We start from the raw sequence: 144,179 nt of genomic DNA on the forward strand, positions 1-144,179 counted from the left end.
TTAGCAGAATGGTTTTAGAGATATCGTTTGCTTGATTTTCTTTATCATCTAAGTAACAATAAATCTTCCATCATTACTAAAGTATTTCTAAGTTCGTAGGATTTCTAAGTTTAGTTGAAGATTTTGAAGTAATAAATGCTTGCATCGTCACATCATGAAGTCGTTCCAATGCTTGCACGAAGAATGAATCTTGAACAAGCTTTAGAAGTAAAGAAATGATTGTGCATCGAGTTAGTGTGGATAGTGGATGCTCTTACATTGGACAAATGGCGTCAACGTTGCGAGATGAGAGACACCTATAGTCTTTGCTATTTGAAGTGGTTTAGTCAATTGCCTCCAAGTTTGAGAGGGGCAACATTTTGGCACTGTACGACACCTTCTCCTTAGTATTGTTGGGAACATGCCAAAGTGTGTTGTAGACCTACGAGGGAACTTGCCACATGGCTTTGCTCTTGCCTTTCATTAACTCAATTGTGTCATATTGTTCTTGACAATGACCTAAGGAGAGATACACCATCTACAACAACTTATTGTTTAAACAAAAGTTTCAAATACAATAGCTCACCTTCTACGATAGTTGCTTGTCTTATGCTTTATTGCATTTCCCTACCTTCTCTACTATCCACATCCCCATCCATTTATGTTCTACACCGATAAACTTTTAGACATTTAAAGTTATGCCTTCCACCTCACATTCCTATGAGAGCAACTTCCATCAACCTTCTCCTTCATTTTCCCATTCATTACCTTCTCTCACATCGAGTATGTCCCTCTAATCATTTTGCCATTTCTTTTTATAGGAATCAATTAAGATGCTTTTGCAAAAGTTTGGATGGAAGTTAAAGCAAGTCGAAGGGAGGGGGGGTGAGGGCAAGGGTCATGGCACGTGGACAAGATAGAGAGAGGAAAAGAGAGAGATTAAGTGGAATTTTTTTTGGGGGGGAGCAACGTTGGGGAAAAATGAGTCTCAGCTTAAATGTTTGTTTATTTTTTGGCGATTCAGGGCAAGCGAAAAATGGAGAAACTCTGTCTCAAAATAGAGAAAAATTGTGTGAACCCAAAAAATAAACCTAATTTTGTAAAACTTCCTCTTCGCATATTCAAGGAAAGGAATTTTGTATGCTTGGAAGAATAGGGGTGTCAATGCGAGATTTTTGTGTGGGAGGCGAGGGTGGTGACGCCTGGAGAAAGTGAAAAAAAGACAGGAGAGGCGAGGGCCTTGACGCATGGACTGAGAGTCAAAAAATCATTTGCAAGTCGGCGTCTGTGTTTGTGGCACGCTGATTAAGCAGGTCCAAAGCTGCAAGCAACGGTCGTAAGGATGATTTTCCTATATTGCTATCTGCATCGTGAGTGGGACATCGTGAGCGAGAACAAAATGCGCAAGAGCTGGGCATCGCGAGGAAGGCTAAGAGGAGCTGTTGGAAAATGCATGAGGAGCAGAAATTGTGTGTGTGTGCGTGTGTGTGTGTGTGTGTGTGTGTGTGTGAGAGAGAGAGAGAGAGAGAGAGAGAGAGAGAGAGAGAGAGAGAGAGATGGACAAACACAGAAATGCAGGGTAGGCTTGGGAGGGGAAGGAGTCTGTGAGGCCGAACATGGGTAGATGGCGATGGCGACAAGCGCGAGGGGTTGATGGCGAGACATGCCAATCCGATTTTGATTCAAAATTACAAGAGAATCTTGGCATCGCAATGGGTAATTAATTAATGTTTGCAAAAGGACCCAGTATGGACCCAGTAACGATTACCCTACTTCAATCCTAACCAATCAAGGCATACTAGTTTTAACATGGAAGTCTCCTTGCATGGGGGAGTTTGCACAGTCCTCCCCCATTTTTATAATACGAGGGAACGTGCCATTCCCACGGCAACGTTCAATTTTTAGTGCGTTCATTAACTGCGTTCTCAGTGTCAAAAATCAAAAAATGATAATGCTTACTCATCGCGCGATTGAATGTCTATTGCCAATGCACTTCGTTACATCAACGATGTTGGGTATCTCTTGCACTTAACCCGTTGCAAGAGACGACATCCCAGTGAGGATACCCTTCAAGAAGTTTTTGTGCTATTGTGAGGACACCACATTTTGTATACATATTGATCAAACCACCACCAAGCATGAAATTGTACTCCCAGCAAACGTTGACTAGCGATCACATCGTGAATTTCGATACCCAAGCATGACATCAGCCCCTAACTAACAATATCATCCTGAATGTTTATGCCCATATCAACATCTTGCATAGAGCCACATGCTTTCAAGGCAGTGCCAAACATGAAATATTTTCTTAATAGCCCTTGACTAACCTTATCAACTTGAATGTTTATGCCCATATCAGCATCTTGCATAGAGCCGCATCCCTTCAAGATGCACATGTATGTGATTGCATCAGGAGAGAGGCCCTAACGTTTGGCCCTTTTTGAAACAGGCAACTTCCGTGCCTTTGGTAACTTGGTTGGAATCTAGTATAAGGTTGGGCTATTGGCCCTGCTCCTATTGTGCGTATCTTGCCGCAACCTGTGCATTCCAAGAGACGTCGTTCCAAGTCGTTGCAGGTGACATTCTCTCCGGATTCATTATATAAATTTGATGCACGTGATCAATAAAATAAGTTGGGTGTGAGTAAAGACGCTATGTAAATCAACGGTCATGTGTACCACGTGGAGCAACAGGGAAGCAGATTAAAACTACTGCTATGTGGACTCAGAACCAATGACGCTTACAAGATATTTAATCCACCCCACAAAGATAATTTTGAAAAGGATACCCATCAAGGTGGCTTAATTCTCTCACCCATGTCAACAGCTTGCATAAGGCCACTGGCCTTCAAGATGCAAGCGTAGATGAATGTATTTGGAGAAAAATCTTCCATTTGCATCCGGTTCTAGAGCTACACTATCACAATGAAGTTGGGCATATCCAACAATCAATGCGTTCGAGGTGATGACATTCCGGAGGGAAGCCCATAAAGAGCTTTATGTGCTATTGTGGGAGCACCACATTTGACATACAATTAGACCAAAGCACCACCAAGTACAATATTTCTTCACAACCAATCCCTTATCAACAATCTTCATATGAGAAACCCTCACTTGGTATTTGTATAAAGCAGCCCAGAGCACTCCAAGAGATCTCACTTCACATCTGGTGAATGCCTTCAAGATGCATGCATAGCTGATTGCATCTGGACAAAGGCCCTCACTTTGCATGCACTAAGAATAGCCGAGAGCTTTCCGTCCCTACTCCTATTGTGCATATCTTGCAAGCAGTTAATGCTGTTCCAAATAATAAGCTCCTCAAGCATATGCAAAAACAACCCGGAGCTCCCGACGCGGCCCTTGTCGGGCATATCCTGCAATCATAGTGTTCCAAGAGACAACATCCCCCACCACATTTGGCATACATGTTTAGCAAGGCATTGCCAAGCACGGCAATTTTTGCAACATCCCCTATTTAACTGAATTTTCAAGCCCATATCGGCATCTTGCGTACATCAAGATGCACGCGTATGTGATTGCATCTGGAGAGAGGATCCGGCTTTGTGCGCGTATCCCGCAATCAGTTACGTCATTCCAAAGAGTAAGCTCGACCTCAAGCACTTGCAGAAAACAGCATAGAGCTCTTGACACAGCCCTTGTCGGGCATATCCTGCAATCATAGTGTTCCAAAAGACAACATCCCACACGACATGTGGCATACATATCAACCAAGGCATTGCCAAGCATGGAAATTGTTGGCAACAACCCTTGACTAACAATATCAGAGTGATTTTTTAGGCCAATATCAGCATCTTGATGCACGCTTATGTGATTGCATTTGGAGAGACGCCCTCACTCTGCATCCCCGCTGAAAGTAGCCAAGAGCTTTCTAGCCCTGCTCCTGTTGTGTGTATCATGCACTGAATGCATTCCAAGAGACAACATTCCGGATAGAAAGCTTCTCAGATACTTTTTGTGCTTTCTCAAGCACACCACATTTAGCATACACTGTTGATCAAGGCAACACCAACCATGACATCTTTTTTCAACAGCCTCACTAGCATCCATGACCTTTGATGTTGAAGCCTCGATGGCCATGTTCTCATCTGCTATCCTAGAGCCTTGAGCATACTTTACCAGGAAGCTTTGCAAGGATGCATACATATCGACAAAGACAATGCCAAGCATGACATATCAGCATCTCAAGCGCACCACATTTTTAGCATACATATCACCCAAGGCAATGCCAAGCACGACATCTTTTTTCAACAACCTCACTAACATCCATGACCTTTGGTGTTGAAGCCTCGATGGCCATGTTCTCATCTACCATCCCAAAGCCTCTAGCATACTTCAGTAGGAAACTCTGCAAGGACGCATACATATCAACCAAGATAGTGCCAAGCACAACATCTTTTTTCCCATATCAGCATATTGCATAGAGCCACATGGAAGATGAAGCCGTGGATGAGAAAGATGAAGTTCGCTTGACATTTGAGGAACCTTTCTCTTGTTGGACTAGCATACAGGCCATGGTTGCATCTCCTTGGATGTGTGGGATAATTAGGAGTCAACAGTCGGTAACAAATGAGGATATGTATGCTCATTGGAGCGAAGGCCAACACCATTCACTTATTTGTTTCCAAATGCTAAAAAAAATCTTTTGAATTGACAATCTACAGCAAGATGATCGCAATGAACCCTCAACACTTGTGTATTGCAATATTGCTCAAGAAGGGGCGGAAGGTATTAAATTAAGGTCATCCTTATCGTGACCTGATCTGACACGTCTGCAGAGAGCGAGCTCGTAACTCTTTAAGACAAAGAACCTCTATCAAAATAATTTGTGGGCAATGTTGCGAGAAGCAGGAAACCTAGCTTTGCTACCCACAAAGAGAGAACCCAAAAACTTGAGGAAACTTCAAATTGCAATGAATTGAGCCAGCAAGCTAGCAAGCAAGAAAATGGCTAGAAACGCTTCACAAAAGGAATCCCACAGTCAGTGCATTCCAAGAGGCGACATTCTGAGTAGGAAGCTCCTCAAGCACTTTTTTTGCTTTCTGAAGCACACCACATTTGGCATACATATCAACCAAGACAATTCAAGCTCGACATCTTTCTCAAGCGCACCACATTTGGCATACATATAAACAAAGACAGTGCCTAGCACGACATCTTTTTTCAACAAACTTTGACAAACAATATAATTGTGATTTTTTGTGCCCATAGCAACATCACAACTGTAATGGAAATGGCCTATGAACTTTGAGAGTAGCGGAATTAAGAAATTAGATGAAGCACTTTTGTGAGCATAGCGGGTGAACTTAATTGATGGTAGCAACGTAAACATGGTACTTAGTTAACTTGGCATGAACAATACTTTTGCAAGAGAGAGAGTTTAGAGAACATAACAATAGTTGAGGACCGGATTCATTTGGAGCCGGTTCCCCCTCCAATAGGTATTTGTATTATAGTTTCTCCCATCAGAGAGAGACTTGGTACAATACAATCTTTGTGTTCCTTGTGACCTAGGTGATGCAATGAAGATGGAAAGCTTCATGCATCACAAGCATAACATAAACTTTGTAGAAAGCATTAACTATCCCAAGCCTCAGTCCCAAGGCCTCAAACACCTTCGAAGTTGGAGAGAGCTAGTGGGGAATGAGGGTAGGGAAGAGGAAGAGGAAACATTCCATAGGAAAAAGAAATAGTTCCTCACTTATCATCACTCTTCTTGCTAGCATACATAATAGAATAGTAATGAAGATGGAGAAGATGGCAAGCTTAAGCATTGAAGCATGGCTCTTGCTTGGATTTGCATTCCATAGCCAAGAGTGTTGGTGTAGGCTCTTACTTCTCACAAGCTTGGAGAAGGAGGTGGAGTTCCTCAACTTTCACCAAGTGAGAATGGTCCACAAAATGAGTGTGTGTGTGGTGTATATCCCCCTAGCACCCCCCTTGCTTGCTTGGGGGAAGTTGCAACTTTTTCACATGCTGCAAGCTCATTGGACCCCTCTCCCCCTAGCCAATCACATGCAACATGCAGTCAAGTACATGGGTAGTCTTTTGACAAGTGTCCTCCTTACCCCTTAGAGAGGGAGAGAGCTTGAAAATATCTAGATATTTGTTGGATGGAACTAGAGGCTCATTGGACCCCTCTTTAGCCCAACCAATAGCATTCAAGCACACCATGTGATTAAGCTTAGTGAGAGTCTGACATGTGTCCCATGTGCCCTTTTAGAAAAGGGGCGCCCTTTGGGTGAGTGGAAGGTTAGGTCAAAGATTCCCCTAACTTTGGGACTTTCATGCATAGGAAGCTTCTCAAGCAACTTCCTCATTAAATTTGTAGGGTCTCTTTTGGACTCAAGCACCTTACCCCCCATGCATAGGAAGCTTCTCAAGCAACTTCTTCATTAAGTTTGTAGGGTCTCTTTTTGATTCAAGCACCTTACCCCCCATGCATAGGAAGCTTCTCAAGCACCTTCCTCATTAAGTATGACAAGTACCTCAAGTACCTTAGTCATCAAGCATGACAAGCACCTTAGGTGGAGTTCCGACCTCAAGCTTAGCCCGAGCTTGCCAAAGGTCAAAGGCAAGTTCAGGTCGGGTTCCCACCTCAAGCTCAGCCCTAGCTTGCCTAAGGTTGCCTAAGGTCAAAGGTAAGTTTAGGTTGGGTTCCCACCTCAAGCTCAACCCTAGCTTGCCTAAGGTCAAAGGACTTTTAACACTAACCATTGGAGGTCTTTAATGAAGCTAACCCTAAGGTCTTTTAAGCTTCATTAGATGCACATTGCTCTTTGATAGACTACCTCCTTTTGGACCCCTATTGAGATGTAAACATCTCTCCTCTTGGTCCTCTGTTGAGGTAAGTTTAGAAGCGCTTATTGCACATTGCTCTTTGATAGACCATCTCCTTTTGGACCCCTATTAAAATGTAACCATCTCTCCTTTTGGTCTCGTGTTAAGATAGGTCTAGAAGCACATGTCTCTATTCTAACTCTTGTTCCCATTTATTCTCCCACATTAAATGACTAGTTTAATATGAGAAAATCATTTGGTAAAGTTAGATATTATATTTTATGACAACAACTATCTCCGGGACCTCATTTCCCTTAGGAAAGGACAACTCCTCTTTGCCAGTGGCACCCATGGGAGAAGGTATGTTGTTGCAAAAATGCTTTTTCTCGATTGAGATACTCCTCTTGTATTCGCTCATCTCTAGCTTGAGAAGCTTGAACCTCTTCTTGTATTGAAAGCAACTGATTCAAAGCTAAAGAAGGACAATCATAGTCATGGTTCACAAAATGGCCTCGCCGATGACAATAAGCACAAGAAACTTGGGACGATGAAGATGAATTAATCGATCCTGCCACCAAGCTTGTAGCATATATAAGATCTCAAGCAAATTTTCATAGGAACATGAATGATAATGCTGAAACTCTCGCCACTGCAAGAAGAATTTTGGACAATGAAAAGAAGAATTCTGCTTGAATGAACATTCATAACAATGCTTAATTGGCTTCTGCAAGAAACGCCTCCATTTGTAGAGAAATTTGCTAATCCAGCCCATCAGAGACACCACTTCACTGCCTTCGTGAGATTGTGAGTTCACTATCCGTGCAAGGCAAAGTCAAATGCCTCACTGAACCACCGTGATCGCCAAATGTAAAAGGTGCGAATGGTGTCTGCGTGATTACTCAAAACACAATAATGTCCAAAGAGACAGAAAAACACAGATGTATTTAGATGAGCCTGAAGGTAAAGTGAGAGTACATCCTCTAAAGGCAAGTCCTACTCCCTCTATCTACGAGATTCACTACTGCTCTCTCTGTGCATGAAGGTCTCCATACCTGGCTTCCCTCGTATGGGAAAAACACACTCAGCTTGACCATGCTTTATACTCTTTCGGATGGCTTTATCTTGATTGTGATTGTGTGCATATGGTCATTGGAATCTACATACAATCGCAGAGGACCCTAAAAAATCCCATTTAAAGGATGTTCAATAAAGCTACATTCCCCCAATTTATTTTAATGACAAAAAACTTTGACGAATGAAAGTTGGAAAGGGTGTAACATTAGAAGCTGGAAGGGTTTAAACTCTTACTTGAAATCTTGAACATCAAGATGAGGTTTTCAAGTAAGAGTTTCTCTATGAAGAGAAAGAGTTTGGTGAATCGATTATGATATAGGTATCTCTCTCTCTCTCTCTCTCTCTCTCTCTCGCCCCTAGTGTTGTGAAGGATATTTTCCTAGCATTCTTTTTTAATGACTGCAAAAAACACTAAGGTAGCATGGGTAGGTAAATTCAAAGTACTATCATAAAGGGACTCCACAATCCACCAAGATTGAATTTTGATATTATGGCAGAACAAGGCTAGTTGATTTTCCTAGCTCTTTCGTTTACGATAGGAAAGAAAGAGCAGGTATACAACTTTTTAGTATACGTGCTAGTAGGAGTTAAATCTCAAAAAAATCAACATTCCCTCGTACATGTAATCCACCTAAAAGTACGTTCATGTGACTTGTATAAGGCCACGAGGTAGAGTAGGGGGTTATTGCTCCCATAATGTAGCCTATTTAGAGAAATGTTTATACACTTATGAACTTTTTCAAAGTTCTGGGGCACTAACTGAAAGTCTATCCCTTCCAGCCTCTCTAGTTCCATTTTTGCAGTACAAGCCCCTTGTCTTTCTACTAATCAATGAGCACCATCGTTGGGTCATCTAGCTATTGCAGGTAGACTAGCCAAGAGGGTGCGCAAGGTAGACTAGTCAAGAGGTTTTAACACTACGGGCGGACTAGTCGACAGGGTGTGGAAGTAGAGTGCATGGCTTGTGGGTAGGTAGGAAATAGCGACGAGCATGCAATATGCAAACAATCTTAGAAATATCCTAAGGTTAAGGGTTTAAAATATTAGAAATAAATGGATTTGTTTTAAAGTAGAGCCATTAGCATGGATACAAGATATATCCACTAACTTTAGATGTTTTAGATGGCTTTATGTTATCCTAGACTGTTGTGAGGTCATTAGTGGCTTAAGGTATTTTGATTATTTTTTGGATTTGAGGGATATTTTGGTAATTATAGAAAATTCAAGGACACGAAAGCTAAATATATAAACTTGGTACACCAAGACCCACTAAGCATGACTAAACAAATGAAGACACACTAGTTTTGAATTTTGCTAAGAGGGCCTAGCGGTAAAGGAGAGGGGCTTCAAATGCACCCGCTATGGTTCAACCCCCGCGACATGTGGGTGTGGGTGCACTCACGTAAAACTAGCTCGCAACAAAAAAAGGGGGAGAATGGGAGGCATCGAGATTTTAAGTTCCTCTAGTACTCAATTTCCATGGTGGGAACCCTCCTAAAAATCTATGTTGTAAATTGTCCTCCCCATAAGAGTCTCATAAGGGCTTTTAATTTTCTCCTCTCGACTTTGGACTCTTCACGGGATCGTCGGCCCGCTTGCAGGTAATGGTTTTTCTTGCGCGCAGAGAGAGAGAGAGAGAGAGAGACCGGTTGAACCTTCAGATCTTGCTTTCGTGTCTATTAGCAGGCGATCCTGTGTTCTCTTGGTTGTAGCAAAGGGATCTGTAAGGCCTGCCGCTGCTTTAGGGTTTTCCCGATCCCTGCTTCTTTATTCCTGCCATATGTGACAACAGGGGGCTAATCAGCGCTGTCCATTTATCAGTTGGTCGGTGATCTGACACTGCTTTTAGTTGAATCGGCAACAGTGTGATGTCTCACGCCCTTGGCGACACCACTCCTAATGTGGTGACCCTGGTTCGTCATCTTGGGCCCAAAGTGCACAAGTCTTGTACTGAATGGGTACAGCATAGCCTTTCCTTGCAACGCTATAAAGGCTGGGCCATGTCTACGGTGATCTATGGAATTGGATCTGTCGAAGCAACCATATCAAGCCAGATTTCAATACATGATGCAGTTGCACCGCCGTCTGTGAGAACTGGAAGCTACAGGGTGGCCCCAAGAATGTTGGCATACAAGGCAAGGCGCACCAAGAGGCGATCTCACAGAGGTGGGGGAGATGGGGATGATGAAGGGCCTGAGTGGGATGAAGGAGGGTTTGGTGGCAGCGGGGGCTGGGGCGGAAACGACAACGGTCGGGGCGGGAATGATTACTGGGGTGCAAGCTGGAATGAAGATGGATGGTGGTGGGAGGATGCAAGCGAGGCGGCCTTCAGTTTCATTTATGAAGTTGCTTGCTGGGTCTCTCTGACACAATGCCTGCAGTTTCTTCTTAAGAAGCTTCTGGATGTGGTACGCAACGGTGTGGATGAATCTGCACTGGATGGTGGATCATTTGCGCAATGCTCTTGGGTCTTTGTTCACTCAGAAAGGGGCAGTACACCTTTGATGGTCGATCACCGGATGCCAAGGTTGACTTGGCCTCGCTCATCTTCATGACGGCAATTTATTGGTGCTGTTACATGTTAGCTGCATTGATGGCTTTCAACATTTCTTTCGATGACAACTATGGTGGTTTGGTGTGCTTCGGGTTATCTACTCTCAAAGAAAGGAGGTGAGCTGGACAACACCACCTGCAGATGTACAGAAGTTAGATTTCTGCTTGTCATTCACTGTAAGAATTGTACATAATTTTCACTTTGCTCTATGTAAGTATTGGCTGCAGAGTTTGTTACCAGTTAGTTTGGCACATAATATTGCACACGAAGTCCCACGTCGCTACATGTCACAGTCCTGTTTGACATTCACCCTACTAGAGATGGAAGAAATCAAGCTTCTGCAGCTCTTCTACCTGGGTTTAAGGGAGCACCTCGCATTCAAGTTTTGCGGCTGAACTTGTATAGAGTTAAAGTCTTGTGTTTCTCTTGTTGCTCAATGATCATCGACATGCTCCAAACTCTTGTGTTCAATGTTTGTTGCTACATTGTCTAAATTTAATATTATCATGCAATCTCGTTGCTGCAGTTCTCGATGAAATTGAACACTCCTGCGCAGAGATAGGCATTTCTCTCTCTTGTTAATCTCTGGTCTTGCAAGAAGTCTTTGCATCTGTTTATAACATGCAGATTTCCAAATCTTCAATTCTCTATTTGAGGCATGGCACCAGGTGTTTGTGTGTGTGTGTGGGTGTGAGAGAGAGAGAGAGAGATGGTGTTCTGAGGCAATCTCCAATGTGCTATTAGGTAGTAAAATAAGACAAGTCTACAATTTTTTGAAAGGCTCTGCTGGCATGTCAGTGATGACTGCTCTCAACTTGTGCTCAAGTCAATCAACCTACACTTGAGGATTGTCAATGTGCCTCACCTTGGAGGTGATGTGGTCCTCGGAGGGCTTTCCTTGAAGCTGGTGAAAGATATTGTGCTACTTTGTGTGGGTTGAGAGAGAGAGAGAGAGAGAGAGAGAGAGAGAGAGAGAATTAGAGAGCAAGGCTCTTCAATTAGCAAGAGAAATCCTCCAAGGAAGATTTCTGTCTAAATTCCTCTGAAATTCTCTCTCTCTCTCTCTCTCTCACACACACACACACACACACACACACACACACACACAAAAGACCTGGGCCCCTTGAAATTGCAAGTGTGGCCACTGCAAAAAGATGTGCAAAAGGTGCAATATTCTCTTGAAATCCATGTTGTCATGGCAACAAAGGAATTGTCATTCTGGTTGGGAATGTGTTATGCATCCCCAAAAGACCATGGTCGCTAGCAGTTACTAAAAAGCTACAATAGCAATGGCAAGTCGCAACGATGTGGGGAAGTGCTTAAAGTAGACTACATGAAAGAGGCAGCACATAGAACAAGAAGACTCTAATTTAACCCTAGCGATTAATGGGGAGTCCATATCAATAATTATTAGGAGAAAAGTTAAGTCCTCCCAAGTCTAGCACTAAGCCAAAGATGCACTCTTCTGTTTGTGAGAGAGATGGAGGGAGGTTGCTTCAAAAAGGCCCCTTAATTGAAAAGTATGCCGTGCAGCATGTTCTTTTGTGAGCATTTGTATGAGTTGGTCCTTTTGTTATGATGGCAGCTTCCTAATGATATTAGCTTGAATCTTTCCAGATGCCTCCTCGCGACATCATCTGATAGACAATTCTCCTCACAAGAAAAATCGCATTAGCTCGAATCTTTCCAGATCCCTCCTCGCATCATCATCCAACAGACAATTCTCCTCACAAACAAAATTGCATTGTGTGAGTGACTACAAATTGAGGCACAAGGAGAATCATGTATCTTGACCGGCACACCATCGTGCACTTGTCCATCAAACAAAGCTTTTATAAAACAAACTTCTTCGTATCCTGGGCTTTGCATGTAGCCTTGACACTTCTTTGCTTGAGCCAAGACTCATTTGCATGGTGTGTCCGTCCCCTCCCACCTCGTGTGAGACGTGCCTGCCTTGCCCACCGTTGGGCTACCCCCACTCCCCACCATGCGCCCCCTCCCCCTCTAGTGCAAAGCTTTCCCTTTTACTTCTAAACTAATGAGAGCATTTTTTTTATTTTTCTCCAGTTGGTACCTCTTACCAAATTAAAAAGTATTCCTATGGCTTCAAAAAAATTGAAAGGTGAAAAACTCACATTTTAAAAAATTCAAAAAACCGTAGGTTTAGTGTAATTTTGGTGGGATAGAAGAGTTCTACTAATATGATTTATAAATATGTAAATAAATAAATTCACAACCTTACATAGCACAAAGAAACGCTACTTATTTAGTGTAAATAAATTCTAAAGAGAAGACAATGCTAAAAGAAAGGTAAAGGAGAGAAATGAGCTCCATTGCTTTTTTTATATGGTCATGAAAAGTATTTTGACTTTCCATTTCAATGGGCTCTTCGTTTCCTACGACTTTTCATTTTCATAAGGCTTTTAGTTACCTATACTTACCCTTCGCTTATGTATTTGAAATGTTTTGAAAGGATTCTTAGTTTTCTTTAAGGCCTTTTGAATTCTTTCACATTCATATACAATTTTTGAGATTTATCTCTAAAATTTAAATTTGAAGTCGGAACCACAAAATTTAGAGAAAAATAGTTTACAAACCTTCATATACGGCTTTGAAATTTTTTATATATAGACTTTTCAATATGTGGGGAAAAAATATTTTTTCAAACACTTAATGGATACATGGTGTTTCGACTGTTTGGTCAACAATGATCAATTTTAATTTGTACTTGAATTGCCAGGTCTTACTAGAATGGCTTGCGTTGTACTTCTCATTTCTCCTTCCAGATGAGAGCGGATTTTTTTACATGTACATTAGAACATTATATTTAACCCTCTTCAAAATGCTCATGTTGAAATTGAGTACTCTCTTGCTAATTTAAGGTGTAGATAGTTTTCTTTGTGCAATTGGGCATCTCTCTCTCTCTCTCTCTCACACACACACACACACAAACACACACTGTTAACCCTCACGGCACACGGACACTCTATGATCTATAAACGTTGTATTATTTAGAGTCAGGTACCGGGCTTGTCGGTCCAATAGGGAAAGGAAGAGTGATCGTCGATGAGAGGCGCACTTTAACTTGGACATTCAAAGGATTAGTTGGTTAAGCATGGGCGCCCAAGTGTGAATGGGGTGAACTCATATAAAAGCCAACTAAACCTAATTTTTACTCATTCTCTCATTTGTGCAATTGAAGAGTGCTCTTGCTCCATCTCCATCTTCTTCTTCTTCACCTCTTTGTGTGTGTGTGTGAGAGAGAGAGAGAGAGAGGGAGAGTGTGTGTGCGATCGAGCATTACGAAAGCACGACAACGACGAAACGGTTGAGCGCGGCACGACTGCAGCTTCTTCTTCATCGCGACGAGGAATCCACCACGAAGGCGAGCGTAGAGCGGTGAGTGACACACCCTTTGTTTTCTTGAGCTTGCTAGTTTAGGCTTGTTGTGTGCTTGGAGCCGTTTGTGGCTCGCATACGGTGTATTGGCAAGTCCCTTGCTTCGACAGTGCGACAAGGAGCGCACAGTAAGCCGAGTGGTGCCCCATAGTGTGTGTGTATCATCCCAAGAGTGTGTGTCGGATGATTATAAAGGCGTTGTGTGTGTTTCCATCCCGCTCACAACACCAAAAAAAGTGATGTTGACGCGACATGCTAACTCACGCCCAAACATCCCCATCCTCCTTCCGGCCTGTTCGAGGGGTGGATAACTACTTTTCACCCAATCAGCTGTCTCATATCACTTGAGCAGAAGCACTTTTTCGCATTCTCTAGAGATGTGCAATGTGAACGGCACAAAACCAAAGCACGAAACAATTCATGCGCAGTCTAAACACGCCCTTAGGGCGGACAAGGCAATCTATGTCGCGGCACGTCATGTCTTGCGTGTGCCAATTTATTTTAAAAACACACTACATTTCTGACGAGATAGGCACATAATATTGCAGCCTGCACACTCACAGTCGCATCTCTGTCTCTCTGCGCTCAAGATGGCTGGCTTGTTGGACCTGTCTGCCCGCCTGGCCTCCGGTGGCATGCGCTTCCAGCCTCTGCTTGCAGCAAGCCCTGTAAGCAGCACGCGCAGACCCTCCAATCCCTTTACAGTACGTGCCAATGCAGTTGCTCCGCCCCCCTTCGCTGAAGAAACGGCACCTCCCTCACCCATTCTGAACAAATACAGCAGTCGGGTCACACAACCCAAATCTCAAGGTGCCTCACAAGCCATTTTCTATGGTGTGGGCCTCTCTGATGACGACCTTCACAAGCCCCAAGTGGGCATTTCGTCCGTCTGGTATGAGGGAAACACATGTAACATGCATCTCCTCAAGCTCTCTGAAGCTGTCAAGGAGGGTGTGAAGGATGCTGGTATGGTGGGTTTCCGGTTCAACACTGTCGGGGTTAGTGATGCCATCTCAATGGGCACAGAGGGCATGTGTTACAGCTTGCAATCCAGGGACCTAATTGCCGACAGCATTGAGACTGTCATGGGGGCTCAATGGTATGATGCAAATATTTCCATTCCTGGCTGTGACAAGAATGTAAGCATGTAATCCCTCTCGAAGACTAGCTACATTTACTCGTGAGTTGTTTTTCTTACTTTTGGTGTCTATGATGTTTGTGTTGTAGATGCCAGGAACTATAATTGCTATGGGTCGGATCAATCGTCCTGGGATTATGGTATATGGAGGAACTATAAAGGTAAATTTGTACTTTTTGTGTCACTTGCAAGACACTGAGTCACTGTCTATTTTAAACTGTTGAAAGTGCTAAGTCAAATGTGGATGCAAGCCACATGGTCCGCTTTAGTGACTTGTGGACAGAATATAAGTTCTATGAAATTATGACCTATAATTGTTTCATACTGTTGGGTTCTTTGCAAGGCTTGTTCTAGGTACAGCAAGGGTAACCTTGTGGGGTATGATATTGAGACATTTGTGAGAAAATTGTAGAGTGACTAAAGTTGATGTAGGTTTTTATGTCCAAATGGTACACAATGCTAGTGATCTTTGAACGCACATTTTCGTTTTAGTTTAATTATTGGGAGGGGTGATGGAAAATGAAACAGAAACATATGCTTTTCTTGAGATCTAATGATAGCATGTGTTACTTGAGTGTAAGCGGTATCTAGATCTTGAACAAATTCATCAGCTGCAAATATCATATCCTTGGTGAGAAGGATTGGGGGGAGGTGTGGTTTGCGGTAAATAACCTCAAAAGGAGCTTTTCCTGTAGAGGAATGTACAGTGTTATTATGGGCAAATTTTGCTAGAGGTAAATACCATCTTGGTGGTTATCTGAAACATAGCACCTTAAGATGTTTAGGACTGTAGAGTTAGCGATTTCGCTTTGTCCATCAATCTGATGATGATTAGCTGAGGAAAAATTCAGCTTAGTTTCTAATTTGTAGAAAGTGTTCTTCAAAAATTATAGTCATCTGCGGATCGTGATCACTTATAATCATTTTGGGCATACCATAATGTTCAAAAATCTGTGTCACAAAGAATTTTGCCATGTGATCAGCTTTGATACCTTTTTGTCATGTGCTCATGGCTCTGTGCGCCATGTGGACGTGCTTCATCAACTTCCATACCCAATTCTGTACATATCTCTAATAGGAGTGTCTAGAATCTAGGAGGATTAGTACCGGCAATTTCGTGAGCGTGCTTGCGGGGTCGGCATGTTCAGAAGAGTCCATTAGGTTTTCCAGTTTTGGAACCCTCTTGCATAAATGGTTTGTACACGTGTTTTGATAGATGTTATTACACTTCGATGGGCATCTAACATGACGCGCATGTGGGTTTAGGCTAGAGGAACGTGTCGGTCCACCTCTTTCGTCAAATGGTTCACGAAACAATGAGTTATGGCCATTCGATTGCTTGAAACTCACATGTGTGCACATTTGCACGGTTTCCGCACTTGTCACTCAAAAAGTCAATATAGAAGGAGCATCTAGCCTAGCGTTTTTCATTAGTTGTCCCTCGCGCAAGTTGTAGGTCAGCTTGCGTTTTCTGCCTCGTGCAGTGTTCCTAGCGTTTTTGCTCCAGATCGTAGGAATCAGCCTAGCAGCCAGCTTTTTGGTGTTTTTGGTTGAGTTCCTCATTGGAGAAGCTGTGTATGTGCTAACGCAAATTCCCTTATGCAGCCCGGACAGTTCGGCAGCCCATCGGCCTATTCCCGGCCATTCCCTTGCTACTTCCATCGTTGTTCATCATCAGTTGCATTGTTAGCCCTGCTAAACATGTTAGGCCGGCTGAGTTTTTGCAGCCAGCCATCAGCCCTTCATTCCTCTCACATCGTGAGCTCAATTTCAGCCGTAGATCTACCCCTTGGTGGCCATCTGCAACCCCATATCGAGACGGATCCAAAGGTGCATTAAATCAGCCCTGGAGGTGCTTCATTTTGAAGAGTTACTACGACGACATTCCCTTTTGAGTAAGTATAGTCCACATTGAGGTATTGCATGTGTATTACTTTTACACAATCAAAGCAAATACCACATCGACAATAATGTGGGGGGGCCGGGCGTCGTGTCCTCTATCTCTCTATACATCTCTACCTCATTCTCTCTCTAAAAGGAACCATAGTTCACGTTGAGTAGCACACATTCAAGCAAGGAAAGAAGTAAAGATTTGTGGAAGTGTAAAGTCTAGATTTTGTCAAACCATTTCAATTTCAGAGCACTTGACATTTTTCTTATTGGAACGAAATGAGCTTGCAAACTGAACCTATCTATAATAGTCCAGATTGCATCATTTTCATTGAAAGTTCGTGGCAAATCGATTATAAAATCCATGTCAGTACTTTCCTAAGGTACTTGAGGTACCGATAGAGGCTAAAGTTCATGGTGATCATATTTAGCCTTTTGGCATGCTACATAGTCTCTGATGTAATTTATCTATGTCAGCCCGTAGTGTTGGCTAGTAGAAATATCTTTCTAGGGCTTGTGTTGTGGACATTATACCTCTATGTCCCGCGTAAGGAGAAGCATGCACTTCATTCATCACTTTTGTTCCAAGTGGAGGTGTCGCACAAAGAGCCTGATGAAAATAAAGGTACCCATCCTTGATAGAGTAAGGAAAAAATTCATACCAATTTGTAGCCGTTGCCAGATTTCGCCAAAGTCGGAGTCGTCAGGATACATCTCAAGTAGAGATTCTAACTCCTGATGGTGTATGCTTGCTGTAGCATTTACTTGAGGCTGTTGAGAAAGAGCATCTGCAACTACATTTTTACTTCCAGAAGTGTGTAGAATTTGGAAGTGAATCATAGAGAATTTGGCCCATCATATTTGTTTCTCAGATAGCTTGCGTTGGGAGAGATCGAAGACTTTGATGATGGGTCTTGATTATAAAGTCTGCTCCAAGAAGGTAATGCTTTAAAACTGAGAGAACATGTATCACTACCATTAGTTCCTTCTCATAATGGAAGCATGAACCTTTGCACTACGAAGTTGTCTACTTTCATAAGCTATTGCGTGGCCTTCTTGATCAAAACTGAACCAATGCAATTGCCTGAAGCATCACATTGTACTTCAAATGGTTTTCGTAGATCAGGTACAATGAGGACTAGTCCGTGGGTAAGAAGGTGCTTAAGCTTTTCAAAAGCTTCCTTCTGTTTAATCCCCCATATAAAGGATATCTTTTTCTTTATGAGGTCATGGAGAGGTGCACAGTGCGGCCACATGAGAGGAATGGTGAATAAAGCATCTGTAGTAGGAACAAAGTTCAAGGAAACTTTGGACATCATGGATAGAAGCAGGCTATGGCCATTCTGAAATAGCTTGAATTTTTGCGGGGTCCATGCATACTTGATTATGCGAGACTATATGTCCCAAATTGTCAGGAGCAGCGGAAGTGAATGTTGATATTGCTAAAGATGAGTGCTCCGAAATGTGCTCAAGGGTTCCCTTTACTTACGGAAGGGAGAGCCATCCGTTCCTTTAGAGAGAGAAGGCAATGATCACAATCAAAGTGAATGCAACTGTGAATGAAAATGCAGAGAGAGAGAGAGAGAGAGAGAGAGAGAGAGAGAGAGAGAGAGAGAGAGAGAGAGAGAAGAATACGACACCAGACGGTTCTCAAACCCTCCTCCAAGGGCCCCCCTCTCTATGGCGAGAGAGGTCTATGCTATAGATTGCACAAATTTGGTACAATGGTCTAAATGCAATGGGCTCGCCGACTATGTCGACGACAATGAGGACAACGACGAGGACGGGCTGAAAACTGAAAACGCTAGGGCTGAAATGCTGAAATCTGCCAACTGCTGACTGTTTGCTAAATGCTGTATGTCGACGAGGATGGCGATGGCAACGACTTGACGACGAAGCGCTGAAAATGCAGATGCTGAAATCTGAAAACATCGGGCTGAAACTGTAAACGCTGGTTGACTCGACGGTACGACGAAAATTTGCTGCGGGTAGGTGAGATTTGCGAGGCTAGGGGCTGGATGTGCTGTGGCTAACTGCTGAAAACTGAAAACAATGATGTGCTTGGCTGATCTGGCGTTGGTGTCCACAAATGCTAGGCTTTATTTGCAAACTGAAAACGCTAGGCTGATCTGTAGCAAAAACGCTAGGTGCTGGTGTCGACTGAAAACGCAAGGCTGTCTTCTGTTGGTCTTGCTGAGGAGAGAACATTGCAAGTTGCTGGAACTTCGTTTGTCTCTTCTGCTAAAAATGCTAGCGCTAGGTTTCTTTTATAGTGCCTTAGCAATTTGCCCTACTCACTTTTCCAACAAAAGTCACTTATTATGCACATAGGGTTAGATGTCCACATGCACATAGGGTTAGATGTGCACGTGACACAAATACTGAATTTTGGTCAAGAAAAATTCACTCTTCTTAGCATTAATTTGAAGTTTATGCTTCCACAATTCTTTGAACACAATCTGCAAATGCCGTTTATGTTCTTCATCTATGTTCTTCATCTATGTTCTTCATCTGTGCGACGGAAGACCAAGATATCACCAAAAAAGATTCCTATGAATTGTTGATGAGGACGAAATATTCGATCCATCATTCGATTGAAAGTTGTTAGAGCATTATTAGTAAGGCCAAAAGGCATTACAAAAAACTTGTACAATCCGAAGGTTGTACATAACACCGTCTTATGTATATCTTAAGGAGCAATACGAATCTGATGATTGCCGCTCTTGAGGTCCATTCGGCTGAAAATTCATGCCCCTTGTAGCTTATCTAAAATATCATCAATTCTAGGAATTGGAAATTTGTTCTTTATCATAATCTTGTTTAGAGAACAATAATCAATGCACATTCGAAAAATGCCGTCGTTCTTTTGAACAAGCAAAATTGGTAAAGAGTTTCGAGAAGCAAGCCCTTTTTCAAATTACTTGCTCAAGAATTTCTTCCTGTTGTATAAGCTAACTCTGTAAGATGGTTGATTTGGAGGGGAGCTGCCCGGAATTAGATCTATATGATCTTCGACTCTTTTGGGAGGTAATTCATTAGGGGAAGTGTCCGTAAAGCAATCCTCGTAATGATTAAGAAAAGTTTAAGAAATCTTTATGCAAATTTGACAAGACATTCTCACCACTCATCTCTCTCTTTGACAAAAATCAAGTAAGCAAAAAGACACTTCTTTATTTCTCTTTTAACAGTGATGTGATTGACCATAGGTATGAAAGAGGAGGTTCGTGAACCTCCTCTTTTAACAGTGATGTGATTGACCATAGGTATGAAAGAGGAGGTTCGTGAACCTAGGTTGGGTGAGAACGAGGAGGCATGTGTGCGCGTGTAGATCGTAGGTAGATGCACAGAGAGGTAGCGCAAGGAGAAAACGTTGGAGCAGAGAGAGCTCGTAAGTTTTTAGAAGGCCAAAAACTCAAGTAAGGTTTTTGGGACTCTTTTAACAAAATGGGCCATTTTGCCACTTGGACAATGTGAAACCTTTAAAAATAGTTCAAGTGGCCCAAAGGACAATAAATGAAGTATAATGCCCGTACATGCCCAAAATGGTGGGCTAAAAATATATAAAAAATATATATGTGAAGCTCCGATCAGAGCTACATGGTGGAAATGATCTAGAGGTGACATTTGGGCATTTACCCCAACAATCTTCCACTTAAAGGCCGAGAGAGTCGCCTTTAAGCTATGTAACTCCCACCATCCAGACGCAATGTTGCTAATGGACTATTTTCTTATTTTCTTTGAGTAATTTCTATTTATTTAAATTAGGTTATTTAAATGTGCACACTTGAATTGTAAAGGTTAGGAACTGTAGATCTACTGGAATTGATAAAAGCCATTAGGAACGGACAACTCTGATGTGTCATATGATAGGTGACATTAAACATCGCGAAGGAGTTGTACCTTACTGAAAAGTTCTTTATGTGTCACATAATGGGTGACGAGAGATCGAAAAGGGAATATTCCATTGGTATGGCAAGAAATCCAAATTGGAAAAACGAATATCCGTAAAGACGTAGACACAATAATAAAGATTGGTTTTGAGAAGCTTTTTCTAAAAAAGCAGAATATTTTTAAGTGCTTTCCAGGAAAAGCAAATGTTTTCTCGCAAGGAATCTATGTTTGCATTTTATCTGTGCCTAAGAATTGCATCCAAGGACTTTTGGGAAGTGTTGTGTAGCATCTGTTTGCAGCTAGCTGAGTTTTATTGAGTTTATAAATATGTTCACATATTTTAAAAAAATTGAGCGGCCATCCACTTAATAAGTGGGTAGCCACTTATTAAATAAAGCAAGGCTCTAGAAAAAAAACCCAACGTTGGTCTTTGGGCTGAAGATAAATGAGCGATCTCCTTCTCTCTTGCGTGGCGAACTCTGCCGCCACCCTCCTCTCTCCTCTAGCGCTCCCTCTATTGCTATTGTTGGCGGCTTCCCATCTCCTCTCTATTCGAAGTGTGATAAAGTTGTGAAGTATTTTAAGTGATTCTCTCGTGTGTCGTGTCAGATTCTTGACTTGGGGTGCCCAAGGCTGTGATAGTGGTATCAGAGCATCGGGCGTGTGCTTTTTTCAAAGAATACCGGTCCTATCAAAGAGCACTTGGGGCACTTTGGAAATTGTTATTGAAGAATCTTCGTGTGTCGACCGGGAATTATTAGCCACTCTCACCCTTGCTTCATCGCGCATCGGGCGCGCTCTCGTCTTCGCTCTGTCTTATAGGGCATAAGCCATAAAGAATCCCAGATTACACATGGGTTCTTGTGGAGAATCTATCAGAGATAACATTTCTCAGAGGAGATATTACAGCGCGTGGAGATACTCGCTCGAGAACAAATTTTGGAAAGGAAATTGAAAGGGATACTCATATCTTGTTGTCGTGTGGAGATAACTAGTAGGAGCTAGGAACATGCATATGAAAGCATTTGGAAACATGGAACTGGACCTCCACTCTGTTGCAACGAGGTGAACCATTTGCTTAAAATTTCACCTGTTTTGCAAGTGGAATCGAGAATAAGACGATGACGAATTGGGAGCAACGATAGCTCCGGAATGAACTCGATGATGATTCGAGATAAGAATCATGAACTTTGAATGAATGATGATGATTCTAGTATATCAAGATTCCCATATGAATGAGATGACTGGATATTGTTGTGAGCGCATCGAGAGTTCCTGTGGAATGAGATGGCTACACAGGGATCTAGGTGCTTCAAGACTTTTGGACGGATGAGATGACTAGATGATTGAAACAGTGTTCAGCATGAACTAAGTGTGTGAATGAAGAACTTTGAAATTGTAAGGTGCAGCGGAAGTGAATGTTGAACTTTGCTCAAGATGAGTGCTCCGAACTGTGCTCAAGGTTCCTTTTACTAAGGGAAGGGAGGGCCTTCCGTTCCTTTAGCGAGAGAGTGCAATGGACACAAACAAAGTGATGAACACTGTGAATGAAGGTGCATGAGACTGAGAGATAGAGAGAGAAGAATACAACACCAGAATTGTCGTCAAACCCTCCTCCGAAGGCCCCATTCTCTATGGCGAGAACGGTCTACTTATGATTGCACAAATCTCTACAATGCTTGAACTTGCCGACAATGTCGACGACAAGACGGGCTGAAATCTGAAAACGCTAATGGCTGAAATCTGCAAATCTTTATCTGCTGAATTCTGACTCTATGTCGATGGCGACTATGCGACGACGATGCCCTGAAAACGCAGATGCTGAAATCTGCGATTGCCAGGCTGAATCTGCAAACTTCGCGGGATCTGACCGTGCGGCGAGGTTCTGCTGCGGGAAGGCGAGATCTGCGAGGTTCGGGACTTCTTCTGTGGAGTGTCTATGCTGAAAACTGAAAACGCTGGTTCCTCTTGTGGTTCTGTCGTGATGGAACTGCAAAAACACCGAGGTTGATCTGCAAACCAAAAACGCTAGGGGCTGAAATCTGTCTTGCGCTGGAAAATTCTAACGCTAGGGCTGATCTGCTGTCGCCAGGGGATCTGCTATCGCTAGGGCTGATCCGTTGTGTCTTGTGGTCGTCGAAGCTGCTCTGCAATGCAAAAACGCCAAGGGCTGATCTTGGGAATGAAAACGCTAGGCTCTGCTATTGGGCAAAACGCTAGGTTGGTGTTAGGCGCAGCGGAATGATTGTTTGCGCTTTGCTCAAGATGAGTGCTCCGAACTGTGCTCAAGGTTCCTTTTGTTCTTATGGAAGGTAGAGCCTTCCGTTCTTAATGAGAGAATGCTATGATCACAAACAAAGTGAATGGACACAGTGCGTGCAAGTGTATGAGACTGAGAGATAGAGAGAGAAGAGGGATACGACACCAGAGACGTAAAACCCTCCTCCGAAGGCCCCACCCTCGTCGGCGAGAGTGGTCTACTTATTGATTGCACAAGTGGTACAATGACGATGCAATGGATTGATGCAACCTGGGACTATGCCGATGACGACGACGGTGATGATGACGACGACTTTAGGGCTGAAATTTGTGGTCTTCTATCTGCTGAATTTTGGGGCTGTTTTGGTGGCTGAAAATGATTGTTTTGTCTACGTTTTTGTGGGCTGAAAATGGAGATCTTCTGCAACCAACTAGGGTTGAATCTGCTGCAAATCTCAACTGTTGAAAACGGTGGCTCTTCTGCCATTTAGTGCTAACTTGGGTTTGCTTATATATTTTCTTAGCAAAATTGCCCTACCTACTTTTGTTGGGAAGTCACTTAAATTAATAAGTGAAAAATGTCAAAATAGGGAAAATAGGCTAAATGCACTTGAAAAATCCCCTAATTGATTCTAATGGATTCTGATGGGAATACTGATGATCATGCTGTGTGCAACCAGAGGATGTGCATCTACACTAAGTGACTGGACATGCACAAAAACGAATAGACTCACAAAAGTGCCAGATCACTTCTAAATCTAGACTGACTGGACTGAATGAACCCGATCATGCTGTAGCTTGTCCAGGGACAGGTAGGGTTGGATGTGTCACGTGATAGTTGGTCTTGGGGGGTCCTGTTGAGAAGGTGCTTGTTGAACCGAAGCTCTTGTTGCCTCTTCTACGAGAAATTGCTAGTGCTAGGTTTTCTTATATATTTCCTTACTGAATTTGTTTTACCGAGTTCCCAACAAAAGTCACTTGAAAATAACAAGTGAAAAATGTAAAAAATAGGGAAAATAGGTCTATGCACTATAAAAATGCTCCCTATGGGTTCTGATGGAAATCTGATGATCATGCTGTGTGCAACCAGAGGATATGCATCTACTCTAAGTGTCTGGACATACATGGTCTGCGAACAGACTCACAAAAGTGTCAGATCACTTCCTGTTCTAGACTGACTTGACTGAACTGAACCCTGGTCATGCAGTACCACATACACACAGGGTTAAATGTGTCACGTGACAACCCGTCCTTTTCAAAGTGAGGTATTGGTACCGAACTGTATGGCATCGAGGGAGATCGCCAACAGAGTCTGGAATCCTGGAAAGGACTCTTCGCCGGCCCACTCTGATGCGTGGGTTGTGCGATACTTGAACTTTATAAAAGTCTGCAACGCTTGCTTCTTTGGGCCGTGCCGAAAGCGACACAAAGTCTTCTGTGGCTCCTGCAATTCTTCAACTTCGTCTAAAGTCATGCAGCTACCTTCTTCAAGAATCTTCGAGGATGAAAATTCGTGAAACCACTTCCAACTCAAAAACATGAACATACCCATTCCATGTAAAGTGACTGGAAAAATTCTAGTCTTCCTTAAAGATTGTGCATGCAATGTAGATGAACATAGAGACGGAGTGCCAAACTGTTCATCAAACACTCACAAACAATGGGGTTGAATCTCGACTTTCTGATCTAAATCAATCAACTGTGGCAAAACACAATGGAAATGCCGATGCTTGATGCTCAATCTTGCTTGTGCTCTTTTTGAGACTGTGTCATGCCAAGGAAGAGACACGGAATGTGACTTCCTTGAATGCATACTTTTTAGCTTTTCATGAGAATTCCGCATACATCCGTGCTCATTCGTGAATGAATCGTGCTCAACGTACAATATGGCATGCCTATGAAAAGGGATCACATAAAAACGTTGATTAAAATACAGGAAAGCATCACGAATGAAACACTCGAACAATGCGTGATGACTAATCATTCGAACACGTAATACTTCCTGAGAGGGTTCTATGGACCTCGACTCGAGAGCCAAGATCTGTTCTTCGTGATCGATCGAATCTTCCTGTGGGGGTTTTGTGGACCTCGACTTGAAAGCCAAGATCGGTCCTTCGTGATTGATCGAATCTGCAATGAGGTTAGTGTCGCTAGAAAAAGTATCAACTAACACATCATCCTTGTAAACAATCACATCATCTTCATGCAATTCATTATGCTTGTCATTATCATGCAATTCATCATGCTTATCATTGTCATTCAAATCATCATGCTTATCATAATCATTCAAATCATGTGTGTCATGCTTGGGAGAAGAAGAGACAGAGAGAGTCTCCTTTTCCCGAATCTCTTGCATCTGTGCCTGCACTTGAGAAAAGAGTCGCAACATCTCTTTCATGTGTCGGTCGTTCATTTCTTTTCTTGCTTTGTTCTTGCGATCCATTTTTGCTTTTCTTTCTTCTTGCTCACGCGCTATGGTTGCCATTCTTTCTTCGTATTCACGGTCTATGGCTGCCCTTCTTTCTGCTGTTCTTGCTTTGCATTCGCGCTCCAAGGTGACGCGTTGCGCTTCTCGTTCTATCCTCCTGTCCATAATCATCTTATCAAAGCCTCCATAGGAGTTAGTGCAATCCTTGTCGTAGATGGGGAAGGGGGAGGGTCGGAAAAACCTCCTGGTGGGAAAAACTCTTCTTTGCCACTCCCATGCTCACCACCTCCATGCGAAGTATCCATTCCGCTTTGGGTGATGACCATCAATTGAAGTCTTGGGTTCTTAAGTTTACGAGGAACTTGGGTTCTTGTGAGTCTTGGGTTCTTGGGGTCTTGAGGTTCTTGAGTTCTTAAGGTTCTTGAGGGTGCTTGAGGTGCTTGAGGTTCTTGAGGTTCTTCTTTCGCTTGCAATCTGTGTTAGAGAAGGATCTTCTCTTCACCCGAGTTCTACTCTTTTCCGCGGGCACACCCCTTGGTGGCCTTGCGCTCACACCAAGGTTGCTTTTTCCTACCTCACATCGATTGGCTGGCCGCTAAGTGCACGGTCCGCTCTCAATGAGTGAAAAGAGGCAGTTTCCTATCACTCTTCAAAAACACGATCAGGAATCAGCACACCCTAGAGGACTTCGGTTACGTGCGACCTCAACAAGCAAAAAAAAATCTGTGGTTCTTGTGGTTCTTTCCTTGAGTGATACAAAATACTACTGAAGCTCTGATACCAATGTCAGGTGTAGCGGAAGTGAATGTTGAACTTTGCTCAAGATGAGTGCTCCGAACTGTGCTCAAGGTTCCTTTTTACTAAGGGAAGGGAGAGCCTTCCGTTCCTTTAGTGAGAGAGTGCAATGGACACAAACAAAGTGATGAACACTGTGAATGAGGTGCATGAGACTGAGAGATAGAGAGAGAAGAATACGACACCAGAATTGTCGTCAAACCCTCCTCCGAAGGCCCCACTCTCTATAGCGAGAGCGGTCTACTTATGATTGCACAAATCTCTTCAATGCTTGAACTTGCCGAGGATGGCGACGACAATGAGGACGACGACAAGACGGGCTGAAATCTGAAAACGCTAATGGCTGAAATTTGCGAATCTTTATCTGTTGAATTCTAACTCTTATGTCGATGACGATGTCGATGGCGACGATGCGACGACGACACGCTGAAAACACAGATGCTGAAATTTGCGTTTTTCGGGCTGAATCTGAAAACTTCGTGGGATTTGACCGTGCGGCGAGGTTTTGTTGCGAGAATGTCACGTGACACATCCAACCCTATGTGTCCATGGACAAGCTACAACATGACCAGGGTTCAATTCAGTCAAGTCGGTCCAGAATAGGAAGTGATCTGGCACTTTTGTGAGTCTCTTCGCAGACCGTGCATGTCCAGACACTTAGATTAGATGCATATCCTCTGGTTGCACATAGCATGATCATCAGATTTCCATCAAAACCCATCAGGAGCATTTTTACAGTGCATAGATCTATTTTCCCTATTTTTCACATTTTTCACTTATTATTTTTAAGTGACTTTTGTTAGAAACTAGGTAGGGCAAATTTACTAAGTTTGTATATATAGAAACCTAGCGCTAGCACTTTCTGGCAGAAGAGGCAGCAGGAGCGCTTGCTCATAGGCAACTTCTCAGCAGGACCCCAAGATTCTCTAGTGTTTTTGCATCACTGCAGATAAGCTAGCGTTTTTGGATCAAGAACCCAAATCAGCCAGTGTTTTTGCATCTGCATCTGTCACAAACGGGAGCGCATAACAATATAAAATATACTCGGATAAATATTATTTATCACTTAATACTGAAGCCAAAGGATATAGAGAGAAATAGATAGAGAGAGAGATAGAGAGTGAGAAGATCGACACAGTACTGGGGACCAGAAGATGGGCTGGTCCCACCCGTAATAGTATCTTTATTACTGAGGAGAAGTCTATACAAGCACGCTGCACTTGAACCGAACATATTACCACATTTGTTCTAGAATAAGACTTGATGGTTCTCGAAAGCCTCGGCTTCCGATTCCTAGGGCAAAACCCTATTCCAAGGAACTTCTATTTCTTTTTTTTTTTTCCGAGAAAAAGATCCTTCTATTAGTTAATGAAAACTGCCCATAGGGCTATATCCACCTCTGCAAGAGAGGGCTACAACAAACATGATGGGGAGACTCTCCCAATGAAAAAACAGCATATATACAATGGGGCTAAATCAAGAGATGGGAGGAGGGAAGAGCCACACAGGTGGACAGTAGTGCCATCTGAGCACCCCCTGGACCATGGTGTAGAAAGGCCCAGGGCGCCAGAGTCGAAGGAAAGCCTCGCGGCGCTCCCGCATGCGGTCGGAGCTGCCCTGTAGTCCCTCAAGCTGTCCTCTGAGAGTATGGATCAGCTCTAGCCAAAAGTCACGAACAGTCTCTGCTGGTGGCACAGGGTGAGCCTCACAGATGCGGAAACAACGGGCCCGCCAGATGAACCAGAGAGCTAGGCCGCTGATGAGCTCCCAACACTCCTCTCTCTCACTGCACCACTCCTGTGGAGTAAGGTCTGCAGCAGGCTGGAGTGTAGGTCGCCCTCCCTGTATCACTATCATCCTGTTGGTGGAAGATAGCTCAAACTGAAGTGCCGGGCCTGTGAGGGTGGACCAAGCCGCTGCCCCCCAAGTGTATTGTCGAGCCGTGGAGAGGGCAGGCATCAGCCGAAGAACTTGTAGCCACACCTGCTGAGCCGAGGGGCAGTCCCAAAGACAGTGTCGCTGACTCTCCACCAACTGGTCACAGGCTGTACATGCGGCCGAGAGACCACTATGCACAAGCCAGCTCCCGCTCCCTACTGCTGTGGCTCTGTGTGCAACCAACCACTTGAACAAAGTGACGCGCCTCGGCTGTCTGGAGTCCCATAGCCTCTGCCAAAAAGCTGCCAAGAACTCAACTGTGAGGCCCTCCTCCTGCCAATGACGTGCTGCAGCGGGGCGGGCCTCTCTCTGTGCTGCAAGTATATGATGTCCAAGCCGAACAGTGTACTGAAAGAAAGGGACTCTTGGGCGGTCTGCAGAAGAGAAGGGGTCCCTCCAAAGCCACTCACCAGGATCCCACTGTACTCGTGCCAGTGGACAGCACTCCCAAGCCCATAGCCTCCAGTGTCCTGTCTCAAGAGCTGCTGGGTCAGGGTCTATGACTCAAGTCCTCCCACAGATGCCCACAACTCGGATCCTCTGGAAACAACACTCTGCTACCTGCGGGGCCTCTACTGCAACTCGCTGTAATCGTCCCCCACCCCGAAGCTCGAAGAACAGGGCTGGGATAGTCTCTGAGCAAGCCCTGACTGAAATGAGAACCTCCAGTCGTGTGAAGGCTCCCATCCACCGGGGTGCTACTGGCTCGAGAGGCGTGAGCCACTCAGCTGGAACTGACTCTGAGATGTCCTGACACATGCTTTGAACCCCTCTCATGCCCTGTAGCTGGACAGCCTGCACCTCCTCTGACAAACCTGTGAACTCTAGCCAGTCACCTAGAGAGCGCGCTGGACCTGCTGCCATGGGACCCCAAGAAACATGAGGCCTACTCCCAACCAAGTGGCCTCTCTGAGTGCTAACCATGGGGTTCCAGACGAGGGGCTGCCGTAGGCGCTCCTCTGTGCACGTCGGCTGTCTTTGCTCTAGGCCACGCCGTAATAGCTCCCAAGAACGCAGCAAACTCACAGCGAATCGGTCCTCCAGTCTCCTGCTCAAACCAACTCGGCGTGACTCTGTAAAGATCCATCTCGTCGAAGGTTGCCAAGGGCCTCCTTACTGAGGCACCCTGGCACGAAGCCTCTGCAGCAAGAACTCCTTCCAGGGCTCCTCGCCTGGAAGAAGTCCTCTGACGACGAACTTCCCAAGAAGGGCTCTGCTCTGTTGTGCTGGATCAATGATCCCAAGCCCTCCCTGCGAACAAGGAAGTGTGATGACCGACCAAGCCACCTTGGATCAGGCAATCTGAGTGTCGCGACCTGACCAAAGGAAGTTCCTGATCAGCCTCTCTACTTGGCTGATGCAAGAACTCGAGAAGATCCAGCAAGAAGTGATGTACCACATAGTCGCCAACAACACTTGGTTGGCAACTACTACTCTACCAGCCAGCGAAAGTCGTGCTGAGCTCCAATGTAACAGCTTTCTCCTGATGGACAGGAGAAGAGGAGCAATCTGCTGCTCGGGGGACAAGTCCAAACCAACCTGACAACCCAAGTACCGAACTGCAGTCCCTGGAGGAATCCACCTGAAACCCTCTCCTGGCATCCAATTTGGCACAGGAGCACTACCAACCGAGAAAGCCACTATCTTTCTCCAGTTGATCAGTGCGCCCGATGCACAACAGAAGGTCTCCAAAGCCGGCCCACATCTGTGTAAATTGGCCTCCTGGCCCTCTAAGTACAAGGCTGAGTCATCTGCAAACTCAGCGTCCAGAAGCTCATCTCCCCGTATAGGGAGTGTTAAGCCCCTCAAACCAACCTGCTGTGACACTAAAAATCTGCTCATCGCCTCCGCATAGAACAGAAAGAGAAAGGGGGCAAGAGTACAACCCTGTCTGACCGATCGTGTGAGCATGAAGCGCTTACCTCTACCTCCTGCCAAAAGCACCTGACTGTGAGCCTGTCTGTATAAAGTTGACACCCCTCTGATCCAAGCATCTGAGAAGCCCATCTTGCGAAGCGTGCCCTCTAGAAAGTCCCAGTCAACTGTGTCGTATGCCTTCTCAAAATCGAGAAGAAGAATCACAAGGTCCTCCCCACAGAGACGTGCCAGGGCAGAAGCCTCCCAGAAAGTGAAGATGTTGTCAAGGATACTGCGTTCCTTGACAAAACCTGTCTTGAGTCCCATGTATAAGGCTCTCCAAAAGTGGCTGAATCCTCAAACTCAGAGCCTTGGCAAGAATTTTGTAGGCTGAGTTGAGGATGGTGATGGTGCGCCACTGTCGAATCTCATCCAAGGAGCCACCCTCGTTCGGAATGAGGTAAATCAGGCCCTCACTCATGCTATCCGGCATCACTCCTGTGTGCAGAATGTACTGAAAGGCACTACAAAGATCTGGGCCAAGCAGGTCCCAGTACTCCAAGAAGAAGCTGGGAGTCAGCCCATCCTCACCTGGACAGCTACCACGAGGGAGGAGGAACTTCTATTTCTTATTCCAAATCCTTGAGAACCAAGGTTCTCTCCTCTGGATCTCACCTTCCAGACTCAGGGCATGACATCTTTGCAACTCTCTTTTCCAACTGTGTTTCCAGAGTCCTCTTCCCGCAGAACAACTTTGCTTTCTCGGACACGAAGTCCTTACTTGGGAATCCCAACTTCCGGATCACAACTTGAGAGACTACCTCTCTCCGATCCATGGATCTACTTCCCAAACTCGGGTACGAAACCCTTGGGCTGATCTGGCTCTAGTTCCTCAGAGCGCTTTTCTCTTGCAGAGGCTCATGCCTTCCTCTGCTCCTACTCACTCACGAAGAGGAAGTACACTTGCAATCAAATACTCATAGATCATAACATGAAAATCGTTACCTTCAAAGTCTCGACGCTCGAAACGCAACTCGGTTCTTGGAAAGCAATTCCTCGGAAGAGATCTCTACATAGAAAATCCTCTCTTTCAATCCTACACACAAAAGAGGTGTGTTCTCGGGTTCCTTCTCGTAAATCAGCCTCGTCTACGACGTTTATGGGCTGAAAACAGAGAAAAACTGCAGCTTGTTGCAATGGAAACACGCTCCGTAGGCACTTCTTCGCGAGCGAGCTCGCGCACTGGGTCTTGGTGACATAGGGTACACTTGGGACAGTCATGGGCATCACCGGCAAACGTCTTCTTTGCGGGTGAACTCTGCAGCAGCATCTCCTTCTTGCAAAAATTGATCCTCCCCTCTGAGTGAGGGCATGTGATGTCACGTGACACATCCCAACCCTATGTGTCCGTAGACAAGCTACACCGTAACAGGGTGTCCGTCAAGTCCAATCAGTTTTAGATTAGAAGTGATCTGGCACTTTTGTGAGTCTATTCGTAGACCGTGCATGCCTAGTCACTCAGTGTAGATGCATATCCTTTGGTTGCACACTGCATAAGCATAAGCATTTCCATCAGATTCCATCAGAGTCAGTTTGGGGATTTTTCAAGTGACTTTATCCCATTTTTCCCTAATTTTGTCATTTTTCACTTATTTATTAAGTGACTTTTGTTGGGTACTCAGTAGGGCAAATTGGGTAAGTTAATATATAAGTAAACCCAAGTTAGCATGAATTGGAAGATGAGCAAAGGCATAGCAGGCTTCCCCAAGCAACAGGTGTCCCTCCCTCTCTCAGCAAGACCCTCCCCAAGCCCTTGGCGAGGCCACTCCACCAGACAGCGTTTTCATCATCGCCATAAGGATCCATCCTGAAACCGGCCTGTTCAATCCAAAAAGGGCGGTAGACTTTACTTCAAACCTTGATTTAGCTTTCACCCATTATTAGTCGTCTACTCTGCCTGTACTTTCAAGACACAACCTTGATTTAGCTTTATTGTTTAACAGAGGGAATAAATGCTGTGGTTCCCTACAAGCTGCCCCGCATAAGCTTGGCTGAATTTCAACTGTTCCGGCCCGATTTCGGCAGCATAATTGTACTAGGACCCCTTCACAATCAGTATTCCCACGCATTGAATGACTTTCCCGACGCATACAGGCACTTTGCAAAACCTGGCGAGAATCTGCAGCACGCTGAATTCTCTGTTTTTAGTCCCGAAAATGCGCCAGATCACCTGTACAGCGGTCCCCTCACGTCCCCGAACCTCCTGGGGGTATTAGGGACCGTTTAGGGCCAAAACCCTAAACCTGCAAAAATACACAGCAGGCTGTAATTTACTGTTTCGGGCTTCGTTTCGCGTGCTGGTCGCATCCGTAGCAAGTCCTCGAGCTCCCGCACCTGTAGGGCTACTTGCCCTTTGAATCGGACAAGATTTCTGGCGTGAAACCTCTCCGAATTCACCTGTACCTGCGGGGGATTAGCCGCTAGCTAATCCAGTACTTGTGCAAGAGGCTCTTGCCTCGACAATCGCGCATGAACCCACACAATTGTACATTGGTCAATTGAAAAGCCCACTAGAGGGGCATAACATACTGCCATAGGGGAGAGAGAGGGTAGTGCGTAGCGTGCAGGGCATCATTCGTGGCACCGCACTGTACATAGGAGGGAAAGGAAGCACTCCATAGGTCTTAACCTGTGACAAAATCTGAAAATGAGCCTCTCCCAGCTTCAAATTCAGCGCCACTTCTTGTTGCATGAGGAAAGTGCACCAGAAGGTGCCACTTGGCACATTTACAAGCATTTTCCCGTTTCGGGGTTGCTGCCTAAAAATCTCCCAACCGGTTGCCCAGTTGACTTCACGGCAGAGTAAGAAAATGTTCTCCTTGTCATTCCGGAGGTAATGACGCACACACATTTCCAGGTCCCAAAATAGCAGTTCCCTAAATTTTAGGAGATGCTGCCATTGTGTCTTTCTAGGTCATCTGACCCCCTTTGTACACTGCAGCCACACCCAAAACTGAAATGTAGCCTCTGTAGCAAAGGATTCCACTTTGGCTAGTCAATGACCCCACTTTGGCTAACCATAGTCTTTGTCCAACCTTAGTGCTCTCTTGCCCTTAGGCCTGGACTCCCTCTGGACAGTTCCACATTAGCTATGCAATGCAAGGCAGTTAGATTTCCCGAGGGGTGTTTCCAAAAAGTGAAAGTAAATAGATAATAAGAAAGAAATCAACAAAAAGGATAGATAGTAGTCACACGCTTGTGACACATCCCCTTGGCGTTTTTCCAGATTCAGCCATCACCATCCCAACACCATTGCCTGGCGTTTTCCCCCTTCAAAGCCTCCCAAAGCCAGCATTTCTGGATCGCTCAACCATCAGCAGGCTGCAGCGTTTTTGCCTCAGCTTTTCAGCCATTAAAAACGCAGCCTTGACTGAAGCAACCTCAGCGTTTTTACCATCAGTTTCAGCCCCTTGAAAAATGCAGCAATTCCTCAGTGTTTTCAGCCGGCAGCAGTCATTCAAAAACGCAGCCTGAACCATTGATCTCATCGTTTTAATTCAGCCTAGAAACATCGACAAAACAGGGATTTTCAGCCACCAAGATCACCCCCAATTCTAAGCCCTTAAGCCTTGTGGACAGCAGATAGAAGAAGACCCAAATCAGCCCCAAAGTCATCATCGTCGTCACCGACGTAGCCCCCATTTGCATCAGTCCATGCATCATCATTGTACACCTTTGTGCAATCAAAGTTAGACCACTCTCGCCGACGAGAGTGGGGCCTTCGGAGGAGGGTTTTACAACCTCTCAGGGGTCGTATCTCTTTTCTCTCCTTCTCTCAGTCTCATTCACTTGCACGCACAATATCCACTCACTTTGTTCGTGATCATAGCACTATCCATAAAGACGGAAGGCTCTCTCCTTCCCTAAGAACTAAAAGGAACCTTGAGCAATAAAGATCACTAATCTTGAGAAAATACAACATTCATTCTACTGCACCTTACATTGGTATCAGAGCTTTGGAAGTGTTCTGCATTACTCAAGGAAAGAACCACAAAAACCATAAGATTTTTTTTTGCTTGTTGCGGTCACACGAACCCAAGTTTACTTTGGCGTGGCGATTCCTAATTGTGTTTTGTTGAAGAGTGACAGGAATCCCAAGAAAGAAGGGCTTGTCTAGCCTCCCCTTGTGTCTCTTTTCACTCATTGAGAGCGGACCATGCACTTAGCGGCCGGCCAATCGACGTGAGGTGGGAAAAAGCAACCTTGGTGTGAGCGCAAGGTCGCCAAGGGGTGCGCCCATAGAAAAGGGTAGAACTCGGGTGAAGAGAAGATCCTTCTCAACGCGATTTATAAGCGAAAGAAACCCTCAAGAACCTCAAGACCCTCAAGAACCCAAGTTCCTCGTGAACTTAAGAACCAAAGACCCTAGTGCATGGTCGTCACCCGAAGCGGAATGGATACTTCGCATTCAGGTGATGAGCATGAGAGAGGCGACGAAGGATTCTCCCCACCAGGAGATTTTTCTAACCCTCCCTCTTCGCCATCTACACCTCGAGTTGTTCTAACTCCTATGGAGATGATGGTTAAGTCAATGATGGACATGATGCTGGCACAACAAGAATCGACTCGCCTTACGATGGAACGAAATGAAAGAAACGCACTACAACAACAAGAAGCAACTCGCCTTACCATAGAGGCGAACCGGGTTGCGCTGGCACAACAAGAAGCCAATCGCATTGCTTTCGAACGCGAGCGTTTTGAACGAAATGAACGAAAAGCAGAAAAGAATGCTGAGCGTGAAGCTCAAAGGGAGATTCGCAATCAAGAGTTTATTTCCCACATTCTAGCCTCGAAGACCGAACCACCCAAAGATCGTGGGAGTTCCTCCAGTGGTGCAAGCCACGTTGCGGATTCCAACAACCCAGTCACCGAAAAGTTGACTTTCAGTAAGTATGATGGTAAGATGGATGCTACGGTGATTCATTCTTGGTTGCATCAATTTAATGCTTATTTTGCGACAACTAAGAAAACAGGAAATAGCAAAGTTTTGACGGCAGCTATGTACCTTGCCGGTGATGCCATCAATTGGTACCATGCATGGCAAGAGGGCACAGCTGGCCGCGCACCTAGAGGCAACCGACGATTTCATGCCCCTCTCTTTTAGTTGGGTTGATTTCCAAGACAAGCTCAAGGCGTGGTTTATGCCCCCTCAGTACCCCGCACGATTGGAAGAGGATTGGCGTAATCTCAAGCAACATGGTATGCCAGTCATGTCTTTTTCTAACCGTGTTTTGCAGTTAGACACTCAATTACGCAAATCGGATGATGAGCGCAAAGAGACTTTTCTCTTTGGGTTAGACGAATACATCAAGTTTGATGTTGAAGCCTTTGACCCCGCGGATCTCAACAAGACAGTAGCAATCACTCTCCCAAGAGATGAAGCACAACAAGGGAAAGCCTAAGGAGAACAAATCTTCTCAAGGGACATCTCAGAATCTTCAGAACACACAGAATGGTAAGAACGGTAAGAATGGTAAAAATGGTAATTCTTCTAGCCCTTCTTCCTCTAATTCCTCAAAAAAGAACTCTAACAATGAATCTAAGGGAAAAGCTAAAACACTTGCAAAACCTAAGCTAACCCCTGATGAAAAAGCTTCTTAAGGAATTATGGGAGGATACATCACGGTTGAAGAACAAGTGATTTATGCTAAAGAAGGTAGATGTTTTCAATGTCATGTCAAGGGTCACTGTCACAAAACGGGAGCGTACACGAGCACTTAGAGAATCTGAAAATTAAAATACTTTGCAAATGTGAGAGAAGGGAGAAGATCGACACAGTATTGGGGACCAGAAGATGGGCTGGTCCCCCCCCCGTTAAGAGTATTCTTTTATTCAGGGAGAATTTGTATACAAGCACGAGAACCCAAGGAAACCCCTCCGTTCTGTAATCTTAGACCCGAAGGTCGTGCTTTCCCGTAAAGGGCTTGGGCACAAGGCGGTTTCTTCCCGTAAGGGACTTAGGCGCGAAGCCGTACTTTCCCGTAAGGGACTTAGGTGTGAAGTCGTACTTCCCGTGAAGGGCCTTCCCGTAAGGCGGGAGATTCCTGCAAAACAAACCACACAAACACGCGACAACAATTCGTATGACAAATCCACAATAGATACCTGTCGCTCTTGCGCGGTAAAAGCGACTTCCGTGCTTCGTAGTCTCGCAATCTCTTGCGGCAGAGTCTTCTCTTGCTGATGTTGGTACCTCCCGTGAGTGAGGGCATGTGGTGCTTTTATAGCTCCTTGCCACGGCACGAATAACTGCTCGCGTAGAGATCGCGACCGTTTTTTTTTTTTTTTTTTTTTTTTTGCGCTGTTCTACCCGAAATAGGGAGAGAGAATTCGTTGGCTGGTTTTGTTGCTTTATCTTCTAAGTGGCTGCCCACTTATTAAGTGGACGGCCGGCATATTTTAAAATTGGTCTGAACCTGCCCAAAAACTCAATAAAACCTTATAAGTTAAAACCAATGCATTTAACAACACTTCCCAGGCGTCCCTGGATGCAACCACATGCACGTCTGCCTTCCCGCGATTGTTCTTGCTTTTCGTAAAAAGCTTCATTGAACCCATCTTTATTCTTGTGCTTGTGTTCTTACGCGTATTTTCTTACTCAGTTCGGATTTCCTCCTTAGCCTATGGGATGCCCCCTTACTGATGCACCCGTCACCCATCATGTGACGCATCAGAGGCACTCGTAACCCGGCCCTTTCCACCGAACTTACGGAAACTCCTTCGCGATGTTTACCGTCACCCATCAAATGACACATCAGAGTTGTCCGTTCCTGATGGCTGTTCGTGTAGCTACAATCTTTTTAACAGTTCTTAGTGCACATAATAAAATATCCTAAAAAAGAGATTAATCATTAAAAATAAGAAAAATAGTCCAATTAGCAACATCCCTCTGGCTTCTAAACAATTGACCTCAACTATAGTGCTTGGACATGTACCTCCAGTATCTCGGGATAAGCTGCTAATTCCTCCTGCGTCATCCACTGAGTATCTAGATTTGAATAGTTCTTAAACTTAACCAAATACTTCCGTGTTATCTTTCCGGATTTGAGAGACCGCTCCTGATGACTTACTATCTGCTCCGGTTGGAGTATTTCTTCCGTTTCCTCAACCTTAGGAGGTTCCTCAGCACTAGGCTGGCTTGGAGGCGGTCCCACATACGGCCGGAGTAAACTTACATGGAAAACATTATAGATCTTCCAATTAGGCGGTAGCGCTAATCGGAACGTGACATCATTTACTCGCTCAGTGATCTTAAACGGCCCATAATAACAGGTAGAAAGTTTTACCACCTTCCCCTTATGAGACGCTTGTTTCTTAAGTCTTGCCTTCTCAAACTTGAGTAAGACTAACTGTCCGAATATTAAGTCTAGATTCCTTCTGTGCTTGTCTGCAGCTTTCTTATGCTTTTCCTTAGAGCGTAGAATAGCTCTCCTAACTTGCCCGTAGGCTGTGTCCAAGTCCCGGACAAATTCATCTGCTGCAAAGATCTTATCCTTAGTTAAAAGGATGGGTGGAAGCAAAGGCTTACCATATAGAATCTCAAAAGGTGCTTTCCCTGTCGATGAGTGTATGGTATTGTTATACGCATACTCGACAAGAGGCAAATATTTCTCCCAGTCAGATTGCCGGTCTGACACGTAAGCTTTTAACATATCCAATACTGTGGAATTGGCTATCTCACTTTGCCCGTCCGTTTGAGGATGGTAGGCAAATGAAAAATTCAGTTTCGTATCAAGATTATCCATCAAGGCACGCCAAAAATTTTCTGTCATGCGAGGATCTCAATCACTCACAATAGACTTAGGCATTCCATGATGCTTAAAGATCTTTGCCAGAAAGACCCTAGCCATATGATCTGCTTTTATCGTTTTCTTGACTGGTATAAAGTGTGCTTGCTTGCTAAACCTGTCCACAATGGTCCAGATCGCGTCATTTCCAGTCTGAGTTCTAGGGAGGTCCATGATGAAGTCCATGGCAATACTTTCCCAAGGTTCATTAGGCATAGGCAAAGGTTGTAGCAACCCAGGCGTCTTATGCCAATCATACTTCACTTTTTGGCAAACCAAACATTCCCTGACATACTTATCAATGTCTGCTTTAAGGCTAGGCCAAAAGAAATATCTTTCCATTGCTAAGGTCGTAGGGAGAATACCCCGATGACCCGCATAAGGCGAAGCGTGTGCTTCATCCATGATCTTCTTTCTTAATGGTTCCGCCACACATATGGCCTGATGGTGGTAGAGATAACCGTCCCGAATGGAATAGGGAAACTCATTCTCTCCACGATGTACTTTCCCCAAACGGTGGAGAAGTCTGGATCATTCGGATACAAATCCGGTAGTGCTTCTAATTCTTGATGATACACCGAAGTGATAGCGTTCACCCTTGGCCGCCTAGACAATGCGTCCGCGACCACATTCTTATTCCTAGCCGTGTGAAGGATCTGGAAGTGAAACATAGACAAAAAGTTTGTCCATCTCATCTGCTTCTCTGATAGTTTCCTTTGCGTAAGAAAATACCGCAAAGTCTGGTGATCAGTCTTGATCACAAAATCCGCTCCTAGAAGATAGTGCTTCCTGTTGGATAAGGCGTGAATCACCGCCGTGAGTTCCTTTTCGTAGATTGATGCATGCAACTCTGCATCCTTAAGCCGTCTGCTTTCGTAGGCCACTGCACGGCCTTCTTGGTTTAACACTGCTCCGATGCAATCGCCTGAAGCATCGCAGTGAACCTCAAATGGTTTTCTTAAGTCAGGCACCATCAAAATAGGTCCATGGCTTAGCAAGTACTTGAGCCGATCAAAAGCTCCTTGTTGTCTCGATCTCCATCTGAAAGGAATCTTCTTCTTTGTCAAGTCATGAAGTGGTCCTGCTACATGAGCAAATCCTCGGACAAACCTTCGATAATATGAACATAATCCCAGGAAACTACGTACGTCATGTACCGTAGTGGGAATAGGCAAATCTTCTACCACTCGGATCTTGGCAGGGTCCATACTCACTTTATTGTGGGAGACTATATGGCCGAGATAGTGTATCTCTGAGAGAAAGAACTCGCTCTTCTTTGCATTCACATGCAACTCATGCTTTCGCAATTCTTGAAACACTAAGTCCAAGTGCTTCCGATGTTCCTCTTCTGACTTAGAGAAGATGAGTATGTCATCAAAGAATACTCCCGTAAAAGCTCGATACGGGCTGAAAATGCGGTCCATCATGCGATTGAACGTCGCAGGAGCATTTGTCAAGCCGAAAGGCATTACCAAAAATTCATATAGTCCAAAGGTTGTGCGGAAAGCAGTGTTGTGGACATCCTCAGGCGCGATCCGTATCTGGTGATACCCACTCTGTAAGTCTATGCGACTAAAGACACTTGCACCCTGCAACTTATCAAGTATATCATCAATCTGAGGGATCAGACAGCGATTCTTGATTGTGATCTTGTTTAAAGACCTATAGTCTATGCACATTCGGAATGTGCCATCTTTCTTCTGCACCAGTAGAACTGGAGAGTAGTAGGGTGAAGCACTTGGCCGTACTAACCCTTTCTCTAGAAGCTCGTTGACTTGCTTCAAAATTTCCTCTTGCTGAGCAAGACTCACCCGATAAGGGGGTTGATTGGGAGGCGAGCTACCCGGTAGGAGATCTATGCGGTGATCTTGCGGGTGTATCGAAGGGAGTTCATCAGGAAGTGTTTCCGTGAAACAATCCTTGTACTTTTCAATAAATTGAAGACGCTTAATTTCCAGACTAGGGAGAGAGTCCCCACTAGTTTTATCCTTCTCACGTGCAAAATCAAGTAATCAGAAACACACTTCTTCATTTCTGTGTTTCCTTGAACATCTGGAATTGAGTTCGAGCTTGGTGGTGCGGGTTCCTTCCTTGCTTTCTCTTGCCTCGTAGAGGCTTGCTCTTGCCGTTGCTGCTTTAGCGGACAGTCCGGTTTCATATGTCCTTTCTCACCACAGTAGATGCATCTTCCTTCCTCTCTGAAAGTTTGAAGTTGAGTAGGAGAAAGGTACTTAGTTCGCTTGCCAGTGCCCTCTGGCTTCTTAGAATGATCATCGTCTCTAGATGGAGGACGTTTTCTTCCTTGGCCCCCTTGGTCATCGTAGACCCCTCTTTGTCTTGCACGGTAAGTGCTATGCTCCATCTTTCTGGGCGTCCCAGTTGAGTGCAAATCGTCAACAATGATTGCTGACTCCATCATCCTTTGAAGAGTATCATGCGGATACACCTTCATACTCTTTCGAAGCTGCGGTTGGAGACCCGCTTCGAATTTTCTTTTCTTTTCCTCGTCGGCAATCTTCATGAAGGGAGTGACCTTCAGAAGAACCGACCAATACTTGTCCACATAAGTCGTTACTCTTTCATGTTCCTTCTGGGCAAGCCAGTTCCATTCCTTCCGTATGTCCTGCTCGAAGTCAGGCGGAAGAAATTGTTCATAAAATTCAGATTTAAAGCTCTCCCAAGTTCTGGCCTGAGAACCTTCCAGAATCTTGGCTAACCACCAATTACTTTCCGTTTCCTTGAGGTGCATCCCCACATGGCGTAATTTGGATTTTTATGTGAAGTGCCCATTGGTAAAGGCGACTTCAAACTGTTTGATGAAGGACAGTGGTTTGGAGATGTCTCTCCGTCCGTTGTAGGTTTCGAACTTGATGTCCTTGTCGCCTGATTTGAAGACTCTCATGCGATGTTGAGACTTGCGACCTTGCTTCTTGAATCGAGGCTTATCTTTAGGTTGATGCACGGTAGTGGCGGGAGTAGCTGCCTTCTGACGAGATGATCGAGAAGTAGAAGTATAATCAGGAGAGTAAGATGGAGATGAGATAGAGATGTCCTTGCTCTCGTCTAGTAGAGGGAGCGCTTTTTCCTGGCCTTTCCTTGAAGTAGGCCGTTCATTCCGATCCGAAGATCCTTTGTGTAGCTCGGCACGTGCTTCTTCTCTTGCCTCCTGTGGTCTCACGCCAACAATGTTGTCTGGATGCTTGGTTGCATCAATTCCATTCGTTTTCTTCATTCCGCCCAAAAGCTTTTGGACGTCTGGCAACAGTAAAATTTGTTGCAACTCCGCAAGCTGAGCTTGCACTTGTTGAAGCTCCTCTTCAACGCTTCTCCCTTGGCTCGACATGGTTCTTCCCGTTATTCCCGGAATCGTCCTTCTTTGTAGAGAAAGAGAGGAGTCTGAGCTCTGATACCACTGTCACAAAACTGGAGCGTACGCGAGCACTTAGAAAATCTGAAAATTAAAATACTTTGCAAATGTGAGAGAAGGGAGAAGATCGACATAGTATTGGGGACCAGAAGATGGGCTGGTCCCCCCCATGTTAAGAGTATTCTTTTATTCAGGGAGAATTCGTATACAAGCACGAGAACCCGAGGAAACCCCTTCGTTCTGTAATCTTAGACCCGAAGGTCGTGCTTTTCCGTAAAGGGCTTGGACACAAGGCTGTTCCTTCCCGTAAGGGACTTAGGCGTGAAGCCGTACTTCCCGTGAAGGGCCTTCCCGTAAGGCGGGAGATTCCTGCAAAACAAACGACACAAACACGCGACAACAATTCGTATGGCGAATCCACAATAGATACCTGTGGTCACATTAAGAAGGCCTGTCCTAAGACAATTCCACCTAAGAAACCAAAGGCACCCACAACTACCACAAACTGTGTCACAACACAACCTGCATCTTCTCATGACTCTGACAGACACACTCATGAAGTGTTATGGTCATGTAAAAGGACAGCGTTTTATCATATTGTTTGATCCAGGCAGTATGCATGATGTGATTAGTCCCCCTCTTGTTGAGAGAGCCCGCCTAGAGGTTAGTCAGAAATCTCCTCTCGAGGTTTCTGGCTTCGCTCCTGGTATGGACTCTCTCATCACGAAGGAGTGTCTTGATGTGATGTTTACCGTTCAGCAAGCTTCTTTTTGTAGGAAATTTCTTGTGTCTCCTCTCTCAGGATGTGATATGATTTTAAGCATTAAATGGTTTCGTGAACTGAACCCTCTCATTGATTGGGAGGCTAACGCTCTCATTTTATATGCCAAAACAGATTCCCCCCTCATCATTCGTGCTGAGGAGGGCTTGCATTCTTTGCCTCTCATCTCGCATGTGCAGGTAAAGTGTGAATTATGACGAGGAGCACAAGCGACATTCATCTATGTTGCTCCAGTTTCCCAGAGCATTCAGGCTCTAGGTAAGTATTCGGAGTTGTTTTACGAAATTTAAACATCTCTTTTTGCAGGATGATCTTCCACCTCGTCTCCCACCGGAGCGGCCGGAGGACCATCGCATTGAGCGTATGGAGGGAGCACAGCCTGTCAGTAAGGCTCCCTACCGTTTGAACAAGTCACAGGAGGAAGAGTTAGAGCGACAACTCACGGAGTTGGTCGCTAGAGGATTCATACGTCCTAGCGTAAGTCCTTTTGCTGCCCCTATTTTGTTTGTTCGTAAGAAGGATGGTTTGTCTCGTTTGTGTGTTGATTACAGGGCATTAAACAAGATGACCGTCAAGAACAAGTTTTCGATGCCTCGCATTGAGTATATCCTTGATAGGCTCAATGGGGCAAAGGTTTTCAGCAAGGTCGATCTTAAAAGTGGATACTATCAGGTACGGGTATTCAAAAGCGACATTTTCAAGACCGCCTTTCGCATCGAGCGAGGGCAATGGAAATATATTGTTATGCCTTTTGGATTGACAAGAGCCGTGGGTACGTTCAATCGTCTCATGGTAGGTCGTTTCGGTGATATGGTAGGTGTATGTGTGTTCACCTTTTTAGATGATATTCTCATTTTTTCTGCATCGTGGGAACAACATGAAAGAGATGTTGAAAGAGTACTAACTTGTTTGGATGAGTGTCAGTTGTACATTGCAGCTAAGAAGTCTGAATTTTTTCTTAGTGAAGTCACTTATCTGGGTTATATCATTTTTGCAGAAGGCGTCAAGCTAGACCCCGCGAAGGTGGAAAAGGTTCGTAATTGGGATTTGCCCAAAACTGCATATGATGTGCGTTCTTTTCTTGGTTTATGTCAAGCATATAGTTCGCACATAGAGAATTTTGCACGCATTGCTGCACCTATGATTGATATTTTGAAAGGGGTAAAGACTCGCCGTCAGCGCGTAGACTCACCCTGGCAGCCATTGAGGCTTTCGCAGCTCTGAAGGTTGCGGTGACAGAAGCTCCGTGTTTTATCCTTGCTTCTTGGGATGATCCCTTTGAGGTATGGACGGATGCGAGCAATGTCGCCATAGGCGCTGTGCTCCAGCAGCATGGTCGTCCAGTAGCTTTCCTTAGGCGGAAGCTCAATAGTGCGGAAAAGAATTATTCAGTTTATGATAAAGAACTTTTGTCTGTCATTCACTCTCTTAAACATTGGAAGCATTTTTTATATGGTAGAGAGTTTACAGTGCGCACAGATCATCAAGGCCTCAAGTGGCTCCAGTCTATGCCTAGTGCACATTGGAGTGATCACCAAGTGCGGTCGGTGGTCACAATTTTTTGAGCAATTTGGCGGTTTGATTGAGTAGGTGCCCGGAAAAGCTAACCTTGTTGCAGATGCGTTGAGTCGCAAAGGACAGATTTTGGCTCTTGAGTCAAGAACCACATTTTCTATACAGGGTGAGTCTTTTGACAGCATGAAGAATCAGTATGCAGATTCGGAGTTTGGTAAGTATTGGTTGCAGGCTCTTGCTTCCCAAGGGCCCAACAACTATCTCATTCGTGATAGATTGTTATTTTTTCGTCAGCGTCTATGTGTGTTGTCCTCTCTCAGGCCAACCATATTGCATGATGCACACGGGTGGGCACAAGGGAATGAACACCACATTGGAAAAGATTGAACGTTTTTTTTATTGGCCTAAAATGCGGAAAGACGTGTTTTGTTATGTCACACAGTGCACCATATGTCAAAAAGTAAAAGCTCCTCTGGGTAAGCAACAAGGCCTCTTGCTTCCGCTGCCTATTTCTGAGGGACCTTTTCAGGATATCTCTATGGATTTTGTGACTAACTTACCACCAAGTCTGCATTCACGAAACACGTAAATGTTTAACGATTGTTGATCGTTTCAACAAATTTTGCATGTTGATTCCTTGTAAGGCCACAATTACTGCACTAGATATTGCACGATTGTTCATGAAGCATTGGTATCCCCTCTGTGGTCTGCCAAAATCCATTGTTTCAGATAGGGGATGCTAAGTTTACGTCCAACTTTTGGCGTGCTCTCTTTGAAAATTTTGGCACAAAGTTGAATTTTTCATCCGCTTTTCATCCACAGTGAGATGGTCAAATGGAAATTTATAATCAGTTGGCTTTTGATGTGTTGAAGTCTTATGTTAATGATCAGCAGTCTCAATGGGAGCTCTATCTCCCATTGGTTCAGGCTATTCTCAATGATTCCTTCTCTTCTGCTATTGGTCGAACTCCGTATGAGGCAGCTTTTGGCCGCCGATTTTAGTCACTGTTGACTCGATCGGTAGGTCAAATGCTTGATGCCAATGTTGAGAGTCAGTCATTGGATGAGATTTCTGAGAGTGAAGCTTTGGCTAAGCAAGGCTTATGAATCTTATTCTCGACAGGCTAACAAGCATCGTCAGGAGGTCTCGATCAAGGAAGGAGATTGGGTGTATCTACGAATCATGAAACAACGTTGGAGAGGGGGAATGGGACGACACCCGGCATGATCAGAAGTGCCTCTCTATAGCCCAGAGTCAACACAACACTCCAATCCACTCGAAAACACCTTCAAAAGGACAATTTGTACCTAATCCGCTTCACCTGCTCAGCTTCCAAGCGCACACACGCTATCCAAGGCCGCAAAATGAGCCAACACCTCGCTGCACCTGCTCTGCCTCCCTCTGCACATACACTTACTCTCTCTCTCTCTCTCTCTCTCTCTCTCTCTCTCTCTCAGTGCAGCCGTTTTTTGACCTAGTAGACAGCAGTCCACTCTTTTGATCATAACTTCTTCATCCGAACTCCGATTTGGGTGATCTATAGCCTCAATCGAGAGCACGAAGTCCTCTACGCATTGATGTAAAGACATAAATTTTCAGAGTTATGAAAGGCGTTTCTGTAGCAGCATTTCCGAAGTGAACAGGTTCAACAAAATTGATTCTCATCTCCTATTTTACATACAATGTCTTCCGGCACTCGCAAGGGTTCTTCTTCTTCAACAAGGTCCACAACCATTGTGGAAAATGATCCAAAATCTCCTAAGTGTGGAGATAGCAACACAACCACCCAACCAACGACATCGGAAACCATGATCATGGCGTACTTGGTATCATTGCAAGAGACCGTAAACAAACAAGGCGAAGACTTACAAGCACTTGCAATGGAGAATGGCACACTAAGGGTACTTGTGGTTGAGAATGAGAATCTCAAGAGGACACTTGAGATGCAAACAACACGTTTGATGCAACTTGAAGAGGAAGTCAAGGAATGTAAACGCTCTCTTGTGGACTTGAATGCTTTGAAGGAGCGGATGAGCAAAGTAGAGCATGACAATGTATTGAAAGAGGAGAAATTTGACACTATGAGCCGGGATGTATGCAACATGAAAAATGTATGCACAAACAAGTCTTGGGCTGATGTACGTGGTAGCAATGTGGTTTCTAATTCCTCACTCATGCAAGCTATGGTTCAAACAAAGAATGTTGAGAATGTGGATGTGGAGGAGTTGAAGGAACGGGAGCGACGTTCCAAGAACATTGTTATTCGTGGAATTCCCGAAGAGAAGTTAGAGACACCTCCTTCTCTTGCCATTGTTATTGAGGATTTCTTCAAAACCCACTTTGGCATGTCCGGAGTTATGGTCTATGGAGCACATAGAGTGGGGAAGCAAGGAGCTCCTCGCTCGGGAGAACGGCCAATTGTATGCACCATGCTGGATGAGACCAAGCGAAAGATTATCCTTGATAATGGTTGGATCTATTTGAGAGATACAAAATGTTTTGTATGTGAAGATCGCACTATTAAGCAACAAAATATGCGTCGCAAGGCATATGAGGAAAAGAATAATAAAAACAAGGAGATCTCTCATGAAGAAAATGTGTCCATGGAGGAGGCAAGTCTCTCAAGCAAATAGGGATGCGTGACCTATGAGACTGAGTTACAATTGAAAATATGCTTTTGGAATTGTAATGGATATCCATGGAATGCGGGGGTTGGCATTGATGAACTAACAAGCAAAGCCGATGTTGTACTTCTTGTTGAAACTTGGGAGCATGATACACAAAGGATTAACGGCTTGGAGGATTACAATGTACATTCATTGATGTGATCAAAGAATCTCAAGCAACGAAGAGGACAAGGAGGGTTAGCATGTATGGTTAAGAAAAGATTGGAAGATTTTGTATCAATTGTGAAAGATGACAAGTACAAACGTTATGTATGGCTGAAAATTATGCACCAAAAAGAGCACCCATTTTTGTAGCCGGTTGCTACATTCCTCATCATGATTCTCCCTTTTATGCTTGCATGGATAGAGATCAACCATTTTCTGATTTGGAAGAGGACATTGCTTATTTCAAAGGTAAAGGTGGTGTTATTGTATTTGGGGATATGAATGCTCGCACAAAAACATTGCAACATGATACTCAACAATTTGATATGCCATACATTTCAAGGGAGTTGTAGGAATTTCACTTGTATGATCGTACTTCAATGGATGAGAAAGAGCCGGATCACTATGGAAAGTTACTTTTATACATGTGTAATAGCACGGATATGCTCATTGCCAATGGTGTATCTTTGTGGAGTGGAACCAATGGATTTACATGTAGAAGACATAATAGGGATAGTGTGATTGACTATATGCTACTCTCTGAAGCCATCATGTATCGCATAAAGAGTTTTATGTTTGGTCAATGGACCCCGGAATCCGACCATCGCACCTTATGTATTGACCTTTCATGTGGAGAAGCAACTAAGCATGATAATCTCAGCCAAAGGAAAGAGAAGTTATCACTATGTATGGATTTCAAACGGGCACCAATGTACATTGAAATGGTTGAGCAAAAATTATGGATGACAAAGCTTCAATGTGATGCACCATTGGAAACTAAATGGGAAGCTTTCAAGAAAGCTATTTGTTCTTGTGCGGAAGAATGCTTTGCCATAAAGCATCTCCATGGTATCAACAAAGATAGATCACGCAAAAGGTGGTTTGATAAAGAATGTCAAGATGCTCGAAAGTCCTTGATAAAGCTTGATGCAACTATGGACAAAGACAACTATCAAAGTCATTTGCATACATACAAGGCATTGATTCAAAAGAAGAGAAGAAGATGGGAAGTAAAGCAACAAGAATTTCAAGTCCAAGAAAAGGCACATGCATGTGGAAGATTTTGGAGAAACTTGAGAGGCAAGCGGGTTGAGAATTTTGATAACTTTAGTCTAGTGGATATGTACACACATTGTAGGCAATTATATGAGCAAGAAAATACTGAAAAATTGCCATTTTATGGTTCACTCCCATGTATGCCGTCTTTTTTTACTATTGAGGATGTATGCGGTGGGCTTGAAAAGTTGGTCACTCGCAAAGCGGGAGATCTTCAAGGTATCAAGCCGGAGATGATCAAATGGACGGGAGATTTTACCCATGAGTGGATGTGTGATATGTTCAACCTTGCACTTCAACATGGTATGCCTTATGATTGGAGTACTAATTGGGTTAAGCCTTTGCATAAAGGAGGGGATGTAAAGAATGTAAGCAACTACCGGACTATAATGATTGGGTCTCTTATGGCAAAGTTGTTTGGGTGTATAATGGAGATGAAATTGAGTGATTGGGCTGAAGAGAATGACAAGCGTGCAAAGGGACAAGCGGGTTTTCGTCGATGCCATAGCACCATTGATCATCTTGTCACTCTTCGTGTTCTCATGGAGGAAAGCCGGTTGAAAGGCAAGCGATTGTATTGTTGTTTTGTGGACTTTAAGAAAGCCTTTGATATGATTCCACGTAACAATTTGTGGAGAAGGATGGAAGAACTCCAAGTGCCAAGTGAGTTTATGCTTGCGGTTTCTCGAATCTATGAGAAGGTGATTTGTCAATTGTGCATGGGAAGAGAAATTTCAGAAATTTTTGTAAGCACTATTGGGGTTAAACAAGGATGTCCATTGTCACCAACTCTCTTTGGTCTATGCATCGATCAATTGGAACAAATGGTACTTGACTTTATGCAAGAAGAAGGCATTGAAGAGGTCACTATTTGCAATGCGGTAATCATGCTTTTGTTGTATGCGGATGATGTAGTGCTTCTAGCATACACTTTAGAAGATGCACAAAAGCTTATGGTTGTCCTTGAGAACTTTTGCTTGCATAGTGGGCTGATTGTAAATGAATCCAAAACAAAGGTTATGCTTGTGAAAACCAACCATAAGGAGAAGCCATGCATTGTGTACAACAACGAGACACTTGAAGTTGTTGAGAGCTTTAAGTACCTTGGCCTTGAGGTTCCATCCAATCACAAGTGGCATGAATGTGCTATGCGTCGTTTGGAAGCGGGAAAGAGAGCATATTATGCATTTGAGAACATGTGTAATGCGGGAAACATCAAGTGTTGGGTTCTCTAGAAGTATCGTTTTGATGCATTGGTGACACCGATTCTTCTTTATGGAGTTGAAGTGTGGGGCGGGAGCATCTCAAAGTCTACTTGGAAAGAGTTTGAGAATGTCCAAAAGCGTTTTCTTACAAACTTTCTCCAAGTTAAGACACAAACACCATATATGCTCCTACTTCTTGAGTCGGGATCTCTTCCAATTGAGGTTATGTGCATGGAAAGGGTTGTGGAGTACATGATAAAGATGCGTCAAAACCCCTCACATCGACTTCCTACAATTGCATGGGAAGCAAGCAAAAAAGTTCAAAAGACGCATAAAAGCAAGATCTTGAGCACGGGATGGATGCAAGACATAAAGAAGTGGTTTGGGAGATGGGATGCATTACACTTGCTACATGATGCTTCAATTGACTCTTAAATGAATGAAGCTTTTCTACAACGCCAATGTATTACGGCTTGGGAGAAATCCGGTGGGTCACGCTTCATACATTACACCACCGATATTGCCCCCAACTACAAAACCATGTTCTTCGCTGAGAGAGGAAACCGTACTCACACTTACATGCTTGAGTCTATTCCCTTGTCCGCGATACGCACTATCGCAGCAATTCGGCTTAGCTCCCATTTCCTTCGATGCGAGATAGGGCGTTGGGGCAATGGAGAAGAGTTAAATCGATTGTGCACATTATGCTCACTGTAAGTTCGGGAGTCTGAGTACCACACACTACTAGAGTGCTCAGCTTTTGATCACATCCGAACTTGCTTCTCTCACATTTTCAGCCATAACTTAGACCTACACACTTTCCTCTCCCAGCCAAAGTGTGGGCTCTCCATTGCGACTCTCATCACTACAATTTTGGAGCATCGAGAGTCACTCATCAGCCATACATATACTACATCACATGTAACTTTGGTCCCATAGGTCATATTTGACCTCCGAGGACGATAATAAAATCTATCTATCTATCTCTCTCTCTCTCTCTCTCTCTCTCTCTCTCTCTCTCTCTCTTTGCAAAGCACTAGCGATCCGGGCGTACACACGCTTCACCGGCACCGCGGTTGGAAACAGACGAGACGGGAAAGAGAAAGGGAGAAGGGGGGAGCGACACCAAGCCAAAGACAAAGAGGGTTGCCCATTGATAGCTTCAAAAAACCTTACACAGTTCCATTGATCTCTCTCTCACACTCTTGCTTGCTCCTCTTGAGTCCACCGCCTTCTACCGCGCGTGGCCGCCAGTGCAGCGCCGGTGGCGCCTTCCGCCATGGCTCACGCGCTCCCAAGGAGTCTCTCTCTCTCCCTTGTGATACCATAAGGCCCTCACGGCCCTACCCAAATAGTCTGGCGTCTCGGCTCCTCATACCGCATGGGGGACTTTCCAGTGTGCCACGTGGTAGCACCTGGTTGAATGGCCTCCAAGGCTTTAAAGTTTCTAAAAAAAAAACCTCCATAGAAAATTCCCTTCTCCCCTCTTTTCTGTTGCCTGCCAACTTGCACCTCCTAAACCAATCACTGAGTCGTAAAGTGGTGCTGAGTCTCCACTTTGCCGGTCCCTGGCCGTGCGAACCCCATGCCATTTCGGCTTCTCCGAGCTAACTATTTGAGGCCGCCAAAAACCGGGAAATGCATCTGCCAACCTTTCACCATCAAATGTTCCCAACTTCGTCTAGTTATATCTGACTAACCGAATATCCGATTGACGTGCAGTCAACTCGTGCTAGCTCCACATGGTAAACACTTCCACCGAAAACCTTGGCGAGACTTAAAAGACGCCATATGGCGCATTTTTCAATGTGGTGAAGTGGGCTCAGACCCGGTCCCCTGAAAATCTTCAAATGGCCATAACTTGCTATCCAGAGCTCCGATTCACAATCCGAGAAGACAGGCATGCCCCATAATTCGAGCACTACATACATAGGCATTGACATCAACCCGGGCTACCTGTCCCCAGCTGCCCTGTCCGTCGGGGATCCGCTACACACTTCACCTTTAAATTGCAATATCTTGAGCACCAGGACTCCGTTTGACGAGCCGTCTGGACCGGCTTTTAGAGCACGCTGAACTCTACATTCTAGAGCACTGACTTGGCATTTCGGGCACCTGGACCTGTCATCTCATCTGTACCATTTCCCAGCACCTTTGGCCTAAAAAACCGCAACAGGCATACTTTCCCGCTACCCTTTGGCTGCCAAGGGCATCGGCACGTGCCCTAGCCTTTTGTAGCACACTCGATTGCACCCTTTGCCTGGCATTGACCACTACTTAGCTCCGACCAACTTTAGCTGCACCATCATTGCCCAACCCTTTCGTTGAGCATTCATGCTCAACTAAAAGCACACTTTTGAACCTGAAAACTGCAACACTTGACAAGCATGGAATGGAGTAAAAGCAGAGCAATAAAATGTTCCCCTTGTCATTCCAGAGCTAATGATGCGAACACATTTTCCGGTCAAAAATAGCAGTTTCCTAAATTTTAGGAGATGCTTCCATGGCGTCCCTATCGGTCTTCTGACGATCATTGAAGACTACCATTAGACCAACATCTACAATGTGGGTTAATTTACAGGCCCCTTTCAACTTATAAAGTTGCAGGGACTTGACGAGTGGCCCAAATTCCAGTTTGGCGCACACGAGCTTCCATACTCATCAGAATTCAGTGCTAACTGGCCCGAGCAGTCCCTGTCTGACCGACCTAGATCCCCGATGTGAGAAACCCATTTGGCTGCAACCGTTTCACACTGGCCATGCAATGTCCACTTGCACCTTTTCAAGGGTTTTGGGACAAACAAGTAAAAATAAAATAAATATATCTAATACTTATTTACGGAAGGCAACAGGAAAAATACACCTCCTGGTTACAGCACGCCACCGAATCGGCCACCTTATCGTGTGAGCCGAGCACAGAATGAAGAGATTATGAACCAAGTGAAAGACCTCTTGGAAAAGGGTCTTGTCCAGCCTAGTACTTTACCGTATTGCTCTCCAGTGTTGTTGGTTTTGAAGAAAGACGGATCTTGGAGAATGTGCATCGATTATAGCACTCTCAACGAAATCACCATCAAGAACAGATTTTCGATTCCTAGGAGCGATGATATACGCGACAAGTTACAGGGATCCTCGTGCTTTAGCAGGATTGACTTGAAGAGTGGATATCATCAGATCAAGATAGCGCCAAGAGATGTCTACAAGATAGCTTTTCGGACGACTTTTGGGTTATTTGAGTTTTTGGTGATACCTTTTGGCTTAACCAATGCTCCTGCGACATTTAACCGGATGATGGATAGGATTTTTCGAGAGTACAGGCTATTTGTTGACACTTTCTTTGACGACATCATTGTTTTCTCCAAGAATGAGGCAGAACACAGAGATCATCTGCTTCAAGTCTTTCATGCATTACGAGATCACACGTTAGTGATTAATGCAAAGAAAAGTGAATTTTTCCTACCAGAGATACACTTTTTGGGACACATTGTGTCAGCAGTAGGAGTGCAAATGGACCCGGCCAAGATAGAGACTATCCGTGATTGGCCCGATTTGAGGAATGTCCATGAAGTTAGAAGCTTCTTGGGATTGTGTTCGTACTACAGGCGGTTCATACGAAAGTTTGTAGAGGTTGCTTCCCCTTTGCATACCTTGACACAGAAAGGAGTACCTTTATCGTGGGGACCTAGAGAGGTGACTGCCTTTTGGACATTGAAAGAGAAATTGACTACGGGACCTATTTTGACTTTGCTGGACTTGCAGAAGTCATTTGAAGTATATTGTGATGCTTGTGGTTGTAGTCTGGGTGCGGTCTTGATGCAAGAAGGCCATGTCATAGCTTACGAGAGCCGTTTGTTCTCTAGTCCGGAGATGACAGCACAGATCTATCATGAGAAAGAGCTTTTGGCGGTTATCCATGCTCTTACTCAGTGGCGGCATTACCTACTCGGAGCGGATTTTACTGTCTTTACAGACCATCAGAGTTTGCGCTACTTCTTGTCACAGAAGCAGCTTTCGGAAAAGCAGATGCGGTGGACGACCATCTTGTCATAGTTCCACTTCCAGATTGTCCATGTGCAGGGACAGAAGAATGTGGTGGCAGATGCTCTGTCTCGGAAACCGTTGGTTCTGGCTATTTCCGCGATACATCATAAGAGCTTCGAGGATATGGTCGATCAGTATGCCATAGATACAGATTTTGCAGATATTTTCACACGGATACGGGATGGGGAGACAGTAGCGGGATACTCCCTTCGGGAAGGCTACTTGATGAAAAAGACTATGTTGTGCGTTACACAGCCGTTGAGGGAAAAGGTTATGACTGAATGCCACTGTCCACCTTTTACGAGTCACCGCGGCATTGCTACCACCATGAAGGGGTAGAGAGATATTTCTTTTGGCGGAGACTCAAGAAGGATGTGGAAGAGTTTGTGCGCAGTTGCTTGGTATGCCAGAAGGTCAAGTTTGACAGGCATAAGGCACAGGGATTGTTACAGCCTTTACCCATACCCACCCGCCCTTGGGAAAATATTGAAATGGATTTCTTTTTTTTGATCTCCCGAGAATACAGAATGATCACGATGATTTTCCGATTACATGGCACGTCTGAGACGATTCTCTCCCACAGAGACCCTAGATTTATGAGTTGGTTTTGGAAGGCAATTTGGGGGAACATTGGCACGCAGTTGCAGTTCTCGTCCTCGTTCCACTTGCCGACTGACGGGCAATTTGAGATTGCTAATTCAGTGATTTTAGATTTATTGAAGTCTTGTATCTCGGATCAGAAGACTCAATGGGAAAAGAACTTACCTTTGGTGGAATTTGCCTACAATAACACGATACACTCTTCGACGCGGAAGACGCCATGTGAGATTGTTGAAAGTGCTGCGAAGGTTCCATCCTTCCTGAGCACAAAAGATTAGATATTGGAAGCGGATGAATCTTCGCGAGATTTGGATACGGCTTTTGCCAAGGTTCGCGAGACTTTGCAGGAGTCTCAAGAACGACAGAAAAAGGCAGCGGGTCGGCATCGTCGCGACTTGAAACTGAAGGAGGATGATTGGGTGCTCTTACTTTTGAGAAGGCACGCCTAAGAAAGAAAAAGGGAAAGGAGAGGATTTTTCCAAAGCTTAATATGTGATACTACGGACCTTTCCAGATTACTGAAAAGATAAATGATGTCTCCTTCCGATTGAACTTGCCAGATACTTGGAGGATTGACAATGCATTGCATGTGAGTCTCTTGAACCCTGTTAAGGGTGATGTGCCTGATGATGGGGAGCCTGATGAGCAACCCGCAATGGAAGAAAACGAGGAGATCCTTGTTCCTGAACAGACTTCTTGTGAGTGCAGGAATTGATAGCCGAAATGACTGCAGCATTTTGGTCTGATTGATCTCGAATAGACATGGTTGCAATAGGGGTTAGTCAATCGGACATCTATGAGGTCCCGATTGGACCTAGATGTGATTGTTAGCTACATTGCCGATAAATCATGGTCTAAGATCCGAATGAATGTTGAATGTCATGTGATGTCCTGTGATGTCTGGTGATGTTCTGTGATGTCGTGTGATGTGACTGTCGATTTTGTACATGTGCTAGATGTGTGTTCCTAGTACGTAGGTACTAACAGTCAGTGTCTGCTAAGACGGTTTATGGCTTTTGTCGGTTTTGTGGGCGTAATCACGGTCGATTACAATGATTTCAAGAGGGGGGTATGTCACAAAGTGATGACGTGGCCGACAGCAGAAACCCTAATTTCTGCCAGAAACCCTAATTTTCGGAAATCGCGGAGTCGGATTTTTTTTTATTTTTTGAAAATTTTGAGCGACGCAAATCTCAGCTTTTCGCTTTGATTTGGGAGAAAGGAAGAGAAAAAGAGAACTTGCTTTTTACTGACTCTCATTGAGAGAGAGAGAATCTGCTTTTGCTTTCAAGCTTTTGGGGCTCTGCTTTTAGGTATCCCTTGTAACCTTTAAATTAGTGGTGAGGGCCTCACTTCTCAGAGCATCTAGATGCAGAGTCTGAGAGTAAATCCCGACCCACTCTCTTGTACTTTGATGATTGATTAATACAAAAAGAAATACCGAAACGGGCGCCAGTCTTTGGGGCCAATATCTCTAGGCACGGAACTCCGCCGGGCCAGTGCAAATCTATTGTGATCTGTGAATTGTTTTGAAGTGGTTATTTGGTGCTGTCGCGGTTGATTCTTGACTTGGAGTATCCAAGTCTGTTACAGCCACACATATGGCCTGATGGTGGTAGAGATAACCGTCCCGAATGGAATCGGGAAACTCATTCTCTCCACGATGTAGCTTTCCCCAAATGGTGGAGAAGTCTGGGTCATTCGGATACAAATCCGGTAGTGCTTCTAATTCTTGGTGATACACCGAAGTGATAGCGTTCACCCTTGGCCGCCTAGACAATGCGTCCGCGACCACATTCTTACTCCCAGCCGTGTGAAGGATCTGGAAGTGAAACATAGACAAAAAGTTTGGCCATCTAATCTGCTTCTCAGATAGTTTCCGTTGCGTAAGAAAATACCGCAAAGTCTGGTGATCAGTCTTGATCACAAAATCCGCTCCTAGAAGATAGTGCTTCCTGTTGGATAAGGCGTGAATCACCGCCGTGAGTTCCTTTTCGTAGATTGATGCATGCAACTCTGCATCCTTAAGCCGTCTGCTTTCGTAGGCCACTGCACGGCCTTCTTGGTTTAACACTGCTTCGATGCAATCGCCTGAAGCATCGCAGTGAACCTCAAATGGTTTTCTTAAGTCAGGCACCATCAAAATAGGTCCATGGCTTAGCAAGTACTTGAGCCGATCAAAAGCTCCTTGTTGTCTCGATCTCCATCTGAAAGGAATCTTCTTCTTTGTCAAGTCATGAAGTGGTCCTGCTACATGAGCAAATCCTCGGACAAACCTTCGATAATATGAACATAATCCCAGGAAACTACGTACGTCATGTACCGTAGTGGGAATAGGCCAATCTTCTACCACTCGGATCTTGGCAGGGTCCATACTCACTTGATTGTGAGAGACTATATGGTCGAGATAGTGTATCTCTGTGAGAAAGAACTCGCTCTTCTTTGCATTCACATGCAACTCATGCTTTCGCAATTCTTGAAACACTAAGTCCAAGTGCTTCCGATGTTCCTCTTCTGACTTAGAGAAGATGAGTATGTCGTCAAAGAACACTCCCGTAAAAGGTACGGACTGAAAATGCGGTCCATCATGCTATTGAACGTCGCAGGAGCATTGGTCAAGCCGAAAGGCATTACCAAAAATTCATATAGTCCAAAGGTTGTGCGGAAAGCAGTCTTGTGGACATCCTCAGGGGCGATCCGTAACTGATGATACCCACTCTTTAAGTCTATGCGACTAAAGACACTTGCACCCAGCAACTTATCAAGTATATCATCAATCCGGGGGATCAGAAAGCGATTCTTGATCGTGATCTTGTTTAAAGACCTATAGTCTATGCACATTCGAAACGTGCCATCTTTCTTCTGCACCAGTAGAATTGGAGAACAGTAGGGTGAAGTACTTGGCCGTACTAACCCTTTCTCTAGAAGTTCGTTGACTTGCTTCAATATTTCCTCTTGCTGAGCAAGACTTATCCGATAAGGGGGTTGATTGGGAGGCGAGCTACCCGGTATGAGATCTATGCGGTGATCTTCTGGGCGTACCGAAGGGAATTCATCAGGAAGTGTTTCCGTGAAACAATCTTTGTACTTTTCAATAAATTGAAGACGCTTAATTTCCAGACTAGAGAGAGAGTCCCTACTAGTTTTATCCTTCTCACGTGCAAAAATCAAGTAAGCAGAAACACACTTCTTCATTTCTTTCTTAACGGAGATATGGCTTACAATTGGGAACTGCCAATCTCCTGCATCAGCATGAATCTTTATCTTCTTACCCCCATGATCAAAAGTGAGGGTCTTTTCCACATAATCGGGAATAGGTGTCATGTGGAAGTGCCAAGGCATACCCAAGATGATATCACATCCCTCGATGGGTGCCATCAAAAATGATTCGCGGTCCTTGTACTCGCCAATCCGAAGATTGAGCTGTCCTTGCATGGGAGTTGCATTGGTTGTCAACCCCTCGAATGCCGATCTGGATGTAACCGGTGTGCCAAGCTGAGCCGATGTGAGGCACAAACGTTCCGCAGTATCCAGGGAGATGAAGTTATCCGTGGATCTTGGATCATAAAGAATCAGTACGCGCTGGTTGTTCAAAGACCCCCAGCCCTTCAGAAGTTGACGCTTCCCTTTCTCCGTTTCTATGTTTCCTTGAACATCTGGAATTGAGTTCGAGCTTGGCGGTGCGGGTTCCTTCCTTTCTTTTTCTTGCCTCGTAGAGGCTTGTTCTTGCCGTTGCTACTTTAGCGGGCAATCCGGTTTCATATGTCCTTTCTCGCCACAGTAGAAGCATCTTCCTTTCTCTCTGAAAGTTTGAAGTTGAGTAGGAGAAAGATACTTAGTTCGCTTGCCATTGCCCTCTGGCTTCTTAGAATGATCATCGTGTCTAGATGGAGGACGTTTTCTTCCTTGGCCCCCTTGGTCATCGTAGACCTCTCTTTGTCTTGCACGGTAAGTGCTATGCTCCATTTTTCTGGGTGTCCCAGTTGAGTGCAAATCCTCAGCAATGATTGCTGACTCCATCATCCTCTGAAGAGTGTCATGCGGATACACTGTCATACTCTTTCGAAGCTGCGGTTGGAGACCTTCTTCGAACTTTCGTTTCTTTGCCTCGTCGGCAATCTTCATGAAGGGAGTGACCTTCAGAAGAACCGACCAATACTTGTCCACATAGGTCGTTACTCTTTCATGTTCCTTCTAGGCAAGCCAGTCCCATTCCTTCCGTATGTCCTGCTCGAAGTCAGGTGGAAGAAATTGTTCATAAAATTCAGATTTGAAGCTTTCCCAAGTTCTGGCCTGTGAACCTTCCAGAATCTTGGCTAACCACCAATTACTTGCCGTTTCCTTGAGGTGTATCCCCACATGGCGTAATTTGGATCTTTCTGTGAAGTGCCCATTGGTAAAGGCGACTTCAAACTGTCTGATGAAGGACAGTGCTTTGGAGATGTCTCTCCGTCCGTTGTAGGTTTCGAACATGATATCCTTGTCGCCTGATTTGAAGACTCTCATGCAATGTTGAGACTTGCGACCATGCTTCTTGAATCGAGGCTTATCTTTAGGTTGATGTAAGGTAGTAGTAGTAGCGGCTTCCTTGTTCTGTCGAGATGATCGAGAAGCAGAAGTATAATCAGGAGAGTAAGATGGAGATGAGATAGAGATGTCCTTGCTCTCGTCTAGCAAAGAGAGCGCTTTTTCCTGACCTTTTCTTGGAGTAGGCCGTTCATTCCGATCCGAAGATCCTTTGTGCACCTCGGCACGTTCTTCTTCTCTTTCCTCCTGTGGTCTCACGCCAATAGTGTTGTCTGGATGCTTGGCTGCATTAGTTCCATTCGTTTTGTTCATTCCGCCCAAGAGCTTTTGGACGTCTGGCAACAGTAAGCTTTGTTGCAACTCCGCAAGTTGAGCTTGCACTTGTTGAAGCTCCTCTTCAACGCTTCTCCCTTGGCTAGACATGGTTCTTCCCGTTCTTCCCAGAATCGTCCTTCTGTGCAGAGAAAGAGAGGACTCCGAGCTTTGATACCACTGTCACAAAACGGGAGCGTACACGAGCACTTAGAAATCTGAAAAATAAAATACTTTGCAGAAGGGAGAGAAGGGAGAAGATCGACACAGTATTGGGGACTAGAAGATGGGCTGGTCCCTCCCCCGTTATGAGTATTCTTTATTCAGGGAGAATTCTTATACAAGCACGAGAACCCTAGGAAACCCCTCCGTTCTGTAATCTTAGACCCGAAGGTCGTGCTTTCCCGTAAATGGCTTGGGCGCAAGGCCGTTTCTTCCCGTAAGGGACTTAGGCGCGAAGCCGTACTTTCCCGCAAGGGACTTAGGCGTAAAGCCGTACTTTCCCGTAAGGGAGTTAGGCGCGAAGCCATACTTTCCCGTAAGGGACTTAGGCGTAAAGCCGTACTTCCCGTAAAGGGCTTTCTCATAAGACGGGAGATTCCTGCAAAGCAAACCACACAAAGCAATAATTCTCAATGCGTATCAACACCTTATACTTGTCGCTCCTTGCTCGGAAAAGCGACCTCCGTACTCAGTCGTCACACGAACACTTGCCGTTTCCGTCGCCAACCTCTGCTCCAGAATCCTAGCGCTAGCACTTTCTGCTGCTCCCGGCCTCCTCAAAAACTGAACGTTTGCTGCCCTTTTATAGGCCCTGGCACCCGGCGGGAATAGCAGCCGAAAAAGCAGAGCCCTGGCGTCCTAGAGAGAGGAGAGAGAAGAATCGCTGATTCTGGCGCTTTCTAGAGAGAGGAGAGAGAGAGAGAGAGAGATCGCAGATTTCAATCCCCTGCGTAGCTTTTAGTGTTGGCTTTTTTTTAATAATAAGAGCCTTGCTTTATTTTATTAATAAAAGGGCTGGTCACTTAAAAGTGACCGGCCACTTTATAAAATAAAGTGTGAACCTGTTCAAACTTTAAAAACTCACTCAGTTAGTGAAAACAATGCTACACGAACACATTCCAGGCGTCCCCGGGTGCAGGACACGACACAGATGCAATGCAGACACAGACTCCTCGCGGGAAAACATCTGCCCTCCCTCGACTGTTCCTGCTTTTCGTAAAAAGCATCATTGAACCCATCTTTATTCTTGTGCTTGCGTTCTTACGCGTATTTTCTTACTCAGTTCGGATTTCCTCCTTAGCCTACGGGATGCCCCCTTACTGATGCACCCGTCACCCATCATGTGACGCATCAGGGGCACTCGTAACCCGGCCCTTTCCACCGAACTTACGGAAACTCCTTCGCGATGTTTACCGTCACCCATCAAATGACATATCAGAGTTGTCCGTTCTTGATGGCAGTTCTTGTAGCTACAATCTTTTAACAGTTCTTAGTGCACACAATAAAATATCCTAAAAAAAATTAATCATTAAAAATAAGAAAATGGTCCAATTAGCAACAAAATCCGACGAAGGCTTTGGTCAAGATGATGATGGACTGGAAGTTACAACGAGAAGCGCAATGCGCCGCCTTAGAGCACGGGCGCGAGGAATGAAAAGAAAGCAGAAAGAATGGCAGCCATAGAGCGTAAACACAAAGAAAGAATGGTAGCCATAGAGTGTGAGCTCAAAGAAAGAATAGCCAAATTGGATTGCGAGCGCGAAGAAAGGTTAGAGCGTGAAGCGCAGAGAGATCAACACATGCAAGAGTTGGTCCCACTATTTTCTAATGTGCATGCGCAGATTGAAGAGAATTAGGAGAAGGAGACTCTCTTAGTCTTTTCTTCTCCAAAGGACGACACACATGATTTGTATGATAAAGATGTGGTCGTTCACAAGGATAATGGTTTAGTTGATGCTTTTTCTAGTGAAGCTAACCTCATTGTATATTCGATCAATCACGAAGAACCGATCTTGGCCCTCGAGTCGAGGTCCAAAGAACCCCCACAGGAAGTATTCTTGTCACGTGACACATCCAACCCTATGTGTCCGTGGACAAGCTACAACATGAGCATGGTTCAGTCAGTCCAGTCAGTCTAGATTAGAAGTGATCTGGCACTTTTGTGAGTCTATTCGTAGACCGTGCATGCCCAGTCACTTAGTGTAGATGCATATTCTCTGGTTGCACACAGCATGATCATCAGAATTCCCATCAGAATCCATTAGAATTAATTAGGGGATTTTCCATTGCATTTAGCCTATTTTTCCTATTTTTGACATTTTTTACTTATTATTTTTAAGTGACTTCCCAACAAAAGTAGGTAGGGCAATTTTGCTAAGAAAATATATAAGCAAACCCAAGTTAGCACTATTTGGCAGAAGAGGTAGCAGGAGCTTCCCGCTCAACAGGCATCTTCTCAGTAGAAATCATCAAGAACCTCTACACCCACACTCAGCCCTAGCGTTTTTGCAGATCGCTAGCACCTCCCCCTGACCTGGCGTTTCCAGTTTACCACTATCGCCAGCAATTCCCAGATTTGCCTAGCGTTTTTGCTAGCGATTCCCAGATCTGCCAGTGTTTTCATTTTCAGCGTGAAGTGAAGCGTTTGCAGCAGCGTTTTCAGCATTCCATACAGCAGCAGATTCAGCCATAAAGACTTGCGGAGTATTGCCATTTTCAGCCCTCAAAAATGTAGCCAAAACAGTCATTTTCAGCCACCAAAAACAGTCCTAGATTTTCAGCCATAGCGTTTTTATGGACAGCAGATAGAAGATTACAGATTTCAGCCCTAAAGTCGTCGTTGTCATCCCTGTGAGGATTCTAGGTACTAATCCTTTACTAAGTACTTAAACTCATGATTAAGACTTAAGAAACTTGAAGTGTACTCGAGACAAGACTTAGAAGACTCTGTGTTTGATTGATTGATTGAATTGTGTGATACAAGGGCTCCTTATATAGGAGACGAAGAGACATAAATGAAAAGACACGTCTCTTGGTGAAGAGACACGACTTTAGACGTAAAGACGCATCCTTTCGGCGAAGAGCTGCAACCATTGGGCGAAGAGTCGCACCTGTAGAGCAAAGGGGTGTGACCAGTCGGGTCGAAGGAGTTTGGCTTTTGGCGAAGAGACACGTCCTTTGGGCGAAGGGGTGTGACCATCCAAGCGCAGGGGTCCTCCTTGGCATGGCACTTCGCGTATCTGCAACTAGGAGTAGATGTATTGCTGTTAACATAGTCACAATCGTGACATTCCCTCCCTCTTTAAATAAAACCCAGGGTAGTTGAAGAAATTCCGGGAAGAAGGAAATGTATTTTTGTAGTGCTTTTGCATCCAAAGCTCTTTCTGTTAAGTCCCACGTCATGTCACTGTTATTGACCATGACTATTTTGCCAAACTGTGAAATGATCATATCTGCAACTTGTCTCATCTTTGTCAAAAGTATGAGTATCACATTTGCAACTTGATTATTGCCTTTGTCAAAGTCATTTGTAACTTCGAGCTTTGTCCAATAAAAGATTGAGTCTGTATCTGCTTCGAGTGAAATTATTGGTAAACTGACTTGAGTTTTCTTTTGAGTAAAGACCACTGGTTGGAAATCTGTAAGGTATTCCATTGGTTTGTTTGTAACCGTAAAATCCTTTTGAAGGGATGTCGTAGACTGAGAGAGACTAGTGTTTGGAGGTATATCCATCTGTAAAGGTTTATCTGTGAAACAAGTTGTGTCCAAATATTCAATTGCAGTGACTGAAGTCGTGCTGCAAGATTTTGTATCCGTTTTATCCTTTGTATCATTGAAGGTAAGAATTGGTATCTTCAAGTTTGAAGAATTATCATTCACCACAGCATCAGTTATCTCATCAGAAACAAAGACTTCATTGCAAGGGCGATGACGAGGCTTTTGTTTTTGCTTGGACCACAACCAAAGAAGTTGTGTGCGTTTGGGATGCCACACATGAACCAAAATCTCTTGAATCTTCAGCTTTATCAGCGGGTATTAAGGCTTCCAGAGTAGGAGAAGCATGGCATGGCTCGCAAGGGGGAACTTGTCCAGCGTTGTAGCGTTCACGACCGAGTACTTGACTAGGGTCGGAAATATGTGCTACTATGTGAGCCTACTTCGAAGAGGTTGAATGCTCTTTAAGGGGAGATCTTCTGAAAGCTTCATGTTGCTGCTTTTGCCGATGATCATTTTGAGGTTGAGGCTGGTTATAGCAGTCATGCTGCAAAGAATGTTGCTTCTGAGCACGTTGTTGCTCAAGCAAAGTGAGTTTGTCTTGGGTTGTCTCTGAAGAAACATGCTGAGGGTGAGACATAGATTGCTGAGAAACTGTCGAAAACTGTTTGATTCCAAAAGGTTGTTGCAATTGTCGCCGGAGAGTCTCCAATTTCATTGTAAGTGAGGAGATATCTTGTTCCAAGGCGGCTACCCACTGCTTCCACAATGAGAGGTGAGAGTCCATACTCAAGCATGAACCGTTGATGAAAAGGAAGGCTTTGCTCGGACGATGGGTCTTATTTGTTTTACTGTAAGGCTCTTTTAATGGTTGCACATGGGTTGTAATTCTTGTGTATAAATTTTGGGGTAGGCTAGCCAAGTTTGGCCCGTCACTTTGGGTTTAATAAATTTGGGTTTTAAAAATAAAAATAAAAAAATCAAGTGAGTGAGTTCACATTGGTTTTAAAAATTTGAGTTAATTTGGGGGAGGCCGGTCAAGTGTGGCCGGCCACTTCGGGGCTGAAATTTTTGGGTATTTTAATAAGTTAAATGGATTCTAGGTGCTTTCACATGGGCCTTTTTAATTTTGGGGTTAATTTGGGGAAAGGCCGGCCAGCCAATTTGGGCGGCCACTTAAGCATACAAACTTTGGGCCGGGTTTTTTTTTTTTAATGGTTCAATAAATTAGCGCTGCTGGGCTGAAACGTCAAAACAGCCAGCGCAAGAGGTTCAACGCAAGGAAATTCAGCAGCCAGGGAGCGTGGGAATTCAGCCAACCAACGCATGCAAATCAGCCAGCGTTTCAGCATTTCCAGCCCATCGATTGACTCAGCCAGCGCTTCAGTGTGTGGGGAATTTCAGCGCAAGCAAATTTCAGGGCCAGCGTAGAGAATTGCAGCGTAGGGGTGTGTGGAAAGGGTGCGGGGAAGGGGTACACCCTATGTGCAACCCTTAGAGAAGCGGTGCTTCTATGATGCCCTTTCGCGAAGCGGTGCCCCTTTTGATGTGAAGTAGCCAGCAAAGAGAATTCAGCCTCTTTGCTGAGTGAATGGGCACACAGGTGAAGCGACACACCCGTATGCGAAAGGGTGCGAGCAAGGTGAAGAGGTACCGTCCTTTCACAGGAAGAGGTGCGCACACAATCCCAAAGGGACACCACCCGATGAGGAGGCCAGGTACGTGGCACTCCCGCACATCCACATTTGCATCCCTGTCCTTTGTTCTATATGTATGTAATTGGAACATAATAGATTTAAGCTACCTCATGCTTGTATGCACATGCGTACCATCTTTCTTCTGCTTCCATGCAACTCCGAGAAGGGGTAGAGTGTAGTGGCGAGGGTGAGAGGTTCACAACCTTCGGGTCCCGGAAAAAATTTGCTTTGATACCACTGTGAGGATTCTAGGTACTAATCCTTTACTAAGTACTTAAACTCATGATTAAGACTTAAGAAACTTGAATTGTACTCGAGACAAGACTTAGAAGACTCTGTGTTTGATTGATTGATTGAATTGTGTGATACAAGGGCTCCTTATATAGGAGACGAAGAGACATAAATGAAAAGACATGTCTCTTGGTGAAGAGACACGACTTTAGACGTAAAGACACATCCTTTCGGCGAAGAGCTGCAACCATTGGGCGAAGAGTCGCACCCGTAGAGCAAAGGGGTGTGACCAGTCGTCGAAGGAGTGTGGCTTTTGGCGAAGAGACACGTCCTTTGGGCGAAGGGGTGTGACCATCCAAGCGCAGGGGTCCTTGGCATGGCACTTCTCGTATCTGCAACTAGGAGTAGATGTATTGCTGTTAACATAGTCACAATCGTGACAGTCCCTGTCGTCGTCACCAGCATAGTCCCAAGTTGCATCAGTCCATTGCATCGTCATTGTACCACTTTGTGCAATCATAAGTAGACCACTCTCGCCGACGAGAGTGGGGCCTTCGGAGGAGGGTTTTACAACGTCTTTGGTGTCGTATCTCTCTTCTCTCTCTATCTCTCAGTCTCATACACTTGCACGCACAGTGTCCATTCACTTTGTTTGTGATCATAGCATTCTCTCATTAAGAACGGAAGGCTCTACCTTCCATAAGAACAAAAGGAACCTTGAGCACAGTTCGGAGCACTCATGTTGAGCAAAGCGCAAACATTCATTCCGCTGCACCTAACAATTCTGTGTTCAAATGATTAGTCAGCACGCAATGTTCGAGTATTTCATTCGTGATGCTTTCGTGTATTTTAGTCACCGTCCTTATGTGATCCCTTTTCACAGGCATGCCATATTGTACGATGAACACGATTCACTCATGAATGAGCACGGATGTATGCGGATTACTCAAGAAAAGATGAAATGTTTGCATTCAAGGAATTCACATTCCATGTCTCTTCCTTGGCATGACACAATATCCGCAAGACGGATTGAGCATCAAGCATCGGCATTTCCATTGTGAATTGCCATAGTTGATAGATTTAGATGAGAAAGACAAGTTTCGATTCCATTGTTGCGTGTGTTTGATGAACGGTTTGGCACTCTGTCTATATGTTCATCTACATTGCATGCACAGTCTTTAAAGAAGACTAGAATTTTTCAAGTCACTTTACATGGAATGGGTATGTTCATGTTTTTGTGTTGGAAGTGGTTTCAGGATTTTTCATCCTCGGAGATTCTTGAAGAAGGTAGATGTATGACTATAGACGAAGTTGAAGCATTGAACGAGCCACATATGACTTTGTGTCGCCGGCGAAGAGTCTTTTCCAGGATTCCAGACGCTGTTGGCGATCTCCCACGACACCATACAGTTCGGAACCAGTACCTCACTTTAAAAAAGAGGGGATGTCACGTGCACATCTAACCCTATGTGTACGTGGACAAGCTACTTCATGTCTAGGGTTTAGTTCAGTTAGCTTAGGAAGTGTTCTGATCCTTTTGTGAGTCTGTTCGCAGACCGTGCATATTCAGGCACTTAGAGTAGATGGATATCCTCTGGTTGTACACAACCTGATCATCAGATTACCATCAAAACCCATCAAGAGCATTTTTACAGTGCACAGACCTATTTTCCCTATTTTAGCCACTTTTCACCTATTATTAATAAGTGACTTTGTTGGGAAACTAGGTAAGAAAACTAGCGCTAGCACTCTCTGGCAGAAGAGGTAGCAGAGACTCAGCGTCTGATAGGCACCTTCTCAGCAAGACCCCTACAAGACCACTGTCATGTGACACATCCAACCCTATGTGTCCGTGGACAAGCTACAGCATGACAAGGGTTCAGTTCGGTTCAGTCAGTCTAGAATAGGAAGTGATTTGGCACTTTTGTGAGTCTGTTCGCAGACCGTGCATGTCCAGGCACTTAGATTAGATGTATATCCTCTGGTTGCACACAACATGATCATCAGATTTCCATCAGAACCCATAAGGAGCATTTTTATAGTGCATAGACCTATTTTCCCTATTTTTGACATTTTTCACTTATTATTTTTAAGTGACTTTTGTTGGAAACTAGGTAGGGCACTTTTGCTAAGTTTGTATAAATAGAAACCTAGCGCTAGCACTTTCTGGCAGAAGAGGTAGCAGGAGCACTCGCTCAACAGGCAACTTCTCAGTAGAACCCCCAAGAGGCCTAGCGTTTTTGCATCACAACAGATGGGCTAGCGTTTTTGGAAAAACCTCAGATCAGCCAGCGTTTTTGCTTTGACACAGCTTGGCGACAACAGGAAGCAGTAGACTCTCCAGCATTAGCAGATTTCCACTGCAAGGACAAAGATCAGCCCTAGCGTTTTTGCATCTGCAAGGCACTTCAGCGTTTTTGCAGATCTTCGCAACGGAATCCCCACAAGCATCAGCGTTTTCAGTATTCAGCATTCAGTACCCACAATAGAACCCCTGAACCTCGAAGATCTCACCTTCCCGCAGCAGATCCTCGCTGCACGGTCAGATCCAGCGAAGTTTGCAGATTCAGCCCGGAAAACGCAGATTTCAGCATCTGCGTTTTCAGCACGTCGTTGTCGCATCGTTGCCATCGACATAGAGTCAGAATTCAACAGATAAAGATCTGCAGATTTCAGCCCGTCTCGTCGTCGTCTTTATCGTCGGCAAGTCCAAGCATTATAGAGATTTGTGCAATCATAAGTAGACCTCTTTTGCCATAGAGAGTGGGGCCTTTGGAGGAGGGTTTTACAACATCTCTGGTGTCGTATTCTCTTCTCTCTCTATCTCTCAGTCTCCGCACCTTCACTCACAGTGTGCACCACTTTGTTTGTGTCCATTGCACCCTCTCACTAAAGGAACGGAAGGCTCTCCCTTCCGTAAGTAAAAGGAACCTTGAGCACAGTTCGGAGCACTCATCTCGAGCAAAGTTCAACATTCACTTTCGTTGCAGCTTACAACCACCTAGCGTTTTTGCAGCAGATGGCCCTAGCGTTTTCTGTAGCAACATAGCTAGCGTTTTTCCATCAAGATCAGCCCCAACGCTTTATAGTTGCAGACCAGTCCGGTGGTAGTAGATACATAGCAGATTCCCTAGTGTTTTTGCAACTGGACAACATTCAGACTAGCGTTTTTGCAGATTTCGGCGTCATAACCTTCTCTGCATCAGCCTTTTCAGTTTTCAGCATCTAGACACTGCAGATCAAGCCCCAAACCTCGCAGATCTCACCTTCCCGCAGTAGATCCTCGCCGCACGGTCAGATCAGCTAGCGTTTGCACATTCAGCTTGGAAAACGTAGATTTCAGCATCTATGTTGTCAGCATCGTTGTCGTCGCATCAACATTGTCACAAAGTGATGACGTGGCGGGCAGCAGAAACCCTAATTTTTGCCAGAAACCCTAAAATTTCTTCAAACCCTAATTTCTACCAAAAACCTTAATTTCCGGAAATCGCGGAGGTGACATTATTATTATTATTATTTTGGATATTTTTGAGCGACGCAAATCTCAGCTTTTGCTCTCATTAAGAAAGAAAGAGAATTTGCTTTTGCTTTCAGAAGCTCTCTGTGAGAGAGAGAAAAGAGCTTTTGCTTTCAAGCTTTTGGGGCTCTGCTTTTGGCATCCCTCGTAAACCTTTAAATAAGTGGCTTGGGCCCTCACTTCTCAAAGCATCTGGACGCAGAGTTTGAGAGTGAATCCCGAGCCACTCTCTTGTACTTTGAATTGATTAATACAAAAAGAAATACTGAAAGGGGCGCCAGTCTTTGGGGCCAATATCTCTAGGCACGGAAGTCCGTCGGGCCAATGCAAATCTATTGTGATCTATGAATTGTTTGAAGTGGTTATTTGGTGATGTCGTGATTGATTCTTGACTTGGAGCGTCCAAGTCTGTTACAGTGGTATCAGAGCACGGCCGATTTCTCTTCTACGGGAAATCCGATCCCCAATTTTTTTTTCCGCAGCACCTATGGCTTCACGCAAGGATCAGTCGACTCCCTCTATATATGGAGATGCAGGCAGGGATCACAACGAAGATTCTGGCAGAGTATGGCCCGCATCGGCCTACTCAGGCGGAGCAAAGAGAGATGAAGCGTCGTCAATTGATCGGCGATGCAACAAAGATGATGTTCAGTTTTGCAAAGGATCCAAAATTGGCAAAATATATGAGCGAGACTTCTTTTCAAGAAGTGCATGCGCAGTGGCAGAAAACCACTACACCACCCCTGAAACCTGCTCTCAAGAAACCTTCTGATCACAAATAGTACTCAGAGAAGGAATCACAAAAGGTGGTTGATGCACGGATTGCTCAGCTTTTTGACGCGCAAAAGAAATCCAAAAAGCACGGCAAAAAGCAGAAGAAAAGCACTGACTTCCCGGGATATTTGGGTCGTCAGTCGACTTTTGACAAGGCAAAGAAACAGAAGAAGCGTGTTCGATTTGAAGGAGTACTCAGTTTTTCTTCTTCTTCTTCTTCTTCTGACAGTTCTTCTAGCTCTTCAGATTCGAGCGAAGAAGACAAAAAAGGTAAAAAGCGAAGCAAGAAACAAAGCTTCGAAAAGGGCAAGAAAAAGGCAAAGAAGGCTAAATCTCGCGCAGAGATTGGCAGTTCTACTGAGGACTGGTCTACAAACAGCTCATATTGTGATGATGGAAACTTCTATGCGAACAAGAAGAATTTTTACAAAGCCAACCAGTATGACTTTCTCGAAGATAAAAGCAAGAAAGTCCGAGAGTTTAAGGAAGGTGGCCACTCGATCAAGTTTGATACTTTTTGAGGATACTCAGATGCTTTGAAGGCTTTGTCTTTTATATAGCAGTTTGACATTGCTCTCACGGGAGGGCGCTATTCAGAGCACTCTAAGATTTGGAGAGCTGCCTCTTACTTTAAGGGGAACGCTTGCACTTGGTGGTCCACGCTTCTTTTAAACAAGACTGCGCCAATTAAATGGCTGAAGTTTAAGAAGCTTTTTATTTCTTCTTGGTTGACGCAAGAATATGAACGAGATATACGAGCTGCTTGGAACCATCTTCGGATGACCAAGAAAGATATAATCAATGCTTATTGTGAAAGATTCTGGAGCTCTTTTCTACCTGTCTCTTCATTCAAGAAGATCTCGTCCAGAGAACAGATTGAGCGGTTTACCTTGGGTCTACCTAGAGAGATCCAAGATCATTGCTTGGAACAGAAGTCAACTTCTATTCAAGAGTTGATGAGTCATGCGAAGCGGGGCTTTGCCATTCACTCTGGCAGTCTGACCTACCCCACAGATGAGGCCATGACACGACAAGCCGAACAGACTTCTGGGAATGAAAGTAGAAGGAAAAAGAGCAACCCAGAGAAGAAGGATGCACGACCCAAGCTTACTCCTCAGGAGAAAGCTCGCTTCATTAGAGAGGGGAAGTGCTTTGGATGCGGGGAACATGGACATATCTCCGCGAAGTGCCCTAAAAAGGCACAGAAAGAACAGAATGATAAAGACGACGACATGCCTGAGAGTTCGAGAGCAGCTGAGGAACGTGGCAGAAAAGGCAAATATAAAAGCAGAACTGGTACCACATGGCGTGGGACCTGCACCGAATCTAATGAATGAAAGTACAAACTTTGCCGCTTTTGGGGCAAAGTGAAGGATCAGGAAGCTGTTTTGAAGGAGGCAAGGCCAACTTCTTTTCACTTGGAATTGGTTGCTAGATTTGGAATTATGCCCGAGAGACTGACGCCACAAGCGGAGGTAGTTCGACTAGCACCCGGATGGGATGTTGCCATTACACCGAGCATTGGCAAACTTCGTTTGCAATGACAGGGGTGTTCAGGGCACGCGAGTGACGTTCTACTCAGGATCCCTTGGTACCACAAGAACTACGCCGTGGTTGACTACCGGGCCGAGAAAGCGACTTTCATAAATGAAGGGCTTAGAGATTGTAGTTGATGAACTTCAGTTTCTTACTCATTCTTTTGGGAGAGAACTGAACGATGGATAAAGGTTGAATATGTTTTGACATGATCAAAAGAACGCCAAGATTTTTCTCCACACTCATGCCGATTGCTTTTCAGAGGGCCTGAAGATCAAACCATTGATCTAATACCCAATAGTTTGATACTTGGAAGCGCCACCTTACCGTGTGAGCCGAGTACAGAATAAAAAGATTATGAACCCAGTGAAAGACCTCTTGGAAAAGGGTCTTGTCTTGCCTAGTACTTCACCGTATTGCTCTCTAGTGTTGTTGGTTTTGAAGAAAGACGGATCTTGGAGAATGTGCATCGATTATAGCACTCTCTACGAAATCACCATCAAGAACAGATGGAAGCGCCACCTTACCGTGTGAGCCGAGTACAGAATGAAAAGATTATGAACCCAGTGAAAGACCTCTTGGAAAAAGGTCTTGTCCGGCCTAGTACTTCACCGTATTGCTCTCCAGTGTTGTTGGTTTTGAAGAAAGACGGATCTTGGAGAATGTGCATCGATTATAGCACTCTCAACGAAATCACCATCAAGAACAGATTTCCGATTCCTAGGATCGATGATATACTCGACAGGTTACAGGGATCCTCGTGCTTTAGCAAGATTGACTTGAAGAGTGGATATCATCAGATCAGGATAGTGCTAGGAGATGTCTACCAGACAGCTTTTTGAACGACTTTTGGGCTATTTGAGTTTTTGGTGATGCCTTTTGGCTTAACCAATTCTACTGCGACATTTAACCGGATGATGGACAAGATTTTTCGAAAGTACAGGCTATTTGTTGGCACTTTCTTTGACGACATCATTGTTTTCTCCAAGAATGAGGCAGAACATAGAGATCATTTGCTTCAGAGATACACTTTTTGGGACACTTTGTCTCAGCAGCGGGAGTGCAAGTGGATTCGGCCAAGATAGAGACTATATGTGATTGGCCCGATTGGAAGAATGTCCATGAAGGTGGAAGCTTCTTGGGACTGTGTTCGTACTATAGGCGGTTCATATGAAAGTTTGCAGAGGTTGCTTCCCCTTTGCATATCTTGACACAGAAAGGAGTCCCTTTCTCGTGGGGATCCACAGAGGTGACTACCTTTCGGACCTTGAAAGAGAAATTGACTACAGGACATGTTTTGACTTTGCCGGACTTGCAGAAGTCATTTGAAGTATATTGTGATGCTTGTGGTCGTAGTCTGGGTGCGGTCTTGATGCAAGAAGGCCATGTCATAGCTTATGAGAGTCTACTGTTCTCTAGGTCAGAGATGACGGCACAGATATATGAGAGAGAGATTTTGGTGGTTATCCATGCTCTTACTCAGTGGCGACATTACCTACTCGGAGCGGATTTTACTGTCTTTGCAGACCATCAGAGTTTACGCTACTTCTTGTCACAGAAGCAGCTTTCGGAAAAGCAGATGCGGTGGGCGAACATCTTGTCACAGTTTCACTTCCAGATTGTCCACCTGCAGGGACAGAAGAATGTGGTGGCAGATGCTTTGTCTCGGAAGCTGTTGGTTCTGGCTATTTCCATGATACATCATAGGAGCTTTGAGGATATGGTCGATCAATATGCCACAGACACAGATTTTACAGATATTTTCACACGGATACGAGATGGGGAGACAATAGCTGGATACTCCCTTCGGGAAGGCTACTTGATGAAAAAAGACTATGTGGTGCGTTACACAACTGTTGAGAGCAAAGGTTATGACTGAATGTCACTGTCCACCTTTTATGGGTCACCGCGGCATTGCTACCACCATGAAGGCGGTAGAGAGATACTTCTTTTGGCCGAGACTCAAAAAGGATGTGGAAGAGTTTGTGCGCAGTTGGTTGGTATGCCAGAAGGTTAAGTTTGATAGGCATAAGACACAGGGATTGTTACAGCCTTTACCCATACCCACCCACCCCTGGGAGAGTATTGCAATGGATTTCATTTTTGATCTTCCGAGAACACAGAATGATCACGATGATTTTCCGATTACATGGCACGTTTGAGACGATTGTCTCCGACAATATTATTTTGGGATATTTTTGAGCGACGCTCTCATTAAGAAAGAGAGAGAATTTGCTTTTGCTTTCAGAAGCTCTCTGTGAGAGAGGGAAAAGAGCTTTTGCTTTCAGGCTTTTGCTTTCAAGCTTTTGGGGCTCTGCTTTTGGCATCCCTTGTAAACCTTTAAATAAGTGGCTTGGGCCCTCACTTCTCAGAGCATCTGGACGCAGAGTCTGAGAGTGAATCCCGAGCCACTCTCGTGTACTTTGAATTGATTAATACAAAAAGAAATATCGAAAGGGGCGCCAGTCTTTGGGGCCAATATCTCTAGGCATGGAACTCCGCCGGGCCAGTGCAAATCTATTGTGATCTGTGAATTGTTTGAAGTGGTTATTTGGTGACGTCGTGATTGATTCTTGACTTGGAGTGTCCAAGTCTGTTATTACAGACATAGAGTTAGAATTCAACAGATATAAGATTTGCAGATTTGAGCCCTTAGCGTATTCAAATTTCAGCCCGTCTTGTCGTTGTCCTCATCGTGGCAAGTATTGTAGAGATTTGTGCAATCAATAGTAGACGGCTCTCGCCATAGAGAGTGGGGCCTTTGGAGTAGGGTTTGCCAACATTCTGGTGTCGTATTCTTCTCTGTCTATCTCTCAATCTCAACACCTTTATTCATAGTGTTTACCACTTTCTTTGTGATCATTTGTACTCTCTCACTAAAGGAACGGAAGGCTCTCCCTTTCGTAAGTAAAAGGAACCCTTGAGCACAGTTCGGAGACTCATCTTGAGCAAAGTTCAACATTCACTTCCGCTGCACCTTACAGAAACACTTTGTTCAGTATGAACTCAGTGTCTGATTGATGGATTGGGATCCATGGAAATGATTACTCGTATATGAAAGTGTTTGAGTGCAGATGGAATGATTGACCAAGTCACTGCAGCATTTCGGTCTTGAGAAATCTATGGACATGATTGCAAGATGGGATTAGTTAATCCGACATCAGTGAGATCCAAAATGAATCTAGATGCGATTACTAAATACGTTGCCAGGAATCATGGTCTTAGATCAAAACAAACTCCATGGACATGATCTCAATATGGGATTAGCTAATCCGACATCAGTGAGGTCAAGTGCGGATCTAGATGCGATTGCTAAATACGTTGCCAGCAATCATGGTCCTAGATAAGAATGGTTTTTATGTGATATGATCTGAATGTCGTCTTTGTACAAGTGTTGGATTTGTGTCGTCTAGTGCGTCGATACTTAGAGTCAGTGTCTATAGAACCGGTTTATGGCTTATGTCTGATTTTGCAAGCGTAATGGAGGGCGATTACAATTCTTTCAAGAGGGCTATGTCGCAAAGTGATGATGTGGCATGACTATCTAATAAGTTGTTCCAACTTATGGGTACCTACCGACAAGGCCCTAGGGACACAAGAAGTTAAATAAAGCTCACTGGACAGTTGTACGGTTTTTTCGCAAATTTCGTTGATATGCTGATGTGGATCGCCGTACGGATTTTCGTAAAAAGCACTGACATGTTGATGTGGCAAGCGGTACGCAGTAGGATTTCCAAAAATTACGTTGGTTGCTTTCAAGAGTCCCAACGCTAGCTTTTGAGACTAGGAATCATGATCGTAGACTCTTATGTGATATGATTTGAATGTTATGTGATGTGATGTGACCGTCGTTTTTGTACATGTGCTGGATTTGTCTTCTAGTGCGTCGGTACTTGGAGTCGGTGTCTATTGAACTGGTTCATGGCTTATGTCTGATTTTGCAGGTGTAATTGAGGGCGATTACAATTCTTTCAAGAGGGGGGTATGTCACAAACAGATGACGTGGCATGACCACCCAGGCAGGCTGTACAGACAGAGCAACTTGACGCGGCAGCAGATTAATTTCGCGTTGGCTGTTGACATGGTAGACTGTATGGAATTCCGTAATCTGTGTTGACTGATGACGTGGTAGACTGTACGGATTTTCGCAAATCGCGTTGACTGCTTTTGGCAGTTTTTGGGACGAGTTTTCTGGTTTTGCTTCTCAGAGCATCCCTTGTAAGAATAAATAGGCCCAAGGGGCCTCACTCTTGAGGGCATGTGGACGCAGAGTCTGAGAGCAGAGGTTTTGCGGGTGTTGTACTTTGCTCAAGCAATAATATAATATAGGAATAACGAAAGGGGCGTTAGGTTTTGGGGCCAATACCGCTGGGCACGGAACTATGTTGGGCCGTGTCGACTCTCTATTTAAAGTGTGATAAAGTTGTGAAGTATTTTAAGTGATTCCCTCGTTGTCAGATTTCCGACTTGGGGTGCCCAAGCCTGTGACAGAGTCTTCTAGTTCGTGGCACCTTCCCTTGATGTGTTCACCATATTGGTCCAAGGCAGGACATCACAATTGGCAAGCTTCAAAATATGGAAATTTAATGCCTTGCTCTCTTACTGGCCAAGACATCCACATCTTGGATCAAAGTTGTGCCTGCATAGTTCCTTTGATAAATCTTGGATAGTTATCAGAGAGGCTCAGAATGAGTATCGTATAATCCAATTGTTGGCAGAGATTTCTTAATATGTGGATAAACCACGTTGCTTGTGCACACTGCAACATGCCTTGTTTGGAAACATTCAAACCATTCCCTTCGGTAAGGTTTCTTTGTGAAAAGAAGACTCTTCTTGTGAAACGAAAGTTTTCTATTTCTCTGTAAGAGTGTTTCTTTGGTGATCCTTAACTGTTATCAAGTAGCTAACTGCTGCATGTTTCATGAGATTGTGAATAGTGGAAACTTGTCTGGAGAGAATGTGTCTAATAGTGCACTTTCCTTTAGAGGTCAAACTGGGTTTCTTCTGGACTCATCTAGTCTTTTAAAAGCATGATCAAGGTGATGACCTTTTACTTCCTGTTTGGACGAGCAGTGAAGATAAGGTCGCACATTGTCAAACCGGTTTTTAAGATTGTTGTGTAATGTTTCATTCTGGCTCTTTGCATGGTAGAAGCTTGTCATAGGGCCATCTTTTGTTTGTGTGGTTGTTCGAGTTTGAAGTTCAGGAATCAAGGTCCTTCAGTTTCTCATGTCCTCTGTATGAATAGCTTTAAAGTTGGGTCATTGTAAGTAGCAGATGAACTTCATTCAAGTACGCTTCTTCATTTAATTTGCCCATCTCTTTTGTTTCATTCAATTGTAAGTAGTTTTTTTTTTCAATCATGTAAATCTTTAATTTAGTTTGGGTATGTGTTGCTCAATTGGGCAATTGTGTTGGCCTTTCTTATAGTATGAAGTTCAGACCTCTTTGTCCTTCTAAAGGTGCCTTGAAATCACATGGTCTGAAAAAAATTGCTTTTTTCTAGTACAAATCACCATAATGCACAAGGGTTGGAGTTTTATTGAATGTATTGTAACGGAGCACCAAGTTGAAAGTTTTATAAAGTTCGCCCTTCCCCCCCCCCCCCCCCCCCCCCAACCCAAGCCTTCCAATTGTAAGGTTTCCATTGTCTTGCAGCCGGGGTTTTCTGAGGGCAACACATATGATATCATCTCAGCTTTCCAGGTATGATATAAAGTTAATCGCTCAATCTAATCAAACTCTCATACAGTTGTCAAATGAAACTGCTGATTGTTCTTGCCTGTCATGGACAAGGTGTATGGTGAATATGTCAATGGCTCTATCAGCGATGAACATCGCGTGAAAGTGTTGAAAAACTCCTGTCCAGGTGCAGGAGCATGTGGGGGAATGTACACAGCAAATACAATGGCTACTGCTATAGAAACATTGGGAATGTCACTTCCATACAGGTAACTGATTGTTCATAGCCAGGGTTCCACTTACATTCCGTGTAGGCCAGCAATGGTATGCATTCAGTGAATGTATGCATTTTCTTGCTCCAACTTGCCACACCAGTCGTATTTTACCTGGTCTTGTATGTTTTCAAGTGAACTTTGTACCTTCAGAGCTCTAGTTTACGTATGTCTTGAGGATGAAGAGTTTTACTGGTTCTTGTAATTGTAAAGTTGCACCTTCATTGCTGTCATCATTTCATCTGGGGGGCAAATCTTTCATCACAAGAGATAGCAAATAAAAAAATTGGCCTTTTGCTAGAAATGGCTCTTCTTTGTTTACCAAAGCGCTTCAGAACAGAATGGGCCCTCCCTTGTGGAGGTTACCCAGCCTTTTACATGCCTCTGGCTTTTCAGCTCTCTGCTTTTTGGAGGGGATCAACTTCTTATGGCACACCTCTTTGTGTACGACAGGCTCCAAGCTTTTTCCGCATTCCTTTGTTGAAAGACTTGGTATGCATAAATAGAAAGTGTCACAAGGCAATTAAAGAACAGGTCTGATTGTCATCTTACATCTCTGTTGGCTTCAGTCATCGTACAGCATGCATCAAGTTTTGAATGAGATTATGGTCATAAGGCAATTCAAAGGACTGGCCTGATTGTCACTTCAACCTCTCTGGGCCTTGGTCATGACAATGCAGCATGCATCAAATTTAGCATGAGAATATTTTCAGTTATGGCTCTTTTGGAACACAAATTATACAAGTAGTCCTTGAAGGTGTGGAAAGTTGGGGCGTGCGGTTATCTTGAAGTGTCCTGTGTTGACTCTCTCTTCTCTGTTCTTTGCCATGTGTTCTCTTCACTTTACCTCATCGTAAAAATACTTTCTGCCATGCTATTTGTCTAACTTCTACTGGGGTTAATTGCATTCATATTCTGGTGTAGGCTTGTAAAACCCTGATAGAAGATGTTTTCATGCTGTATGTCTTTGTCCCTATCTCATGGCAGCTCCTCAATTCCTGCGGAAGACCCATTAAAGCTTGATGAATGCCGTATGGCTGGGAAGTATGTTATGGAGCTCCTGAAGAGAGACCTGAAACCGAGTGACATCATTACAAAGAGGTCATTACGGAATGCCATGGTCATGGTAATGGCACTTGGTGGTTCCACAAATGCAGTGCTGCATCTTATTGCCATTGCTCGGTAATGTTCTGGTTAAGAGAACCTTAATTAACTTTCTTCTGATATAATTTTTGGTTGGTGCAAAGGATATTAGATAAGAGGGTGTGTCTGCACACGGTGAGAGTTCTTTTTTCCTCAGGGTGGCAATGTCTACCTTTGATTGCATTTTATGTATGCAGTTCTGTTGGAGTTAACTTGACTCTGGAGGACTTTCAGAAAGTGAGTGATGAAGTGCCCCTTTTGGCCGACCTCAAACCCAGTGGAAGATATGTGATGGAAGATCTTCATAAGGTATGACTATGTAATTTGCCAGAAAAGGATAATTGAAATTGGTGTTCCATGCCTCAGCTTCTGATGTTGCTCAGGTAGGAGGTACGCCGGCAGTTTTAAAGTACTTATTGGAAAAGGGATTTATTGATGGGGACTGTATCACCGGTGCGCATTACTCTTCTTCTTTTTTTCAATTGTCGTTCATATGGACAAAATAACACGTTTCATCGTGTCAATGCTCATTTGTGTGGTACGTGGTAATTGTGGAGTCCAGTGACTGGTAAGACACTTGCAGAGAACTTGGAGGGTTGTCCAGCTTTGTCTGAGGGTCAGGCAAGTCAGTTCATTATTTGAATCATATGCATGTGGCTTAGCATGCCTATAGTAGTTATTAAGTGGCTTGTGGTTTTATAATGTACAGCAAATTATCTCACTGATCGAAAAGCCTATAAAGAAGACTGGCCATATACAAATCCTGTATGGGAATGTCGCACCTGAGGGTTCTGTAGCCAAGATCACTGGCAAAGAGGGGTTGTACTTTTCAGGTTGGCTATATTTGATTCTCTTTCTTTCAGATTTCTAGTTTAGGCTTAAAGGGTTCCAAATTCAATTAGGATCGTTGTCTTCACTCATTCTTTGACTGGCTTTTCTTGATGCTTATATGAAGGTCCAGCTCGTGTCTTTGAAGGTGAGGAAGCTATGCTCGAGGCTCTTTCAGAGGATCCTCAAAGCTTCAAGGTAGACTGGAATTGATCATGGACAAGGATCTATGTAAATTTTGAACCATCTGTCAGGCAATAATTAATATAAAACACCCCTGCAGCAATTTGAAGCTCTGTAGTTTTCAGGGGACTGTAATTGTTATAAGGGGGGAGGGACCCAAAGGGGGTCCAGGCATGCCTGAAATGCTTACACCAACAAGTGCTATCATGGGTGCGGGACTTGGAAAGGTGCACTCTTATTCCTAAATGCATTTTAGCAGAATTTTGAAGTTTGCCTAATGTTGAAAGGCTCCCCATTTGCAGGATTGTGCCTTGTTGACCGATGGCCGTTTCTCTGGTGGCTCACATGGCTTTGTGGTTGGACATATATGCCCTGAGGCACAGGTGGTCCTCCTGTCGCTCACAGGATGCAAACGCCCTAGTTTTTTTTTTGGGGGGGGAGGGGGGAGGCACAGGGTTTAGGAAAGAGACGTTTGAAGAGATATGCCTTAGCCTATGTTTTGCCTGAATAAAAGAAGGGAATTGCTAAAGTTGCATCAAAATCTTTTTGTCTTGAGCATGCTTGATTTGTCTAGCCTTAAGGTCGTGAAGCTTTGGGGAAAATCGGTTTATATTTAGTCCATCTGATGCAGCTGATGGACGTTGGCTTGAACTTCCTAGTGACCCCCTTGTAAAACTCATAATACAGCTGATTTTTTTTGGTGAGTTCAAGATTTTACTAACAAGAATCGGTTTCAAAATGTTTAAATAGGTTGGGGGCCCAATTGCCCTTCTTCAGGATGGGGATATCATCACTATGAATGTGGAGAAGAGATCGATTGATGTGCAGCTTAGTGAAGAGGAAATCGCTAAACGTCGGAGCAATTGGAAGCCACCTCCTTTCAAGGCTACATTTGGTACTCTTTATAAAGTAAGTATTGGGAGAGACTTCTAAGCAACGTTGAATTAGCAACTATGCCACTCTAATTCTTTTATGCTTCTCGAACAGTACATCAAGAATGTGAAGCCAGCATCGGACGGGTGCGTAACAGATGAATAGCATGGATGCTTGCGGTTTATGTAGCTGCTTCAAGGAAATTTTTGGTAGCAAGAGGTGTGATTTTGTATCTGTTACCCAATTGTTGAAAACGTATGGATTTGTTTGAATCATGAAATTGTGAGCCTTTTTAAAGTATGCGAGCAGCGACGTATGATGCCATAACAGGGTTAAAATCCTCAACCATAGGACCTAAAATGAGCGAGCGATCTGAGTATGTGGAATTCTGAAAATCCTTTTGTATGCCGATGTTGTGTGTTGTGCAGAAAGGAAAGGCTGGCGGGAGAGAAGTTATACTGATGAAGAGCATTTTGGTAGATTTGGCTATTTCATCTGCAGAGTTGAGCTGAAAAACCAGGTTTTGTATTTTATGCTGACTTCAAGGGGGTGAAGGATAAGCCCTGTTACATGCTACCCAGCTTCATAAGGGAGGGGTAAATGCATAGCGTCCCGTTAAACGTTAAGTGATTCACTATTTAGCGTTGCAACTGACATAATCACATTGGGCACACAAGGAAGATGCCTGCTTTTCTCCCCCATTGTTTGGAAAGCAGTGATGAGTTCAATTGCTAAGAAAATAAGAAATGTCAGTGAAGACTGAAATTCTTTTGTTTTGTTGAGTTCAATTGATAATAGCACTTTATTCAGTTGATAATGCTTAATACTGAAACCCTCCTGGAAATTACCTTAGGCTATGATCAAGTTATATGCTTAAATCGTCAGCCCCCATTGATTGATAGTGTGCGTTTTAACATGCTTTTGGTTGGTACTGGCTCACGTGATGCAAGCTTCATGTTGCTAGAAAACAAAGTACACTAGGTGCCCGTCTTGTGACAGTGGTATCAGAGCATCAGGCATGTGATTTTCTGAAAGCATACCGGTCCTACAAAAGAGCAGACAGAGCTATTGGAATTTTATTTGAGGTATCTTCGCCATCCAACCCGGACTTATTAGCCACTCCCACCCTTCATCGCGCATCGGGCGTGCTCCCGTCTTCACCGTTCATGTCTTACAGGGCATAAGCCAATGAAGATCACTTGCAAGAGAAGGATCCAGATTTGTTTCAAGTCATTGTTTTTCTTAGAAGCAGTGCTATGCAGATGTTGATGTCTACAACTACCAAGCAACACACTCCAAGTACTTGGCAAGCTTTCAAGAAAAAAAAATTTGCCCAGAGAGTTATATGGTTTCTGACATCCTCCTTCGGAGTGCAACTTCTGGCAGAGTGGGGTATCTTGTAATGCTTGCCATGGAAACCCTAGCAGATTATAACTTGAAATTTCTCGACATCTCTCAGCAGATGTCTCTTCACGAGCAGATGACATTGGAGGTTCGGTATGATTGCCATCTCTTGGGACTACCATCGTCGCTAAAGAAACACTCAATTGAAATTAAAGATGTTTAAATATTTAGTCATTTTATAATAAGAGATCCAAAGCGCACATAGTTTCACAGTTTTAATTAGACAGAACAAGCGTAATTAGCATTGATGTGTATATATTTTTGTCAGAAAATTGAGGAACGGGTGTTGCTCTTGAAGGTTTTGTTCCAAATTTGCAGTATCGCCTGTGTTGCCAATAATGTTCATGAAGTGAAATCGCGTAGCCAAGTATGGGAGACTCGAAGAACTCACCTAGTGACTGTGGAAATCATGGTGTTGGTAGTACTTGTGGCCGCATAGTTCATGTGCATGGAAGTACACATGAATGCTCAACAAGCTAAAAATAAATAAACTTTAAACCAAAAGATGGGGAGAAGATTGACATAGTATTGGGAACCATATCATAGTTTGGTCCCCCTCCTAAGAGAATCTTTACTAGGGAGAATCTTTTTACAAGCTCAAGAACCGGAGTAACCCCTTCGTTCTAAATCTCTGACTCGGAGGTCAATTGCTTGTCGTGTGCAAAATTCGAAGAGGCGAGCTCTCAATTCCATTTTCGTTTATACTTGGAGCATTGAGCTCCCCAAACCGTTCTTGATTTTGTTTGCGGAATCTTTGAGCGAAGACCGAGGCCTTTTTGCTCTTTCTCTATGATGGAGTACTTGCATAAGCACAAATATGAAACAACTTGTGCAGCATATTCAGAATCGGTACTCGTCGCTCGAAGTGCGTAAAAGCAGCTTTCGCATGTTAGCTTCACATGTTCGCTTGCATATTTCCACCGGCAGAGTCTCCAAGAGCTAGCGTCGGCAAAAGTGAGTGCAGAGAAGAAAACGTTGCTAATTTCATTGGCATTGAGACCGATAGGAATAACCGACGAGATGTTGGTAATAGTAGCTGGAGAGGAAGCACTAGGGGAGAGAGGAATTGGTGGTTGATTTTGGTCCAAGGTAGTGTTGGTTTTTCTATAAAAAGAGTAGGACTTGCTTTATTGTAATGATTGGCTACCCATTTGTCAAGTGGGCGGCCGATCATCTTTAAAAAATGTGTGGAACGTGCGTAAGAAGTCAATAAAACTAAGTGAGCTAAAAGCCGATGCCACACAATACGTCCCATGCGTCCTTGGATGCAGTTTTCATGCATAGATACAATGGAGAGAGAGATTCCTTGCAGGAAAGCATCTGCTTTTCTCGAAGAACACTTAAAAAATATTTCGCTTTTTACAAAAAGCTTCTCAAAACCCATCTTTATTCTTGTGCCCGTGTCTTTATGCGCATTTCTTTTTCTAGCTGGGATTTCCTTTGCTTATACATACCCTTCTAGAATCTCTGGATAAGATGATAATTCTTGCTTGATCATCCACTACTCTTTTAAATTAGAATAATTCTTAAACTTTGTCAAATACTTCTGCGTAATCTTTCCAGACTTTAGTGGCGGTTCTTGGTGATGAGTGATATGCTGCAGTTGGAGTATTTCTTGCATCTCCTCAACTAAGAAGAGGTTCCTCAACAATAGGCTGACTTGGAGGCGGTCCCACATATCGTCGTAGTAAACTAGCATGGAAAGCATTATTGATCCACCAAGTAGGTGGTAGTTGAAATCAGAATGTCACATCATCCACTTTGTCAATTATCTTAAACATCTATAATAACGATTGCTAAGCTTTACTTCTTTCTCTTTATCAGCTACTTGTTTCTTTAGTCTTGTCTTCTCAAACTTGAGTAAGACCAACTGACCGATTGTTAAGTTTAAAATCCTTCTGTGCTTGTCCGCAACTTTCTTGTGTTTTTCTTGAGAGCTTAAAATTGCTCTCTTAAGTTGCCCGTAGGTAGTGTCCATATCATGGACAAATTCATCTCCTACAAATATCTCATTGTTAGTGAAGAGAATCGGTGGAATCAAAGGCTTAGCATAAAGAATCTCAAAGGGTGTCTTCCTTATAGACGAATGTACGGTTCGTTTTATGCGTACTTGACAAGGGGCAAATACTTCTCCCAATCAAATTGTCTGTCTGACACATAGGATTTCAACATATCCAACACGGTGGAATTAACAATTTCACTTTGCCCATCCATTTTAGGATGATACGTAGAGAAAAATTCAACTTCGTACCAAGGTTATCAAAGAATGCAGTCCAAAAATCTCTTGTCATGCAATAATCTCGATCGCTCTCAGATAGTTTCCGTTGCATCAGAAAATACTACAAACTTTGATGATTGGTTTTTTTCACATGCAAAGCCCCCTTCAATAATAGGAACAAAATCCCATAATGCTATGTACATCATGTACTGTAGTGGGAATTGGCCAATCTTGTACCACTTGGATTTTGGCGGGATCCATACTCACTTGCTTGTGAGAGATTGTATGGCCGATATAGTGTATCTTCGTGAGAAAGAACTCACTTTTCTTTGCATTTACATGAAACTCATGCTTTTGCAATTCCTAAAACACTATGTCCAAGTGCTTCCGATGTTCCTCCTCAATTTTCGAAAAGATGAGTATGTCATCGAAGAACACTCTTGTAAAAGCTTGGTGTGGGATGAAAATGCGATCCATCATTCAATTGAATGTGGCGGAAGCATTGGTCAAGCCAAAAGGATTACCAAAAATTTGTGCAGTCCAAAAGTAGTGCGAAAGGCAATCTTATGGTTATCCTCAGGGGCTATGTGTATCTGATGATACCCGCTCTTTAAGTCAATGCGACTATAGATGATTGCATTCTATAACTTACCGAGAATATCATCAATCCGAGGAATTGGAAAGCGATTCTTTATAGTGGCTCTTGATTAAAAGCCGATAGTCTATGCACATTTGAAACGTGCCATCTTTCTTCTGCACCAAAAACTGGAGAGCAGTAAGGCGAGGTACTTGGTCGAACTACACGCTTCAAAATTTCCTCTTGTTGAGCAAGACTTACTGTGTAAGGGGGTGGTTTGGGAGAGAGCTACCCGGTACGGAATCAATAGGATGATCTTATGGACGTTCTGGAGGTAGCTTATCCAGAAGAGTGTCCGTAACACAATTCTTATACTTTTCAATAAATTGAAAACGTTTAGTTCCTAAACTAGAGAGCGAACCCTTGTGAGTTTTGTCCTTCTTTCGTGCGAAAATCAAGTCAGCAAAAATACACTTCTTTATTTCTTAGATTATATCACAGCCCTCGATGGGTGCCTTAAAAAATGATTCGCGGTCCTTGTACTCCTCAATCTGAAGATTGAGATGTCCTTGTACGGGAGTTGCATTGGAAGTTAACCCCTCAAATGCCAATCCGGAGGTGACCGGAGTTCCAAGCTTGGGGGGGGGGGGGGGGTGTGTGAGGCCAAGTGTTCTGCAGTCTCCAATGCGATAAAGTTTTCCATTGATCCAGGATCATAGAGGATTAGTACTTGTTGCTTATTCACAGATCTCCAGCCTTTCAGGAGATGATGCTTCCCTTTTTCTGTTTTTGTATTCCTTTGCACATCAGGATAGAATTGAACATTGGTGGAGTGAGTTCCTTCTTCAACCGTTCCTTCTTTCAAGATGCTTGTTCCTGCCGTTGTAAAATGACAGGGTTATTGCATTCAATAGTAAGAAGTTTACTGCTATATAGATCCGGTATCAAGTCTATGACAAAGAGTTTATAGCCATCGTCCATGTATATCGTACATGGAAACATTACCTTTTGGGAGTTGACTTTGTTGTCAAGACGGATCATCAATCATTGCAATATATTTTTACACAACCAGGTATGAATCCTCGACAAGGACGTTGGGTGGAATTCTTGACAAATTTGCACATGGTCATTGCCAGGACTTTAAAATTCGATAGTAGATGCACTTAGTAGAATGCTTCAAGCTCTGAATATAGCAATATCTACAATTACATTTGATATTCGTGATTGTTTTAAGAATGAATACTTGACTGATCGAGATTTTGCTGAAATTTTTTGAGTGCTTCGACAAACACTCCTACACAGGCAAAAATGAACCTGGTTGCAGCTTATACAATGGACGAGTGAATCAAATATTGGAGGAAATGTTACGACATTCTATACAGAGTCGAGTATATATTTTCATTGGTGGAGTTTGCTTACAATAACTCCTTTCACTCAGCAATTGGCATGACTCCTTTCCAAGCAGCCTTCGGACATACTCCATTGATTCCTACAAATTTTGTGATACAACATAAGGTTGCTTTGGCATATCAATTGGTAAATGAGATGCAAGATATTCTTATCCAGACCAAGGACAAGTTGATACATGTTCTATAGACTTATCAAAAGCAAGCAAATAAACATCGTCGCCATACAGAGTTTCAAGAAGACCACTTGGTGTTATTATATGTTGCTCGCATCGCTATAAGATAGTGAAGTCTATCTTTCCGAAGTTATGGCCCAAATATTATGGTCCTTTCAAGATTTTAAAGAAGTATTCTACAGTCAGTTACAAACTTGAACTTCCACCAGCATGGGGAAAGATTCATCCAACATTTCATATTTCTTGGCTTAAGAAATATATTCCAAGAGATTCAATTATTCCAGATGTCTCATCCTATGTTCCAGAAATAGAGGAAGAACACTTGATTCTAGTTCCAGAACTTATTTTTGATGTTCATCAGAAGAAAACAAAACGGAAAATTACTACATAATTTCTAGTCATGGATCTTGATGAATCGCATTCTACATGGCAAACGGATGAAGAGATGCAACTATATACTCTTAGCTTCTACAAGAGCTCTTTGATAAACGAATGTCTATAATTTAATACACAGGGTTTTAAACGAATGTCTATAATTTAATACACAGGGTTTTATTTTAAATGGGAGGGAATGTCACGATTGTGACATATTTTTCATGTTTGTATTTCCTTTCTTGCTTTGTTCTCTTGCAAATACAAAGACGTACCAGATCAGAGATCCCTGTTCTTGAAAGGATGTGCCTCTTCGTCCAAGAGTCGCACCTATTCGGTGAATAGTCATGTCTCTTCGGCGAATAGTTGCACCTCTAGGCCAAATGGTTACGACTCTACAGTAGAGGGACACGACTATTGGCCGAGAGTCGTGTCTCTTCATCGTATCTCTTTATATTCTATATAAGAACGCTCTTGTAACAATCGATCAAACACATTCAGTCTCTGAGTCTCTTATTCTCAAGTTCTGTTCAGAGTTCAGTTTTCATTGAAGTTTAAGTATGAATAAACACACATAGTAAGCGTGTTCTTCACACATAGCGGTATGTTTTCGGAGGATCATTTTCTTGAAGGAAGAATGTAGAAAGACGACTATATGACGTCCATATCCATCAAGTGAAAATGTAGGGAGGACAAGACCTCTTGTATGTTGGGGTAAGCCTTTAGCTACACTCTAAACGTGACCAAACCCTAAAGTGAAGCATACATGCGTGCACCCCTATGTGCACGGATACAACCTCCTACATAGCACTTCTTAATGCATGCTATTCATGATGTGCAAACATGCTATTTTCCTCTTACCATATGTGGTGCATATCCCTCTCACTTTTATTTCCACTTTCCATCTTTAACTTATAAAGCCACTATGCAAAGCTTCTCTCTCTCTCTCTCTCTCTCTCTCTCGCTCTCTCTCTCTCTCTCTCTCTCTCTCTCACACACACAATTCTTTAATGAATCAAGCAAGTTGCCATTCTATTGTATTGAGTATGCTATCTAATTTAACCGCTCTCTAATGATATAGGGTTTACACAATGATGAATGCCACATTAATTTACCTATCATAGCTCTTATATGTGGTATCAGAGCTAACATATAATGAGTATTTCTTAATAACATTGGTTAGATCCTTGTGTTAAACTTAGTGTTCTCGTTCTCTAAGCATCAAGTTGATTCTTAACTCTTTAGAATTCAAGCTGATTGCTAATCAATTCTAATTGTTGGTTTTGGGCATGTTTATATATACAACCACTATCTTTGGCAATGATTAACGGTAATTAATTTGAGTTTTTGGTTGTGTACGTTTTCTTCTCCATTGGAATTGCTTTATTACATTTAAATCATGTACTTTATCTCACTTTATTTTGAGTGCTTCTAATTGTCAAGATTGACCTCTGATTGGCTCAATGCTTAATTTGGGCCTTTTTATTCCCTAATCGGGTAATTTTCCATCAATTTTGAGTGTTTCTTTGCTTGATTTTTTGCATATAATCAAAAGACTCATCAACTTGTATTGGGATTTATGTGTGGAGCTCTCTAATTTTGGCTTTGATTTGAGCCCTTAAAACTTCAAAACAAAAAAGATTAATCCCTAATTATTTTCTTAATTGTGTGTATATGTGCGTGCGTACTTTGGTGTGTGAAAACTACCTGTAAATGATGATGAAGTTGGCCAATTGGTCTTTGGTTCAGTTACAAATGAGAGAGAACTAGGTGGACCCACAAATTGTCGAAAATGCTCGTGTTTGTTCGAATTGCCTACGCTTGTCCGTAGACCTTACAAACTGCTCGCGTTGCCCAGCCTTGTCCACCCCACTGAAGAGCACTTTTCGACAACACTCATAACCCCCTTGGCGCCAGTTTGAAAGCACAAGTAGTAAGGAGCTTCCAAAATTTGAGCTTCAAATAAGTCTTAAAAATGGGCATTCAAAGAATAGGAAACCTTTGAGAAGCTCACCGGCATAAGGCAAGAAAGATGTAGCAAAATCAAGTCTTTGTCGGCTTCTTGAGAGCCCATTTGCAATGGGTAGTGATTAACCCTAGAGCAAATGATTTTCGATGAACGAAGTTGATAAGTTGTAGAGCTTTATCAACTAGTGTAGTCATCCATGGTAGTGCACCAATATCTTCCATCATAAGATCAATGGAGTGTGCTGCACACGGACTCCATACTATGTGTGGGTATGCAACTTCGACCATTTCTCCCATAAGCTTGCAATTGCTTGCATTGTCTGTTATCATTTTCACCACATGTTGTGGCCCAACCTCCTCGATAGCATCTCGAATGTGTTGAAAAATAAGCTCTACTGCACATTTGGGATTCATATCTTGTAACTTGTAAGAAACACTTCACTTTGAACTATGATGCTCTATGCTTTGATTTCCAAGTGACAAGAAATAAGGATAATAAACATACCAGTGATTCATATTCCAGCTCATGACACATCAATGGCTCTCAAAAATGTTGTGCCTGTACAATAAGAGACGAGGATGTTGAGTGAGTGACGCTTTTGCACATCTTTCCGCACATCTTTCCAGTCATCCGATATGATAGTGCAGCCATATACTTCCAAGACTCTTTATGACCCTGCAATTGCTCATGTACCATGTCTACTTGACATGTCAATCTGCTAGTGCGAAGTGCCTCAAATCCGGCAAGAGTAATTGGCGATCCCGCAGCTGCAGCCATTGAGACAACATTCACAAATCTATTGTAGGCCCCTGTGCGTGCAACATGGAATGCAATGTTGCATTGGTAAAAAAACGCTCCTCAAAAATCTCCGCTGCCTTCTTCAAGCTAGGAGCCCAAACATCATGCAATGTAGAAGAGCGCCTTATGTGCGAGCTCTCTTCTAATGCGTACCTACTCCAAGTTGCCCCACTTTGGGTTGGGAAGGAGGTGCCTGTGTGGCGCTAATAGAAGCAACAACGCGACTAGTATCCACGTCTTGAGTGCTAGCTTTTGTAGCATCTCCTGCATTGTTATCGTCCACACTAGTAGTAACATTTGGAGCACGACGGTGGAAGAGATATTTGGAGTCGAGGCTCGTGGAGTACTAGATGTAGTAGAAGTAGCAGCCACCATAGGCAAGGGAGGGTGTTGAGTAGCCAACTTACCATTTTCATCTTGGACTTTCTTTTAGAGGGCCTCTTCATCTATTGGGGGCTCAAGAGAGGGCATGACAATACTGATGTACTTTGCCCGTTCACCCCCAAAAGCAAGCCACAACTCTTCGAAGACAGATTTGCATGCATCTCACCCTTTGCTTCCGCTCCAAGCGTAATGGGCTTTCAAGCGGGTCACACCTCCTGTAAGCACATCCCCACACAACTTACATACAACCCTGCGAGAGTTAGATTTATGATATTTGGAAATGAAAATTGTAGACTCTCCCATGGATCCCTCTCAATTACTTGCTGCCTGCTATGTCCTCTCACCATGATCGAAGATTCTCAACCTTGCAAATTGCGATACATGTAACACATGTATCGCAATTTTCTCACATGTAACACATGTGAGAAAATTGACCAATGATGATTACAATCGCGACTTGCATTGCCAATTTCACGATTCATCAAGAAACAAAGTGAGAGAGAGAGAGAGAGAGAGAGAGAGAGAGAGAGAGAGAGAGAGAGAGAGAGAGAGGGAGAGAGAGAGAGAGAGAGCAATTGAAAATTCTAAGCAACGCAGTCCCTGCCACTGAACCATACCCGTTGAACGCTCGTAGCTAGCAATTAGAAGCGGACCTGTCGCAAATGGCATAAAATTTTCCCAGTCACTGTTCACTAGCAGTCCCTACTAGTGAACCATACCCGTTGAATGCTCGCAACCAGCACTAGCAGTCCTTACTAGTGAACCATACCCGTTGAATGCTCGCAACCAACACTTAGAAGCGGACCCATTGCAAATGGCATAAAATTTTCCCAGTCGCGGCTCATGACGCCCCCCAACATTCGATAAGCCTAACAGTATGATTTCGAATGCTAAAATTAAAAAGGCCCAATTTTTTTAGCCGTTTCAGTAAGGGCGTTTCACCCGCACACTGAAATATTTCAGGCATTTCAATCGTTTCGCGTTTCACTCACGTCGAAATGCGTTTCGCAATTTTGCTCACCATGTTATATAATTTATATTGTGTCCTTCTTATGAACTCGTTTCATAGGTCATGGAATTAAACTTTCTAATTGTTGTTGTCACTGTATTTAAATTTTGCAAAGGATTTGTAAAGCCAAGGGTACCTGAGCCAGGCAAGGACTTGCTGGAATCGAGAACAAGGACTCAACCAGCCGATAAAGGGGGTTAGGTTAGGCTAAGTGGACCACTGGGGTGGGGTTTGTAGCCCCCTCTAGCCTTATACTGGTATCAAAGCATCAATTGATATTCTATTTTTGGTAGATGTGGTTGCATGTATGCAACAACAGGAGAGCCGTGGGTGAAGGAGGAGAGAGGGACGAGGAAGAAGAGGTGTGGGTAGGGCCGCTTACACCCACACACAGACAAAGGGTAACCTGCATCAAATCTCTCTCTCTCTCTCTCTCTCTCTCTCTCTCTCTCTCTCTATGTATTGCGAAGCGATGGCTAGCTCTTAATCTTCCCTTTTCATGCTTAGGGTCAAAGCCCTTCAAAGAATTACAAGCGGAAATGTATGATAACCTCATTTGATGCATCCAAAAATCCCAAGGGGCCTTGAGACCATCTATCGAATGAGGATTTTGAAAAAACAAAAAATAAGAAGCTATGTTTTATCTGATGGGAAAGTGGACATGGCAAAAAGGATTGTCCAAACAAAAAATTTGCTACCAACAGTAAGAAGAAAGTTGTAAACACATGGTGCAATTACTTTCTCTAGAGTCCTCTTCTCACTACTCTAAGGTGAAAGTAACACACACCAAAGTGGTGCATGAATGTTGTATTATGGTCTCTATGTGGTAAGAGACTTTTGGTCCACACGAGCCTATGCAAATGCACGGGTCTATCAAGGGTCACAAGAAGAGAATCATGGTAGATGACGGTGCATCTTATAATTTCATTAACTATAAGTTTGGTGAAATGTCTCAATCTACCATAGGCTCCCATATCCATTGTTACAAGGTAGATACGATAAATGACCATGAGTTGGAGTGTGGGATACACAGGTAAAGGGGGTGCCACTTGAGATTTAGGGGTATTAGACAACCTTGGACGTCCAAGTCATGAATATGTATAGGGAAGATGTGGAATTAAGTTGAGAGTGGTTACATGGGTTGGGGTCCTCATTATGTCATACTTATGAGCATGATAGTTTAATGTTTGAATCCAATGGTGTGCATGTGTTGATGTTGGGAAAAAGGATGTGCCTTTACTTAGTTGGACGTCCAATTCATGAATATGTATAGGGAAGATGTGGAATTAAGTTGAGAGTGGTTACATGGGTTGGGGTCCTCATTATGTCATACTTATGAGCATGATAGTTTAATGTTTGAATCCAATGGTGTGCATGTGTTGATGTTGGGAAAAAGGATGTGCCTTTACTTAGTTTTAGAGCCGAGCTTATGAAGCTCTCTTTAGATAATGAAATAGAAGAACTCTTTTTGTTACTCCTTGTGACATCCAATGTTGATAATACTTTATGGCAAATGATTCCTTAACACCACATGCTTCTTCTTCTCTTCCTTCTCTTGCTACTTCACTATCATCACAACAAGCAAATATTACTAATCAATTACACAAACTTTTATAGGAATACAAAGATGCATTTCCCAAAGATTTATTTTGTGGGTTACCACCGACATATTCTTGCAACATGGCTTAGACGTGGTTGCAAGTTGTAAGCCAATCAATAGACTACCATACAAAATGAGTAATTCTGAAGCTATTGAGGTGGAACATAAGCTTGCTAACTACCTCAATAGAGTGTTTATTCAACCAAGCTCTTCACCTTGGGCATCTCTTATTTTGCTAGTGAAGAAAAAAGAATGTACTATCTGCATGTGCATGATTGCACTTTGCTAGTGAAGAACTAAGATTGCACTATCTACATGTGTGTTGCTTACCGAGGTTTGAATATAGTTAACATTAAGTATTCGTTACCACAAGTGGATGAGTTGTTTGACAAGCTCACCAACGCCTATGTTTTTTCCAAAATAGATTTGTGGTCAGGGTATCATCAAGTGCACATTCGACTTGTTGATATACAAACTGCTTTTCAAACGAGGGTTGGTACGTTATGAGTATTCGTTATGCCTTTTGACAGTTGCTTTCATGACACTCATGGACAATGTTTTGAAACCATATCTCAACAAATATGCCATTGTTTTTCTTGATGACATTTTAGTGATTGTGCATCTGAAGTAGAGTGAGTACTTACAACATTTGAGGCATGTATTTGATCTACTATGGCAACACAAATTATATGCTACGAAAACCAAGTGTGATATTTTGAAATAAGAAATTCACTATTTGGGACATGTAATTTCCATTGTTGGACTATATATGGATCAATCCAAAGTGGATGCCATTTGAAATTGACCTTCTCCCAAAAGTATGGAAGAGCTCTAGGCTTTCTTGGGCTTCGTAGGGTTTTATAAAATGTTTGTTAAAAACTATGCCCAAATTGTTGTTCTTATGACCGACTAATTGAAATCCAAGGGCAAAGCATTTCAATGGGGGGAGAAGATCAACAACAAAGCTTCAATGCACTTAAGGTCGCTTTAGCTACTGCACTCATTTTAGCTATTCTCAATTTGATGAAACCTTTTGTGCTTGAAACATATGCTAGTAATCGAGCTATTGGGACAATTCTTCTTCAAGAAAATAGACCCATTGTCTTTGAGAGCAAGAAACTTGATTTTTCCCATCAGAATTACTCTACGTATGAACACAACTCTATGCAATAATGTATGCTCTGAAAATGTAGCGACATTATTTGTATGGTGCTTAATTTGAAATAGTGTTTGACCATAAATGTATATAGTGATTTACACAGCAGTTGAACTTGATGTGTCGAAAGGCCTATTGGGTTGAAATTTTAAAGTGGTTTATACAACAGTTTGACTTGAAGGGTCGAAAGGCCTAGTGGAATGAGATTTTCAGAAGTATGATGCAAACCTTAGGTATTGTAAGAGACGATACAATGTGGTATTAGATGATCTTAATTGCATGCTCGAGATCAACTCTCCTCTTTACACAGTGATAATTTGGAATCTTTGAAGGATACATGTGAGCATGATGATGCATATTCCAAGGTGTGGAGCCATGTCCAAAAGAGGGATCCTTCTCACTCCTACTGGTAGTGTGTCCATTTTCTCTGCACCCGATTCTCCTCTTCTGAGTGATGAGTTGCAAAGATGGAACAATTTTTCCAAAGATGATGGGTACCTACTCTACAAAGGGAGATTTTGTTTACCGACGAATGTGGTTTACAAATGTCATGACAACACTAATGCATGACACCTAGGCATAAGGAACACTTAGACCGGCTAACTAAACTTTTTAAGTTTATTCCAACCAACTCCACAGCTAGCTAACCTCTTTGTGGACAATATATATCGGTTATATGAAATTCCCAGTAACATTGTAAGTGATCATGATCCCGATTTTGAGAGTCACTTCTAGAGGGCTGTCTTTAAATGCATAGGAACTCACCCAGTATCAATATTGTAGATCATCCAAACACCGATGGGCAGACTGAATGAGTTAATCAAGTTCTAGAGGATATGATATAAGAATATGTTAGCAAAAAGCAATGTGATTGGGTAGATGACCTCCCTATTTTTGTGTTTGCTTATAATAGTGCTAAGCATGTTACAACATGTTTTAGTCCTTTCATGCTTATGCACAATTTTTAACTTAGATCACCAGCTATGGTGGGGTTGACTATTGAGATAATTCAACAATTCAAAGACTTTATCCAAGATCATATGGACGTGCTGAAAATTGCTCGTCAAAATGCTCGACAAAAGCACAAGATCAATATAAAAAGTATGGTGACGAGAAATGTTGACAAGTAACCTTCATGGGAATAGAAGAGATATTCTTACATGTTCCAAAGTATTCAAAAAGTCAGTAGATTGGGCCAACACCTAAATTCTCTCTTAGATTGTGGGTCATTTAAAATATTCAAGCGAGTTGGTGATATGACCTACAAACTTTCCCTACCTGCGTACTCTCGTATTCATCTAGTTTTTCATGTAAGTTGTATATACAAACACTTGCATGTAAACAACAATGTAATTGATCATCATGTTCAGCTCAATTTTATCGAACCTCCAACCCATTCGCATGAAGTCAAACACATTCTTGATTACCATGATTTACGAACTCATAAGCCGCCACTTGGGAAAACATTAGTGTTCTTATGAAGAAATAGCCCACTTTTGTTTTGAAAAATGATAACAGCTCTCCAAGGGGGAAGCAATGTAAGGCCAAGGGTAGTTGGACAAGGGCATGGTGGGAACCAAGCATGGGGACTCCATCAACTTGTAAAGGGGGTCGAGAAATGTTGGGTGTGGCATTAAAGTTCCCAACTCCCCCTGACCTTAGAGGATTATTGTCTATTTTACTATAAGTGAGTTTAGTGCATGTGTGCGGTCTAATTGTCCACGGTTTATATTGAGCCAAAAGTTGATGAGATGATTCAAACTATCATGGAATCAGAACAGCTTGTTTATGATGATATGAAAGTGACATCTTATTTTATTCAAAAAGTACTCAAAAGTGATGATGTGAATGTCTTTTTAAAAGTAATGGGACTTTGGTTTTCTATAAAAAAGCAAAGTTATTACACATTTCATTCATTTGCAATTTATCTTTGCCCTTATTTACAAGCTTCTCTTCCATTCTTTTTGCTTCTATACAATCATCATGCCAAGGGGGAAGCGTAGACAATGCGTTGAGCGTGGGTAAGCCGCTGAACGAGGAAATGTTTCTTGTTGTAGTCCACCTATCCCCCTCATTGACCTTATCAACAAGATACCTTTTATATAATTATTAACTTATGTGAAGAAGCACAAAGTGAACGTAGAAACATAGAATCTTTTTGTGAAACCAATGAAACCACAAGCTCCCTATTTAATGCCATGTATGAGCTAGACGGTGCTGTAAGTCCAATTGAAGAGAATGTTGAGCAATGTGCCATTATTTTCCACAATGCAACTGGGCAGATCTTGGTGGATATCCAAGTGAGTGTGCAGCCTACGAGAGGCATGTGGAGGATTGGATACAAGTGCGGAGGGCATACTTTGCTTCACAGAGATAGGCTAGTAGAGCCAGCAATGGAAAGGCTAGTGGAGCCAATAATGGAAATGATGATGACAATGACAACAACAATGACGGCAATGACATTAGTGACTACAATGATAACTAGATTTTTCCACTATAAGCTAGTGTCAGAGAAGTAAGCCCATGAACCTTATAGACATCTAGAATTATCGCAGTGGTTTGTTTCACTCAATACTTATCCTTTTGCCATCATTGTTACAATAAAAATGTCTATTTTAAAGTCTTTCAATATTGTATGGGTATGCTTCACCCATTTCAATGTTAAGCTAATGTTGTTCACTCATTTCGTTATATATTGAAGGTTGTGAAAGCTTTTTAAAACAAGTAGTATAACAAGTAATTCTTTTATGTGTTGCAAAGTGGATATTATTCCACTTGGACAAAAGGAATTTTCAAAATCTACTCGCCAAAAATCACATCCTACCAAAAGCGATTGAAGAAGATGATTGAGTGTTGGTATATGATAGTAGTCTTGATAACTAGCACTCTATAATAAAAAGCTTTCAAAGAGATGGTTTGGACCTTATGTTGTTAAACATGTGCATGACAATGCAACTTACACTTTGCGGGAGTTGGTTGGGACATATATGAAGGTTCCCATTGCACAAAAAAGGATTAAGTTGTTCAAAAGAAGAGTAGATATTCATCCTTTTGTTGCACAAGCAAGTGAAGAGGGGGTGAATCTGACTGTTTATAAAGAGGATGAAAGTGAAAATGAAGTCTCTGATATTGTGCATTGATCTGGGACCTCCATTATTAGGAAACCCTCTATATCATGTGTGTTCAAGTAGCATTTAAATAACCCATCTTCATGTTTTTATGAATTAAATGACAAAAGAAAGTTCTCAAATGCAGAAAGTAAGTTAAGAGGTTCTTGCCTTGAATCAGCAAGGATGCTAATCCAGTCATTCATGGATGTTGTTGTGATAGCTGAAAGTGTTTTGTTGTTGATGGCTTCTCTCTCAAAGTCCAACAACCATTGTTACCGTATACATGTGGGTGGTGATGTGTGTGAACACACTTAGGACTGTCGTGGCATTTTTTCCCTCACTAGGAGGTTTTTTCCCCCGTGCATTGTATATACGCCCATCACTCTAGGGCTATCTATCTTTCCATTGCACACTAAGTAATATACTCTTTGTTGTGTGCCTTGAGATTCCTTCATCTTCTCCAAGATCTCTGTGTTTTCCTGCAACCCTAATTCCAACAATTGGTATCAGAGCAAGTTGCATCCTCCTCGACTTAGTCACCAGCAGCTCCAGCAGACCCCTGCTCACTTTCTCCGATTTCAGTGAGCTTTGGTGAGCGTTCGCAGATCGACAAAAATTTTGGGCTCATTTTGACCTCCATTTACACTAGGGGAGTAGTGTACATGCTATTTTGTCATTTTGTGCAAAAATTTTGTCAGTGCCATTTTCTGCATAACAAGTCCCTTATAGTCTTCTACGCTTGTGCTATATAGCACGTGTTATTTTCGCTTTGTTTCTCCTCTTTTTGAGCAGTTTTCACATCAGGTGTAGGCATTCCTCATGGCCGACAACAACACAGGTGTCTTCAAGATGTTTGCTCCTGAGGAGACAGGATAGATTGAATGGGGACAATTACTCTATGTGGGATTACATGATGCAACATGTTCTTGTGTCAAAGGGTGTCTCGAATATTGTGCAAGACATTGATGTACGTCCTTGTTCTGAGGATGTAGGTGATGTTGAGGATGTTGCAGGTCTTGACACAAGGATTGATGTTGTTAGAGTTGTTTTGCCTACGGCTGAACAAGCTCGTTGGGATGTAAAACATGTGAAAGGCTCATGCATTAATTGTGTTGTCTGTGAAGCGTACTATTACTCCTCACATTCGTTCAGCAAAATTTGCTAAACAGGCTTGGGATATTCTGGTTGGTCTTTATGCAAGTCGCAATGAGGCAAAAATTGCATTGCTACGTAAAGAGCTAGAGTCGAAGATTATGCATGAGAAAGATGATATGGACACTTTCCTTGATGGTGTCAAGGATATCACTGAGCAACTTATTTTTGCAGAAGAAGTCATTTCAGACAGTTCCCTTATGCAGACTGTTCTTGATACCTTGTCAGACTTTTTCTAGTACTTGGAGACTTATGACCCAAGGAAATCCTGAAGTTGTCAAGTTTGATGCGTTGTGCACATTACTGTTGCAAGAGTCACTTTCTAGAAAAAATAGGAGTAGACAACGTGCAATTGAATAGGCTTTTATTGATGCTCCAAGAAAAGGTGGTAACAATAATGCAACCACTTCTCATGGTTCTTCTGCGAGTGGAAAATTACATGTTCCTAATTCTTCTGCTGGCAGCAATTTGTCTGGAAATTCTGGTGATAAGGGCAAAAGGAAGATGCGTTGCCATTATTGTAAAGCTAATGATCACTTGATCACCTAAGTTGAAAGCCAAAGAGGCAAAGAAGAAAGAGGGTGGTTCCACTATAAATGCTGATTCCACTACAAATGGAAGTATTGTTGAGTCTTCTGTGAAAGGAGACAGTGATGCTGATGTTGATGCAAAATGGGGTTTTAGTGCAAAATGTACCTATAATTCTGTTGCCCATGATGCATGCATATCAGTTGCTGTAGATTCACATGGTGGTATTTTGACAGAGGTGCTATAAAGCACATTACCTCACATCGTGATTTGTTCACCTCTCTTAAGTTTTTCCCTCATGGGAATTCAGTCACTTGTGCCAACAATGCCTCTTATCCGGTTCAAAGAGTTGGCAAGATTGTGCTTATTGCTACAAATGGTAGTTCTTTTGCACTTGTTGATGCACTTTATATTGTTGGGATCAAGAAGAATCTTTTTTCTGTGTCTGCACTTGCTAGACTTGGTCTTGTAGTCAAATTTGTGGATGACAGATGTACAATACCTGATCTCAGTTTGGTGTCAAAATTGTTGCCTCTGGCATTTTTATGCCGAGGGCTGTATAAGCTCACTTTGTATGACAAGTGTGGGAAGCATTTTGCAAATGCAGTTATGGATTCAAAGGCTATTTCAGATGAAAAACTTTGGCATGCATGTTTTGGTCATCTGAATTTTGCCAGTTTGCTGAGTTTGCATAAATCTGATATGGTTGCTTCTTTGCTGCCTCTTGAAGCACCTGCCAAACATGTTTGTGAAGGCTGTATTTTGGGTAAGATGCAGCGTTTTAAGTTTCCAAAGGATTGTTCAGTTAGGGCCACATGAAGGTTGCAGCTTGTGCATAGTGATGTTTGTGGGCCCATGCAAACTCCGTCCTTGGGCAATTACTTTTACTTTGTGACTTTTATTGATGATTACTCTAGGCATGCATGGGTATATCCACTTAAAGCAAAGTACAAAGTATTCATGTGCTTCAAACAATTTTTGGCTATGGTTGAAAATGTCTTGAAATACACTATGTACACCCTCTGTTCCGATCAAGGTGGGGAGTATATGTCTCATGGATTTAATGCATTTTTCGCTAGTCGTGGGATAAAACACCAATGTACAGTGCCTTATACGCCTAAGAAAAATGGTGTTGCTGAGAGGAAAAATAGGTCACTTATGAATATTACACGATGTATGGTCTAAAGTCAAGCTCTTCCACATTGGTTTTGGCTTGAGGCCATCATGTGTGCCACTTCTGTACTTAACATGTGTCCTACAAAAGCTTTGCAGTCTATTACTCCATATGAAGCACGACATAATAGAAAGCCTTCTATTGAGCACATGCGTAGTTTTGGCTAGTTGGCATATGCTTTGGTGACACAAACACAGCATAGAAAATTGAATGATAAGGCTGTCAAATATTTTTTTTTGCTGGTTATAGTGCTGAAAGCAAAGGTTACAGGTTGTATCATCCACAAACAAAGAGTATTCAGGTTTCACGGGATGTTGTGTTTGTGTAAGATTCTGTTCAGCCCTTGCTGTCATGTACTAGAGACAGTAATGTAAGCTCACATGACATTTATGACACTTTGTGGCCTCTTTCTAGTGGTGAAAGTTCGGTTGTAAAATTCAATGAGGCAAATGTATAGCCTATGGGGTTTTTGAGAATGTTACAGATCAGCCTACTACTGATGCAGATGTACATGATGTACTTGATGAGGAAAGGGCTGAAAATGAGTAGGCTAGAGGTATGCCAAAATGGCTGGGGCATACATTGTGTGACAGTAAATTGGATGCACCTTTGTCTAGTTGCACTTGTTCAGGCTCTTTCCATGCATCTTATGCATCAGATTGTTATGCTTTGGCTGTGTCTAGCTTACATGATGCTGAGAAACCTCTATCTAGTTGCGGTTGTTCAGGCTCTTTCCATGCATCTTATGCATCAGATTGTTATGCTTTGGCTGTGTCTAGCTCACATGATGTTGAGAAACCTGTCTTTTGATGAAGCACAAAATTCAAAAAATTAGATGGCTGCCATGCAATCAGAATATGATCCACTTATAGAAAATGATACATGGACTTTATGTGATTTGCCTCCTGGAAAAAAGGCCATTGGTACAAAGTGGGTTTACAGGTTGAAACGCAATCCAGATGGTGAAATTGATTGTTGTAAGGCTCGATTTGTTGCAAAGGGTTATGCACAACAAAAATGCATAGATTATGAAGAGACTTTTGCTCCCACTTGTCGTATGACTACTGTGCATTTTCTATGTGCATTGGCAGCTCATTTTGGTTGGGACATACATCAATCAGACATTGTTAGTGCTTTCTTGAATGGTGACATATTTGAGGAAGTTTATGTAACACACCCTCGCGACTTTGTCAAGAAAGGACAAGAGGATAAGGTGTGCAAATGTAACAAATCTTTGTATGCGTTGAAGCAATCTCCTCGTGCTTGGTATGAGAAGGCTGACAGTCATTTGGTTAAACTTTTGTAACAGTGCAACAGAAAGCACATTGTATGTAAAGCGTGAGGGTGATGTACTTCTCATTGTGGTCCTCTACATGGATGATTTGCTAATTACGTGACCAAATGAGCAACATATTACTGAATTTATGGTTGATTTGAATGCTACTTTCAAGATGAAAGATTTGGGGTTGTTGCATCAGTACTTGGATATACAGTTTAAGCAGTGTGATGGTGATATTGCCTTGTGTCAAAAAAGTTACATAGAGACTGCCATAAAATATAATGTCTAACTTTACAAATGATTTTCTCATATTAAATTGATCATTTAATATGGGAAGATAAAAGGGGAACAAGAGTTAGGATATATATATATATATATATGTGTGTGTGTGTGTGTGCTTCTAGACCTATCTCAACAAGGGACCAAAAGGAGAAATGGTTGCATCTCAATAGGGGTCCAAAAGGAGACGGTCTCCCAAAGAGCAATGTGCAATAAGTGCTCGTAGATTTACCTCAGCAAGGGACCAAGAGGAGAGATGGTTACATCTCAAAAGGGGTCCAAACGGAGGTTGTAACATTTAATGGCCTAGTAACTTGTGTGTAACAAAAAATAGCACGAACATAGTGAGCATTTCATTAGAATAGATTCCTAATGAACTTAGCAAGAGTGCTTGGGTGGAGAGAGCAACAAAAAGCATAATACCTAGTTAGATAGGCATGAAAAATACTTCAAAAGCAAGAGAAATTAAGCTATTGACAATAGTTGAGGACCGGATTTCCAAGGAACCGGTCCCCCCTCCAAAAGGCTTTGTATTATAGGTTTCTCCCATCAAGAGAGACATTTTACAATACAATTCTTTGTGTTCCTTCAATACTAGCTAGTGCAATGAAGATGGAAGCTTCAAGCACTAAGAAAAATACTTATAAAACACAACATCAATTCCCTCATGGTCTTAGACCCAAGACCTCACACACCTTCAAAGATGGTGAGAGCTAGCGGGGTATGAGAGTAGATTGAGAGGAAGAAAGAGTAGTCTTACGAAAAAGATGTACATCTTCTCACATAATCACTCATATTAGCTTAGCATAGCCTAGTAATTAGCATGGTAGAGAAGATGAGCATGCATTGAAGCTTGACTGTTGGTTGGATTTGCATCACAAATCCAAGAGTTGCTGGTGTAGGCGTCCCTTCTCACAAGCTTCGAGTAGGTGATAAGCTTTCCATTAAAGCTTGAGAAGGGAGAGAGAGAGAGAGTCTCTTCTTGCTTCACACATGAGCTTGTGTGTGAGCGTGTGAGATAATGACTTGAGAAAATCAGCCCCCCTCACTCTCTTGGTCGACCCCTCTTGCTATTTGCTCATGCTACCACCCCATTGGACCTCTCCAGGCTTAGCCAATAGGATTTAAGGAGCATAAGTGATAGCCTTCTGACATGTGTCGCCCTTTCCCCTTTTGTGAGAGCTTTAGGTAATTAATTAATACAACTAAACTCTCATTGGACCCCTTTGTCTCCTGGCCAATAGGAATCAGGCAAGCCATTGGGTTGTTGAATGCTCATTAGACCCCTTTGGGAGACTGTCCAATAGTCTTCTAGAGAGATTAATTCTTATTGGTACTTTTATTAAGTGTCTTTAAATTAATTAAACTAGATTTACTGTAGCCTAATTCTCATTGGTCCACCTCCATGGCCATCCAATAGGATTTGAGTACACCTTGTGGGCATTTAGACTAGGGAGCTGACATGTGTCCCTTTGAGTAAAGGGAGCCTATGAGTGTGTGTGTGTGTGTGTGTGTGTGTGTGTGTGTGTGTGTGTGTGTGTGTGTGTGTGTGTGTGTGTATGTGTGTGTGTGTGTGTGTGTGTTTCTCTCTCATGAACATCTTGATCTTGATGAGAGTAGTGGCCCATGGACGTGCTCAAAATCAAGACATTGGCTGACATCTGCAAGTTGACTCCCTTCTTCAGGCCCCTACTTGCAAGGATCACCCCTCCTTTGTAGGAGTTGTGAAGACTTTTTTGGTAAACACACTAAGCATCCAATTTAACTAAGCTTTGACCATTGTACACAACCTTTGAGTTTTGGAACCTTAGCATTTTGGAAGTCTTAATGGGCTGAACCTTAGGGTCTTTGAAGCCCATTGTTTCACATTGCTCTTTTGCAGATGCCCCCCCCTTTGGATCCCTACTATGGCTGGTTTGCCAGCTTAACCAATATTCTAGCTTTTCCTCCCCTTGCACTTCCCCATATTAAATGATCAGTTTAACATGAGAAAATTATTCAGGAGAATTATATATTAGTTATTATGACATTACCTCTCTCTTGAAATCATAGTCGTCCTCGACTATGGGGTAGAGAAGAAAAAGCCTATTCATTAGTCCTTTTTCTAGTGCGTAGAGGATCCCTATGTTACCCTACAACATCCCTATGAATAATCCATTTGGCGCTTGAGAGCCTAAGGCTGCCGCAAGCATGTCTACACATTAGTCCTATCAATCTTCCATATTAGAGTGACAAGCTCTACTTGGTGTTTGGGAGACACAAACCTAATTTAAGCATGCATACTACTTCATTTTTGTGCACAATAAAGAAAAGAGAGTCTTATAAGACAAAAATTTGTTCATTTTAAACATTTGTACATTTGCTTACTCTAGGAAAGCATTGTAAGCATTGACAAGGTTTAGGTTATCCTTTAATTGTATGCCTTGCATCCATCTAGCATCTTCAAAAGGATAATTCTTAAACTTAATAAGATATCATCGGATAGTCTTACCGCCTCTTAATACCTTGTCTTCATGTTGAAGAATGGAACTAGGGCTTCAACACCTCTTCTTGGTCCTCGATCTCCGATGGGTCTTCAATAGTTGGTTCTTGAGGTGGCTCTCCTTTGTAAGGCTTTAGTAGGCTCACATGGAAAGCATTGTGTATGAGCCAATGGCTGGGCAACTTGAGTTGATAGGCCATCTCATTGATTGGACTAAGAATGTGGAAGGGACCATAGTACCTTTTTGCTAACTTAGCATAGTACTTTTGGTGTCCTGTAGGATTCTTGCCCGTCGTGTGCCTTAATTGAGCCTTGGGAAATTTAAGTAAGACCCAATCATTTTCTTTAAAGGCTTGGCCTCTTCTGTGCTTATCAGTAGCAACCTTTTGCCTTTGCTATGAGATAGAGATAGCATCCTTAATCTTTTGGAAAGATTCTTGTAGGTCTCGGCTATACTCATCTGCAGCAAAGATCTTCTCGTGTACCTTAAGTAGTGAGGCGGTCCAGGGTGGGCAACAAGAGACACGACCTTTAAACACCCCTCAAGGCTCCCGTGCTACTCAATCGGGGCTGGGGCAACCACAAGCAAGAAACAACAACAAAAAACCCACAGCCAAACAAGTGAAGGGGCACCACCTAGTTATAGAGCGAACTAGGAAGCAAAAGAGAAGAATCTCTAAGCAATACAAGTGAAAAGGAAGGTACACTATCACTAATATCAATGCTACAAATACACACACCAAACACACACACACACACACACACACACACACACACACACACACACACACACACACAGTTTTGTGCAAGAATTAAGCTTCACTTTAAATGATTGATGCGGGTGTATAAATAGCTTGGAGGAGAGTCAAGAGACACAATTAAGTTTGATGATGTTGCAATCTATACATTATCTTAGGCTTATGGGAGCCCTCTCACCATATAATTCTCTTATAAGGTTTTCTCAAGCAACAAAACAAACACAAAAGCTCTTGAGCCACATACAAGCATATACTACAAAAGAATCTCAAAATGAAAACGCGTCAGGCTTAAACCAAATGAGATGAGGTTGCCAAGCGTGAATTGGAGAGACTCAAGAGAGTTTTGAACCGTGGTTGCATCCAACTTATTGAGTCAATTGCTACGCAAGAGTAGGTACAACTTTGATTGGAAGTTATGAATCACTCACTCCCTTGCAATGCTACAACGAGCTCAAAGAAGCTTTCCTATATGTTAGGAGATAAGACGTAGCTAAATAGATAATTGAGTAGATTACTTAATGGAGAGAGACAGATTTATATACACGAGATTATAGAGTAGAGAGAGAGAGAGAGTACACACGATATACGTGGTTCACCCAATGTGGGCTACGTCCACGGGAAAGCAGCCACTCAATGGCTTTAGTACTTCAAAACAAGAAGTAGTTTACAAAGGGATTATACCCTTAATGGAGCTCCCGCCTTGCTTCACTCTCACCACCTCACACTCACCTTGTTGCATCAAATTCACACTATGAAATGTGTGTAGAAATGGCCTCCTTTTATAGGCCAAAAGGGATGCCCTCTCTTATGAGAGACAGCCATGTGGCTGCCCTTGTGCGAATAAGTCCAAATCAGACCCTCCAATTCGCCCATGTGTGGCCGCCCTTGAGAAGATAAGTCCGCTTTTGAATTCGGCCACCGGCCACCGGCCACCGGCCATTGACTTCCGACCACCGGCCATCGGCCATTGACTACCGGCCACCGGCCAACCGACCGGTTGTTTTCCGACCACTTTCCGGCCACCGTCCGGCCATAATATTCCGGCGAAAAAGAATATTCCGGCGAAAAAAAAGCCTCGGGGGCCTCCGCCCCCGAGGCTTTTAAAGTTGCCCCTGATTCTTGTCCGTGAAAATTTTGGTTTCCGGTGAGTGATTTTCCTTCACGCACGATGGCTTCTCCTCATAATGGGGGCCTTACAAATGTGCGCTTTTACCACAGAAAATTACAAGGGTAAATCAAGCTCCATACTTAACAATCTCCCACTTGGAGACTGATCTCCAAACCAAACCTGTGACTGCTTTCCATTCTGGCTTTTTATCCTTGAATGCCGATTGAAGATGAGCAAAAACTCAACTTCTCCTTGTTGACCACCTTTGTAAACATGTCTGCAGGATTTTCACTTGTATGCACCTTTCCTAGCTTTAGTTGTCCCTCTTCCAAAAGAGTGCGTATGAAGTGATATCTCACCTCAATGTGCTTTGTCCTTGAATGAAAGGCTGAGTTCTTCGCAAGATGGATAGCGCTTTGGCTATCAGTGTACAAGACACAATTGTCTTGTTTGAATCCAAGCTCTTCTAAGAATCTGTGAAGCCACAGAATTTCTTTGCTTGCCTCCGTCATTGCTACATACTCTGCTTCCGTGGTAGAAAGTGAAACCACTTTCTGCAGCTTTGAAGCCCAGCTTACTGCTGTGCCTCCAACCGTGAACACATAGCCAGTAGTGCTCCTTCGAGTATCTTTGTCACCTGCCATATCTGCATCAGCATACCCTTCTAGAAAAAGATCAATTCCTCCAAAATACAAAGCATTTGTTGTTGTCCCTTTTAGATACCTAAGTATCCACTTCACAGCTTGCCAATGCTCTTTACCTGGGTTGTCCATGAACCTACTCACAACTCCCACTGCATGTGCAATGTCTGGCCTTGTCCAGACCATAGCATACATTAGAGAACCTACCGCTGCAGCATATGGAACTTTAGACATATAGGCTATCTCCTCTTGTGTCTTTGGACACATATCCTTCGTCAGTTTAAAATGACCAGCCAAAGGTGTAGAAACTGGTTTTGCATTTTGCATTGCAAACCTTTCTAGTACTTTCTTGATGTAATCTTCTTGAGATAGCTTTATTGTCTTCTTCGTCCTGTCCCTTGATATTTTCATACCAAGTATCCTCTTTGCAGCACCTAAATCTTTCATTGAAAAAGATTTAGACAGCTCCTCTTTTAGGTCTTTGATGTCCTGCATGTTAGCACTTGCAATCAACATGTCATCAACATACAACATTAGGATGATGAATTTCCCATCTCCCAAATTCTTCGTGTAGACGCAGTGATCGGAGTTGCATCTTGTGAATCCATGATCCAACATCCATCGATCAAACTTCAAGTACCATTGTCTTGATGCTTGCTTTAAACCATACAAGCTCTTCTTTAATCTGCAAACCATTTTCTCCTTACCTTTTACTTCATACCCCTTTGGTTGAAGCATATAGATTTCCTCCTCTAAGTCACCGTGAGGGAATGCCGTATTTACATCCATTTGCTCGAGATTTAGATCATGAGCAGCCACAAGGCTTAAGACAAGCCTAATTGAGTTCATTTTTACAACAGGAGAAAATATTTCATTGAAGTCAATACCTTTCTTTTGAGAAAAACCTTTTACCACAAGCCTAGACTTGTACCTTTTCTTCCCACCTTCTTCTTCCTTTAGCTTGTACACCCATTTGTTTTGAAGTGCCCGCTTACCTTTAGGCAACTCAACCAACTCCCATGTTTGGTTGCGATGTAGTGAGTCCATCTCCACTTGCATGCTCTTCGTCCATTCTTCTTTGGATTTATGTTGCATAGCTTCTTCGTATGATTCCGGCTCTCCAGAATCTGAGATCAAGAGATGGTTGAAGGAAGGAACAAACCTTTCTGGAGGTCTACTTGCTCTTGTAGATCTTCGGGGAATAGGTTGAGGCTCCTCATTTGGTTGACATTGTTGCACATTGTCACCGTTTGCAGTCCTTGAGTCTTCACCGTCCTCAAGCTCCATGTACTCATCACCTGTTTCTTTTGTTTGTTTTCTTTTCAAGTAATCTTTGTACATATTTTGTTCGTTAAAAATTACATCCCTACTCCTTAAGATTTTACCATCTTCAGGATTCCATAGGCGATACCAAAGTCTCCTTCTCCATAGCCAATGAAGAAACACTTTTTGGACTTTGCATCTAGCTTTGATCTTAGGCTTCTATCTATGTGCATGAAAGCCTCACACCCAAACACTTTGAGAAATGCATAATTCACCGGTTTACCTGTCCATGCCTCTTCTGGAACTCCTCCATCCAAAGCCGTTGAAGGTGACCGATTGATTAAGTACACAGATGTACTTACAGCTTCTGTCCAAAGCTCAAGCGATAGGCCTGCATGTAGCCGCATGCTTCGTGCTCGTTCCATGATTGTCCTATTCATCCTTTCTGAAATCCCATTTTGTTGAGGTGTCCTTGGGGTTGTCCTTTGCCTCCGAATGCCATTGCTAGCACAAAAGCTTTCAAAAGCTTGGCTGCAATATTCGCCTCCATTGTCGGATCTGAGGCATTTAACTTTGGTACCTGTTTCATTCTCCACAAAGGCTTTCCACCTTTGAAATATGGAAAATACATCGGATTTATTCTTCATGATATAAACCCATGTTTTTCTAGTCGCATCGTCTATGAATGTTACATAGTACAATGAGCCACCAAGTGATGGTGTACTTGCAGGACCCCAAACATCAGAATGAACCAACTCAAGTTTTTTATTTTTTCTTTCATTTCCTGATTTTTGAAATTTTACCCTCTTTTGTTTACCATAAACACAATCTTCACAGAACTCTAAGTCCACTTCTTTCAAACCTGGTAGAAGCTTCTTTGTTTGAAGGATTTGCATTCCTTTGGCACTCATATGCCCAAGTCGGTAGTGCCACACCGCACTGTCAACTTCTGTAGTTGCTGCACAAGCTGAAGGTTGCGTGCTAACAGTACACAAGTAAAGTGTACCGACTTTTTCACCCTTGGCAACTACCAAAGATCCCTTTGAGATCTTCCACCGTTTGTTTCCGAATGCAATGTTGTGACCTTCATCGTCCAATTGTCCTGTAGAGATCAAATTTTTGCGAAGAGAAGGAACATGCCTAACATCTTTAAGCTTCCATTCATTTCCATTAGCAGTTTTGACAGAAACTGTACCTTTGCCGACAATCTCACAAGCTTCATCATCTCCCAAGTATACATACCCAAAATTACCTTTGGTGTAGTCTTGGAAATGTTTCTTGTGTGGTGTCGCATGGAATGAAGCCCCGGAATCTACTATCCAGGAATTAGACACATTGTCTAATGAGAGAATTAGAGCATCTTGCTCTACTTTACGTGCCACATTGGCCTCCGATGTTGGCTTGTTGTCTTGAGACTCCGTCTCCTTCTTCTTCTTGGACCAGCAATCCTTCTTGACGTGGCCCTTTTTGCCGCAGTTCCAACATTCAAGAACTGACTTTGTTCGTGACTTGCTCCGTCTTGAGCGATCACGACCCTTTTGGTTTTTGAACCTCTCCTTAGGCCTTCCTCTTGTTTCCACTGATAGTGCAACACTTGATGATTCTCCTGTGCTTCTCCTTCGCATTTCCTCGCTTAGGAGAACACCCACAACATCATCAAACTTAAGAGTATTTGTGCCAGAGATAGAATTACTTACAGCCATCACAAGGCTGTCCCAACTATCCGGTAGAGATGATAGTATAAGGAGAGCTCGCACTTCGTCATCGAAATTGATTTTCACTGATCGAAGTTGACTTATGTTTGTGTTAAAGTCATTTAGGTGTTCTGCAACTGAACCATTCTCTGCCATCTTTAGATTGAACAAGCGCTTCATAAGAAATACCTTATTGGATGCCGATGGTTTCTCGTAGAAGTCGTCAAGTGACTTCATCAAGTCCTCCGTGGTCTTCATCTCCGAAACATTGAAGGCCACCGTTGACGCCAAGCTTAACCGGATTGTTCCCAGTGCCTTTCGATCAAGGACAATCCATGCTTCATCTGCCATTGTTGCGGGCTTCTTCGCAAGACCGCCTAGTGGCAAATAGAGGTCCTTCTGGTAGAGATAGTCTTCAATCTGCATCTTCCAATGTTGGTAGTTTTTGCCGTTGAACTTCTCAATCTTGAGCTTCCCTTCCTCCGCCATAACTCCCACTCAATTCAAGGAATCCTTTCCTTGAGATAATTTAGCTACGAGCAAACCTTGCTCTGATACCAGTTGTTAGGAGATAAGACGTAGCTAAATAGATAATTGAGTAGATTACTTAATGGAGAGAGACAGATTTATATACACGAGATTATAGAGTAGAGAGAGAGAGAGAGTACACACGATATACGTGGTTCACCCAATGTGGGCTACGTCCACGGGAAAGCAGCCACTCAATGGCTTTAGTACTTCAAAACAAGAAGTAGTTTACAAAGGGATTATACCCTTAATGGAGCTCCCGCCTTGCTTCACTCTCACCACCTCACACTCACCTTGTTGCATCAACTTCACACTATGAAATGTGTGTAGAAATGGCCTCCTTTTATAGGCCAAAAGGGATGCCCTCTCTTATGAGAGACAGCCATGTGGCTGCCCTTGTGCGAATAAGTCCAAATCAGACCCTCCAATTCGCCCATGTGTGGCCGCCCTTGAGAAGATAAGTCCGCTTTTGAATTCGGCCACCGGCCACCGGCCATTGACTTCCGGCCACCGGCCACCGGCCATTGACTTCCGACCACCGGCCATCGGCCATTGACTACCGGCCACCGGCCAACCGACCGGTTGTTTTCCGACCACTTTCCGGCCACCGTCCGGCCATAATATTCCGGCGAAAAAGAATATTCCGGCGAAAAAAAAGCCTCGGGGGCCTCCGCCCCCGAGGCTTTTAAAGTTGCCCCTGATTCTTGTCCGTGAAAATTTTGGTTTCCGGTGAGTGATTTTCCTTCACGCACGATGGCTTCTCCTCATAATGGGGGCCTTACAAATGTGCGCTTTTACCACAGAAAATTACAAGGGTAAATCAGGCTCCATACTTAACACTATACACCACAAGTAATGGTGCATAGAGAGCTCACTCTCTCCCTACAACTAAGATGGTGGATGATATGCTCAAAGTAGTGAGCAATAGTGTAGAGATCATGCCATTTACAAAGGGAAGAGGGCTCTATTTATAAGTGAGGAGAGCCCTTATTAGGATTATCTCCTAATCAACATTTACATAGAAAACCATGTTTATGAAAATTTTTATATGTTCTTATGAGAGTGGGGCTCTCTTGTCTCTTGAGTCACATGGATGTGGGCTCAAGAGGAGAGAAGTATTGAGGTGAAATAGAAAATATTCTAGAGAGGTGAGTGATTTTTTGTGTGAGGTTGCCTACTCCAAGGTAGAGTAGAGTGGGTGCAATTTACAAGAAAGGGTTAGCAATTAGTGTTAGTAGTTTTTGTAGCTAGTAGGATGGGGTAAAATTACATGGCATATGCACATAAGGTGCATTACATGATTTATACAATGATGTAAAGTAAGAGAAGAATGAGAATATACATAATTTGATGGAAACCATAAGAAGATGGAAAAGGAATTTTTCACCATTTCCTCCAGTGAATGAAGCGGTTGTAGAACTTTGACGGTGTCGTTCTAGTGACCATGGAAAAGTTGAATTTTCCATGATCAAACTCTTCCTTTTGCAGAGCTTGAGCTTGGTTATTTGCTGATTTTTTCTCTTTTTATGAAAGGATGAAAAGGTTATGGTAATATGAATTTGATTCTAGAGAGAGAAATTGAGCTATATGTGTGTAGAGATGATAATTTTTGAGCTATGGAGTAAGCGAGAGATGGAAATGGTGAAGAAGATGAAAGAAGCCATGAAAGTTGCAGGTTTGATTGAGGGAAGGAGAGGAATGAGTGTGTGTGTGTGTGTGTGTGGAAGCAGACTGGGGTCCACTCAAAAAATCCTATCTCACTGGTGGTAGCTCCAAAAATTATGAAAAAAATTGAGGTGATTATTCAGCTTGTGGGCTACAGTTTCTCTATTGACACTTCCTCAAATTCCGAGCGGAGATAGGCACCAAAAATCTCACCAAAAAGCCTATTTTTAATGCTTGCAAAAGTCTTTTAGTGGCCTCCTCCTTTGTTGAATTTGCACATTGCATCCAAGAGCGAGCCCCTGCTTTGTCATATCATGATACAAAGCATCCAAGTTACCTTTACACATGCATGGAGGAGGATTATTGATGAAATAAGAAATATATATATGGTGGGACTAGTGTATGGATGAAAGAAGGCGTACATAGGTTTAATAAAACACATACCTAGGTATAAATATTTAAATAAAATACCTAAATAATTATAAAAATCCCTATATTTCGGCCATATATACAATGAAATATTTACACACAAAAAAAGGTCATAATATTCTTTCTTTCTTCTTCTTTTTTTGGCTCAACTAGCATAGTGACTAACTAATTAAGGGTTTTTTAGGAGATATGGGGAAAGTCCCCTAACTCATACACGCCTATGTATAGTGAAATGGTAGGGATAGCCACAGTGTTCGGGTGATTTTGGTAGGGTGAGGTAGCTCACAATGGCAATTTGGATAGTCAAAAAACGGCTATAGTATCAGGGGACTTTTTGATCTTCCCTCAATTACCTCGAAAGATGCTTTTCCTTTGGAAGTATGTACAGTGTTATTGTAGGCATACTCCACTAAGGGTAAGTACTTCTCCCATTGGGATCTTTGATCTACTTCCATTACATAGGCTTTTAGTAGATCAAGAATTGTTAGGTTAGCTATTTCACTTTGGACATCCGTTTGCGGATGATAGGCCGAAGAGAAATTTAGCCTTGTCCCTAAATTCTCAAAGAGACCCTTCCAAAAATTATTGGTCATTCTAGGATCTCTATCCGACACTATGGACATTGGCAAGCCACGGTACTTGAAAATTATGAAATGAATAGGGTTGCCATTTGATGGGCTTTGATAGTCTTTTTGACAGGTATAAAATGAGCTTGTATACTAAACGTATCTAGTATCGTCCATACTCTTGTATTCCTATGGATAGACTTAGGCAATCCAAAGATAAAATCCATGGATATGCTCTCCCATGGTGGATTAGGGATTGGCAAAGGTTGAAGCAAATCAGGTTGCTTCCCTCTATCAAACTTTGTATTTTGGCATACCACACATTTAGAACTACTATTGTATGTTTGCTTTCATGGTAGGCCAATAGAAATATGTTTCAATCCCTTTTAGGGTAGACTGAATCCCTCTATGCCCAGCATAAGGAGGAGCATGAGATTCATACATTACTTTCTCATGTAGTGATTTAGTAATGCATAATCTATTGCCATAGAGAAGATAACCATCTTGTAAAGTAAATGGTTTCTCTTTCTTCACTTATGCAAGGACTGAAATCACATCTTTGAAATCAGGGTCAATACCTTACTCATATATTATTGAAGATAGATCATTTGTGAGTTGCTATGGAAACCGCATTCACTCTTAGTCGTCTTGAGAGTGCATCGGCTACTTGATTATGTTTGCTAGCAATGTGAGCAAAGTGAACATGAAATTGCGAAATAAAATTTGCCCACCTCATTTGTTTATCAGAGAGCTTGGTCTGCATCATGAAGTACTTAAGGCTTTGGTGATCCGTTTGCAGAATGAAAGGAGTGCCCAATAAATTGTGCTTCCATGAGTCAAAGGCATGTAGAATTGCGAGGAGTTCTTTTTCATATATGCCTAGAGCTTGCACAAGAGGGTCGAGACTTCGACTTTCAAAGCCTATGGCATGTCCTTCTTGAAGCAAAACAACTCCAAGGCAATCACCACAAGCGTCACATTGGACCTCAAATGGCTTTGAGAGATCCGGCAGTGTAAGCATAGGTTGAGAGATAATCTTTTCTTTAAGCTTTTCGAAAGCATTGTTCTCCTTGGTATACCATGTATACCTAACATTTTTCTTTGCTACGTCATGTAATGGTCCTGCTATTAGTGAGAACTTTTCTATGAAGCATCTATACTATGGACACATACCTATAAAGCTTCTTAGTTCATGAAGAATCCTTGGTTTAGGCCATCCTTTTATTACCTCTAGCTTTGATGGATCCATTTTGATGCCATCTTGAGAGATAATGTGACCTAAATATTGAATCTGTTACAAGAAAAACTCACTTTTCTTTCGATTAACATAAAGTTTATTCTCTCTTAGAACTTGAAATATTACTTGGAGGTGTTGCTTGTGTGCGTGTAATGAATTAGATTAGATGATGATATCATCAAAGAACACTCCAGTAAAGGTTCGGTGAGGCTTGAATAGCTTCTCCATCAAGTGATTGAATGTGGTTGGTGCATTGGTCAAGACAAAAGGCCTGACAATATATTCGTAAAGACCAAACGTAGTGCAAAATGTGGTCTTTACAATGTCTTGATCAACTATCCTTATTTGATGGTAGCCACTTTTTAGGTCAATCCTACTGAAGTAGGTGGACCCTTATATCTTATCAAATAGGTCTTCTACCTGTGGAACGGGAAACCTATTCTTGATAGTGATCCTATTTAGTGCTCTATAGTTGACACACATATGGCATGTGCCATCTTTCTTTTGCACTAGTAACACAGGTGAGCAAAATGGGGACTGTCCAATAGTCTTCTAGAAAGCTTAATTATTATTGGTTCTTTTATTAAGTGTTTTTAAATTAATTAAACTAGATTTCTTCTAGCCTAATTCTCATTGGTCCACCTCCATGGCCATCCAATAGGATTTGAGTACACCTTGTGGGCATCTGGGCTAGGGATCTGACATGTGTCCCTCATTCCCTTTGTGTAAAGGGAGCTTATGAGTGTGTGTGTGTGTGTGTGTGTGTGTTTCTCTCTCATCCCCTACTTGCAAGGCTTACCCCCTCCTTTATAGGAGTTGAGAAGACTTTTTTGGTACACACACTAAGCATCCAATTTAACTAAGCTTTGACCATTGGACACAACCTTTGAATTTTGGAACCTTAGCATTTTGGAAGTGTTAATGGGCTAAACCTTAGGGTCTTTAAAGACCATTGTTGCACATTGCTCTTTTGCTGATGGCCCCTCCTTTGGATCCCTATTTTTCCTCCTTTGGATACCTACTATGGCCGGTCTGCCAACTTAACCAATATTCTAGCTTCTTCTCCCCTAGCACTTCCACATATTAAATGATTAGTTTAACACGAGAAAATCATTTAGGAGCATTAGATATTAGTTATTATTACAGAGGTATTCTATCAAAGAGCAATGTGCATCTCATGGAGCTTAAAAAGACCTTAGGGTTAGCTTCATTAAAGACCTCCAAAAGTTAATGTTAAAAAGTCCTTTGACCTTACGCAAGCTAGGGATAACGTCGAGGTGGGAATCCTACCCAAGGATGAGGTGCTAAGATGCTTAAAGTGGTTATGGTAACTTTGCCCAAAGCTTGATGTTATTTTTATGCTTAAATGACTAAGGTTAATGAAATGTTAAATTCAAAGATAAATTCTCAAGAGGCATGAACGTTTCCATGCTTGATTGACTAAGGCTTGAAGTATTCAATTCAAAACAAATGACTTAAGAAGCATAAAAGACACATGCTTGCTTGATTGACTAAGTCCTTGAAGTATTCAATTCAATCAAATGACTTAATATGCATAAAAGACACATGTTCAAATGATCCTCCACATGTGACCCTCATGATGTTCTTGATGCTATTGGATAGGTTTTAAAGGGGTCCAATGAGAATTTAGATACGTAAATAAATAATTAAGTTCTTCCTCTCAAAGAGGAAAAAGAGGACACATGTCCAAATGAAATAATAAAATAATATGAGAGAGAGAGAGAGAGAGAGAGAGAGAGAGAGAGAGAGAGAGAGAGAGAGGTGGACCAAGCATGAGAGGGGGGTATACTCTCCCACACACACACACACACATTCTCTCATTGTGTGGAGTGCAAAGTGCAAGAGCTCCATCTCCTTCTCCAAGCTTGTTGAAAAGTGGAGAGCCTACACCAACACTCTTGGCTATGGATTGCAAATCCAACCAAGATCCATGCTTCAATGCTTAAGCTTTCCATCTTCTTCATATTCATTACTATGCTATTATGCTATGCTAAGCAAGAAGAGTGATGAACTATTTTTTTCTCCTATGGAATGTTTCTTCTTCCTCTTCCCTACCCTCATTCCCCGCTAGCTCTCTCCACCTTCGAAGGTGTTTGAGGCCTTGGAACTGAGGCTTGGGATAGTTAATGCTTTTTGCAAAGTTTATGTTAAGCTTGTGATACATGAAGCTTTCCATCTTCATAGCATCACCAAAGTCACAAGGAACACAAAGATTGTATTGTAACAAAGTATCTCTTGATGGGGAGAATCTATAATACAAACACCTTTTGGAGGGGGAATCGTCTCCAAGTAAATCCAGTCCTCAACTATTGTCATGTTCTCTAATACTCTCTCTCTTTTGCAAAAGTATTGTCTATGCCAAGTTAATTAAGTACTATGTTTATGTTGCTACCATCAATTAAGTTCACCCTCTATGTTCTCAAAGTGATCTCACAAAAATGCTCACCTTAATTCTCTTAATTCCGCTATCCTCAAAGTTCATAGGCCATTTCCATTACATTGGTATCAGAGCATTTGGTTTCTCTTCTCTTGCTTAAGAAGAGAGGTCCTTAAGTAGCTATTAATGGTTGATTTTGTTAATTATATTAGGATAAGTGGGACTGGTATCTATTATCTGTTTTGTTGAGCCTACTATGTGGGATATGGTGCACACCTCAGGAGCTTTGGTCTTCAAATTGAGCCATAAGAAGTCTAAAAGGAGCTATCCCTCAACAATTCTGCTATGTTAGACCCACTCCACTACTTTCTATAGTTAACCAATTCAAGCCATGGGTGTAGTACTTAAGTGCTTATTTTCAAAGGCTAAGAGGAGTAGCAACTAAGGTTTTGAATTGCCAACGAATACCCTAAGTAAACACACAAGTATAATTAGCATGGCTGACAATAGCCAAGAGATTAGAATGAACATTAATAACTTTGATTTTGCACAGGAAGGTGCTAATGATGATGCCCCCATGTTTATCAACTATCTTGTTACTAGGTTGCATTAAGCTATGGGCAACCCTACTTTGCAAGCCAAAGTTACCCAACAACTTTGTGATTATGGGATTTCCCTTCCTCTCCAAGAGGAGAGAGAGTTTAGGAGGCCTCTTGATGAGACTCCCAAAAGAAGACTCTCTCCCATAATAGAGGCAGAATCTAAAGAACGAGAAGGAAGTGAATCCCTAAGTTCCTCTAAAGATGTGGCTCCATGAAGACGACGGTCTAAACTATCGCCGACTCCTCCCAAGAGGAAACGATCAACCCATAGTTCTTCTCCTTGTCACTCCAAAAGGGAAGAGAGGAAACAAAAGAAGAAAAAGTCCCCTTCTTCACCTTCCTCCTCTTTCAATGAAAGCAATAGTTATTCTCTTAGAGAATACAAGAGGAGAGGAAATCACAAAACTTATCCAGCATGGCGAAGGTCCCAAAGCTCAAGAAATTCAAAGAGGGAGGAAAGAGTATCTTTTTTCTCACCTATGATGGCACCTTTGGTGCCACAGACAAAGTATTGGCCTTCATCCAACAATTTGATGCGGCCTTTGGAGACGAGGGCTTCCCGGGGTCCTCCAAGCTACACCATGTAGCTATGCACTTCCAAAAAATTGCTCGTCAATTGTGGGCTAGCCTTCATGGCAACGACATGGCCCCAAAGACATGGAAAACTCTACGAATTTCCATCATGAAGAAATTCCTTGCAAGCGATGCCAAGGACAAAGTGCTCATCGAATGGCAAAGTTTGAAGCTACTCTTCAATGAGTCTATCCACAAATATGTAGACAAGTTTTGGGATTTACATCTCAAAGGTACAATATTTCAAAGGATAAACTTCACTGAACAAAAGAAACAATTGTATGTGGTATTACCTAAAGAAATGACCGAGTATGTCAACTCACAATGGCCTAGCACTATCACCGAAGTCATCCACCACAATATGGTTGCTTCAAGGATCAATTTCCAACAAGGGGGGAGAAGAAATCTCAAGCCCATGGAAAACAAGGATTGAAATGAAGCTAAAGGGAAGAGAAATGCTCACAACTCTTCCCAAGGCAACACCAACACCAACAACAACAAGGCCGAGGAGAAAGGAGCTTACAAAGGTAAAAATAAGCTCTCTCCCAAAGAATTAGAGGTCTTTTTTTGTAAAGACCATAAATGCTTTAAGTGTGGGGAGCAAAGACATGGTTATCGTTTTTACCCCAAAAAAAATGTACGCAATGACACTCCTAGAGCTTGCATGGTTGAAGCTTCAAAAGAGGATGCTCATTGCAAAGGATCATCACTCTCCTATGCTTAGGAAAAAGGGAGCATGATGCCTTCATCTTGTTTGACTCTGGATCTACTCACAACTTCATATCAATAGAGTTGGCAACCAAGTTGGACATTCAAACTTTTAAGATGGGAGATATTGTAACTGCTGACACAACTTTCAAGAGATAGCAAGCCTCTGTTACTCCCTTGATTGGGAAGTTGAGGCTTCATGACCAAAGCTATGTCAACAAAGAAGACTTTTTTTTAATCTCCTCTCTAACATGAGGATGTTATTCTAGGGGCACCATTGGTCAATCGCATGGTTGCCAACATGAAGTCCTTTGAAAGGAGAATCTATTTCACCTACAGAGCAAAGAGCATGTACATATATGCTAATGATTTGGGGAACACCATATCCCTGGTAAATACTCTTGCTTTTGATAAGTCAATGAAAAGCTCTATTTTTGAGTAAATGATTTTTGTTAGAGAATCTGTAAATGATTAAAGGGAATCAAGAGGAATTAGAGTTGTCTAATTTCCTAAAAAGATTCCAAGATGTTTTCATTGATGACACCCCTAGTGAGCTACCTCCAAAACGAGGGGATGATGACCATGCCATAGAGCTTCTACTTGGAAGCTCACTGCCTAATAAACCTCCTTATTGAGTTTCACAAGCTCCATCACTCTAGGGCTATCTATCTTTCCATTGCACACTAAGTAATATACTCTCTGTTGTGTGCCTTGAGCTTCCTTCGTCTTCTCCAAGCTATGTAAGTTTTTTTGAAACCCTAATTCCCACGTAAGAAGATACAAGTTAAGTTAATTATACCAGACTACCGTTCCATGGGTAGTCGAGGAAACTAGACCTATAGATTAGGTGATTTTTGAAACCCCTTGTGTAGATGTAAACCTACATCTTTTTTGAAATTAAAAAACCCTCTTGATGAGCTTAAGTGCTACAATTACATATTTTAAGGTGGACCCCTTGGGTGCATTGATGCTTAACTAAAAGTATCGTGGCACATGCCAGAGGCTGTGCAAGTTTGGAGGGGGTAAATGTTGTGACATGGCATGCACACAATGTAAATAAAAATTCTCACCTCGCTTTTTATGCTTTTTGATGTGTGAATGCTATAATGTACATAGTGTCATATATGTGTGAAAGCGGTTCCCACAATTACAATCATTTACATACCTTATCAGGGAGTGGTGGCCCTAGACCTGGCAACATTGTGTGTTTTCTCACTTTAAAACATGCTTTATTTGTATTAATAATGTACATACGTCATGATCATCATGGTGGCACACTCATTTTGCCTCAAAAAGTCAATCGAACAAACATCGCCCAAAAATAATAGTTGGCATGTACATTTGTTAATGATGTGTTTAGAGTCATGACAAGTGGAAAAATGATGCTCAGCATGAAAATTGAGCTCAAGTGAATACACAAATTCAAGAATTTTTCCACTAAGTTGGGCTCTTTGTGCTCTAAATGGATCATTTTTGGATGAAAATGGCCAAAAGAGACCATATAATGGTAAAAAAATTGGCCTATTTTGAGTCAAAAATGGCCCAAAATGCAACATCACTTATAGCAACATGATTGTAAGCAAGGCGGTTGCTTGATTTTGGCTGAATATTAGCACTCTCAACCTATTTGAAAAGGGACACATAGGGTTATCTAATGGTGTACTAGTGTAATCACATCCTGCTTCGACCTGGATTTCGAGCCTGTAAGGGTACCAATTAGGGTTTTTTCTCTTCAAATAAGTGTGTGGACTTGTCTATGGAATAGCCTAAGCTTCCATGAAATCGCCTCAATGAAGGATTGAGGGAGGAAGATATGGTTACCAAAAGGCAAACTAGTGTTGTATCTGTGTAATTGGGATTGGGGCTACAGGGGGGCTACATGTATGAAATCATCACACACATGAGTAAGTTTTTTTGGCCTTGTGTACGAGTGGAACTTCCATGGTTGAACTGAAGTTTTTTTCATTAAGCCACAAACCGTCATAGTTAGAGGCACGACCTTTTCCAACTGTATCGTAAACTTCTCCACAACGCATCATTGTCGACACATGCGTGCACCTCCAATTGGTTTCAACTTTGACCAATTTTGGCAAAAAATCAAACACTCAAATTACAAGATTAGATATCAATCAATAGAAAAAAATAACTTGATTAGAGTGAAGATTCAACGTTCAATTGGGAGATTATGCATACATACCACATCAAATTTATTGTTAACTATACGATTGCTAGTAGAAATTAGAGTGGATATGGGAGCTTTGGGGGTAACATAACTCAAAATTAATGAGGCGTCATTGCACACACATACCAAAGCAATGGCAAGATTGAGTTACACACACAAATCAACCACAATTAGTAACCAATTAATTGATATTAATGATGAAATTACTCTTAGCATTGGATCGTCCACTCCACTAGCTTAAATTATCGTCCCAACAATGGTACCAAATGTTGGGAGTGTCCTACCATATGCAAAATCCACAAGCCAAAACCAAAAGAATTGTCAATCCAAGAAGTAATAACCAGGCTAGAGCTTGGAGGCATCACACAAGAAGTGTGAGAGCTTCATAATATGCTTTGTATAAAAAGATATAAGAGAAAGATACAGTCATGTGAATAGAGAATACCCATGGCTTGACTACCACTACTTTCACTCTAACTATGAATAGAAAATCACTGACACATTCTACCAATAGAGTTTGACTTACCAATCTCTCTAAGTCATCACAAGTCTCAAAAGCAGACTCATCGTTGCAAGGGGGAATTATGGCAAAAACACACTTAGTCTAGTTACATTGATGTGGACCTCTCCAACCATCCATCTCAATCAAGGTCCCTCAATCATAACCATTTACACAAGTGAAATAGTGTCCAAATCAGCTTTAGACTCACACAAGCACACAATTAGGAAAATGTTCTAATTACAAGACCATTAGTGCGCACACACTTCACTAATCAATCTAATTAGAGTTATTTATCATTAATTGAAATACTCGTGACAAAATAGAAGTGAAATCAAAGCAAGAAATGTCAGTGAAGCGCGTGAAGCCCCATGTACGTGCGTGCAAGAAAGGGGGAAGAAGAAGATGAAGGAAACACAATTGGGGACAACACACAACTGCAAGCACACACAGGTTAATAGGTTAGGTTAGTTTCACACCGGTTGGCCACAATGGCCTTTACCCAACAATCTCCCACGTAAAGGCCAATGTGGTCGTAAGTGGTGACTAAATGTAGTATGTACAACCGTGAAGCATGACAGCTTCACCCATGTACAAAACTTTTCAACCTACACCCATTAACTCAATGCAATGTGCAAACCGCTTCGTAGCTAGTCTCTTTGTAAGAGCATTTGCAGGGTTGTCATCCGTGTGAACTTTGGCTAACTCAATACATTTGCTAGTCAAAATATTCTGTATCACATGATACCTGACCTCGATGTGTTTCAACTTGGAATGAAACATGGGGTTATTTGCTAACACAATTGCATTGTGGCTGTCACAATGTAACACTGGAGCCTGATATATACCAAGGTCTCCCACTAGACAAGATAACCATACACCTTCTTTGCTGGCATTGGAAACTGCAACATACTCAACCTCAGTGGTGCAAGACGAAGTGCAATTTTGGAGACATGATCTCCAAGAGACTGCCGCTCCAGGAAACAAGAAAACGTAGCCAGATGTGGATCTCCTAGTGTCCATACAACCTGCTTAATCCAAATTAGTGTATCCAACTATGAATGCATCACTGTTCCCAAAGCATAAGCACTTGTCGGTTGAACCCTTGATGTATCTCAAGATATGTTTTACTACTTCCCAATGCTTTCTGCCCAGATTCGCCATATACCTGCTGACCACTCCCACTACAAATGCAATATCTGGTCGCGTGCTAACCACGGTGAACATGAGACTACCAACTGCCGAAGAATATGACACTTTTTCCATCTCTACCTTTTCAACATCCGATTTGGGGCAATCATTCTTGCTAAGGTTTACATATGCAGCCATTGGGGTACTCAATGCTTTCTCCCCTCGCATGTTAAAACATTGCAAGACCTTGTGAAGATACTCTTCCCATGATAGTTCAAGTATTCCACACTTACGATCTCTCTTGATACACATACCAAGAAAATGATGTGCATCACCCAAATATTTTATGGAAAACTGCTTGCTTAAGGCATCCTTGAGAAGTGCAATCTCATCTTTGGACTTCCCAACTATAAGCATATCATCCACGTACAAGATCAGAATGATGAGGGAACCATCGTTCAACCTCCTTGTGTATAAGTGGTGATCCTCTTGGCTCCATACATAACCTTGGGATTGAATGTACTTATCAAACTTGATGTACTATTGCCTTGAGCCTTGATTTAGACCATACAAAGCTTTCTTGAGTCTACACACCAGTTCTGTCCTTGTTGGCTTCTAAGCTTGATCTCAAAACCTTTTGGCTACTTCATGTAGACATCTTCTTCAAGATCCTTGTGCCAAAAGCCGTCTTCACATCCATTTGGACCAATTCCATGTCCTCAATGGCTAGTAAACCAAGCACAAGACGTAGTGCGCTCATCTTGACTACTAGAGAAAAAATTTCATCAAAATCTATGCCTTTAATATTCTTGAAGCCTTTAGCAATCAATCTAGCCTTATACTTAGGCTCGAGATCTTCTACTGTGTACTTATTCTTAAACACCCATTTACAAGGCAACGCCTATTTACCCTCGGGTAACTCTGTCAATTCCCAAGTCTCATTGGCTAAAATCGAGTTATACTCAGATTGCATAGCCTACTCCCACTTCACGCTATCTTCCACCTGAGTAGCTTCTTTATAACAAGTGGGCTCATCAGAGTCAGTGACTAACACATAGTCCAATCCTAGCTCAAAATGCTCAGGTGCACGAGATACATGCATAGATCTCCTCACTGCCTGGCTGTTGGATTTTTCTCTCTCTGGAGCACTACCAGTGGTTGGAACATCACCAGTAGACAGCGTTGGTTTCTCCAAATTTGTGGAGGCTACATCCTCAAATCAGACTTTTTGATATTTGGCCTCTTTTGACAAGTTGTCTATGCATTTTAGACATTGAATATCACTTGTGAGCTACAAATAACCTTTCTAGATTCTGAGTGCCAAAGACAATATCCCATCTCTCCATTTGCACCATAAACAATGAAGATGCACTTGTGTGACTCGGGATCTAGCTTCTTGCGAAGTTCTTTGGGAATGTGTGAGAATGCTTCACACCCAAACACACATAATCTATCATAATTTGGCTTCTTGCTAGTCCACATCTCCTATGGAATCTTGAAATTCAGCGGAGTACTAGGCGATCTATTGATGATGTGTACAATTTTCATAGCAGCCTCTCCCCAAAACTCAGGAGGTAATTCGACATAGATAACATGGTTGTGACTCTTTATTGAATTGTGAAATTCATACGCTCAGCAATGCCATTTTGAACAGGTGTGTACGGCGTAGTAAATTGTCACCAAATCCCTCGTTTGCTACAAAAATTCTTGAACTCTGGGGAGACATACTCTCCGCCATTGTCAATTTGAAAAGCTTTTAGCTTTCTACCAGATTGGTTCTCAACCATGGCTAAGAATTTCTTAAATGTAGAAAACACTTCATCTTTCCCCTTCAAGAGGTAGACCCACACCTTCGGAGTAGAGTCATCTATGAATGCCAAGAAATGTAGTACTCCTCCTAGAGATTTGTGTTACATAGGCCCACATAAATCACTATGAACCAAATCTAGAAGGTTTCCGAGTTCTTGATGTAATGGCCAGAAAGTCTACATAGTTTGCTTGCCATAGATGCAATGCTCACATAAATTGAAATTAGAATAGTTTAACACAGTTAAGTAGCCCAAACGTTGAAGGATTTTCATTCCTTTTTGGCTCATATGGCCTAGCTGGCTATGCCACAACTCAGTAGAAGGCTTCTCGGCTACATAGATAGAACTCTCTTTGATTGAAGAGACATATAAAGAGTACAATGATCCAGATGTTTGACCTTTTATGACAACCAAATTTTCTTTACGCACCATTTAAGAACCATTGCCAAAAATAGTAGTATAGCTTAGAGCATCAAGGTGACCAATTGACACCAAACTCTTAGTCAAACTCCACGAAGCATAAATTTAGTGCCGTTCATCATGCACAACTTGACATCTCCCATACCGCATATATCAAGATGATCAGAATCTCTAAGCTTGGCTGAACCATGCATAGTAGTATATGTGGAGAACCATTCCCTATGGGGAGTGACATGAAAACTGGCACCTGAATGATCCAATTTTGTGCATAACACTCATCAAGAGTCAATAACGCATATGGACTCAAATAAGAAGTGAAAACAAGCACATCTGATGGCTACTGCATGTTAAGAACAAATTTTGGAGGTGGAGATTCAACCACATTGATCTCCTCTATCTTTACACTTCTCTTTGGAGCGTCGGACTTCACAATAGATTTGCCTTTTTCACGCTATAAAACACGGCAATCTTTCTTTAAATGATTTCTTACCGCAATGATAGCATTCTATATTTCTCAAGTCACGGTCTTGACTCTTGCTAACGATTGTGGAAATCCTTACGATCTTGTGAACGACCATGGCTACGATTACGTCCACCTATTTGCTTATGGTGAGATTATGGCCACTTGCCATATATGCATCTCCATGCCCACCTATCGAGAGATTGACGTCTAATCTCCTCAGTGAGCAATGCACTAGTACCATCACTGAACTTCAGTTTACCGCCTGGTGCCGAGTTACTAATCGCAGTATTGAATGTATCCCAAGAAGAAGGCAAAGAGTATAGCAATAAAATGGCCTTCATTTCACCATCAAAATTCAGCCCTTTTGATCTCAGCTGATAAAATGTGCTATTGAACTCATTCAAGTGTGCATTAACACTTCTACCTTCTTTCATATTCAAACGCATAAGTTTCTTCATCAAGAGAATTGTGTTAGAAGTAGTTTTTCCTCCGAGGTTGCACATAGAGGGTCCCAAAGCTCTCATGTTGTAGTTTTGTCCATAATCGTGAATAATATGATCTCGCCAAGATGTAATCTAATTGTGGCCATAGCACGAGTATCCAGCTCTTCCCAATGATTATCATTGTAATCATTCTCTCTACACTCTTTCATTGGCGCTGCTACGTTGTTGACTAGACATCAAGCATATGGTGCTTCCAAATTGTAAAGTTTGTGCCATCAAATTTCTTTATGTAGTAGTCTTCCCTTTTTGAAGCACTACTAGCAGCCAAAACTCAAGAGAAAATGGCCAAAGATTTATGGCAAAAATTGATGGGGGAATTTTGACAGAGTTTCCCCTAAAACAGAACTAGCAACCCAAGACAAAATGTGGCAGAATCAATCACTATAAGCAGTCAAATGTCTAGGAACGCATATGGTTGACTTGCGAGAAAAATCCAGGAGAGTCTTCTCTGTATGAGGAGAAAAATCTCAAAGCTGAAAAGAAAAAATCAACACATAAACTGAAAAAAGAAACCAGTGGCATAAAACTGACGTAACAAACTGTTATGTGACAGCCAACTGGGCATCAAAAGCAAAAATTCCCTTCCAGATATTAGCCTATGGCAAGGATATTGAAAGAGGGGTATTCCAACAACCTGTATCACCGAAAGTGTCTCAACATTTTAGAACACCCCAACTCAAGAAAACCTCACGCAAACGACCATCCAAAGGCTAAACAGACTCAAGACTAGCCACAATCTTAGAAAGGGCCCTTCCACATCGAGTCTCAGAAACGACCGTGTAAACTGCCAAGAACACCAAAAAATCGCTCCACACGGTGTACAATAGTCAGTAATCGCAACTCAACGTACATGAGAAATCGCGCACAAACTAGTGCAAGAAAACTGTTGCATGTAGTAAACAAGATTACGGGGATATCTTCTCTCAAAAGAGCTCAATGGCACTGTGTGTGCTCAAGAAAGTATGAATCTATCGGTGCGTGGAAATCCGTAGAGAAACTGTTGGGGTAAAGCCCCATGTGGCCAGCTAGGCCAGGTCCCGGGGCGGTCACTTTTTAGAATGTGTATGCTATCACGTGAGTTAACCGGAGAGGATTATTAAAAGAGCAAAATGTATCAAAATGTATACATATAGAGGGGGGTGGGGGTTTTTTAAATAGGCACGTAGTGTAAATATAGTATGTATATTGAGGTATTATTAATAACCTCTTGAATGCACGTGATATAGGAAGCTTTTGATAAGTGACCGCCCCGGGGGCCAGGTGCCCGTCCACTATACTTATTCATTATGTACATAATAGAATAAGGGGGCTCACATGTAGAGAGTGAGTTTTTAGCCCCTGCAAACACAAGGTCTTCTCTTCTCCTCTCTTCTACATTGCTGCACACACTCACACACGCTTCCACTCATGCACTTCAAATGGTATCAGAGTGCAGGGATTGGGAGCACCATTGGAGCTCGGCGGGGAAGCAGGAAGAGAAGCAACAAAAACTGCATCATGTTTTGCAGATCTATTTTGACCTATGAAAACGTCTTCATTCAAGCCGATTCTCTAAATAATGACCGTTTTTTTGTCCTCTTCAACTTTACAGAAGAAAGTTTTCTCAAAATCTTCACCAATTTTGAGATACGTCACTCAGACCGCCTGTACGTCTAGGGTACACAGCTGCTGCAGATTTATACAAATCTGTTTTGACCTGTAAAAACAACACATTTCAGTCCATTCTCGATCGTTCCCAACCGTTTTTGCGTGATCTACAACTTTGCAGAAGAAAGTTTCTGCAAATTCTGAACGGTTTGGGAGATATGGACTGACCGACTACAGGATATTTGAAAAGTTGATTGTGGTGATTTTCTACATTCAGAGAGCTCGAATTGAGCTTTGTCATTCTCTTGTTTTGTGCATTGATGTTTTTCTCGTAGTGAAGAGAGTGTGGGTTGAGATTTTCAACAAATTTATGCGCATACGTTGATAACACTTTCTGGATGTATGCATTTTTGTGGACTCTAACGTTTGAGAGTGGATTCATCACATGTTATGTGCATTGACTTATGCAATTGAGCAGATTTCGAAAAGCGTGGTGCACGGATTTGCAGAGAGTTTTTTCAAGCATTTTTAGTATGATTGTGAGCTGAATTTTCAGCTGATTCGGATGCTCATTTGATACACATTTGGTACATGCTTGATGCTCGTTTATATTGCCATGTGGATGCACATGATGTGCGCTTTTCAATGGATGAGATTCTTAGCCTTGCAATGGCATATGTGGGCTTATTTTCAGCTGTTTTGAGCATCAATTTGTGCCATATTTTGGTTGGTTTGCATTCAAGTTTATGCTAGTATATGCCTCGCTTGTAGAGTGCGGTTGATGCACTTTGTGTTTCGGATTACATAATTGTTTTCCAAGTTTAGACAGTTGAGAATTTGGGGCAGCTCATGTATGTTTGAGTGCAGATTTTGCGCACGATTTGCTCTTGATTTTGAGCATGTTTATGGCATGTATGGTTATTATGGTTAGATAGCCAAATACTGCCGAAACTCTACCGAAATTTTCTTGCGAGTTTATTTGTTTATGTGCATGGTTTGCAATCGTGTTTTGATTGCATTTGGCACTTAGTGGTTGCTTTGCCATAGTGTTTTGGGATCGCACTGTGAGAGTGTTTGCTCACCGGATTATGTCATCGGATTATGTCATTTGCTATACATGTGGTAATCTCTTCAGGAGGGCGATTGTTGATGATAGTTTCATCGGTTATCAGATAGTGCTCTTGGATTAGAGCGGATTTTTTGGCATCATTTGAGAGTTTTTGCTCACTTGTTTGTTACATTGATTGCCACATTTGCTGACACTTCTCTTAGACAACTTATGCTAGCTTATGTTGTATTTTGACACTACATGTATGAGTTAGCTAGGCTTTGGCTATTGTCAGTTGATCGACTTGTGCTTGGTCTTGCACACAGATTATCGCCATGGATTTGGCATGTACATCATTGTCAGGGTTTGTGCTTTTCAATACAAAGTTTGATAGTTCAAACTTTGAGCATAAGCAGGTATGCATTATGCATTGACTCAGTTGGGCCAAGTGTTTCCACTACAGGGCATGGATGCTAGGCCAGACTCTATGACTGACGATGAGTGGGAAGACTTGGATGAGCTTGCACGTTCGACGATCATGTTACACCTTGGTGAGTCTGTCTATCACATTGGTTTGGATACATGTAGAGCTACAGAGTTATGGCAAATATTGTGCAATGCTTTTGGCACAAATGAGTCTAGAGAGATGCCTACAGTCAAAGGACGATCTCGCAGACATAGAGATGTTGTGTGTTGGCATTGTGGCCATACAGAGCATGTACGTAGGCGTTGTTTTTGATAGCTGAGACAACGCAGGAGACAACATAAGAGAGATGCTATCACTTTGGATGATGTGGGAGCAGATGTAGCATATGTGGCTACGCATGACAAAGATGTTGCCTTTGCTTCCATGTTTACTCTTGACTTTCTTATGTCGGTTTTTGACAACACATTACCTTCACATTGGAAACTAGATGTGAGTGCTAGGGTTCACGTCACACCGAGTCGTGAGCGGTTTAGCACATATGCTAGTGGTATGCTTGGCCATGTGTGTCTAGTTGATGGTTCAGTACTTGACATAGTTGGTGCAAGAGATGTCAGACTATTGTTGTTGAGTGGTGCATCATATGTGTTGCGAGATGTACACCATGTGCTAGGTTTGATGTAGAGCTTGATCTCTGTGAGTCAGTTACGAGACAGTGGATGCCACGTAGTGGTGGACAAACATACTTTCAAATTGCATCGTAGACAGCTAGTCATAGCAAGAGGTGCTAGTGTTGGCACGATTCATGCGATGCGAGTACGTCACGTACGAGACGACACAGTCTTCGTGAGTATGCAGCCATGCAGAGAGATGAGGCATGTCTCCTTTGCAGATAGGTTGCATGATGCTCCAATTTGTGAGCATGTTGAGCCAGTTGTGTAGACAGTTGTGCAGCAGGGCATGTCATTCGTGGATACGATGACAGATATGGATGGCTTGAGTGATGAAATTCAGCCTTGATTCATTCATTCATGGATATGCTTAGGCTAGAGGTTGATGTGTGTAAGTTAGAGCTAGGCATTGATCTTGCCGCACAGGTGCTCTTGCCACACAGGGTTCATGACAGACAGATACTCTTGGTGCGCATGTGACATGCGATGGCCATGAGGATGGATTACAGGGATCGGAGTTCGGGTGTCAGGGTGATTTCCATGAGTGGAGTTCTAAGGTAGATTTAACTGAGATGGTCAGATTGGCAGATATTGACAGGGTTGCATCAGCATTTGGGAGTCTCATGTATGAGATACTCATCTCGAGACCCGAGATTGCATTTGCAATAGGTGCAGTTGCAGTGGGAGCAATTATTCATGCAGTACTGACGTTGGCCTTGAGCATAGGGGCACTTTGCAGCATATGGTGAGATACATGCAGGATGTGTGCGTCTTTGGTGAGGAGTATGATGTCGATTGCTTTATACTTTCTCTACGATTAGAGCTGGATGCACACAGATTCAGTGAGCCAATGGGCGTTGGATGAGGTCATCTTGTGATGGCCTTGTACAGGTTTTGTAAGGTTTCATTTCCTCTCATGGCCACATTGGCCTTTATGTGGGAGGTTGTTGGGGTGAAGCCCCATGTGGCCGGCTAGGCCAGGTGCCCGCCCACTATACTTATTCATCATGTATATAATAGAATAAGGGGCTCACATGTAGAGAGTGACTTTTAGCGCCTACAACACACGGTCTCCTCTTCTCCTCTCTTCTCCGTTGCTGCACACACTCACACACGCTCCCGCTCGCGCACTTCAAAAACTGCCACCAAAATGACTGCAAGAATGCTGAAAAGGCGTTGTACCTGTGTGCGTATCTACAACACCTGTAAACTAGGTGTATGTGTGTGTATATGCAAAACTTGTAAACTAGGTGTATGTGGGCTCAAAAGCCCCCCTCAGTGTCGGGTCTTGGGATTGAAAGACTTGCTCTGATACCAATTGAAGGGCGTGAAACCTCGTGCACATGCATGCAAGGAGAAGAGGAAGGAAGCACGATTGGGGGAAACACACAGCTGCAAGTGCACATAACTTATGTCTCTTTATTGTATTTATGTATATGAGTACCAAAGACGGTTAATAGGTTAGGTTAGTTTCACACGGGTCGGCCACATCGGATTTACCCAACAATCAATTCTCTTAAATTTAGAATAATGAGAGTTTACGTCTACTCCATGACTCAATGAAGCATAAGAGAGACATATTAGACTAAAATCAAATAAAAGCTAAGTCTATGTTCAAGAGTTAAGCACTAGCCTTCAAATCATGGGTTTGAAGCTCAAGGCTAGGCCACTCAAAGAATGACCCCTCAAGGACGTGCTTCTCAAGAATGCTTAGCGGGTGCTTATCTCTACACAATGTGATTTCTTTAATAGGCATGGACTCCAATCTCTATACAATATGCATAAATTCCCATCTATCATAGGATATACAATGTGGAATTCTTAATGATCTCAAAACTATAAAAAATCAAATGAAAAAATTATGGGCATATTCTCTTTGCTTGATGCATATATTAATTTTTGCTAACACTAGTATTGTGTGCACTTGAAATTCCCCTTCACTGTCTCCATCTATGCATCATTCATATAGCCGTATTTCCAATAATTGGTATTAAAGACGGCTTCAACACCACTTGTAGCGTCACCAACATCCTTTTGACTCACTTTCTCATATTGAAGTGATTTTTTGTGAGTGCTCACAGCGTGACATAACCTTTACGCAAGCTCGTAGAACTTGATATCTTCAAATTTTGATTTGGGCTCATTGACCTTAGTTTCCAATGTTGGTAGTGCTATGTAGGCAAATTTGTCCTTTTCTGGCAATATTTTGATAGTAAATATTTTTGCAAAAGAGACACTTTGTAGTCTCCTATATAGCACATGTTTGTTTTACACAATTTTCCTCTATATACATGCAACTTTTGCATCAAGTGCAGGTACCGACCCCATGGTTAATAACAATGATGTTTTCCATAAGTCGTGGACAAACTGAATGGGGATAACCACCCACTTTGGGCATACATGATGCAACATCTCTTTGTTGCTAAGGGCATTTAGAACATTGGCCAAGGTTATGATGTAAAACTAAGTTCTATGGATACATGTTTTTTGGACAATTGTGTAGGTTCTAGCGGTTTCACTATAAGAGTTGTTCTGCTTGTTGCTGAGAAGGCATGTAGGTATGTTAATGATGCATGGCTCATGCATTGATTGTGATTTCTCTTAAGCATTCCATTACTCCGCACATTTGCTCAACATGAATAACAAAGTAGGCATGGTAGAGACTAGCTTCTTTGTATGCACCCCCTAATTTGACAAAAATTATGTACGTGCATAAGGAGTTGGATGAGTTACAATCAAAGGCTATGCACGAAGAGGATGTTTTTTTTTGCAGTGATTAAAGATTTTCATGAATAGTCGATTTTTATTGGTGAGGTCATTCTTGACAATTCTCTTGGGTAGAAAGTTTTTGATGATGGTTTGCTATATTCTTATTAGATATTTGCCTCCACCAAGAGCTATTGTTTTGTGTCAAAGTACATTGAGACATTGCTATGTGGGTTTAAAGTTGACAATTGCAAACCTATTGCTACACCTATGGAGACAGGTTTGAAGTTTAGTCTGCATTAGCAAGTAGGTGATACGATTTTGGAAAAGGACGCATTAAGGCGAATATGAGGAGATTCTTTCAAAGTTGCATGGTCTCGTGACTCGTCACCCTTCTCTCTCTCTCTCTCTCTCTCTCTCTCTCTCTCTCTCTCTCTCTCTCTCTCAAGCGTTTCGAGTAGTCTCCTTCCTTGTGTGTTTTTTTTTTTTTTTTTCGGGGGGGGGGGGGGGGGGGGGGGGGGGGGGGATGATTCGTAGTCAGGGGCTGTTGTTGTAGATAGATTGTGAGGTGGCCCTTAAGGCAATGCCTCTTTCTCTCTTTGTGTGCAAGAGAGGGCGAACCAATGGCTCTCTCTCTCTGTCTCTCATTCATATATGTGTGTGCGAAGGCAATGATTGCTTGTCGATGGCTGTTGGGGACAGAGGCGTGCAAGGTTTTAGAGCAGATTGTGAGTTGGGGGCTGTGGGAGAGAGGTGTGTGTGGGGGTGGACATGCAGGGTGAGATTGTTAGCTGGGGGCTATGGGAGAGAAGTGGGTGGTGGGGGGTATGCAGAGTCATGTTGTTAGTCAGGGGCTTTTGGAGAGAGGTATAGGAGGTGTAGCACTGCAATAGCAAAGGGCATTTTGGGGAGGTCGGGGGCAGGGGGCGCATGCAAACGTCACCTTTGTTGGATTAAGGTTGCCAAGAATAGCATGGGGAATCTCTCAAATAATTGATTTTATTTGAAGTAGGTCAGATGTTGACTTCATTATCATATAGCCACGTTCAAAAATCTGGAAGGACCTTCATCCACGTGGCAGCGATTTGGTAACGGCTCCATTATTTTTAACAACTCCTCTCGTTTTCTTAATCACCAATTAAAAAAGCGAGCATTTGTATAATCTGCCTTAGCCCTTCAACACTTCCTTCATGTTTTGCATGTACCTCCTCAATTCGGCATTCGGCAAGATGAATAGACTTTTCCTGAATGATTTTTGTGTTGGCTCTTCTCTTCATGTTGCAACAAGTGAGACCAATCAAGTTTGAGTGGGGTGCAATAGGGGACGTGAACTTTTCCTGCTTCATGTGCTGGTTCTTCTTTTCAGGTTGCAACAAGTGAGAGGAATCAATTTTGAGTGGGGTGCAACAGGCAGGGACGTGAACTTTGCATCATGAACTTTGTATATGATGGCGATGCCTCCGTGTATGCTCCACACCACCTCAAACTTACTCTCGACTTGGTGGACGTTTTCTTACATGCTAGTTCCGTGGAATGCGCTATGTACAGCCCATCTCCCTCTGCTCCAACACCCCCAACCCACATGTTTTCCAAGCCTCCTTCAACACTTCCATCATGTTTCACATGTCAGCAAGCCTCCTCAATTCATCGGCCTACCACGGTGACGACATTGCCTTTTTTGTGAGCACCGCTGTACTTAATGCACTCCCAGTCCCTCCTCTTTGCACCACTTATAAAGGCTTGTTTGGGGGCATCTTATGTTTTATCTCCTTCACACATTTTGCACATGAGGCACAAGGGACCCATCATTTTTGCTATCAAGTTCGACTCATCGCAAGTGAGCTGGCATCTCATGTTGGCTTCAACGTCAGCAGTTGCACGATATGCTCAACATGGCTATGATAAGGAAGCTTCTTTTCACAAGATTCGAAGCACATACCTCCAAAAACTTTGAAAACCTTCCCCTGGATGAGAGAATTCATGATGAGAGTGCTAGTCAAGGGTTGTTCAGAAAGGAAGATGTCATGCGTGGCACTGTTTGGCTGATATTTATGCCAACTACGGTGTGCTTAAGAAAGCAGAAAAAGTGCTTAAAGAGCTTCTTGTCTCGAATGTCGCGTTTTAGAATACATTGATTGTGGATGTGCGCAACAAGAGCTCAGGGGCCGTTGATGAAAAAATATGTCGTGCTTGGCAATGCCTTGCTCAATCTGTATGCCAGATATGGTGTGCTTGAGAAAACAAAAAAGTGCTTGAGGAGCTTCTTGCTTGGAATGTCGCCTCTCTGAATGCAGTGATTGCGGGATGTGCGTAACAAGAGCAGGGCCAGGAAGCTCTAGGATTTTTTCAACAGATGCAATCACCTATGCTTGCATCTTGAAGGTATGTGGCTCTACGCAAAATGCTGATATGGGCACAAAAATTCACAATTATCTTGTCAGTCAGAGTTTGTTGAAAAAAGATGTTGTGCTTGGCACATGGGTATCAGAATTCATGATTGGATTGCTAGTCAGGGGCTGTTGACTGCAAGATATATGCAACATGGATATGGGAAAAAGATTTTACCAAATGCGAAGTGAGGGATGCTTGCTAGACAAAGTCTCTTGGAGTGCTCTTATAGCCCTGGGATGCTTTAGACAAATGCAAAGTGAGAATTTCCCACATTGAGTTTGTTGATAAGGTATTTTTGGTGAAAAAATATCGTACTTGGCGGTGCTTTGGTCTACATGTATGTCAAATGTGGTGCTCCCATGACAACAAAAAAAGCTCTTGATGGGCTTTCCCTCCGGAATTTCATCACCTCAAACGCATTGATTGTTGGATATGCCCAACTTCATTGTGCTAGGATAGCTCTGGAAGGGGATGCAAACGGAAGGCTTTTCTCCAAATGAATTCATCTACGCTTGCACCTTGAACGCCAGTGGCTATATGCAAGCCGTTGACATGGATGAGAAAATTGATATCTGGTCCGGCGTTGTTGGTGAAGGATGTCATGCTTGGCAGTGCTTGGTTGATATGTGTGGTACTGTCATGAAAGCATGAAAAGATGAAAAGTTCTTGATTGGCATTATCTTTGGAATGTCATCACCTGCAACGTGTTAGTTGCAAGATATTCCTAATATGCTTGTCTCGCAAGAAAGCTCTTGACTGTTTTTACGAACCTCTTTCTCGAAATACATTCACCTATGCTTGCACCTTGAAGGCTTGTGGCCTTATGGAAGACTTTCACATGGGTATCAAAATTCACAATGCGATTGCTAGTCGGGGGTTGTTGAGAGTTCGATGTCATGCTTGGCGGTGGTTTGATCAATATTATACCAAATGTGGCGTCTTCACAATAGCACAAAAACTTCTTGAAGGGTATCCTCCGTGGGATGTCGTCTCTTGCACCGGGTTAAGTGCAAGAGATGCCCAACATCGTTGATGTAAGGAAGTGCATCGGCTATAGACATTCAATCGCGTGGTGAGTAAGCATTATCATTTTTTGATTTTTGACACTGAGAACGTAGTTTATGGATGCACTGAAAATTGTACGCTGTTGTGGGAATGGCACGTTCCCTCGTATTATAAAAATTGTGGAGGACTCTGCAAACTCCCCCATGCAAGGAGACTTGATTGCATGTTTTTTTTTTTTTGAAACATAAAAATGGAACAACAAACAATTAATAAGATTGACATCTTGTATGATCACAAACATTGAGCTTGACAAGACTCTAACCCTCCTTGTGGTTCAGACCTTGCGAAGCACTACGAGGTGCACCTCTGAACCACAAAGATCGGTATCCCAAACACACTCTCAAGTAAAAAAGTCTAACACGCTTTGATGAAAACTGTGTGTGTGTGTGTGTGCGTGTGCGTGTGCGCGTGCGCGTGCGCGCTTCATTTTCTCTGTAAAAAAATGGTAACACCCTTTGATGAGATTTTTTTCTCTCTAATTTTACTCACCTACTCTTCCACCTCGAAGGTTTGTGACCTTATACGAGATCTTCAAACACAATTCATTTTCTCAGTTTTCAACTAACAAAATCTAGGCAACAAGCAGTATTTGGAACACAAGTCAAGCGTAGACAAGCAGAGCATGATGAGGAGCTAAAAGGAACGGGTTTTGCTTTTCTGAGCATATTGATTCTACGATATATCCAAGTTGGTTGTGGCAAGAAACTAGATGCAAAGAGAAGGCATGTCTCTAATTGCAATCACCTACGCTTACACCTCGAAAGCTTGTGGCCTTATACAAGATTTTCAAACACAATTCATTTTCTTAGTTTTCAATTAGCAAAATCCAGAGAACAAGCAATATTCAAAACACAAGTCAACCAAAGACAGGTAGACTATGATGAGGTGCTAACGACAATGGGTTATGCTTTTTAGACTAGATTGATTACAGGATATACCCAACCTGGCTATGGCAAGAAAGGTATGGGTTGTTTTTACCAAATGCAAAGGGAAGGCCTCTCTCTAATTGCAATTACATACGCTTCCACCTCGAAGGCTTGTGGCCTTATGCAAGACCTTTACATGTATGCTTTCTTTATTCACGATGAGATTGCTAGCCAGGGGCTATCGAAGCAAGATGCCATGCTTGTCGGTGCTTTCATCTATATGTATGTCAAATGTGGTGCTGTCACAATAGTACGATAAGTTTTTGATGGGGATCCTCTCTAGGTTGTCATCTCTTGGAGTGAGTGGATTGCAGGATATGGTCAACCTGGCTATTTTTACAAGATACGAAGGAAAGACATGTCTCTAATTGCAATCACCTATGCTTCCACCTCGAAAGCAACAAAGTTCTACGCTGGTTTAAGGGATCGTCTCTCTCCAAACACTTCTTCCAGTTCAGTCAGCTCTTTGAAAGTATGTGGCCTTACACAACGCCTTGACACGGATGAGAATCCACAGTGAGATTGCAAGATATACCAATAGGAGCAGATAAGCATCATATCGATAAACTCATCACGTACTAGAGATGATACTAATCAAGAAACAAGAAAACTTGCTTTGGTGAAAGGTAACAAGCGCTCTCTCTCTCTCTCTCATTTGTTCTCTCTCCATTTTCTTCTCTATGGATATATACTCTTGTTGAATCTTCAAATGACACAACCATACTCACACAAAGACAAGAATGCAGACAACAATGCGACATTGAATCAATTTAAAAGCTAAGAACATATTTAGACATATCAACATTGGGACATGAAGATCATGGCATTGTCAACTCAAAATAATAGGATTCAAAAAAACACACACTCTCTCTCTCTCTCTCTCTCTCTCTCTCTCTCTCTCTCATTCAATACAAATGCGGCTAAAGAAGCACTCTAAACAAGTGAACAGCATTCGCTTTTTAAGTGGCTACTCAATTAACTTACGTGAACAGGATTCGCTTCTTAAGTGGCTACTCAATTAACTTACGTGAAGAACTCGATTAACTCATTCTCTTCACATAAGAAAAATACAGATAGACTCTCCAGGCAGACGTCAGCTCTCTGAGAATGGGCAGCTCGCAAGAAGAACTCTAGCCCGCTCAACATGTCGGCGGCTCGAACCCTCTCCTTCATGCTGACAGAGCATGTCTCTGGCTTCTTGTTCTACGCTGAAATTACATAAGCTGGTAAGCAGTAGGCAATCTCAACTTTCATCTCTATTACAAGACTGCATCAGAAGCGTTGATGTACAAGCGGGCAGATGCCTTCATGAACGCATTTTGAGAGAGTCGTTAGAATTGCAGCCCTCGTTGGGTAGTCAGCTGATTCGTCTCTATGCCCTTGGTGGGTGCTTACCAGATGCAAATTATGTTTTCACTCAAATATCAAAGCCGAATGTGTATGCATGCAGTACCATCATTTCTGCAAATGCCAAGCTTGGCCAAAGCGCTGATGCAATCAACCTTTACTGCAAGATGCAGGAGATGCCTCTCAATACAGATAGTTATGTCCTAGTGGCTACCCTCAGGGCTTGCGCTGAGGATAGCATTTTCTTTAAAGAAGGAAAGATACTGCACCATCATGCAATTGAACTCAACGCACACTTGGATGCTTACGTTATAAGCTCTCTTATTGGTTTTTATGCAAGTGGTGGAGCTCTTGATGATTCATACATAATTTTTAGTAGGTTAATAAGGCCTGATAGGGTGCAATGGGGCATTATGATCGGTGCATATTCTCAACATGGACATGGTCTCCAAGCCCTTTATTTATACAAGAAGATGCAGGAAGGAGGCATGGATGTTGATGAAGTGATTTTTCTTTGTGCTCTGAAGGCATGTTGCAATGTTGGGAGCACCGAAGATCTAGGAATTCTTCACACACACACAGCTTTGTATGGTTTAGAGAATGACATCTCATTAGGGAATGCACTTGTGGATGCATATGCGAAATGTGGAAATATTAAGGAGGCACACAATGTCTTTATGGCTCTTCCAAGACGGGATGTTGTAACATGGGGTGCCATTATTGAGGGGTATGCACAACATGGGCTTGCTGAAAGTGCTCTTCATCTTTTCCAAGAAATGCAAGAGGAGAATGTAGACACGGATGGAGTAGTTGTAATGAGTTGTCTGAAAGCATGCTCTCATTCAAGTACATTGAATGATGGTAAGCTGATACATTTTTACATTTTGATGAACAACTTTGAGTTAGATCTTCAAGTTGGCTGTTCTGTTGTAGACATGTATGCCAAGTGTGGCAGCATAGATGATGCATTCACATCATTCCAGAAGTTACCTCGTCGTAACGTAGTGACATCGAACACAATAATTTCCGCCTTTCTTCAGCATGGCCGTTCACAAGAGGCTGCTTGTTTATTTCAACAGATGTTGCATCAGCATATAATTCCTAATGAACTGACATTCGTCTTTTTAGTGAAGGTGTGCTCAGACATGATGGACCTTTGTTTAGGTAGGATAGTACACACTTTCATTATCGAATATAACGCTGAACTCGGTGTGTTGGCAATCAACACGCTCATCGATATGTATGCGAAGTGTGGAAACCTTAATGATGCCCATTTTCTGTTTGATAGGTCGTCAAAACAAGATGTAGTCTCATGGGGAGTGCTAATTTCAGGGTTTGTGCAGCATGGTCGATGTGAGGAGGGCTGCAAATACTTTTGGCAAATGCTAGGTGAGGGGCTGGAAGCTGATGAAGCTGCTTGTCTTGGCGGTCTCAAAGCATGCACAGGTATGGGGGATTTAGGTTTAGGTAGGCTAGTTCATGCAGAGATAATTGGAAGGAAGGGTGAATATGAGACGTCAATTGGAAATAGTCTAATTGACTTCTATGGCAAATGTGGAAGCTTTAAAGATGCATACGCAGTGTTTGCAGATCTAAAGAAACGAGACAAGGTATCATATAATGCCATGATTGCCGCATGTGCTCACCATAGTCAATTTCAGAAATCCTTGCATCTTTTTGGAGAGATGGTTGAGGGAGGTATGTCTCCAACTCAAGTCACGCTTGCCTGTGCTATTAGTGCTTGTACTAACATTGTGGCCATCAACTACGGCAAGCTGATTCACAACCTTTTTGTTGAGATGGGACTTCAAGAGGACTTGTACGTCACCAATGCCCTTGTCGCCATGTATGGAAAGTGTGGCAGTCCAGAGGCAGCTCTTAAAGTTTTCAATGATTCCTCTCATAGGGATACTGTAACTTGGAATGCCATAATTTCTGGATGTGCGCAGCATAGTTTGTACAAACATGCTAAGATCTGTTTTGAGCACATGTGTAAAGCAGGTGTAAAGCCAGATGGGGTTACATTTCTCTGTCTCTTATCTTCCTGTGCGCATGCAGGGTCAGTAGAGGAAGGTCAGCGTCTTTTCAAGTCTATGAAGAGGGACTATGGGTTAACACCCACTCCTGACCATTATAGCTGCATGCTTGATTTGCTTGGACGGGCTGGTTGCATTGAGGAGGCCGCAGATTTTCACGATTGTACACCATGTGAAACAAGTGTAGAGGGACAGACCTCCTTACTTAGTCATTGCAAGGAGAAGGGATTTGTGGAGGTGGGAAACTTATGCTTCAATCAGCTCATGGACTTGAAGGACCAAGATACTTAAGATTACATGGGCATTTTGCATGCCAATTTAAATGCAGCACCATCAGATAAAAGACCTTTCTTGGATGTGTCTTGAGAAGATACACATGCAAGAGGTGCTGGCTTTTTCTTGAATAAAATGATCTCCAACGGATGAATGGACAATGCAAACCTCTAATTTCTTGGATCATGTCATTAGGAGAGGGGGGCTTTAACTGTTGTGTTAACATCTTGGTAGAAGTCGGTAAACAAAATTTCACTGTGTGAAAAGTCAACAAATTTGAAGGTATCTAGTCTTGGAACGTTGTATGGTCTAATCCAATTATTTTCTGTAAGCAATCTTGTTCACGTGTAATATATTTTCTACATTGGGTGCAGGCTTTAAGACTTACCTTAGAAAGCATTATTGAGCACAATTGATGGTGGGACGACTTGGTACTGGTCAGTGACATGATTACCTTACTTTTTGTAATTGAGTCATACATAACAATGCTATGCTTGAAGTTTGTCTTTCTTTTATGCTCCTTGTATGACCCCCCTCCCTTATAATCTTGTGGTATATTGTAACAGGCTTGGACACTCCACGTCAAGATTCTACTGTGACACAACTCAAATTCGCTTCAAAACAGTTCACAATTGATTCGACACGGCCTGGCGGAGTTCCGTGCCAAGAGGAAGACTGGCGTCCCTTTCGGTATTTCTTTTTATATTAATCTTCGAGCTAAGTACAACTCCCTTGGGTGCTCACTCTCAGACTCTGTGTCTAGATGCTCTGCAGAGGGAGTCCCCTTGGGTTTCTTATAAAGGTTACAAGGGATGCCAAAAGCAGAGCCCCAAAAGCTGTCAATTTAAAAGCATTCAAATTAAAGCAACTTGTTCCCAAAAGTTGCCCAATAATTTGCGTAAAACTTCAGCCTTGCATTGCGTAGCCAAAAAGCATTGTTGTACGGAATCTGTCACGTCAGCACTGAGCTCTTTTCCGGTGTGCTTTGCGGGGCTGTCGTACAGGTCTGCCACGTCAGCAAGACAGCGTGAATTGCGGAAATCTGCAGTAGCCACATCAGCAATTTTAGGGTTTGTTCGGGGCTGCCTTGCTGCACCATTTCCTGCTGCCCAATCTAGAGGTCATGCCACGTCACCGGTTTGTGACATACCCCCCTCTTGAAAGCATTGTAATCACCCTTCATTACGACTGTAAAACAGACAGAGGCCATAAACTGTCTTAACAGACACTAACTGCTAGTACCGATGCACTAGGAACACACATCTAGCACATGTACCAATCGAAAGTCACATCACACGACATCACAGGACATCACTTGACATCACATGACAAATCATATTCAAAATTCATTCGGATCTCAGACCATGATTTATCGGCAACGTATTTAGCAATCGCATCTAGATCTGCTCGAGATCTCATAGATGCTCGATTGACTAATCCCTATTGCAACCATGTCTATCGAGATCTTTCAGATCGAAATGCTGCAGTCATTTCGTCTATTAGCTCTTGCACTTAAACAAGTCAAGAATAAGTTAGTATCATGTTCGGGAATTCCAATTCATAAAGTTATTGCACTTAAACAAGTCAAGAATAAGTTAGTATCATGTTCGGGAATTCTAGTTCATAAAGTCGTACAGTAGAATACTGTCAGCTCACAATATCCCTGAAGCTCAAAGAGACTTCAATGACTTTAGTATCAAAAATCGAGGCATCTGTTGACAAAGAAGCGGAGTAACTTGTGCATACCCGTTGTACCAGATCTCCGGCCAAGGTGAATTCAGGGTTCCATTTGGAATAGACTATGCTAAACCAAAAGCTTCAAGGTAAAGATTCACATTTCGAGGAGTATCTGCCAGGTTCTCCTCCTCCATTCACTTCGCATCCCATGCGGAGCAGGTCTTGAATTTAACCAAGGACCGTCTTATCGCTTTACCTTCTAATGTTATGTGCCAATCTCTGTTTTGGAACGAGTATCTGCTCGTTTTTGTCCACTTCGGGTTGTTCATCTGGCTCCCCATCATCGGGCACATCGCCTTCAAAAGGCTTCAAGAGACTCACAGGAAAAACATTGTGAATTCTCCAAGTATTGGGCAGCTTGAGTCCAAAGGAGACTTCATTTATCTTTTCGGAAAATCTCGAAAGGTCCACACTATCTCATGCTAAGCTTTCAAGAAAGCCGCTCCTTTCCCTTTTTCTTTCTCGGACGGGCCTTCCCAAAATGTAAGAGCACCCAATCGTTCTCCTTCAATTTTAAATCACGACGAAGTCGATTTGCTGCATTTTTCTAAGATTTCTTGAAAGCCTTCCGGACCAAGTCCCTCGTGAACTCGTCGGCTTCAAAGAAAAATGTCACGTGACACATCCGAACCCTATGTGTCCATGGACAAGCTACACCACAGCAGGTTCAGTCAGTTCAGTCAAGTTTAGATTAGCAGTGATCTGGCACTTTTGTGAGTCTATTTGTAGACCGTGCATGCCCAGTCACTTAGCATAGATGCATATCCTCCGGTTGCACGCAGCATGATCATCAAAATTCCCATCAAAATCCATTAGCATCAGTTAGGGGAATTTTCCAGATTTAACCTATTTTTCTATTTTTGGTTATTTTCACTTATTATTTTTAAGTGACTTTCCAACAAAAGTAGGTAGGGCAATTTTGCTAACTTAATATATAAGTAAACCCAAGTTAGCACTTTCCGGCAGAAGAGGCAGCAAGAGCTTCCCGCTCAACAGGCAACTTCTCAGCAGTACCCCCCTCAACATTAGATCATTGCCATCCTTGCCCATCTCTTGGCGTTTCCCTTCACAACTTCCCACATCCAGCATTGCCTACAAGATTCAACCTCTGGCGTTTTTACTCCTTTCAGGCAGCCCCAAAGCCCTAGCGTTTTGGGATCTCAGATCTTCAGCAACTCAGTGTTTTGCCTTCAGTTCAAGCCCTTGAAAACGCAGCCTATGGTGACGATTTTGCAACAGGTTTGCAGTCCATAAAACGCAGCCATAGCCAGCAGTTCTTCAGCGTTTTCAGCAGTCAATTACAGCCCCAAAAACGCAGCCAAAGCCTGGTTGGACCAGCGTTTTTATTCAGCCCTAAATCCCTTGTCAAACCCGGGATTTCTAGCCATAAGGACCGCAATAAAGCAATCAAATTCAGCCCTGAAAACAATCCAAGAAATTCAGCATATAGAAGACCCACAGTTGTCAGCTTAAGTCGCCGTCGTCATCGGCATAGTCCAAGTTGCATCAGTTCATTGCATACGCATTGTACACCTTTTTGCGATCAAAGTAGACCACTTTTGCCGACGAGAGTGGGGCCTTCGGAGGAGGGTTTTACAACCTCTCGAGTGTCGTATCTCTTCTCTCAGTCTCATTCACTTGCACGCATAATATTCACTCACTTTGTTCGTGATCATAGCACTCTTCATAAGACGGAAGGCTCTCTCCTTCCCCAAGAACTAAAAGAAACCTCGAGCAATAAAGATCACTAATCTTGAGAAAATACAATATTCATTCCACTGCACCTTACATTGGTATCAGAGCTTTGGAAGTGTTCAACATTACTCAAGGAAAGAACCACAAGAATTTTTTTTGCTTGTTGCAATCGCACGAACCCAAGTTTACTTGGGCGTCGCGAATCCTAATCGTGTTTTGTTGAAGAGTGACAGGAATCCCAAGAAAGAAGGGCTTGTCCAGCTTCCCCTTGTCTCTCTTTTCACTCATTGAGAGCGGACCGTGCACTTAGTGGCCGGCCAATCGACGTGAGGTGGGAAAAAGAAACCTTGGTGTGAGTGCAAGGCCGCCAAGGAGTGCGCCCGTAGAAAAGAGTAGAACTTGGGTGAAGGGAAGATCCTTCTCCAACGCGATTTGCAAGCGAAAGAAACCCTCAAGAATCTCAAGAACCTCACAAACCTCAAGACCCTCAAGAATCCAAGAACCCAAGTTCCTCATGAACTTAAGAACCAAAGACCCTAGTGCATGGTCGTCACCCAAAGCGGAATGGATACTTCGCATACAGGTGATGAGCATGAGAGAGGCGACGAAGACTCGTCTCCACCCGGAGATGATTTCTTCAACCCTCCCCCTTCGCCATCTACGCCACCAAGTGCACCAAACCCTATGGAGACAATGGTCAAGCAGATGATGGCCATGATGGATAGACAAAAAGAAAATCGACTTGCTCAGGACCGTGAGCGCCTTGCTTAGGAACGTGAGCGCATTGCTCTTGCCGCAAAACAAGAAGAAAATCGACTTGCTTAGGAACGTGAGCGCCTTGCTCTTGCCGCAAAACAAGAAGAACATCGACTTGCTTTCGAACGCGAGCGTGATGAACGAGAGGCTCAAAGGGAGATTCGTCATCAAGAATTTATTTTCCACATCCTAGCCTCGAAGACTGAACCACCCAAAGATCGTGGGAGTTCGTCAAGTGGCGCAAGCCACGACGCGGATTCCAACCATCCAGTCACAAAAAAGTTGACTTTCAGTAAGTATGACGGTAAGATGGATGCTACAATTATTCATTCTTGGTTGCATCAATTTAATGCTTATTTTGCGACAACTAAGAAGACACGAAATAGCAAAGTTTTGACGGCAGCTATGTACCTTGCCGGTGATGCCATCAATTGGTACCACGCATGGCAAGAGGCACAGCTAGCCGTGCACCTAGAGGCAGCCGACGATTTCACACTCCTCTCTTTTAGTTGGGCTGATTTCCAAGACAAGCTCAAGGCGCGGTTTATGCCACCTCAGTACCTCGCACGATTGAAGGACGATTGGCGCGCTCTCAAGCAAAATGGTATGCCGGTTATGTCTTTCTAATCGTGTTTTGCAGCTAGGTACCGAACTACGCATGTCGGATGATGAGCGCAAAGAGGCTTTTCTCTTTGGATTGGACGAGTATATCAAGTACGATGTCGAGGTATTCGATCCAATCGATCTCAACAAGGCGGTAGCGATTGCTCTCGCACAGGAGATGAAGCACAACAAGGGAAAGCCTAAGGAGAACAAGACTTCCACAAGTACCTCGCAGACTTCTCAGAACCCTCAAAACGGTAAGAACGGTAAGAATGATAACTCTTCTAACCAATCTTCCAACAATATCTCATCAAAGAATTCTTCCAATGAATCTAAGGGTAAGGCTAACACAACTGCTAAACCTAAGCTTATTCCATATGAAAAGATAGCACAAGGAATTGTAGGAGGATATATCACATCGAAAGAACAAAGCACGTATTCTAAAGAAGGTCGTTGTTTTCATTGTCACATTAAGGGTTACATAAAAAGAACATGTCCTAATCTTGAATCGAATGAATCTAAAGAACGCACAGCACCCACTATATCTGTCAATGCAATGAATGATAACACGATTGTGCCCAAAGTTCTCGGGACCCTCCCATTGATGATTTTCTGATTAAATGTTATGGTCATATGATGGGACAGCGTTTTGTCATATAGTTTGACCCAGGTAGTATGCATGATGTGATCAGTTGCTCTCTTGTTGAGAGAGCCCGCCTCGAAGTTAGTCCGAGATCTCCTATCGAGGTCTCTGGCTTTCCTCCCGGTATGGACGTTCTCATCATAGAGGAGTGCCTTGATGTGTTGTTTGCAATTCAACAGACTGCCTTCACTAGAAGATTTGTTGTTTCTCCTCTCTCAGGATGTGATATGATTTTAGGCATTAAGTGGTTTCGTGAAACTGATGCTTTCATAAATTTTTTGGCTAACACTATAACTCTCAATGCCGACAGTGATTCTTTTACTGTCTTTCATGGAGTGAATACTTCTCCTTCTCCATCTCTCATCGCTAATATGCAGGACAAGGTTGCAAGAATTCGAGATAAGGAGACTCTCTCAGTCTTTTTTTCTCCACAGCATGACACACAGGATTTGCATGATTATGAGAAGCATGATGATTTGAATGATAATGATTTGCATGATGATTTGGATGACAAAGACAAGCATGATAACTTGCATGAAGAAGATGCGATTGTTCACCAGGATGAGGTGTTAGTGGATGCTTTTTCTAGCGAAGCTAACCTCGTTGCAGATTCGATCAATCAGGAAGAACCGACCTTGGCTCTTGAGCCTTGGTCAAAAGCACCCTCACAGGAAGCATTATGTGTTCGCATGATTGATACACACGCATTGTTCGAGTGTTTCATTCGTGAAGGTTTCCTGTTTTTAGTCAACATCGTTATGTGATCCCTTTTCCTAGGCATGATATATTGTATGTTGAGCACATTTCTCTCATGGATGAGCACGAATGTATGCGAATTGTTCATGAAAAGCTGAAAAGTTTGTATGTAAGGAAGTCACATTCCATGTCTCTTCCCTGGCATGACACAGTTTCTGAACGAGCACATGATAGTATGAGCACCAAGCATGGGCATTTCCATTGTGATTTGTCACAGTTGATTGATTTCGATCAAATAGAAAAGATTCGAGCGCTTTCTTTGCATGTGTTTGATGAACGGGTTGTCACTCCGTCTCTATGTTCATCGACATTGCATACACAGTCTTTAGAGAAGACAAGATTTTTTTCCTTCACTTTACATAGAATGGGTATGTTCATGGTTTTGTGTTGGAGATTGTTTCAGGAATTTTCAGCCATCGAGATTCTTGAAGACAGAAGAAGCAGATCTCTAGACGAAGTTGAAGCATCAAAGGAGCCACAGAAGACTTTGAGTCGCTTTCGGCGCGGCCCAAAGAAGCTAGCGTTGCAGACCTTTATGAAGTTCAAGTACCGCACGACCCACACATCGGAGTGGGCCGGCGAAGAGTCCCTTCCAGGATTCTGGATGCTGTTGGCGATCTTCCTCGACGCCATACAATTCGGTACCAGTACCTCACTTTGAAAAGGAGGGGATATCACATGACACATCCCAACCCTATGTATCCGTGGACAAGCTACACCACAACAGGGTT

The 144,179-nt window shown here is 42.9% G+C and overlaps 3 protein-coding genes and 1 pseudogene across 3 annotated transcripts; all 4 read left to right on the forward strand.

Annotated features, from left to right (window-relative positions):
- The first annotated feature begins 9,541 nt into the window (after positions 1-9,541).
- LOC147457272 (glycine-rich protein) lies at positions 9,542-10,640 on the forward strand. The gene has a single exon (XM_086512215.1). The coding sequence runs from the start codon at positions 9,719-9,721 to the stop codon at positions 10,403-10,405; it is 687 nt and encodes a 228-aa protein (XP_086368341.1). The 5' UTR covers positions 9,542-9,718; the 3' UTR covers positions 10,406-10,640.
- Positions 10,641-14,261: 3,621 nt separating this feature from the next.
- On the forward strand, positions 14,262-79,311 carry LOC147457273 (dehydratase family). Its single transcript, XM_086512216.1, has 15 exons — positions 14,262-14,942; positions 15,031-15,102; positions 75,213-75,260; positions 75,351-75,505; positions 76,496-76,690; positions 76,849-76,960; positions 77,035-77,104; positions 77,214-77,272; positions 77,361-77,484; positions 77,607-77,677; positions 77,788-77,889; positions 77,965-78,045; positions 78,413-78,571; positions 78,650-78,754; positions 78,964-79,311. The coding sequence occupies exons 1-14, from the start codon at positions 14,394-14,396 to the stop codon at positions 78,698-78,700; spliced, it is 1,848 nt and encodes a 615-aa protein (XP_086368342.1). The 5' UTR covers positions 14,262-14,393; the 3' UTR covers positions 78,701-78,754; positions 78,964-79,311.
- Positions 79,312-129,905: 50,594 nt separating this feature from the next.
- LOC147457274 (uncharacterized) lies at positions 129,906-131,174 on the forward strand (annotated as a pseudogene).
- A 3,462-nt stretch (positions 131,175-134,636) lies between these two features.
- On the forward strand, positions 134,637-137,602 carry LOC147457275 (pentatricopeptide repeat-containing protein At3g16610-like). The gene has a single exon (XM_086512217.1). The coding sequence runs from the start codon at positions 134,787-134,789 to the stop codon at positions 137,274-137,276; it is 2,490 nt and encodes an 829-aa protein (XP_086368343.1). The 5' UTR covers positions 134,637-134,786; the 3' UTR covers positions 137,277-137,602.
- Positions 137,603-144,179: the final 6,577 nt, after the last annotated feature.

This window comes from Adiantum capillus-veneris, chromosome 5 (genome assembly GCF_014529385.1).
Source record: "Adiantum capillus-veneris isolate H3 chromosome 5, ASM1452938v2, whole genome shotgun sequence".
Lineage (NCBI taxonomy): Eukaryota > Viridiplantae > Streptophyta > Polypodiopsida > Polypodiales > Pteridaceae > Adiantum > Adiantum capillus-veneris.

Bases quoted from the DNA above. Each gene is read 5' to 3' on its own strand.
- LOC147457272 (XM_086512215.1), top strand. From the start codon at position 9,719: ATGTCTCACGCCCTTGGCGACACCACTCCTAATGTGGTGACCCTGGTT.
- LOC147457273 (XM_086512216.1), top strand. From the start codon at position 14,394: ATGGCTGGCTTGTTGGACCTGTCTGCCCGCCTGGCCTCCGGTGGCATG. The intron at 14,943-15,030 runs GTAAGCATGTAA...TTTGTGTTGTAG, and splicing joins TTCCTGGCTGTGACAAGAAT to ATGCCAGGAACTATAATTGC. The intron at 75,506-76,495 runs GTAACTGATTGT...ATCTCATGGCAG, and splicing joins GGAATGTCACTTCCATACAG to CTCCTCAATTCCTGCGGAAG.
- LOC147457275 (XM_086512217.1), top strand. From the start codon at position 134,787: ATGTCTCTGGCTTCTTGTTCTACGCTGAAATTACATAAGCTGGTAAGC.